The sequence below is a fragment of the Hippichthys cyanospilos genome, chromosome 6, assembly GCF_059441005.1.
Source record: "Hippichthys cyanospilos isolate Australia breed blue-spotted pipefish chromosome 6, RoL_Hcya_1.0, whole genome shotgun sequence".
Lineage (NCBI taxonomy): Eukaryota > Metazoa > Chordata > Actinopteri > Syngnathiformes > Syngnathidae > Hippichthys > Hippichthys cyanospilos.
In genome coordinates, this window is record NC_142374.1 from 21,792,312 (window position 1) to 21,936,490 (window position 144,179).

The following is a 144,179-nucleotide window of genomic DNA, read 5'->3' on the forward strand; positions in this document are numbered from 1 at the left end:
ACATAAAGGGATGGGCAAGAAATTACATTAATCTGATTGGTTTGCTAAAAAATGAAATTTACAATAAGAATGGAAAATGAAGCCTTGTGAAGCACTTTTGATTTTTTTTGTCCCTCTAGGTGGCAGTCTTGCTTTAAAAATGGAAATGTAGTCTTTAAAGCAAACGCGCCATCTAGAGGAGTAAGTAAGATATGACAAGTGCTTCGTGAGGCTTCATTTAGACTTCATGTCAAGTCCTAAATGTCCTAAACGATGTTGATTTCCCTCATCAAACTTGTCATTATTTTGCTAGGTTCTCTTCCCATTTTTTTAACACAAAAAATACATTCACATATTACGATATAGAATACCAGCTTTATTGATCTTATAGGTAAGGTTCAAGCTTAAAAAAAAAAAAAAGGGCAAATGAACCACAAATGAATTCAGCAATAGTTTATTGATATACTTCAGTTAGAGTTAAAACATACACATACAAAATCATAAATGGAAACACCCGCGGCTCAAAACACCTCATTGAAATAATCCGAAAGGCGATAAATTCAATTCAGCCTCACCCAAGAAACTCAAAATGTTGCACTCAACACATTCCGACAAATAAAAAAAACAAAGTACATTGCGCGGAAGGAAGTATTTCCTATGTTTTATGCAGAAAAATTGAAAACAGATTTGGGGTTTTGAGTGTATGCAAGCTTGCAAAAGCTGGAGAAACATTTTACTGAGACAACATGCAAGAAGCCATATTTGATTGCGACGGGGAGAAACGTGACGTGGCAAAGTTCACAGCTGCCAAGGTAACTTCACCCAGCCAAAAATAGCACTCAATAGCAACTGGTGGGTGGAAGAGGTGGGGCTTATCAATAACCTGAAGCTAGCGATGGCAAAACGAAGCCTCACGAACCACCTGCGATACTTCTCTAACGCCTCTAGATAGATCTCTTGTTTTAAAGAAATAAGGTTAATAAAATGGAAAGAGAAGATTTCAACACATGTTTAAAGTAGTTGCCATCTAGAGTAGCAAAAAAAAAAAAAAAATTAAAGGTGATTCGTGAGGCATCATTTCCCTATTACTACATTAGCAAACTTCAAATACTTCAAAATGGGACGCCGGAGGAACTGAGGAGCAATGTGTCATTTTCAAGAATATACCTGTAAACATTAGTATACATGTGCTGCGCCACCTTTAGTGTTTCAAAATCAATTCATTAAAGACCCTAACATCTCTTGTTAAGAAACTATTCAGCCCAATATTACACCAATATTAACCCTTTAGTACAAAGCTTGCAGAGTAAACAAAAGTTATGCAGACATTCTATGTAAACATGTAATTCAATTGTTTCATGATTTTTTTTGTTGTAAACGCAAACTAGAAGTGACAATAAATGACGGCTTGTATCTTGAAAACTTGTAAATCTGGTAACGCACATCTCAAAGCACCCGTGTGGCCGATGAGGCTTTCCCAAATTTTTGACATTTAGGCCCACTGTATTTTCTTGTATATAAATATCAAGAAAAATAACGAGGTAACCCTGCAATAGAAAAGCTTACGGTCGCAAATGAAAATCCGCGATAGTGAAGCCGCAGTAACCGAATCGCTTTGTAGAAAGGGAATAGTGTCGGATTCAGATTTTACAAAATGGGAAATTACGGAGAGTGAGCGTGCGGCACGACATGGATGAAAGGACACGAAGCAGGTCCGTGAAGGCAACAGATGTATTGTGGGATACCTTTGTGGGCAGCGGGAGCCACGTCACTCGTCTCCACATAGCAACAGCGCCGTTGACCTACATGCCTTCTGCCACGCTCCACGCGCTGTGGCGTGCTGCATAAATTACACACACGCCACTCGACATCCCCCACCCCCCCGACAACTTGTTTTTTTAACACGAGGCACCGCTTTGATATTCCTATAAAAGGCAAACGCGGAAGTAATCGTTTTTCCCACGGACAGTGAACTACTGTAATTTCATCAAACGCGATTTCACAATAAAACCCCAAAAAGTCATTCAAGATTTCGCTTCAATACTAACGCGGTACAAAGCTCACTTGGCGACCAAAAATATGTACATTAGTGATATGTATTTACCTTAAAATGGCGTCAGAAAGCGGGAGCGGAAAAAAAGAGGGCTTCTTTCCCGGCGGGCAGCACGAGGCTAGCACTAGCAAGGCAGTAGCTTGCGCAGTCATCTCCATAGCGGGCACAGTCACAACCCAAACAACAGCACAAACTACTACCTCAGCCAGTACCCGGCCAACAACGACAGCAAACAAGCGAGGGAGCTAAAAAAAAAAAAGGGAGAAAAAAAAAAGACAAAAGGAGCGAGGCAGGCTCCATTTCGGTCAGGCGTTCGTCCTTCCGCGGCGATGCGTAGTGCGCCTGTGGGGCTTTCGCGCTCGTGCGTGGACTTAAAATAAAAGAGCGAAGCCCCGCCCACGCAGAGCTGCTCAGCCCCGCCTCGCCTCGCCCCGCCCCGCCCCTCTCCATCCACCTCGTATGACCCACACCGAGGATGCGCGCGCAATGATGGAGGCGGCCAGACAAGTCGGACAGATGGACGAGTACACGGATGAAAAGATGGCTGAATAAATAGTTTGCTAGATGAACGGACGGCTGAACAGATGGATAAATAGACCGTGGATAGCTTGAAAGATAGATTGAGCTATTTGTGCGGAACAGAGGCGCAAATAAACAAAGGAAACGTTTACAATATAGATACCATCCTAACACTGTTATGCCAGTCAAAAAAAAAAAAGAAGTACATATTACTCATGCTGTAGATACTACAGATAACTACAAGGATGGAGAGATTTTTTTTTTTCCGATCACTGGGAACCTGTTGCCAGGCAGATTTCATCAGGCTCAGGTATAACTGGCAACTGGTCATCTAAAATTAGCAATGTGAAGAATTTAGGCAGATTGTGGGTCAAACTGACCCACTTGAAAGTTAAATGTAGCTTTTCCACTACAAGGCCCCTATTTATCTAATGTTTAATCAAAATCCACTAGAAAAGGCATTTGCGTGCATTTTTGTTACATTCTTGGAATTTTTAAAAATGTCGCAACATTTTTTGATAAGCAAAACCCAGGGCAAAATAACTCGAATATTATTGCGTTTCCAAAGGCGGAAAATGAATTACAAGATGTGTAGAATTGCACGTGAAAAGGGTTCTGAAGCTTTTGACGAATTACACATGACCCTGGGTCAAACTGACCCAGGATAGTGATACTATTCCAGAGAAACCAATGTTACACACGAGTAATAAGTGTTGCCTTTGTTACTTTATGAGCGGAGATACACGATCACACGCTTCCGGGTCATATTGACCCCGAGACGGCATTGCTTTTAATCACTTGTTAAAACAAAACTTTGGAATTGGAATTATACACATTTCGAACACGTTTGGGTGTCTTAATTCCACCCGGGTCAAAATGACCCAGGGATATTATTTCTGTCCCTTGCAAACTAACAGTAGGGTTAAAAATGAATTTACAGACATGGGAAGCTTTTCTATTCTGAAGGTATTTGTTTGTTTACTGAAGCGGCTTGGACTGGCTGCGTATCATTCTCACGGAAGTGTGAAGGAGATCATTTACCTTATCACCTTATCTTAAAGACATTTATGATAGCTTACAATTCTAATACCTTGTTTTTGTTGGCACTTTCTTCCTTATAGCATTTTGATAGAATTAAATTCTTTGAATTTTAGGGGTTATACTTTAAAGTCCTTCCCTAAAAACCGAAGGCAAAAAGAGAGTGAGAGAGCGAGGCGAAGTGTTTGTAGAACTGTCTCATTTATTTTCAGTACCTACATCCCTTCACAGATGGCTGGCTGAAGATGACATGGAATGTTGCAGCTCAGATTTGTTTCCTTGCATAAAATCGTCACTGTTAGAAAACAAAACGAAAAAAAAAAGTGTTCATTTTCAGACCAACAAGGCCTAATTTTCTCCCCGCGCTTCCTCAGCAATCTCACGCTGTACGTTAAGTATGGTCAGTCAGTTTATGAGAATGGGGGGTGGGTGGGGGGGGGGTCTGTGACAGCCAATGGTCTGCTTTGGCCTCTCAGGTCACTTAGGGTCGCCTCGCGTCACTGCGATGGTGACTTGAGTGAGTGGAGTTTATGTGAGTGTGTGTGCATTTTTAAAGCACCTGGATCGAGAAGACACATTCGAAATCTCTTCGTAGTCAAAAACAAACCAAAAACCAAAAAAAAAGTCAGGAGTCTCCATTGTGAACTCTGGAGATGGGGGGCTGCATGAAGTCCTTAAAGGGCCCCAGGGCCTCCTTGAGGGCCACGCTGACCTCGGAGGAGGAGCACGTGATGCATTCCACCAGAGTGGGGTACAAGGCGATCACCTGAGCCCACGTGTTGTCGTCCACTGTGGGGGGAGGGGAGGAGGGGGGGGGGGGGGGGGGCACACAGGTAAATTAATAATGAAGGAAAGCAATCTAGGAAATCTCGCCCACAGGCGACCAGAAATGAGCTGCGCTGAAAATGAGGGCCCATTAACATTTTTGAAAGGCACCTCAAGAACACAATTTTGAAAAGTGTTTCCAATTAATATGCTGGAGGGGTAAAAAAAAAAAAAAAGAATTTCCGGTTATTGACCTTGTTGGGAACAAACTAAACAGATTGGATCTGAAAGCCATTTGACAGATTGGTCCCAATTGCACTTTTTTTACGCAAGTCCAAAGAATCAAAAGAGGCTTTTCAATTTGCAAGCGCGATACGCACCGTTTTCAGGCTGCGTCTTCTTCAGCGAGTCCATTAAAGTACTGATGGCCTTCAAGACAAAGATAATCTCAGTCACTTGTTGCCTGAAAAGAAAAATATGAACAATATTATTATTAAAAAAGTCCAACGCACTTGAGGTTGCGCAAATGCAAAGTCTTTCAGTTTCGGGTCATCTATTTTGTATGAGAATGTTAGGAAGATAAATTCGATGTTCATTTAAATATGACTTTACATACTTGAACTTTAAGACTGTCTTTAAAGGGGAAGTATTTTTTTTTTTTTACAATAAACGTTTAAGTCTCAACGCAGCATTCTAATGAATATCGCGTATGTGGATTTTATGAATTGTGACTCTTGTCTGCTCCACGTGTCCATGTTTATAAAGTGGGTGGAGCTATGCCATTCCCGTGATTTTGAAAGTCTGAAGTGCTCGCTCTATGTCAGCGGTTCTCAAATGAGGGTACGGGCATCCCCGGGGGGTACAGGAAGTCACTTTAGGGGTACGAGATTTGAACAGGGTTTCCGCAGGTCTTAACAAATCCAATGCTCTTTACATGCCATGAGGAATTCGTTTTCTTTTCAAATTAAGAGCAAATTAATTGGCGCATGACGTAAAGTGACTCCTTTGCAAAACATTGTATGCCTTTTTTTTTTGTTAAGTTTTATATGGATGTGTATAGTCATTAGCGATGCCATTTTCTAACCAATGTCAATTCCAGCAAATCAAATGTCATGATTTAAACAAATGTCATGCTTTAAACTTTGTTACTACTGACATGTCTGGCAGACAAGCCGGACGTTTGCTCCGTAAACTCATTTGTTATTGTCGCAGGAGCTTGTCCGGATTGGCGCGCGCGTACCTGGGCAGGGGGCAACGTCCGCTCAAGCGCTCGTCCTCCACGTAGCGCTGCAGGACGTCCTGGGACCTTTTGAGGAGCACGGAGAGCGCCATGCGCGAGATGAAGCCCTCCTGCGGCGTGGACGCCTTGTTGCTGAAGGAGAACTGCAGCAGCGTCTCGAAGCACACCTTGGAAAACTCCTCCCTCATGCGCACGTCGATCTCGGCTTCTGTCCGAGCACACATACAGAAAAGCCATGCGTAAGGTCCGCGCGCAAATAAAGTATTATAGTGATTAACTCATTCAAACCCAAAGACATACAGTGGACCCCCCCCCCTCCCCCGAAATTAATCAATCAATTAATTAATCGATTAAGGCAAAATCGTCATATGGTGGACAATAGAAACCTACGCTAATTAGCTAATGCGTGCTAAACCCCAGGTAAAAACATCAAAATTCTAAATACATATTAAATATTGGTATCAAAATAGTATAGTGAGTGATGCATACAATTAAGATCATAAATGAAAAAAAAAATATAAAGGATTTGTTTACTTTTGAGTGACGTGACGAGCTAGCCTAGCCTTCTTCGTATTTCTTGATTATCTCCAGCTTGGATGAGTTGATTAGCTGAAGTCATCGAGGAGCTAATTCATTTAGGATCAGCCATTTTTCGTCCGTTCTTCAAAAATAAGTACAGTGGAACCTCTAGATACAAATTTAATCCATTCCAGTGAGCAGTTTGTATCTTGAATCATTCTTATAGTGAATCACATTTTACATGTAAATTGCCTCATTTGTTCCTAGCTCGAAATACAGTAAACACCATACGACATTTTACAATATTGTTGTGGTTTGGAAGAAAAAAAAATGGCTGCAAACAATCATTTTAACTTCACTTGAACTTTTTAAAGTTAATAAACCATAGAAACCTTGAAATAGAACACAAACATGAAGCACTATGGTGCGTTTCATGTGAGCGGGAATTTCAAGTTTCCTCTAGGAGCATGCAAGTTATCACTCGTATATTGATTTTTTTTCCTCATACCAAGAGGCAAAAATTTGGCTCTTTTGTGTACAGAAGCGTTTGTATCTAGGGGTTCCGCTGTATCTTGGATTGAACATCCGCACGCTTAAAAAAAACCCCATAAAAACACGCCTTTTGGGGTTGAACGAGTTAAGTTGAAAGCGTGCCCTCGCTGCGCACGGCTTGCCACTCGGGAACGCCGACTAAATAGCGCCAAGTGCGTGGACGTCATTTGAAAGACTTGTTTTCATCCGGCGGTTGGTAACACGAGTCCCATCTGACCTGTGAACGAAGGCGACTGTGAATGGATGGAGCCTCTGTTGAGCATAGCCATGATCTGACCCACAAAGTCTTTGGGGATGAAATTGGCAAAAGGTAAAATCTCCGTGCTGATCAGCTGGACCACCTGATCGAGGAAAAACAAAAGACGCGGTCGGAAACCAAGATGGCTCCCCGTACGCACGTTGTGCGCTTGTATTTCAATTTCCGGACTTACCTCCACATCAATGGCTTCATTCTTCTGAAACTCCTGAATGGACAAATTATCCGGAGGCGAGCTGTGAAGCATAACAAAAATGCGCTTCGTTAGGAGCTGGTCCGAAAACTCGGGAGGGATGAGTGCAGTCTTCAGAATCGCAGATTAGAATTTACAAATTAGAAAAATTGACATTTTCCAGGAATTAAATGAGATATTGAGGAAAATTCTACACTGGTTTACGCAGGCCTTTCCTCAAAATGGGGATTGGGAAATTTTGTGTATCAAAAGTACTACTGGTATCAGTGCTTGGTATCGGTACTTGGTATCAGTGACTGCTAAATATTTGAGTACTAATACTGGTATCTGTGTGGAAAAAAAAAGTGTTCTGAACATTCCTACTGGAAACATTAATATAGGGTTTCTGGAGGTAGCAACAAATCTATTTGAATAGCTTTTAGTTCACTTTAAAACAAATTCAATGCCCTATCACACATGCACACACTAATATATACATAACCTATGGGAGGTCAGTTGTATTTCTAACTGTTATTTTTGTCAAATGATTCCCAACGGCAAGTCATTCATCACAAAATAATTGCATATTTTTTATCGGTTGAAAATGCGTAATAAAACATGTATTTTTCAAATCTCTTTTGCTCGTGTGAAAGTGGATAGATGCTGCATGTTGATGACAGGGAAAGGCTTTTTTTCAAATTGAGAGCAAATTAATTGGAACATGCAGGAACTATTTCCATTCTTGTTAAGTACTTTAAAATATTCTTGTGGCATCTATTTGCAGTTTTAGATCTTTGGGGGGTGTAAAATGTAATCAATTTTTCATGGCAGTGCTAGGTTGAAACACAGCGATGCATAGTAAGGAAAAAAATACAAATTTGCGTTCAAATAAATAGCAGATGATTGCTGAATGATAGCGTAGCAGTTGATGGAAAGGTGCTTTCAAACCGCAGCGCAACCAAGCACTTTGTTACACTTGGCCCGGATATTTATTTAGTTTGGAGCCGCGGCTGCTTTTACGAGAGTCGCTTCATATTTCACCGTCGAGAGCAGCGCTGGAATAAAGCCTCTTGGAATACGGATGCGCTTTGCCGAGACCTTCTTCTTCTTCTTTTTTTTTTTGCAGACTTGAGGAGTTAAGAGTAAAGCAAGCCACAATGGCATTTAATGGGTTGATGGTTCATATATTGAAACTCAAAAATTATGAGTTGATTTCATGCTAAAGCTGAATATGTACACATTTTTATATACATAGGTTTTGGCTTGATACTGTAAATAATCAAATATGATTATGGTTTGAGGGTTTTAGCTTTTTTTTTAATTACTTTACAGCATAGCTTAGCACGCTACGCCACTTTCTAACAATTAGATGGACATACAAATTTTGTTAGAACTTCATTTGTTCACAAAAATATAATCAACCTTGTTCTAGATCTGTTAAGAAAAAATAACTTAAATATGGATTCATAAATATTTGTCCTAAAAAAAAACATTAAAAAAAAAAATCAACATAAAGCGTCAGACCTGTTCTCAAAAAGAAATAATTAAAATAAATATTTGCCCACAGAAAAATATTCAACTTTTGGGATGATAGCGGAGATGTGCTCACAAAAATAAATCATGAACTTGACAGGTGACGAGAGGTGGAACATGACAAATTGGGGGAGAATCTGGCTTTTTATATAATGAACTTGAATAACCAACTGAACATAAAATGTGTTTTGTAAACTAATATTTTCCTGAAACAATGAATTAATTCAATAATTAATTTTAAAGGATTTTTGCATGTTCGTTTGCTTGTTTTATTTACAATCTTCCTTCGACAGATGTCAAAGTCCAGTCCTGGAGCGCGGGTATCCTGCATGTTTTTGATGTTTCTCTCTCAAACACCGTTGATTCAAATGATTTTCAAGTTTCTGTTGAGCTTGCTGATGAGATGATCATTTGAATCGGGTGTGTTGGAGGAGAGAAACATCAAAAACATGTAAAGGTTCTGGAGGATTGGACTTTGACATCCATTGCACAGAGTCCAGTCCTGGAGGGCTGGCATCCTGCACATTTTCGATGCTTCCCTCCCGAACACACCCGCTTCAAATGATTGGCATCATTTTCACGCTCTTGCTGATGAGCTAATCATTTGAATCAAGGAGAGGAACATCGAAAACACGGAAGACTCCGTCCGGCCCTCCAGGACAGGAGCTTGACACGTGCTGTAGATAAATGACCAAAACGTCTTTGGATGAGAGAACGTGTTTTAACAAAACAAAAAAGTCATTTTTACCGTACCTTTTGGTAAAAAGAAAGTCTTCAAAGGCGTTGGCCAGCTCGGGCCACATGGTGTCAAACTTCCCAGAGGAGGAGTGCTGGCGGGCCACTGGAAGTCCGATGGACAGAACCTTGAGCAGGGACGAGACCGCAAGCTTCCAAGTGCTTTCCGACGGACACGCGTACTTCAAACCTAGAGGCATTCTCAGCGTCTGGAGGAGGCGGCGACAACAGGTTATAGATAAAGAAGGTATTAAAAAACATACCGCATTTTCCGCACTATAAGGCGCACCGGATTATAAGGCGCACCCTCAATTAATGACATATTTCAAAGCCTTTTCCATATATAAGGCGCACCGGATTATAAGGCGCACTCTCAATTAATGACATATTTTAAAACTTTTTCAATCACAATATAGTAATACTCAAAGTAATAACAATAACTCAAATAATAACCCAATAGCATAATAACTCAAGGTCAATATGAGCAATCTTGTTCAACTGTAAACACACAAAAGAAACAGGTCAAGCTTACTTTATCACTTCATACCCCGTCTACCAATCCCAATCTCGATATTGATCCATATATAAGGCGCACCATTAGCTTTTAAAAAAAATTAAGGCTTTTAGGTGAGCCTTATAGTGCGGAAAATACAGTAATAATTTTTTTTCCATGCATTTTGTCCAAACAAATGTAAGTTTTTGCATATGGAAGGATTCCGCCATTTTGGAAACAGGGAAATAAATCGTTTGAAAAATACTCAATGGGAAACATGTGCAGCGAGCGGATGATGTTTCATTCGTTACAAAAACAAAAAAAAAAAGGGTATGTCCTGGCAATTCTCTTTTCAGGGAACAGCTGGTCGTGTTGTTATGGAGATAACTAGGGGTGCTCTTGACATTTACGTCCATCTGCGGGGAACCTTTTTTTTTTTTTTCACAATTTCTTGGCAGATTATCTCTTTGGTTTGACGTTGCCTAGAAACAGCACTTAATATACGGAGCCTAAAGAAAAACGCAAAAAAAAAATAAATAAAATGCATGGAACAAGTTTGGAAGGTGTAAAGAAAAGATTTGCGGTTGAAAGTGGAAATTGTGATACATCTGCAGCTGAAATGACTATAATTTGTTTAAAACAGCTTTAGGCGTAAGGTGAGGCGGCGAGGCCCAAGTTGGCATTTCGCTGATGTCGGCAGATGGAAAACACCTGCTTTGACTTCACTAATGGAGCGTGTCGGCTAAACCCCATGTGAGGGTGCTCCCCAAATAGTTTCATACTCAGCGGGGTTCTGAGAAAAAAAAAAAAAAAAAAAAAACCTCCTGTTTAACGTGTACGATTTCTAGAAGTTATTTTATGTTTATTACCGTGTTTTTTGCACTAAAAGGCGCACCTAAAAAAAAACAAAAAAAAAAAACGTTATTAATGATTATTATTATTAGTCGTGAAGCTGTATTGGATTAATATGTTATTATCGGTCATGACAAGAATGGAAAACAATGGCGTAAAAGTGAAACTTACAAGAAATAAAAGTATTGAACCGTAAAAAAAAAGCCTAAATATGCAAATGATATACAGCACAGCCACAGTCTCTTACAAGACCGTTGTTCACTTTAGAGCATAGGTGTGGAACTCCAGTCCTCGAGGGCCGGCATCCTGCATGTTTTCCGGTTTTCTTTCCCCAACACACCTGATTCAAATGATTAGCTCATTAGCGAGCTCTGCAGGAGCTTCAAAATGATCCCAATCATTTGAATCAGGTGTTTTTGAGGGAAAAGGTTTGAAAACATGTAGGATATCGGCCCTCGAGGACTGGAGTTCCACACCTGTGCTTTAGAGCATCCGTCTCAAACTCCATTCCTCGAGGGCAGCAATCCCGCATGTTTTCGATTCAACACACCTGATTGTCAGCCAAATCTATAAAGAAGACAAGCCCAGACTAGACTACGAAATAGTAACCCAGAGCAGCCGAGATTGACTTTTCTTGCCAGCGAGGGACAACTGAGCTCCCACTCTCATGTTGCCAAATGATTGGGATCATTTTCAAGCTCCTACAGCGTTTGCTGATGAGCCAATCATTTCAATCTGGTGTGTTTATGACACAAGCATCAAAAACATGCAGGATGGCGGCCCTCGAGGACTGGAGTTTGAGATCGATGCTTTCGAGGCTGTGCGAAGCGAACAAGAAGTCGTGTTCGGTTTTGCCCCTCCCCCTTCGGTGCGTAACAGCCAATCAAACGGCCCACCTTAATGATGCTCTGCAGGACCTTCTCGTTGATGACTGCCTTGTGGCAAGCTGTTTTATGGTACAGCTCCACCAGCACTTCCAGGGAGCGCTCGGCGAAGGGCACGTAATTTAAGGCAACCCACTCCGCCTTCAAATACACACACACACAAAAAAAAGCAGCATTAGAAGCTCGAAATAATAACTACTATTATTATAACGTAAACCCGTCACAAAAAAGAAGAGAGTCGTTAAAACACATTATGTACGAGAAGACACGCTTTACACACTTTTGTGTGCTGGAAACGATTAGCACTTCACTCGTGTTCAATTAAATGTGACAAGGGATTATAGGGCTCAGCTTTGATTGACACTGCCGGCGAGATACCGGTTCAACACCGTTCATTCTTTGGGTGACTGTGGTCATATTGTGCAGCGCACAGACCCAGAAAATATGCATGCATAATGTTTTAATAGCTCAATGACACTGTCACTCAAAACAGAGCTGTGTATTTTAGTCTGTGCAGTTGGACTGGTGAGTTCACAGTGTGTGTGTGTATATTATATATATATATATATATATATATATATATATATATATATATATATATATATATATTATACAGATACCGCTCCCACAGAGAAAGCAAACAACAGCAAGAGATAGGTGACATAAATAAAACAAAAAAGAAAGAAAGGCTGTTTGAGAATTTATTATTTTAAAATATAGCATATTTTCAGCTATATAAGGATCACCTAAAAGCCTTTAATTTTCTCAAAATCTGACAGTGTGTTTTATAATCTAGTGCGCCTTATTCAGCGCATAAACCGCGAGTTTTCATTATTTAGGGATGTAAATTCGTCAATTTTCATCTCAGTTTTTCAGTTCTAAATAGATTTTTCACAATTAAAATAAATATAATAATATAATAATAATATATAATAAATATATATTTATTAAAATAAAAATAAAACAAAATAAAACACCCTGTTTGAAATTTTGATTCGCTATATATGCTCCGATTTTGAAGCAATTTAAAAGTGACGAGGTGCACAAGTTTTAGTAAAAACTGTTTTTAAATAAACAAAACAAAATATTGTAACATTTTTGGGTACATTTTGATTAAAAAAAAAAGTTTAATATTTAACTGAATCAGAATTATAATCTTTTAAACTCGAATCGTCTTGGCATTGATCTAAACGGTCTTTCCATGTAATCAAGGGGTATTTTTTCATTGTGTACTTTCCACAAATCATAATCATCTTATTTTTTAATTTGATTGTCTATTAATAAAGTTTGACTGACTTATCTGATTGTTTGGTTGACATTTCGTTTAGCGTAGCTATATCTAGCGGATGCATAACACAACCTCACCCACGACTGTAGCTTCTATTCTATGCGCCTTATAATGCGGAGTTCCCTATCTGAAAATGGTTTTCAAATATAACAATTTTGATCATTACAAATTTCATTACATAACGTTTACTTTTTTAAAGGGGAAGTCAACTTTTTGCCAATCTTTAGCAGTAAAAAATATTTTATTAATAATTAATTTGATAATTATTTCTCATGTTCAGTCAATACCTTGAAAAACACATTGTCCACTTGTAGACTGAAACTGACATTGTGTGTGCTGAAGGCTCAAGAAATTACCAATCATGGTTCACCTGTTGGTCATGTGATCTTCACAAGCTGAGCTGCGATTGGTTCTTATCTGAGCCTTGAGCAGATCATGTTATTTACGGTCAACGGCAAGTGAAAAATGCTTTTAAAAGTATTAACTGTTCATGAAATGAATTATAGACAAAATAACAAGAGGATTTATTTTTATTGATGCTATTTAATTATGAGGCGGGACAATTCTACATTTTTATATCTTTTCTTAACAATCAGAAATGTGCTAACCTATGTCTTTCACTGGTGTTTTTTTTTTCTTCTGTTTTTTTGCCCCACCTTGAAAAACTTTTTTTTTTTCACCTTTTTTTTTCTGCAAGTAAAAAAAAAAAACAAAAATCTTACAACGGATTGAAATGAGCTTAGGCTCGTTCAAGATACTGAGACGCCTTTAAGAATGACACAAACATCAACAAAAACACACACAGCGGGAAAAGATGACACTGCATAGGGAAAATTAGTGACAGGCAAAACGTGGAGCGAGCGAGAAGCTTTCATGCGGCGCCATCGCTCCTCCCGCCCACGCACGAGAAGCTGAAATACACGAGCGGTAGTAGTAAAGTGCGGCAGATTACAAATACAGGGAATGGATGATGGAACTCACCGGCGCAAAGAGCTGGATCTAAAACCGTTATCCAGTCAGTGAGTAGTCCCAAGAAACAGAATGAGAAGAGATTGGAATTAAAGTTTCAAAGTTCAATTTTGTTTGTCGTCTCAATGAGGTTAAGTTGACATCCAGGCGGGTTTATGGGGAAACGTCCGGTCAGACCGGCGGCCGGACAATGTCGGATGAGAGCGATAAAGACCAATCGCAACGTGGTTTTGGCCAGGGGGGGAATTTAGTTCGATCGTCTCACTTGAACAAAGTCGAAAGTAGGCGAGCTTGAGTGTTGAATTGGGGTTAGAAGTGGAGACGTTTATTTGTGTGATTATCTCAGCCGGCCGAGTGTTAAACGGTGAGGAAGCGCATGCGGGTTTTTCAGTGGAACTTCCAAAGTCCAGCACACAATGCTTAGATTATTTATTTCTTTTTAACCTTGAATGAAAATGAAAGGAATCCGTTCCATTCCTGAACTCGCTGTAAAAAAAAAAAAAACAACAAAAAAAAACCGGCATGACAATGTTCATTTTCACAAGGAATGGGCGAGTACTGATACTAAGTATCGATAACAAGTATCGGTGTTAGGCCGATACCTAGCCTTATTTCAAGGTAATGGCTGTCGCAATACTGGCATCGACTGCTCTCATGATGCATTTTAACGATCACAAACTAAAAATGACTTATCGGTAGAGAAAAATGACGTTAATTTCTTGAAAGGTATTTATTAATTAAAAAAAATATATGCTGAAAGGTCTTAACTTGATCAGTTATTGTGTACTTTTTTTTTTGAGGAGGTGTGTACCAAAAGTAGTACGACTGAAGTGTTGAGCACTCATACTGTTGGTGGTATAGAATATCTCGAACTTTCACTTTGAAGTGTACTCATTTGTTGCCAGCAGTTTCAGTTGAATTTCTTCATTATTATTACATGTTAAGATATAAAATATGTTCAAAAAATGTGAGCAGCATACTCAATTTTTGAGGAAGACTATAGATACAAACAATTGTTAAATTATTCGCTGCTCGCCCACTCAAATCGGATTTTGACGTCTATAGTCGTCGATGGCAGCGAATGAGTTAACGTGCCAGGATCTTTGACGTCTATAGCCGTCTTTGGCAGCGAACGAGTTCATGTACTCTACTTTTTCATAGATTTAGTAAACCAAGGAGGTTCCACTGTACAGACAAGCATGAGGCGGATCTGATTCAAAAGATGCTAGCTTTACGTCACCATGGATACCGTTACGACTTCGAATTGGGTTAGAACAATGAAGACGGAATTATGGTTCGGCTTTGCAAATGAAAGCTAGTTAAGATAATGACAGGTTATAATGATGAGGCCGGTGGTGGAAAAAAAAAAAAAATTGTTTACCTGGTTGTATTTGGCATTGGCCACGTGTTTGGTTTCCATCCTGCCGTATTGCGGAGGCTTGCAGGAGAACTCCACGAAGAGCAGCAGCTGTTCAAAGATGGCCGGGTACATGACCTGCAGGTTCTCCGGGCCCACACAGATGGCCTGCGGCGGGGAGGGAAAGGAGAAACAAACGCTGCTGACATTCACCGAGGAGACGATCTCATCATACATCATTTAGCGAGGCGCCATTTTGCGGACGTTTGTTTGGAAGCCACGGGTGTAAATTGGAACTTTGAAATCACAACATATTAATCGTTTGTGTTTATATTTCATGACTTATTTATTAAAGAATCTTTTAAGAACCATCTCCCAAAGACATCACCTTGGAAGAAGAATCAACATTACTTTTAAAACACTGTTTTATACTCCTTGCGATTGTAAAATAACTGAATAAATGTGTGAAATTTCGTGGCGGGTCTCAGCGTTTTGCGTTGAAGATATCGCTTATCTTTTCTAATACTAGACAGGAGAGTTTATTTCCTCAACTGCGGCGAGAAACTGGGCATCTATTTGGGGACACCTTGGACATCTTTATGTTCTTATCATCTTTATGGACACCACTTGGTTACGTTCGTTCCGCGTGAAATAAATTCACTCTATAAATTTTACCTCCCCACACAATTATGTTTTAAACTTCACCATGATGCTTTACTGATGAAACAATGTTAAGACGGTTGCAAATTTCCAGGACTTTTCAAAGTTGAAACTTTGGGAATGAATCGGTAGTTTAGTCGTTCAAAGGTTGCCTCGTAATGTGAAATTCAAACGGGCTAAAAAGTACAAAATACAAACTAAGACAACTCTTTAATGGGCGGAAAAGAGTCCTGTGACAACAATAAACAAAAGGGGCTGGAGTCCACAAGTTGCCTAATGTTCCAATTGATTTACCCTTAATTTGAAAAGAAAACAAGAACTGTGAGCATTAAATAGGTTTGAAATTGCATTAAACACGCATTTTGATGCGAAGATACCTGCAGAACTGCTGTTTCTATTTTTTTTTTTTTTTTTTGTCCATACGATGATGCATGACATATCCTCATTACTTATTTATTTTTTATGAATTTTACCTTTTGTAAAACATCCAGAGCAGTGAGCACAGCTTCCTGCAAACTGGTGAGCACTGCCTCAGTGTAGGAAGGCAGGATGAAGGGGGAGGCGTCGCTGCTGATTGGTACCGACACGGCGCCGTGGAGGATGACTCCCAGTTTTTTCAGGTCCTCCATGCTGAAGTTGGCCTTAATGTGCTGGTACAGCGCTGGGAAAATCTGGATGAGCGCCGTGAGGAAGGGCTGGCTGGGGATGAAGGAGAGCTTCTCTGTCTGGCCACTAGGGGCCCTGGTGCTATCCGTTCCCGTCCGGTACCACGTATTCCACGCCGACCACCACAACGATAAGTCCTCCAAGGCTGACTCCTCCCCCGGCGGAGGGATCTGCAGCTCGGCGCCGTTGTAGCACGTTAGCCGCTCCACCAGCGAATCCGAACGCACCAGCGGTCTGCCGGGACCGGACGCCGAGAGGGGATCGATGAGGACTGGCGGGACCCCTATAGCGGCGAAGGCGTCGCCCGCTTTGTCTGAGTCTTTCACAGGTGTAACGATCTGCAGGATCTCTTGAAAGCTCTTGAGCGCAGCCAGGGACACTTCGTTGTTCTTGCTCAGCGCCGCCGACTGGATGTGGGTCAGGAGAACCTCCCAGGCCTCAAAGAAGTCACCTGATGTGAGTAGAAAGCGAAGAAAACAGCTTTTCATTTCCAAACTGCTCCACGACTTTGCGGCGATTCTAGAGGGTTATCTTTTTGGGTGTCAGCATATCGTGCTTTACTCACCTAACTTTTGGAGGAGGTATCGCCTGGTGTTGAAGATGCGGGCGACCCCCGCCAAAGTCAGCACCCACGTTTCGGCCCACTGCTTCTCCGCTGTGTCACGCGAATGGTGGATGAGGATGTTCCCGCCTCCCGACTCGATCTTCTCCTTGTCGGCCGTCGTGGACGCCGTCCTGACGCAGTTCAGCAAGTGAAACAACACCTAGCGGCACAAAGTCGAGCAAAAACCGGAGCGCTTTTGGGACGTTGCAGCAACGATATTCTCAATTGAATAACATTAGGTGGAAAGTATGTTTCCTGCGTGTGATAAAATGCTACCTTCCAGACCACAATATGCCACGTTGGCTGATGCAGCAAGGTCCCATGCGCGGCGATAGTGGAAAACAAGGTCTGCCCGGCACTTTTACGCACAGCGGGCCTTGGATCCACGCACAATTCTCCTAACTTGGCATATAAGCACAGCCACAGGCAGTCAAAGGGTGGTGCGGGATGGAAGGGCCTGTTTAGAGTTTCTCCCTTTTCTCTGGCTTGCTTCTGCTGGGCCTCCTCTTCCCTCTCCAACTCCTTTGTGATTGTTTCGCTCCTTTGGAAGAAGTAATCTGAAATGTTCCACTGATGGGAGGGGGAAGTAGCAGTTAGGGGACTGGGGGCAATGTGTTGCAATACAAATATATACACAGTATAAAGCTATACATTCGATTTTCCCCATAGTGTGTTATATTTTTCAGACACACTCCTTGTCAGGCTAATGCACTGCAAAAAGTAATCACTGGATGAAGTTTGTCAAACACCCATATCTATATCTATAGCTACACATACATACTAGAGATAAACCAAATAGGGCAATAAATTGCTGTAAAAAAAACACAGTTTTTGAATGTTTTTTAAAAGGGAAGTGAATCCCATAATGTCTTTGAAAATTATGAGTTAAGCAGAAAAAAAAACACCCATTTTTATCCATCCCAGCAGGCAGCCATTCTGCCACTTGTTGTTGACTGAAAACAACATAATTACAACTAACTTGTTTTCTGAATCCGGTCATGTGACGTTGGCTAGCTGAGCCATGATTGCTAGTTAACTTTGGCCAGAGGGTTCCCAGGGTGTTATATGTTTACCTGGAACTTTTAATAAAGAGAACCCTGAGGTTACCAGTTGTAAAATCAAATCAAGTTGACCAATGGGTTTATCCCTAGTATATACACACATTTATACATCCGTATAACTGGTTTAAGTCACATTAACACACCTTTTGCTATTTACACACAAGAATATCGTATTTTTCGGAGTATAAGCTGCAATCTTTTTTCTGATGGCTTGAGCTCTGCGGCATATAACCCGGTGCGGCCTATCTGTTTTTTGTTTTTTTTATTATTTTGCTTGCCCTCAGCAGACCGTGGACCACTAAAGCAAATGTGTGTATTGTGTGTATCTGTTCAATGTGTCAATTTAATGTGAGATGAAACTAAAAAGATGCGACTCAATTGCTGTGCTGAAAAATTATTTAAAAAATATTAATAATAATAATATTACATATGAATTGAATAAGATCTTGTATAAAAGTTTGTGACGTTAAAATTTGATCCATACGATTGTGACAGAATTGTTTTGCCCAATTTTTGCTGCAGCGGCTTATACACTGCTGCAGCTGACGGTCCGAAAAAAATCGATAAACGTCAAGCAAAGCGAAGCCTCACCAGTAGGCCGATAGAGGTGAGACTGATGTTGAGCTCTTGGTTCTGCAGACCAAAACTACCGGCTACATCCACTACGATCTGGAGGCACGTGCAAGGCATGGTGGGGAGGAAGTCTGTCACCACCAACTGCAGGCACTGGAAGGCTGTTCGGATCAACGACTCCCTGAGGGCGCGCCAAACGTTCAAAGCGTAGCTCACATGAAAAAAATGACCTCTCGTGTGTGTTCTTACCCTTGATCGTTACGGATCGCTCCGATGACACCCAGAACGAGGGGCCAGCCGGGGCCCAGGCAGTCGCCTTGGCTTTGGAGGATTTGCAGGACACTTTCCAGCTGCTTCTGACGGATGTCCGCGTGTAGCACGTTGGACAACTCCTTCAAGGGGTTGAGCAGCAGGAGCTGCAGTCGCTTATAGAAAACGCGGTCATGAAATCGAAGATTAGTTTCGCTTTATCTGCATTTTTGTTATGGGGATTTTCGTGATCAGAAATCTCGACTGAATGGAGGGGCTTGTGTGTCATTTATATTCAAAATAACATCTGTGAAAAAAGATCATTCAAGCAACAAAGCTTGATGGCACATATCTAAAGAAAATGTTCTGACAGGTAAAACACTATAAAAAAAATGATTTGAACTTTCAGAAAGCAAAAATCCCAGAAGATAGCATTCTTCATAAATCTGTCTTTAAGCCAAATTGAATTGGGTTCTCTCTTTGATAAGGATTGCAGGAAAGCGGCAGTGAGGGGGCTGGGTCCAATTACTCGCTGCCATCACTCTGTGGGGGCCAACATAAAAAACAACCTTGACTTGAGTCGCGCAAGGATTTTGCTACCTGATTCTGGCTGAGCGGCGGCTCGTGCTTGTAATCCAGGCCGGCTTTGATGAGGGCCGTCAGAGCCTCGGCCCCCCACTCTCTCATCCGGGAGTTTGGGTGCTGGCAGACCTGTAGGACACATCACATATATGCACAAATGCAACAGCCGTAAAGTTGCTCGTGTGTTTGTTGACGCGTGGGTGGATTTGTGTGCGTTCTTCTTTGCTGCTGCATCAAATTTCATTGCAGGGGAGGTAAAAAAAAAAAAAAAAAAAGTTTCCCAGCAGATTTCGGCGTAGGCGTGTGCGATGTGTGTAAAGCAAACGGAAGATAATATCATAAAATGGAAAAGTTGGTAACATACAGGTATAATCAATCACATTTGTATAAACACATGAAAGATTCCGCCATGTCCTCACGTACATTCGTATGTATTTTAAGTATGTAAATAGAGGGTATTTACTATCCATTTTGTACTACATGGCACTATAAAAGGAAAAAGCTGCACTTTTGGGCATGTCCAATTTATGTCATTAAAGGCAAGCATTTCCTTTTGTTCCAGGCACTCTTTGTCACAGCGCCATCAGAAACATTGCTCGTGTCCATTGCATATGGATTTTTAAGACAGATGTGGGTGGAGAGCTGTAAAAATGTCTCTGTATGTGAGCACATTTCACATGTTTAGTCACAAGGAAAAAAAAACATGATAAAATGATAATACATGCTGATAGCATTAAGACAATCCACTCGCATAATGTTCAGATGAATATCATTAGTTTAAATAACAAAACTGCATAGCCATTTTAACGGTCACAATACCAATATAAAATGCAAATGTGCTTGATAAAATTTACGTGTATTTTTTTTTTTTAATAATACAGATCTTTGATATTGTTTTGTGTGTGTGTGCTTCAACGGCATTAAAAAAATGACTCGGCTAATCAGGCTATTATGTTAACACTATCTTTATCAGGTCTGTAAAGTTGGTAATTTAGATATTATCTTTTATTGAAATTCCTGTCTGGTTTTAAGTTTGAGTGTGACCAAGAAGCCCACACGTAAAAAAAACAAAACAAATAAACAGTGCCAGATACTTCTTTGGCAGAAAATCAAATAGCAAAATGAAGACTGTAAGCAAAACGGGCATGTTATGCTGCAGCATCTTATCTCCCAACATGTTGACATGAAGGAGATAAGGACTGGGGAAGAGAGCAACAAAACGGACAAAGAATGAAAAGGCCGGAGAAGTTCGGATGAGGGTATCGTTGCTTACCTTCTGCAAAACAGACAGGAATGCAGAAGACAGGGGGAGATAAGAAGGAAAATGTGAACAAAATGTTTTCAAAGACTTTTCGCCACAGGAGACTCTGCTCCCGAATATGATTGGTCAAAACGTCACTATTAATTCATTTGTACACTTCAACAAAAACCATCAATGTGGTCAAATAGTGCGTTTTACGTTACCTCCAGTAAGTGCCCGGTCAGAGGTCTCCACAGAATCTCGATGCGATACATGTTCACCAGACCTGTCTCCAGCAGCTTGGCCACGGCAAACAGAGACGGCTCCTGCGTGTCAGACATGACCGTAGCTTGAACTCTGACATTTTTTATTTCAACTAAGTCAAATGCGAAACACTCAATGAAGACAGCCCCTTAAATGGGAAGCCAACCCAAATATTTTCATTTTACAAAAATAAGGGGAGGATGAATGTTTGATGTAACAGCTTTAACCTAAACCAGTGCCCCTCCCCCAGAAAAGAGTAATATTTTCGCGCCCCCTTCCACTCGACGCGTAGACTATAAATAAGATTATTATCTATAACATTGAATAAGTATACCTAAATCTGTATCCTTTTTCACATTAACAAAAAAAACCCGCAAAAGAAATCAACTTTTAACAAAAGTTTATTATTTTTTACAGCGTTTATACGAGTTACAGCTTAGTCTAAAACTGAAAAAACACAAACACTGACCTAAACACATTGAGTCTGTGGAATATGAATTAATTAAACAAAATCCACCCAATTTATATCCTCTTTAGTAGTGCCTGTTTTACCACTTGCTGGCGACTGAAAACGACATCAGATTTGCACAGGTAATGACCAATCACATCTCAGCGAGTACACGTCACATGACTTCAACTCAAAAGTTAAATTTTCTGCTTAATTCATATTCCACAAATCCAACATAAATAAGAATACCATGTTAAGACTCTTGGAGGCATATAAAACATTACGGTAAAGTATATTTTTGGGTTGACCAACACACCGATACCTTGTTGGTTCCGTAGGCCATTTCCATGGCTTCCAGTGAAAGAGAACATAGAGCGTTGATCAAATGATGAAGGGAAACATCGTCTAGGTACCTGGATTACACAAAACAGACATAGATATTTGGGTTACTACCGGATTAGTCAAAAATAATCAGGAGAGGTTACTACTTATACATTGTGCATTACATTTGCATTTTAGGACCGTCTGGTAAATTAAAACAGAAATGCAAATCAGGGCAGCTTGCTAACTGATGCAATGCTAAACACAAGAAAGTGAAAAGGTTTTACATATCCTTACTGGGAGCTCTCAAAAAGCCTGGACAAAATGTTGGAGATGATGGGTAAGTCGGTCATCACAGCCGTGGTCAGCACCTAATGGAGACGAGGACAAATGTGGCGTCGTCGCACTTGAATGCGGCGCCATGCGGGCGAACGTACCGTGCTGGGTCCCTCCACGGCTCTGCCGGGTTTGAGGGCGCCACCCACGCTTGGCTTTAGTCCGAGGATCCACACTAAGTGCTGGGATCACAACAAAAACAAGAACGTTGAGTGTTCAATTAGCCAGAGTGCTTAGGAGTGCTTAACCCTGGTGGAGTATTTTGACCATTTTGGGGACATTTTGTTCCACGTTATTCATGCAGTATTTTAGTGGAGGGATGGCAAACTCCTCATAGCGATAAATAAGTAGTCCTGCCATGTTGAACTTTGATATATTGTCACCATATGGGTGAAATTTCAGCTCCCTAGTGTCTTCTTTCAATGCTCCGTTTGTTGTGCACTTTCAATGCTCCGTTTGTTGTGCAATACCTTTGACGGAGAGATCAAAGGATTTGACTAAATACTCCACAACGGTTAAATAAAAAATTAATCGCACAGCCTATCACTTTGTACTGTTTGTATTGTTGTGTTTGTGTATTGTTTTTTCAGAAATTTGGCATTTCAAGGGCCGTACAGAAACAAGGTAAAAAGTAGGTTCTTTAGTAGGTTCTCTACATTTCAGTCAGCACATGATTTAACAAGCCCCGGTTTCAATGGGCCTCAATTACAGAAGGATTTTGGCCCAATGCCAACACCCCCATGAATATCGCTCTTAATTCAGTATTGACATTATATTGAAGCAGGCATGACATAAAAAAAAAAAAACCCAAAACCAAAAAAAAATATAAGGGAACATTAAGTTAAGCTTGCTTTTACAAAAGGAGTATTTGTGTGCTCAAAATAGGCAAAGCTGTTTTTTGATGGTGGTGCAGAACCGGTGGGTACTTCTACCTGCAGTGTGGCCAAAACCAGCTGCCAGGAGGTGCCCAGCACGGCACCGTGGCAGTGGGCCAGGTTCAACAGGGTCCGCATGCACTGAATGTTCTTGGCCGTCAGCTTAACAGAGACACACAGTAAGAACTTAAGAGTAATGTAGTCCATTATGTGGGAACAAAGACCCAGTCAAGACCCAGGCAAGGCGGACTTTCAAATAAGAATGTGCCGATGCCCATTGTTCTAGACCGGTGTTTCTCAGACTTGATTTCATTTTAAATTTCAAACGCACTAAAACAATCAAGCGCAAGACTTATTGTTTCAAATATTTCATTCATTGAAAACTAATATTAAAGGATTATTAGATTTTTTTCAGATTAATTTTGCAAATGAGTCACCGTAATACAGTTTAACAATTACGTTGCTTCAAATTCCAATTAATTTGTCCTCAATTGGAAAGGAAAAATGGTTTCTTTTACAGCATCAAAAACCATTCAATTTGATGCCTCCAGAAACCTTTTTAAAATGTTACAAACCCCTATTTGAGGACCACATGTCTTTCCAGACATTTTAACAAGCATCTTTTCAAACAGTTTTGCAAAAAATACAAAATAAAATTAATGTAAATGTAGCCTACAACACAATGTCAGGCTGGTAAATTGGTAAAAGTGTCATGGCATCAGAGCATTTTTTTGAGCAGGAGTACAAACATCCCAATTATGAGCATCGGTGCATTCCTGATATCAATCATTTCTCCATATTTGGTTACATATGGCCACCAACAATCATCACCAACGGAAACTGTTTTTTCCTACCACCACAGTTCCTTGGGGCTGGGCGCTGAGCGGCTGCCCGACGGCCACCACCTGCTGATGAGACTCGCTCGAGGGGCTGATGATCTGAACATTCTGGCCCTGAATCGAGTAGGCTGTGGCGCGGAAAAAAACAAAAAACACAAAACACAAGTTGGGTTGTGTGTGAGTCCGCGATTCGCAACAAACACTCAAAGCCTGCAGGACAAGCTCTTTTAATCGACTCAACACGCACGGACCAATTAGCCTGCTTAATCTACACAAGCTAATATGCAAATGGTGAATGTCTAAAGGGGCCTTTTTGAGAGGGGCTACGTGCGCACGTTTTAACGCTCCCCAGCCACGCTCTTAATTAGAAGTCACAGCATAACGTTATGGATTACCGCAATAAGAGACGGGCGCTAGGGAGAGGCGAAATGCCAAGACTTTACACGATAAACTCGGCTGAACAGCGCACACTTCAAATCATGAGGATAAGAAAAACTCATTAATTTACCATCAATACAGAGGACTGCGGGCGCGAGAATGAAGCACATATTTAATCAAACAAGGTTACGAAGGAGTGGAAAATGTCCAGAGAATTTGGAAATAATGGCTCCGTGAGATGGGCTGCTGGGGCGTTTACCTTTGCTGGACAGGTTGGCGTTGGTGCTGAGAACGGTCAGGGCGTAGTGCGGCGGAAGAGAAGCCTTGCAGATGGCCGTGATGAAGGCGTCCCGCGGCGTCACCTGGCCCAAGCGGCCGCAAAGCGAGGCCATGGTCAGTTCGGCCTTCAGGATGTTCTCGGTGGCCGTCTCGTCGGTGCTGCAAACACGCGGGCGTGCTCAGTGCTGTTCAATGGGGCATTTGGGGTTAAATTTAATTGCTGGACGAGTGAAAGATTTAAATAATTACTAATATTTTTTTTTTTCCTATTTTTGGCGTGTCTGTCGGACTATTGCGTAAATATAACAAAATAAAGGTATATAATGTTTTGCCAAAGTGTCATAACGCAATTTAGTAAAAAGTTGTTTCATGTTACAAGTAATTTGCTCTAAATTAGAAAAGAAAACTGTACTGCTCCTGTCAAAGAATTAAAGTAAATTTGCAGATCTCACAAAACACTGTTAAGATTTTATAGACTTGGAAGTGCATTGACGCACCCCCATTTGAGATTCACTTATAAAACTAAATTGTGCTGATAAAAATAATACAAAGATTTTTTTTTGTTTTATTTTGATATACAGCCTCCAGGCGAGTTTTGACCTTCTTTAAGTAGCGTTATCAAGTTAAAGAGCATCTTGCAAAGCTCCTCAACCTTTGCAAGGTTCTACCGCGTCTCTCTGGTTTGCATTTGCTACTCCTGCATTAAAATAGTTCAACACGATTTAGGTATTTGGATGTTATTCAAGTGTAAAGATCATTGCTGAGATATAAAAAAAATAATAATCTTGGCAAAAAAACTCCCCTGCTCTGTCTGCAAAACAAATTCATCACAGACTCCAAAAATGTTCACAAGGGAGTTTGATGAAGGTATCTCCATGTTCGCCTGGACTAAATATGAGCACTTTAAAAGCTGATCTCAGCACAGCAGTGGTTTAGTATTGACAGTGGCATTTTGAAGCTGTTTTTTGTTGTTTTTTTTTTTAACAATTTGTGCTGTTTGAAAAAGGGAACATTGAGTGAAGACGTGGACCGTCACGTAGGCTTCTCCAACTAACTGTTTGCGTGTTAACTGCCAACTGGGAACAGAATCAAAAAAAAAAAAAAACCCTCAATATTTGATGTCTGTTGTAGTCAGAGTCGTTTTCTGTGATGTAAATGTAAAAATCGATCACTATTTCGTTCCAAACTCAAGATTTTAGCAGACATGATTTTTCCTTCATCTTGATTGTTTCCTCTTGATCAAAATGAACAGAAGAAACTTGAAGGCAGCACTCGTTTAATTTACCTGGCGTCCAGCAACAAGGACAAGGCGGCAAGCAGACCGCACCAGCAGGCGCTGACCATCTCCTCCCACACTAGATAGGCTTCAGAACCACACAAGGCTTTCATTAGAGAATACCATCATGAATATCCATCATCCTAAAACCCAGAACTTATCTGCCAAATCACGTTTTACCGGGTGGCGGCTGCCTGTCGTGGTCGGGCTGAGCCTCTTTGGACACGGCAGCCCCCTGCTCCTCTTCGCCGGCCATCTCCCGTTCAATCATTGCGGTGATGCCTCGGACCAGGTCCAGCAGGGCGCTGAAGGCTACGGACATGGCGTAACCCTCGGGGATGGACGGCGGCTCCACTTTGTCCAGCATTTCCAAGCTAGCAGAAATAGGGAAGAATGAATAAGTGTAGCAAATTCCAGATGGGCTCACAAAGAACAAAGTAGAAGCGGGGGCTTACTAGGTGGCCTTGGCGCTGCCCTGGGCACTGACAGTCATCAGGGGGATCCAGATGCCACGGTATTCAAATGCAGCCTGGGTAGTCAGGGCCCCGCTGGGGCCTCCTGGGCCTGGACCGCTCTGAGCTGTGCCCTGGGGTCCTGATCCCGAACCACCTAAACAAGTTTCGAATGTTTAGGTCATGGGAAATAAACAGCCTGCAACAAATTGATGGAGTGCTTGGCATTTAATCGATTGGACATTAGCCGTTGATACAATCAGAGTCTGGAATTTTTTGGTGAAAAATATTGCTCGAAGGTAACTTTATGTAGAGTAACTGCATATTTGGGCGAGAATCTGATGAGGGCAAAGCATCTGACATTTTCTGTAAATGGCGCGGTCCCAAAAGCACTCTAAATCATACCAGCTGGTGCGCCGACAGCTGATGCATTGCCCACATTAGGAACAATGAAGAGGGACTGGATAAAGGAGCCCAGGGCATTGACGATGTCTCGGAACACCCTGGTGGAGTGCTGCTTCATGTCATACGATACGCAGAATGAACTGCAATAAGTTGAAGAAGACAAAATAATTATAAATTGGCTTCTGAAAAGAAAGAACAAACTATAAATGCATCCTTCATTATGTGCTTTAAGTCAGCACTAAATGTTACGAGAGTTGAAGTGAAAATGTCAACATCACAGTCTCAAAGTCTCCATTACGAATAACAGTTGTTGTATTTAATAACAATTAGTGATGACAAGAAATTCATACCGTAACAAATGCGGCTGTACACACAGCCTGTGAACCGACTCCACAGCCACAGCTCGGAGCCACTGAGGCTTTTCCCCATCCAGAAACTTCACGAGCAGAGACAGGAAGATCTCACACTCTGTTACCTGGAGTTAAAAAAATAAAATAAATAATAAAATAAATAAAAATCATCAAAAAAAGGAAAAAAAAAACCAAATAAAATAAACCAAACTGCAATATTAGATTATCCGTCTCCAAATCCCCAGTGAGCACGAATCCAATACATATTTTCAGCATTTGCACTCAGAACATCAGCTTGGCTTTTGAGGAAAGCTCCGATCCAAAACGGCAGGCTCGTACCAGCAGGCTGTAGAAGTGCTTGATGAGCACCGACACCACGCGCAGCAGCCGCATGCAGATAGGGAAGTAGGGCTTCTCCACGGGGGCCGGCGAGGCGGCGCTACTGCTCCCCTGTCGGAACTTGATGTTGGGCGAGAAGAGCTTGATGACCAGCGGACACACTCGCTCCTTCAACAAGAAGCTGAACTCCTGGTGCTGTTTGGAAATAGAAGAAAGAGATAAATAAATAAATACAAATACTAGCTGGCAAATCAATGCCCCAAAAAAAAAACCCTCCTCTGTAAATTTATCGATTTTACGTTTTTACATTAAACGGTAAGAACAATGACGACTCCACATTTTCAAACCATCTATCTTAACACACCGAATGTGACCGTGAGATCCAAGTTCTATTCAGCTACACTTGAAATGCATGGGAGGCACCTGCAGAAACACGCCAGGGAAATCATTGAGGACAGACTCCAGCAGCTCCAGGCCAAACGTCCGAGTCATTTCCGTCATTCCCACCAACCAGTAGGGGGCATCTGCATTCACCAGCTGGCACAGGTCCTATAGGGCGCCACGGCGATAAGCAAATAATGAGTCGCGCCATGAGCCTAATCAGAGGTCCTGACAAATTATTTTAGGGGAGTGACTGCCTGGATGATAAACAAACTACAAAAGCAGAGAGCAACCAAGAGGGATGTCAATAGTGCATACAGCTGTGATGGACGCTGTCGCCCCCGTGTGGACATACCTGGAAAAGCATGTATGCGTCTTTTGCACTTGGCCTCAAGGTGGTGACAGATCGCCTATTGGTATTGCCCTGGACAGGAGGCTGCTGCTCTACAATACCTGACACATAAATGGAGTTAGTCGTGACAATCCCCTGCAGGTTAATGGGAGTGGGGGAAAAAAATAGTCACCTTTAAAACGCTCATCCTCAGCAACCATCCTCTCAAAGACCACGGTGACCACCTGCCGGACAGTGGCGGCCGCTGTGTTGTTGGTGATGTTGTCCTTAGTGAAGTGGAGGCGGAAACAAAGGACGATGGCCTGGACGAGCGCACGTGAAAAGCAAAATGCAAATATTGATTTGATGTGACGCTAGTGTAAAGAGGAACTGCGTCTCGTCCTCTTGAGTGCTTACACAGAGTAATCACAAAAGTCAACAGGCTCCATTTTGATGTACTGTAAGAGAGTACGTGAAGGCAATTCAGCGGGTGGAGTGTAAATTAGTTTTTTTTTCTCTCCTGAAAATTTAATTTTATGCTTTTTAATGCCGTTACAGCAACAATACATTTCTTTTCAAAATAAGAGCCAATTAAACAGAACATGAAGCAACTTATTACCAAACTGTGTTACAGTGAATCCTTTGGAATATGTATAACTGGATTTTGTCAAGTTTTATACGGATACGTGTTGTCATTCGAGAAACAGACAATTCAGAAATGAAACGGATGGCGTTACCCTTCACGTCTTTAGGATTTTCTGAACAAAATCCATCTGATAGCAATATAAATGTAATTCCAGAGTTTAATAAATTGGACACTGATGTTTCATTTCCATCCATTTTCTAGAGCCTCTTATCCTCACGCCGGTCACAGGCCTGCTGGTGCCTATCCCAGCCGATTATGGGCAGTAGGCGGGGGACAGCCTGAACTGGTTGCCAGCCAATCATGGGGCACAGAGGGACAAACAAGCATTCACGCATCCCCGCTGTGTCGGAACATGTTTTGCGTGACTGCGTGTTGAGTTTCTACCTTGGAAAGAACTTCATCGTGGACCACCGTGTTGGTGGTCAGCAGCACCAGCACGGTCTGTAGAAGCTTCAGCTCTTCTAAACCGTTCTCCATCAGCTGCCATAGCATGTTGATGATGTTGCCTGCCGCCGCCTGCAACAAAACACACCATCAAACGTCTGCTCCATTTTTCTTCGTAGATCAGAATACATCAAAAAGGAGGCGATATGCAACTTGCTTCAGGGTCAAAAAACGTCTATGGATTGACATCTCGATGGCAATTTAAGAGATGTTGACACTTATGACACGTTGTGCTTTCAAGGGTGTCACAGCTGTTTATGCAATCCCTCAAGTGGCCGCCAGCGTGATTTTTAACCTTGTAGTAAGTTCAATGATGATGGAACTGGTGACACAATCGTCAATGCCAAGAGGCTTTGCATTTACCACACTTAAGATTTTCGCATCATAAACACAACTGAATACAAACCAATTGAATATAAGATGCAGTTTCAAAAGGATGTTTTTCTCCAAGGTTTTCTGGCCCTATTTGCCAAAAAACATCTTGATGGGCTAACGGGACAAAAATGGAACTCCTTAGAAGGTTTGTGGCCAGTAACACGTCGTGTAAAATTAACACAGAATTTGATATAAAAACAAAGCCACGGTGATAGTAAAACAAAATGGCACAAACGAGATGGTTAGGGGATGCTTTCCTGCTGCATGACCTGGACCACTTGCTAATATTAACTAATTCAGTGTCCGCCCTGTTAAAATTGATGTATAGATATCCGTCAAAGGTGGTGAATGAGATAACAAAACAATGACGTCTGCTGTCGAAGAGAAAGTTGTGCAGGCGAACATCTGGCAGGAGCACTTCTGAAAACATCTCATCTAAATTAAGGTGTGGGTGTGGCCAAGACAAGAGTTAAATCCAAGTAAAAACCTTTAGTTTGAACAGTTGATGCTCAAAAGTCCTCCCTTATTGAGTTCAAACATTCTTGCAAGTGGGACAAAATTCTTTCAAATTAACACGCACATTTGCGTTTACAAATTATCGCCAAGGTTGAAGAATTATTTTGGCACACAGGGCCAGATCATTTGAAGATGTACACTCATTGGCCACACAATTCGGAACACCTGCACCAATCCAAGGACTGTTTGCTATGTGCGTGTCCTCGAATGAATCGGGATGACACAAATAAGTCACGACAGAATGTCCTCCGGTCTTTCCGGCCGTATGACCCTGAGCGTTTGCCTTGGTGTGCTGCATGCATTTGCATAAACACGGTCGCCTATACAGCCACGCCCCCCAACCCCCGTTCCACACCTCAGATACCACTTCGTGGGACATGAGTCTCTGGATGGCAGCCAGGCACAGCTGGGTGATTTTGGGTTCTTTAGTTCCGCAGCCCATCAAGAAAGGCTGCACAACCTCCGAGCTATTCTCCTTGAGAGCTGCAAAAGAAGAAACCGCGACATTAATATTGTTATGACCGAGAAGGAACCGCAAATTGTTGCCAGATTACAAGTTCTACTTTTTAAGGGAGACCGAAATTAGCGGTGATGTTTCAAGCACCTCAGATCTTCAGTCGGAGGGAGAGCCTTGCGCTTGAAATGTCACAACAAAGGAATATCCCTTTTACGTGTTCTGCTCTATTTGCTTCTACTTCTGCAAGATCCGCTTTGATCCGATCTTTGGGCCGAGCTGACAGCTAGCGAGCTCTAGGGGTGTCTTCCACGCTTATATTCTTCAACTGGAATCCAATTGTTTCACAAGGTGTGCAGGAGAGAGGGATTCACCCAGCTTATTTGTGAAGATCAGATTTGTAAAAACACAACCGTTTTGGAAGACAATTTGATCTCGTCTGTGTCTCATTTATTACATTTTGGAACGACATTTGTAGAGATATCACCCATTGCATTTTATTTAGGAACTCCAGAAGATAACGGCATTTGTGTCAATTTATGGCTGACCCGGGTTGCCAGCCAATTGCAAGGCACATAGAGAGGAACAACCATTAATGCGCCCAATCACACTTAAGGACCATTTAGAGTGTCCAAATCACTTGCCATGCATGTTTATGGATTGTAGGAAGACAGAGGGCCTGGAGAGAACCCACACAGGCAAGGGGAGAACATGCAAACCCCACACAGGAAGGCCGGAGAGCGAGGTGGATTTGAATTCCCTAAACTGTAAGGCGGACACGCTAACCACTATGCCACCGAGCTGCACAGATACACATAATATTATAAATATGGTTAAATATTGCTGTAAAACAATAATGTGGGTGGCTGTATCCCGCCTGCTTAAAACATGCTATTTGGGTTGGCTTGATGGATGGATTTTTCGTCTGTGTGGACGCGTCCGTGCATTTTGATTGCCTATAATTTGTGACCTCGCCATCGCAATATTTGCTTGGTCCTGAAGGATGAGGGGAAAATGCCCCCAACACGGCTGGCGATTATGAGCAATTCTGCTTTGAAAGCATGTCAGTGAATGTGTTTGAGATCACTTAAGATGTCGTAAATTGTTTTGCCCACCGCCTACCCTGCTTAAGGCTTAAAAAAGATCGGGAGGCCCCGCAAGCAAAAGTGAGCGGATTTGACCGTATTTCACTCACCGGCCAGTATATCGGTATTCCTTGCTGCAATTGTCTTAATCTTCACAATGCCAGATTCGGCAGCCTGAGGGAAAAGAGTAAAAAAGCAATTGGGTTAAAGTGCGGTAAAAAGACAAAGCAACATTTCTTAAAAGTAAAGACAGAGGATGTTATATAGTAAACCCTTATTGATATAATTTATAATGCATTTGAAATATGATAGTGTGGGTGAGCTTCTGGGGGGGAAAAAAACAACAACAACTCTGTAATATGTGTCAAATTTAATCGCACTTCAGTTCAGTCAATATCAAAACAATCATTACGTCTTTTTTTGTGCAATGACCACAAATCACATTTTATGAGGCAACAGCTATACTGTTGAGAGTTACTTCCTTATAGCACTTCCCTTTTCTGCAAATAGTACCGAGTGTTTCTTAAGAGATATCTAGATTTATTATTTATAGATGTACTGTTATTATGATTACCTGAGCAACTCTGTCACCTTGACAACAAGTGGCAAAATGGCCGCCCCTTAAGATGGGCAAAACTGACTATTTTGCAATGCTGCTTTTAGACTATTGGGGCCACATATAAAATATGGATATAAAGATTTTTTTTAACCTTGACTTTCCCCTTTAAGGGTGTTTTTAAGTGATTATCTTTTGTGTACTTTAACCCTTTCAACTCAATGCGTGCTGCAGCTTTTGAAAAAAAAAAAATTGCAGTGGATGGAGGAATCGTAGCAATAAAATGAAATAGCATCCCCGCGGTTCATTACACGCCTATCTACAGATTCTAGTGGCATTTAGCAATTTTTACATACACAACAAGTCAGTACTGGGCCGACTGTCAAAAAGGTACCTTGACTTGTACAATTAACGATCTAGTAATGCGGAAATATATTGATATGTGCAATATTATGTGTGTTACTATAGATTACACTGATTACTATGTATTGTGGGCGATTGGTGATAATGTTCACTACTCAAACATTTATATTATTATTATTATCAAATACCAATGGGACAAAAAAATCCCAGGGGCTGTAAGCTAATCTATGGAAGTGGGAATTAAAAAAAATAATTTTCCAAGTATCATTGACCTATAAGCAAGTAATATATGCCTTTTTTTTGCAGAAGTCTGGTGGAAATCTTTTGGATTCCAACACTCAGTGCTTTGTTAAAAAAAAAGTTCTGTTTTAAGCTTTCCTCTCCATGCCACAAAGCGACCATGTCCACAACCTTGGCAGCTGCTTTCAAACTTTTCATTGGCTGCTAACATCACATACGAACCTCTGTGTTGAGTCAAAACTATTCCATGGAAAAAGCTACAAAATGTTTTGAGTCTCCTGCTTATTCGTAACAAAACGAGTGCATTTGGGGAAGAATTCAAAAGCAGAAGTGATTCCCGTCTGCTCATCTATTTGACAAGTAACGCAGGCGAAGCTTACACGCAGACACTGACGCAACTGTAAATTCAGCAAATTCCTGGAACGATGACAAGCCTTGATATATTTACCCAGCGAAGCAGTGGCGTATACAGAAGGACATTGCTAATATTTTGATTCGGCTACAAGAGGGGCCAAATGCTAGCAACACATTGAGCAAGCATGATGTAATGCAGTTATACTTCATGTGACACTGCAAACATGACTGAAAATGTTTACATGCTATCAGCTGGGTGTGAAACGAGCTCAAGAAATTCAAGTACAGTGATCCTCCACCTACTTGGCTGTTAAAGGGGGGTGTCAACCCCCCGCGAAGTCTGAAACCAGCAAAATAGGGTATCAGTTCCTAGATTTCTATGTACGCCCCAATATAGCCGCAGTAACCATAAACAACCTTTTTTTGTGTGTATTTTTTGCGTATTTTATTTCCTTTCTCCGATTATTTAAAATTACATTATCCTTATTAACATTATTGTATATTCGTTAAATAACTAATATTACTTAGTTTGTTGAGAATTTGTTCTCAGGACTGGTTATCTGCACCAAGACTCCGGTGAAAGAGTACGCAAGTCATCACGTTGAACTTCACATTTATTTTGGCTCATGTATGGTGTATCGTGTAGTATCTGTTGAATAATAAATCAACAACAATCTTAAAGTCAGTCAACTCACATATAAACACTTAATCTATGAATTTACTGTATTTTTATCCGACATTAGCGGGTTAGCAACAACTAACGACAACTACTAACTATAAAGTGCAACCTATACCTAAACGAACACATAAACAGAATAAACACTTATCGCTTAGTAAACATAGGCAGTAGCGTGCGTTATCAACATAAATGATAATAAACTATAAATATGAGTTTACGTTGTCATTCACTACGTCACCGCAATGAGCCGAATTACGCACAGAGAACGTAAACAGGAAACGGAAATGCAACGCGACCCGACAAATTAAAAGCATGCATTTCAAAATAAGATAACAAACGTCACAAACGCTAACACTTGAAGAATTCTTAACATAGTTATTAACTAATATTACTTAGTTATTTGATGAATACAGTACTGTATAATGTACTTTTTTTCAAATTTCTTTTTCCATTTTTGCACATTTTTAAAATTATTTTTTATTTTGAAATATTTTCAATTTTTCCTGGAAAAACCCGTGAAGTACTGAGACCACGATATCTGAGACCGCGAAGTAGGAGGGATCACTGTATCTCGAGGCTTTTCTTCCGCCTCAGGTACCCGTTTACGTAGTGTCAGAAGGCAACCTAACTGTCACTTCTCTGAGGGCTTTTGTGAAGGCCACTCGGGTTCGATTTTAGGATAATTTGCTTCCTAATTTGCCCACTAGAATCTCTATGCGTTTTCACATTGTAAGAAAACGCGTTATAATATACTTTATGTTGTCGGTATGAAAAGGACTGGACTACGGCTGGGCGCAGACAAGCGGAGTAGAAATGAGTTTCCAAGAAGCGTCGCGATACAGCAGAGCAACAAATGATGAAGAGGATTTGTGTTCGCCGAGGGGCTTTGCAGTCATAAAAGCTGGTTTGTCTGCTGTGTGACTCACACAACAATAGCAGCAACAAAACCAAGCACGTAAGAGATGTGGAGGAATGGCACAATAAAACAGAAGCTGGAAAGGTTTACAAGTAAACAGAAAATGTTCTTGTGATAATTGCTGAAAAACTACTCGACACTTAGCGATAGTTTTTTTAAAACACAATCTTTTTTCTGGGAAACACTTCATTACGGTCACTAGTGAAGTTAAGCCTTCAAAAGTATTGACTTAACTGAATAATAGAACATACAGTGCAAGAATAAGATTTTAAATTAACAGTAGCAGTAATGGTGGGAATGTCATATCTAGGGAAACTGCATGTACCAAGAAATGTATTTTTATTGGGATACTGTATCGAGAATGGGCTGTGTTACTGCCACATTTGCAACATGCAGCTGTTGACCTTGGATGGGGTCATGGGCAGGGAATGTCAAAACAGAGTAAAACACAGGCTGGTATTACATAGCTGTGGTGTAAAACCATCAGTGGCATAAAACAAAACAAAACACAAAAAATCCTCTCTGATGTTGATCACAAGAAATCTAACGTTATTGATGTCACAATATGTAGTTGTTGAGTGCACTTAATAAACCCATTAAAAAAGCAAAAACAAAAAAAAAACGTACATTCATCCAAGCTAGTTAGACCGACTTTGGACCAAGCACACCATATACATATATATATATACATATATATATATATATATATATATATATATATATATATATATATATATATATATATATATATATATATATATATTACTTTAAATACACGCCTACATTCACAACAATGGGTAAACTTCATGTAAGCCAATATGTGAGTTGTAATAAAAACACTTTTGATTGTTTATGTTAAGTGTCCCGTGACCACTGCAAAACATTTGACTGGAAAAAAAATGCTCAAAGTTAAAGCCAACTTCAATGATGTGCTATAATGTGTTCCTGGTCTATACAAAACATTCAGATTCCACCCGTTTTTATCCATCTCAGAGTTCAACCTTTTTGCCACTTGCTGTCGACTGAAAATGACATCACTCAGGTTGTAACGACCAATCACAGCTCAGCTTGACAACGTCACGTGGACATACTCAGAAAAGTGTCATTCACTAATTTCGAAAAGATCCACATCTTATAATTTGATATAGAAAACTATTATAAGAATATTCCCGGGTATGACGAACAATAAATAAAACAGCAAAAACTTTGAGAAGCCCGCCCCTGAATTAATGTTCCTAATGTTTCGGCTTGTGACGTGGCATGGAGCCCACTTGAATGTCAACAAACAGCTCATTCATTATGAACTAGGGCCGAACTTTTTTTGACGAGGCCCGCCGGTGTTTGCGATTGGGTTACGCGTGTGAGAAAATATAAAATGACGCTATGCTAAGATAGCTGACTGACCTCCTTAACTGGTGGGAATTTCTTCTTGCACTCCATGGAGAGCGAGCGCAGGTCGGTCTGCATGTTCTCCAGCAGTTTCTTCACCGCCTCGGGACTACTGGTCGACATCTTTAAGCCCAAGGAGCGCGTTCGACGGACGGAAGAGAAAACAATAAATAGTCAGGCAGGGTGGACGTGGTCGTAGTCGAAGCCGCCACCCATCCACTCCTTCGCAGCTTGATAATCCGCCGCGACTTTTTTTTATTCGCCTCCCCTGGAAAAGAGCACGGAAACGCCGCGGTGCATCCGCACGGGAGCCCCCGTCTCGTTCGCTTGGAGCGCCGATGCGCAGGAGAGCAGCGACGACGCCGACATATGTCCGCTTTCGTCAAACGGCGCGGACATTAGACGTACGAAAATGACATGGCTCCTTTTTCGCTGTATCCTCATTCATCGACTGCTCTTGTCAAATAGCGTTGGAGTGCTACGTAAGTGGCATCGGCCGCCGTTAGCTTGGCTTCCTTACCCACAATGCATCGGTGTCCTGTGGGTGACACGTCACTCTTACTTCCGTAAACACTGAACGAGTCATCGTCGTTGCCACAGCGACCTCTGCCGAATAAAGCTTGTATGGACCTTTCAGCGACCCGTTTCGGGAATATTTAAATGATAAAATGTACAGTGATAACATAGTCAATTAGAACGTAAACAAACACCATCTGCACAGTGATGGTGTGTTTCACTGCTCATTGTCAATGTGCTGCTTTTTCGCGTGTGCATGTTTTGGCCACAGAGGGGCAGTGTAATACAGATATACCGTACATACATATAAACTACAGGTGATAGGCCAAAATTTGTACAAGGAGGGAAAGTAAATTTCAATAATTTGGTTTAAAAAGTTAAACTTATAATTGCCTATTTAGTAGTGTGTTTTAGGGGTTTCCAATACAAAATATGCATCTTAGCTCAATAAAGATTCAGCCATCAATTTTAAAGGACCACTAAACTGTAAACACAAAGTCAATAATATCACAAAATCTACATATTTTTACAGTTATAATTAGAGCGGCACAGTCTGTGTGCACGCAAATAAACATACATTTTCCTGCAATGTTAACTAAAGAACTCTGGTGCTTAAAAACATCTTGTGATGGGTTCACCTGCGATAAGATTCAATATTCTCCCGAGGCCCAGCCTATTTGTCCACCGTTGTGTCCAATATGTCTCAGCAAGATCGTAACGAAACTTCATTGGACATGCTAGATGTCCTCTACTGAGCACACCAAGACATGTTAGGGTAGCTTGAATGAATCAAAACAAATAGACCAAAGAACGATGAGATTTGAGAGCTATACCCAAAGATTTCAGCAATGCTTACATTAGATTGAGATTTTCCAGAGAAATATTTATTCATCTAATACATTGATGGCTTTATTTAGCTATCAAGGATGTATACTTATAATAATACTTAGTATTCATCATGAAACGGGTACTCCGGATGGTCACTCCACCTGTGTCGTGACATCAAAACACACACACACAAAAAAAAACATTTAAGTCCACACGATAATGTAGCAACAAAGTCAATCTTTCTTACATGCGTAGCTCCACAAAACGAATATTCTTGTTTAGACCTTCGATGGCTTTCATTTCTTCTTCGGTAAGTGAAAAATCAAATATCTGTGAAAACAGATGAAATCCATAGTCATAGAAAACCAGAATATAAGCAGTAGTACTTTATGTTTGGATCTCAAGCGCTGCTGTGACGTGCGCACAAACCTGAAAGTTGTGTTTTATCCGCTGCGGGTTGAAGCTTTTGGGGATGACCACCACTCCTCTTTGGACGTTAAAGCGCAGGGCCACCTGAGCGCTGCTCTTGTTGTACTTCTTCCCAATGGATACCAGGAGCTCATCCTCCAGCATGGGGGGACATTTGACATTGACCCTTATTTATAAGAACACAGTAGGAAGTGACCGATGAGAACAAGTTTCTTCTTCTGCTCGGCGTAGAAAATTGTTAGCATGGACAGATGATCGTTTGGAAGGAGTACACAACAATATGCGCGGAGATAAAAAAAAAAAAAAAAACAGCATCTCTAATGAGGTGTTGTTTGCATTGATTTGACTGCTTTGCCCCTTCATGGCCTGGACGGATAACTGTCATTTTTCTTTTTTTGATGATTTTTTTGATGATCCTTCTTGCGATAGCCAATCAAACATCCCCACACACCAGGAAGCATCTCTCGAGGAACCCAGCGGGCAGTATCCGACAATAACGATTCCGTTTTGACGGCAATACTCCAGAAGTTTGGGTTGCGTGAAGTAAGGATGACATTCCACCTGAACGAGACACAACAATATATTACAGAATGATCACAAAAATACTTTAAGAATACTAAAGGGGGGGGGGGGGAATATTTATCTGGAACCTGATTGGATACAGGCTTGTGTTTGAGGCCGGGTTTGTTGAGAATCAGTTCAAGTTGTCTGCGATTAAAGTTGGATACTCCCAGGGACTTGACAAGGCCAGCGTCTACACATGCCTCTAAAGCCTAAACAAGAAATTATTATTACTAACTACTACTACTTCTGCAGAAGTGGGAAGTACATGTTCTGTAAACATGAATAAAAACAAAGCGAGCCTATTGAAAATCATCAATACCTCCCATGTCGCAGAGAGGTCTGTGTAGTAGTAGATGTACTTCCCATTCTGGTCTTTCGGATAAAATTCATTCCCGGGCTGAAAAGCAAGCACAATTCGATTCGGTGAAAAATAAATCACAGAAAAATACATAACGCAAGCTTTATTTGATGCTAGACACCAAATAAAACCACAAAAACAAGAGGAAAAGTCCCATAGGTCAGTGGTTCTAAAATGGGGGTTTGTGAGATCTTTTAATATTTAAAGGTAGCATCAATGGAGAAATGTTTGAAAAAAAAAATCATTAAATTAGGTAAATATTTCAGGAAAATATAGTGTAAGTTCATAGACGGAATTTTGGATTCAGGCTATTCAAATTAAATATCTTAAAAATCCCCCCCCCCCCCCCAACAGAATGGTTTGAGCCAAACTTGTCATATGCAACAAGTACTTTTTATACAATACAATTTGTATTTAAAATTCAATTAATGATTTCATTTTGAGAAGAGACCTTAACTACGATCACAAATGTAGTCGTTTATGTGCATAATATCCTCAGCACAATCGATATTTCTAATTAAAGTTCATAATTGTTTTTTTACCTTTTTATTTCTAAATAGTTCAAGAGAAACCACTATACAAATTGATTTGCGTCACATTTTTTATGACTATGTTGCTGCTAAGCAGACAATCTATAAAAACGTTTTAAAAAATTAATAAAAAAACAAAACCCTTCTGTATACCATCTTTTTGCGTAAAAACCTGATATAATGACCTGCGCCTTATAGTCCGGTGCGGCTTATCCGTGACAATTTTTTTTTAAATTTTTTGCTCAATTTTTGCTGCTGCGGCTTATATACAGGTGCGGCTTATAGTCCGGGAAATACGATAATTGTGTTTGCGGAATATGAAGCAAGCAATAAAATGACCCATTTTTATCCCTGAGTGTATGTATTTAAGTGTACTTGGAACCTTAAAGGCCATTGGTAGTTCAATGATGTAGAGATCCACATAATCCAGTTTCAGTGCCTTCAGGGTCCTCTCCAAAGTCGGTCTCACCAGCTTTGGCGGATGGAAGGTATTCCACAGCTGGAGAATGACATCAAATAACTTTTGATAACTACCGCATCGATATTTATCAACGCAACGTGCTAAAATTACCTTCCCACAATAAAAGATGTCTTCTCTTCTCACAGTTCCATCAGCAATCTTTTCTCTGATGGCTTGACCCACCTCATGCTCATTGAAATACACCAAAGCTCCATCAAAGTGCCTGTAGCCCACATCGATGGCGTGCTTGACACATTCCAAAGCCGTGCCCTTTGGCGTCTGAGAAGGATAAAAAGCACACTTGAGTCCGGCTTCTTATCCAAATTCCAAACAACGCTTTGGTGGTCCTCCTCACCGTCCGAGGGTCTCCGTACGTGCCCAATCCCAGCGACGGGATTTGGTTCCCGTCGCTAAGAGGAATCCGATGGTTTTCCGCAGTCAGGTTCATTTGTATTGTAGCGGACACGTTAACATGTGAAGTGTTTTAGGTCCGATAGTTGATTGAGTGCAGGCGGGTGAACCTTGAACTTTACCTTGACCTCCCGTGTGTTTATTTGCACACTTGATAAGGCTGAACTTTAATGGCGCTCGGGCCGTAAAAACGCCGGTAGCGTTTTATAGCAGAAAGATCGGAAATTGTGCCCCCTAGTGACAGTGGGAGCAATCTGATTGAATGTCACGCTTTCATTTTTGGTGCAAAAAAAAAAAAAAAAAAGGAAAATAACTCTAAAATAGCAAGTGCAAAATTTATTGAGTTTAAGCCCTGAAAGATAGCGTAATTTTTTTTTGCGTCGCCACAGCAACAGTCTGCAAAAACTAAAAAGCTTTCAATACATTTAAATTTGACTGTAAAACATGTTTAGATGAAACAGCCAATGTTTGATAATGGCCATTTTCTAGGTAGTGGTGTGTTGAAATATGACCTCTGTGAAAGTATTTCACAATTTCTAAAGTATAAGACGCACCTGTGTATAAAACCCACCCTTAATTTGGGGATCAAATTTTGGTATTTTCTATGTTAGCGTAGAAAATAAAAACATAAACTACAGCAAAACAGAATAAATCTCATCTTTTGCAAACTCTTCATATTTTCTTGTGTTCATAAGTTATATATTTGTTATGGTTTAAATTGAGTGTATTTCAGATTTCCCACATTGTGAGCGGTCAGTGAACGCCTTGTCACTGTAAAGTTGAATGCGCTTGAAGCTGTTTTTCCTTTTCCTCGCGACACGGTCCAAGTTCTTTTTACTATAAATACCCGAAGTTGCGCAGCATCAGTGTTTCACTAAGTTTATGAATGTGTGTATATGCCAAAAGGCCGCAATTAATAAACGACTCAATTGAAATCCCTTTCCGTGTGCTCTAACCAGTGCACTCTTAATTGAATCATCTGGAGACGCCATAACTTTTTCGGTTCTGTTTTAGTAATATTCCCGCGTTCGAACAAGGACGGACTCGGACGTTGGTTCAGTCTGCTTTTTTTTTTTTTTTTTTTAATTTCAGGCACCGGATGCACTTGGTTATTTTTTTCTTCAGTTTCAGACTAACCTGTAAGCTGCATAAACACTGTAAAAATAGCATAATTTTTGCATCACCATGGCATGGCAAAAGTGGCACGAATTTTGCAAAATGTTTTTGTATTATTTATGTCTTTAAAAAGTACTGGCTCTATGCACTAGCGGAGACCTTAAAGTACAAGCATCACAGGCGCAGCTAAGACCCATTTGATGAGACCTCCCCATTCAAGTTGTTTAGTCTAGCTCAGCGTGTTTTTGTTCCGACTCAAAGGATAACATGACACGGATCCCAAAACATTGTTTGACACTATAAATAAAGATGGGAGCAAGCTGTTACAACTGTATGAAGCGACTTGCTAACATCGCCACGGTAACAATACGGCTGACGTTTCAGGCTCATTTTAGTCAGCTATATAAAATCCACTGATATGCACACAAAAAAAACATGTTGCTATCAATGTAAGATTATCCTTGATTGTTACCTTCAATGTACAAAAAAGTAGCATATTTTTCGGACTGTAAACTGCAACAACAAAAGTGCAACAGAAATTTTTTTTCATGTATAAGCCGCGCCCGACTATAAGCCACAGGTTGTAATACCAGTTACTCACACAGAAAGATGGTAAATAGTTTTTTTTTGTTTGTATTTAACCCTTGTGCCCAAACTTTGCAAACTATACACATTGTAATTTCTTCCTAATTTTGTAAATGCTTTTAAAGGCCTAGTAATGAAAGTTATTTATGAGTATTTTTTGTCCTTCAACCAATCAAATTGTTCCGTAGCATCAGTTTTATCCATATATATCTAGGTTACATTTATTAACACCCATAAAAAAATGAAAAATGGTATGGTCTGTCTTTGTAGCATATGAAATGACACTTTAAGACATAGCCATTAGCTGTTCTCTACCGCCACCTACTGTCTTGAGGTGAAACACAAGTCAACAAATAATTTTTTGTTTGCTGATGGCCACTCATTGAATGTGACAAAAATTGCGTGAAAATCAATGTAATAAATCCTATTAAAATGCATCTCAAAAATTGTAATGATAATGGTTTTATATGGTCCAAATTTTGGACAATGATTATTTTTGTACACAAAATCTTGCACGTCCAGCTGCGATCACATAGAAATGCCAGAATCGTTGCAATTTTAAATTTTTCAGAGATTAATCATGCCAAGTTTTTTCCTTGTTGATTCTTTTATGATTTCATTAAAAAAATAAACGAAAAATCACATACATGTCCATAATTTGTAACATAATGTCACAAGGGCTAAAAAAAAAAATAATCAAATTGCCTGGTTACCTGTCTGCACTTTTCAAAAACAGAGAAGCATCAACATATTTTCAACATAACACCTACACACTTGGATTAATAAAATACTGCACCAACACAACAGTAGCACGCCCGATTGTGTTTTACTATTGAAGCCTGTAAAATTACAGTTCAAACTCAAAATCAATACTTCAGATCAAAATCAATACTTCAGATAAACCACACTGGACTATAAGCCGCATGGTTCAAAACGTGAGAAAAAAGTTATACTTATAGTCTGAAACGTAGTATTACAGTACGTTTTGATACAAATATTGGATCTCATTAGTGCTAAGTTTCTAGCCCAATTTACTTAGCTGCTGTCTGCCACAATTTGCAGAAAAAAAAAAAATCTAAGCAGTACCATCTGCCTGTGAAGTTTCCTTTTTGTATTATCCCCCCGGTTCTAAATACCGGAGCTAAGTGACAATAAGACGCTGGTTTCTATAACAGGAACTAATCATCTTTTGGCAAAGAAAAACCGGCCTCCAAAGTACTCCGCACTTAAGACATCGGGGTCATATTTGGCACGCGTGCAGTACGATGACGTACTACTTTTAATTACTTGCGCAACAATAGTTCAAGCCTGACAAGCGCATACCAGTGGAACGAACGCCTGCATTTATAGTTTGTCTCAACATGTTATGCGTTTTACGTCGAGTATCCACTTTGCTAACTTTTGTTTGGTTATGGTTAGCGAAAGTATCTAAAGATGCTAATAGCGGCCAAAGAATTTGAATTGAGCGCAGTTACGCTTCAGAACAATAAAAGCAAGCTATCCAAACATCCTAAATCTAAGTCTGTTTCGCAAACAACATCTTAACGCCTTGTTCTCTTTCTAACAACTTCCTTCAAGTGTTTGCGCAACATGACCCGGGGGGGGGGGGGGGGGGGGGGGGGGGGGTGTCTTCGGCAGCCCGACACAGACGTGGTAAGAAAGCTATGCGGAGCTTCAAAGGAAAAGCGGCGCACCCCCACCCCACCCCACCGGCGAGATTGACGCTGTTTGAACTCTAATTACCTCTAGCCAGGAGCTCGGAGGTCAGGTGACCCCCGCGGAGATTGCCAGCAAACAGCTGACCAAGGAACCTGGCACTGGTCAACATCGCGGCGTTTGAGTGACTCCCTTAAGGAAAAGATAAGATTAGGCATGTTGAGATAAGACATTTATGAACCAATGTAAAGCATTTTTGAACGGAGAAATAGATCAAACTAAAAGCATAGAGTTTTTCTTCAGATTAGTCACTATATAAGTCAATTTAGTGGTCAATTGTTTACCGTTTCAATTAATTTGCCTTTTTTTTGAAAAGGAAAACAAAACAGCTGTGATACTTGTGATGCTAGCTGATTAGGCACCAGGATGGTCTTTGTTGTTGAGACACAAGGCTCATCACATCAAGTGGGAGTCAACTTACCAGTGTAAAGCATTATAAATTGGGGGGGGGGGGGGGGGGGGGGGCAAACAAAAACAAAGAATTATGGCATTTTTCTAAAACAATTTAGTAGTAAATTGCATTTTTGAACGGAGAAATAGATCAAACTAAAAGCATAGAGTTTTTCTTCAGATTAGTCACTATATAAGACAATTTAGTGATCAATTGTTTACTGTTTCAATTAATTTGCCTTTAATTTGAAAAGGAAAACGAAACAGCTGTCATACTTGTGATGCTAGCTGATTAGGCACCAGGATGGTCTTTGTTGTTGAGATACAAGGCTCATCACATCAAGTGGGAGTCAACTTACCTGTGTAAAGCATTATAAATTGGGGGGGGGGGGGGGGGGCAAACAAAAACAAAGGATTATGGCATTTTTCTACAACAATTTAGTCGTAAATTGCATTTTTGGATGGGGAAAAGACCAAAAAAATAATAAAGGCATACATTTTAACAAGTCACCATATAAGACATTTTAGTAATAAGTTGTTTCATGTTCCAATTAATTTGCTCCTAATTTGAAAAGAGGAAATAATGGTTTCTGTCAGCACAATAGAATACATGAAATTATATTTACTGATACTTGTTGATACTGCAGATTAGGCACCTGGTTGGTCTTTGTTGTTAAGATCACACGAGGTTAATCACATCCATCACAAGTGCTTGGCAATACCTTTTGTTTATTTTTTCACTACATTTACCCCCAAAGCGTCGTAAAACATTTTTGCATTGGGAAGACAAAAATAAAAGCATACAGCAATTCGCTAATGTATCACCATATAGGACAATTTAGGAATATGTTGTTTCAATTTTTCAATTAATGTGCTCTTAATTTGAAAATTAAAAAATAAACTGTTGCCCTAAGGGCATTAAGCACCTTTGTTTTTCTGAGAATTTTAACAAAAATTCTTCATGTCCCCCCCGATTGAAAACCACTATTTTAAACTCTTATGTATAGATTCAATTACTTACAGGATGCAAACTGTACATCAATAACTCTTTCAATTCAATCCCAAAGACGTGTTTTTACATATATATAGATTAAATCCCTGCTACTTATGTTTTTCCTTATTTTTTTCAAGCATTTTGACAATTGTAGTTTGGTAGGTATTCAATTTAGGTTTTTAAGTACTAAAATAAGGTACTAAAGTGCTGAAATAATCAATTACTTTAGCTCAAAACTATCAATTATCCAAGTAATTTTTAATTATTTACAAGTACCAGCCATTTTTGGACACTCCTTTAGCCAAACTTGGAACAAAAAGTTAAAAAGTAGCCAGAAGTCAGGTTTAAAAAAAAAAAAAAAGTAAAAATATATCTTTGGGATTAAATGAGTTATTAAAGACCAACACAAATCAAACATTTCCTATTCCATCACAGAGAGGATTTATGTTTTTTCTTCAACTTAAACGATAGATTGAGATTTAACCACGACTTGTCGCGATTTAAAAAGCGGACTGCCGTATACTTGCGGCCTCTCCTATGTGCTTTGCGGTGTCCCGATATCAAACCCCGAGTGAAATTCCGAGCGGCGGCAGAGACATGTGGCTCTGATTAGATGATGGCCCAACCACTCGCTGTCATAGTTCCCAGAGCCAGTAGAGCCGGCTGATTGAATTTGCAGAGGGCCCGTAGTTGGTACAAAATATTTCAAATGCGGCTTTGCAATGATTTTTCCACCGACTGCCAGATCCTTGTGTGCATGTGCGAGGGCATGTGCACATCAAGTCGCCATCTCTGGGCTTGACAGTGTGTTACGTCTATGCCAAATTTACTTTGGTCCAGCTGCAGATTTCAAATAAAGTTAAAAAAAATGAAATGCTTCACAACTACTTACTACAACTGCTCTTGTGCCACTCTTACTTTTCCAATAACGGACTGAGGGCAGCCCAGTTTTTAGCTAATATTAGCATGTACAGTATGCTTATCCCTGCTATTTCAAGTTTTATTCTTGCAAAGACAGGGGACAGCATAAAAATTCACTAGGGAAAATTTGCCATAGATATCAGAAAATGTCATTCAAGGCACAGTCAGGTTTTTCCCTTTCTTTTCGAACTAAGAGCAAATTAATTGGAACATGAAGTGTGTTATTTTTACTTTGTTGTGACTCCTTTCCAAAAAGTTGTATGCCTTTAATTTGTTGTTGTTGTTTGATTTTATTGATATTGTTGTTAAATATGTAGTTGCATCAGTTATGTGATTAATATTATATACAGAAGTACAGTGGGCCCCCGTGTTATGAGGTTAATCCGTTCCGCAGTTGGGCTCGTGGGACGAATTCACCGTATGGCGGGCTTTACCATTCCGCCATTTTGAAACGACTGAGGCCAACCAAAAGCAGACCAGCATCTCCATGAGGACACGCTGACCAATGGCAGACCAGCATTGTAGTGACGCGTTGCATAGAAGCAGTTTGACGGCAAAATTACATAAGGGTAATTACCTAAAAACGCCTGCAGATGGAGACAAAACATCACAAATACAGCCAAGGGTCATGACAGTTGTTTTCGTTGCAAAGTCGGAACAATACCGTTGAAATGGGACGAAAAAGTCAGTATTCCACGTCGCAACATGAAAAAAAAACGTAAGCCAGGGACGCTGTAACACAGGGGGTCCACTGTATATGTATCTCTAATTTGAACAACAGTATATATGACGGCAAAATGACATAAGTGCAAATACCTAAAACCGCCTGCAGATGGAGACAAAACATCACAAATACAGCCAACCTCCTAGGGTCATGACAGTTGTTTCTGTCGCAAAGCCAGAAAAATACCGTTAAAAGGGGATGAAAAAAGTCAGTATTCCACATCGCAACATGAAAAAAAACATAAGCCAGCGACACTGTAACACAGGGGGTCCACTATATATGTATCTCTAATTTGAACAACAGTATATATGACGGCAAAATGACATAAGTGCAAATACCTAAAAACGCCTGCAGATGGAGACAAAACATCACAAATAAAGCCAACCTCCTAGGGTCATGACAGTTGTTTTTGTCGCAAAGCCAGAAAAATACCGTTAAAAGGGGACGCCAGGGACGCTGTAACACAGGGGGTCCACTGTATATGTATCTCTAATTTGAACAACAGTATATAAGACTAGGGAGCTCTAGAGCGCTCTAGCACGGAAAAGTCTGTATATATATTTTAATGAACTGAAAATACTTCGAAGGAGTGTTTTTGTCGAAAAGATTTTCAAGACATGACGGCAAATTTCGCGGCGATGCAATGCTATTTGCACCTTTTAGGCTGGTGCGGCAGAAGCTGGGTTGAAACGGAGTGGCGAGGAGAGGCGAGGAGTGGCTGTTTGGGTCCAGCCCGCTTTGCGACGGCGCATGTAGTCATTGAGTAGACACACACTCACTCCTGCAGACAGTCACCGCTTTACTGCATCACTCCTCTGCCGTTTCCTCTCCCAGCAACTGGACATATTTCTTTTTTTTATTGAAAAGGAGCAGAGTCATTTTTCTCCCATTTAAAATTTGTAAAAACACTTGAATATATTTTGCGTGGATCTCTAATTCTCACCTCACGGGGATGTGGATTGCTGTGCTCATTTCATTGGTGGGAGTCCTCCTGGGTCAAGGTAGGTTTCTAAGTGAAGCAGAACTGAAGCTTCACTTTCACACCACTGTGTTAAAAAGTTTTACAATGCAATGACTATGGTGGCCCTGAAATGCAAAACAAATGAAAGAAGGAAGGAATTAACGCTTCACACAAGAAATGACCAAAAGATCAAACATGTTTTCATTTCAGAAAACAAATGATCAAAAGTCAGAACAAATGTAGATTTCAGGAAACACATTTACATGAGCAAGTTACAATTGAGACAAAGCTGAAGGGGTATGGACCATATTACTGATTGACAGGAAGGGGAAAATATTTTTGATGGCAGGGAACACCAATAACATCTCTGGGTCATTTTGACCCGGCGCGTATTTAGTCAAACAAAAACTTGTCAGAAATGAGTAAAATCCAAATCCAATATTTTATTTTAACAAGTGATTTTCTCAAGATCTGCAACAATGTCTCTGGGTCATTATGACCCAGGTTCATATGTGATATTGATCCAAAATAGTCAAAACCATATCATTAGTATTTTTTTAATAGTAACTCACAAAGTAACAAAAGCAATATGTCATTTATAACCATGTGTTTGGCGTTTCTTTGGAGTAGTAATAATATCCTTGGGTCATTTTGACCCGGGGTGGATTTAGTCAAACCCTTACTTGTTAAAAATGTGTACAATCAAAATTAATATTTTGTTTTGGCAAGTGATTCATGTTCATTTCCCAAGTATAACAGTAATGTCTCTGGGTCAATATGACCCAGGGTCATGTGTGATATTTATCCAAAATTGTCAAAACTTTTCTTTTTGTTTTCATAGTAACCCACTACACAAATGTGTAATAGATATCCATTGTTTGTTTCTTTGGAGTAGTAATACATTCCTGGGTCAATTTGACCCGAGGTGTATTTAGTCCTAAAAAAAAAAAAAAAACCCTTCAATATTTCCATTTTTTGTTTTAAAAAGTGATTTATGTTCATTTATAAAGAACAGCAATGATATCTCAGGGTCAATATGACCCAGACTCATGTGTGATAGTTATCTAAAATGGACAAAACCTCTTTTTTTTTTTAAAAATTGTAAACCATTCACAAAGTTACAAGGGCAATATGTAATTTACATATCAAATTTATATTTGATTCCCTAGAATAGTAATAACATCCTGGGTCAATTTGACCCGAGCTGATGTATAACTATCCAAAGGTTTCAGAAAAATTTTTCAAGTAATCCAGACAAATCTTGTGATTTCTCTTTTTCGTTTGAAAAAAAAACAGTTGCAAACAAAAAAATGAACATAAATCAAGTTTTAAATTGATGTTACAGTATATGTTTACTTCTGTACTCTGACTCCCAAATGGGTCAGTTTGACCCATAAGTTAAATTAGTCAGTTAAGCAAATTCCTGGCAATTAAGTCTTTCTGTTTATCTGCATGGGGCCCTCTAAAAAAACAAAAACAAAAACAAAAACGTTTGCATAGCCCTGGTCTAAATCTTTTGATTTATTGAAACTATGCCACTAATTCCTGAAGTGCTCAATAGAGGACATCTTGGCCTTTCCAAAGCTGATTTCATGTGTTTGGGAGGGAGGCAATTAACTTTGCTGTGTTGCTGAGACAAAATGGAAGCAACAGTGGACAAAAACGAACAGGATGTGTCTATAAAGTGATTATCACACAGTTGCTGCGTCGTGTCGGCAGTTCCTCGGCAATTTCAACCCCTAATCGATAGATTGATGTCTCCCAATGTCTCGTGTTGGATGTCGGTGCTCCAGCGGTCTCATTAGGTCTTGTTTACACGAGGCGTCTAGACAAAAGTTGCGTCCCGCCAAAAGAAAAGAGAACGGCCCCCACATCTCTCATCTGATCCAAGATGGAAATCAGCAGACAATACATCACAAAGCAGTTTGTCTGCTTCGCCTTGTTCTGCTAAAAAAAAAAAAGGAAAAAAAAAAAAAAAGAGGCGCTTCTGTTCTTTCAATTTTGGGTTTTAAGCGTCCGAGACAGCGGTGGTCTTGGAATGCCAACTATGACTATAATTTGGAAAACACTTACAGTGGCCCCTGGTGGGAAAGATAATTGGATTACTTCTTCTAGTCAGCATAATGTAGGCCCTTCCTCCTTGGATGTCAAATATGAATGGAAATCGGTTTAATTGCCCTTTGATAGTTTAGAATGACGCAAAACCAATAACTACCTTTTTGTTTTTGTGTGGTACATATTCTATCACCAATTTATCAGTGCTCATTTTCCCTCTGGAAACCGTTGGGTCTCTAAAACTCAAAATACTAAAAAGCTATGAGTCCCAACTGAAAAATTTGTAGCCCCAAATATTGCGCAAAAAGTAAAAGTAGAAAGTAAAAGTAAAAAGAAAAAGTAATTCTAAGATGAAAACTGCACTTACAAGATATGAGGAAAAACCAACAACAGATTTTAAGAAAGTCAAAATTATTAAAATAATAGATTATACTTAGTCCATTTTGGAAGAAAAGTCTGCTTTTTACTTTGAGTATTCATTCGTTTACCTTCAAAGTGTCCGATTTGTTCCTCTTCTCGATCTTCCGAAGCGTTTCGTTTTCGCTTTTTACTTCCTCTGTATTATTTGACTTGTCACTGACAATTAAAAAAAACGCACAGTTAATGTTTTGACCCCAAAGATACCACTTTTTCACTAACGAGATCCTGCAGACAAATTCTGACGACAATGAGATGTCGGGTAACAACGAGAGACAAACATGGCGGACGAAGTTGTCAAAAATGTTTGTAAGGGGTCAAGTTTGGTTGAAATAAATCAAAAATGGATGGTGAATATTATTTTGATGTCAAAAAAACACGTTGATTTGAAAGTATGCGTCCCTATCAAAATGTATGCGTCTAGGACGCAGGGACGCAGGCAAACAAGAGCATTGATATGTTTAATGGCACTGAAACTTGAGAGCTACTTTAGCAAGTATGCACTTTGAGGTTTTGGCAGCATATACGCCACAACAAATTGGGAAAGCAAGAGGAAAAAAATTAACTGTGGAATTGAAGCACTTTTATGGCGTTTACAGCTCATTGTTTAGCTAGCTAATGTAATGTTTTAGTTGACTTTTACTGCGCTGTGTGACATTTATAGCAACAGTAAAGTCATTGTTAGAGTAAAAGCCTCAGTTAAGCACTGAATGGCTTAAGTAAGAGGTCAAAGGGGCTGTCATTACAACAATCGGGTCAGAGGTGTCACTCGGGATTGACCCTACCACTGTTGTTGCGCACGGCGCCAGAAATATTTTCGGCAGTTGAACCGTTATCCAAGATAGCATTTAGCATGACCCGATGTAATAATCACCAGATTGGCTAGCAATTAAATTTGTCAGGCTAGCCGCTGTATGCTTATCATTTTTAAAGAAAACGTAGATTTGCTTCACTCTTTCAGTGCCACGGACGAGAACTCTCATCTTTGAAAATAGTAATAACGACAATAAATTGTAAAAATCTGGTCAAACGCGTTTTTTTATGGAGGGTAGCTAACACCCTTGACTAATGCTGACCTAATATAAGCCAAGTGAGCACTGTAGTGATAACCTTGACCATTAGATGGCAGTGTTTCCACACTTAAAACACAGCTATTCCCTACCTTAATTCTAACTGAAGAATGGAAGTCAATCTTTCATGATACAACCAATATTTACATAGACATGGAACACAATATTCTGTTGGCTTTGAAAGATGAGTAAAAACGCTAAATATAGTGGCCCTCTCGAGGTTTCCTTTTCCGATAACGCTTGCCACTGAAAGAGTTAATGATTGTTTGGAAACGTTTAGCGTTTGGACAAGTTCCTTTAATTGCACCAAACCAACTGGGATTACTTCTATATTTTTAGCAGGGAACTTACTTAACTATCTATTTATTACCATTGCACCATCTTTAACCCTTGTGTATTATTTTGGACATTTTTTGGTGATTTTCTGCCACATCATTCTTACGGTATTTTTAGCCAAGGGATGGCACGTTCCTGGTAGTGTGAGAACTAAGTAGTCGTGCCATGTCGAACTTTGACATGTTGTCACCATCTAGGTGAAATTTCAGCTCCTTGAAACACCTTTGATGCAAAAATCAATCATCTTAGAATCAATGTTTTTACCTGGCTGTCTCTGTCTCGGTACAAGTGGACTACGGATTTGAGTTCAAGACCGGTCTAGACCCTTACAAGATCAGTGAGAAAATGCATTATTTGTAAATGAGATAAAGCAATCAAATTACTTGGATTTAATATTTGTTTCAGAACATTTGTAACTGCCTCAGTGTGAGAATGACTTCAGGCATGTCTGACCACTGATAGAAGAATTTGAGGAGTAAAAACCTCACGGCGGGGGTTCAATACCATTGTCACGTTGAATTATGCTTATTGTAAATGTTGTTTGAGGACCGATCTACCTCAAGCACAGCAGGACAAAATTGTTAAGAGCTCTGAACTCATTTTGATGAATGCGCAAAAAAAAAAAACCCTCCAGCCCACCCCCTCCTCGAGACAAAGCTTTAACTCCAGGAAAACAAGAGTACCGCTGTTCCAGACATTTTATGTCCTCCCTACCTGACCTAAGTTATTATCTGCGAGCAGACATCGTAAAGCGCTCATCAAGGTCTCGAGCAGATGAACTCTTTCACAAGAACAATTTTTGGTATTTCAACACGTGCGTGTGTGACGCATTTTTCTGGCTCTCTTGGGGGGGGGTTGTTAAACAATTTGGTGCACTGGTCAGTGTTTAAAGCTGGGGTTTGTCTGCCAAAAGGTGCAATAGTTTTGGCAGAGCCGCTTGACACACTTGCGCAATTATGCAAACCACCGGCAAGAGAATGATCACAATGGATGATTGTTGACCCAACCGCAGGATGACCACAGTGGTGTCATTTTCCTCAAACTCTTATACTAATGCAGTTAAGTGCCAGCAATGATTTTTTTTTTTTTTTAGCCTAATACCCCATAAATTGCACAAGGCATTTTTGGATAAAAAAAACACACACACACAAGCAGTCTATTCGGCACATTTTATTGAGCACCCCCAGATGGTAGATCGTGTAACATTTATTTTTGTGTATTCTGCTGGAAAATTGTGTCACTAATGACAATGCACATCTGCATACCGCATAATAAAATAAAGGTATTTACCGCATTTTCCGCACTATAAGGCGCACCCTCAATTAATTACACATTTTAAAAAACATTTCCATATATAAGGCGCACCGGATTATAAGGCGCATTCTCAATTAATGACATTTTAAAACTTTTTCAATTGCAATATAGTAATACTCAAAGTAATAACAATTATAACTCAAATAATAACGTTAAACTCTCAATAGCATAATAACTCAGTCAATATGACCAACCTCGTTCAACTGTAAACAGGTAAAGCTTACTTTATCAGTTCATTCCCCATCTACGAATCCCAATCTCAATATTGATCCATATATAACGCGCACCTGATTATAAGGCGTGCCATCAGCTTTTTAAAAAAATTAAGGCTTTTAGGTGCGCCTTATAGTGCGGAAAATGCGGTAATGTTTTGCAAAGGAGTCATTATAACACAATTTACTATGAGTTCCTTCATGTTCCAATTAATTTATCCATATTTTGAGAAGAAATGTACAGCTCCTGGAAAACCACTGCTAAAATGTTACATACCCCCTCAAGAGCTTTCACGTACCCTTAGCGCTTCAAATGCCCAAATTTGTTGTACACCTGTACAACAATGAAGGCTTTCTATTCTATTCTATTCTATTCTATTCTATTCTATTCTATTCTATTCTATTCAAGAAACAGTGTCTTAAAGTATCCTCAACAAGGATAGCTGATTTATTGGCTTCTGTTTGTGCTAAAATGACTAAAAGAATTTGAGAAAACTTTACGGTGGCCCAAAAAGGACAAAAAGACATCAAGCTAAATTTCTTCTTTTTTATAACCACAAAACTAAGCTAGGTTCAAATCTACGTGACGACGCTTTAGATTCTGTGTTGGTATTTTTGCAAACCGTTCAAACGGGCTCAGTGTCGTGGATATAAAAAAAGGGAGTTCTGCGCCGTTGTGGGTGTGAACACAGATGAAAATTTTGTCGCCTATAAATCCTGTGCAAAAAAAAAAAAGTAAGCCCGTTGTTTTTAAGATATATAGCATGATTCTACCCGTCCAGAAGAATAGTTTCCTCTAAGTGGCCCCTAAGATATGGTGAGTTTGACACCCCTGATCCTGTCTGTTCTTGCGTGCAGAAGTGCAGCAGATCTCCATAGAAGACTGCTGCAAAGATGGCCAGAGCCGCGCCAGCGATAACCAAGCCTGTTCCACCCTCCCACTCATCTCAGAGTCCCTGACGTGCAGGTAAAACCCGATCTGTGCACCGCGGCGTCTTCTTTACCGTCAGGTTTCATCCTGGGAAACATGTCTGCAGGCCTTTCAAATAAAATGGCTTTGCCTCCCTCCCATAAATCTCCTTCCACATCGCTTCCTTCCTGCCGGCTAATAATGATGAGTTAATAACACGTTTGCCTGTAACCAGAGGAGGACGCGCCACCTTAAGTAAACTGGAAATTTGTCGAAATTATAGCAGGAGAGGAAAAGGGGCGCGGATTTGTGAGGGGGAGGATGGCGAGTGGGGTGATTGCAACCTCAGGAAATACCTTGGAGGTGAAAGCCAACGTGGATGGAGGATGGAGTAACAGGAACTCTGAGGTGAAAAAAGGGTGAGGACACGTTGTTGTGCCCTTAAAAGGATGTAGATGTGGAGGTGAATTTGTGTGGAAAGAATATGTTGAGGGAGGCCAGACGAGCGTGGGCGGTTAAGCTCCTTTTCTTGTAAAGGCCCTCAGAGATACGAAAGGACGATTCACCCATCACGTCGAGACGATCTAATAGTTTAATAGATTGACAATTCGGGTGTTTACCGATGTTGCCGTAGTTACCTTGAAAAAGGAACTTATTTCCTCTATTATTTACTTGACTTCATTATAATCATAATAATTTTTTTGCTGCGTTTGATAAATGCCGACAACAATATTTGAGAATTTCATTTTGGACTCACATTTAAGATGAACGTTTCTACTTCACTCATTCATTGCCAGACCAGTTAAAATAGATTTTTAACTTAGTTATGACCATGAAAGGTAATCTTAGTCATTACCAGCCTAGAAATGACTCTACCATCATCAACAGTTGTGAATGAGATAATCAAAGTATGTATTTTAACTTGAAAAATGATATTTTTTTAAAAACTGATGCTATAAACGATGGATGGATGGATATAACCCCTGTGCAGTATTTTGTCCAATCCTTTGTTCTTTACATTAAAGGCATTTCACATCCAAGCATTGAAATAGCGCAAGGGAGCTGAAATTTCACCCAGATAGTTACAACATGTCAACATTGAGTTAATGAACCACCAGGAGTGAGGCTAAAATACTCCCAAGTGTATATATATATATATATATATATATATATATATATATATATATATATATATATATATATATTACACACACATGTGTGTATTTTGATCATCTTGAGGTAATTTCTTCGGAAAAAAACTACCTCAAAATGATCAAAATACTGCACAAAGATTTTAATATCTGAATACCTATTTTTTTTTTTTTTAGAAGTCGTCTTTTTGAAGCTACATAACACAATGTAAAGTACAGAGTGTGCCACAGACTGAACTCTTTTCTTTAGCTGACAAAAAAGCGAGAGCCTGAAAATTCCAATCTCTCCTCCCTGCATTATTTTTCATGTGTTTGCAACATAACATGGCCGTAAGTTATGTCCCTCTCTTCATTAGGAATGATAATTTAAGTCCCAGAATGCAACATTTCAACAGTAATCACTGTAGTTCGGATTTCTTATGATTTCCATAAAGTACGGTTGTTTTTTTGTGCTTCTATTCACCTAGGAATGTTTTTATTCCTGTATTTTATTATTTGCTATTTATTTTATTTTGTTCCATGTACATATGTCCTCACATGTGGACTTAGTAGGGTAGCTTGAATGAATCAAAATATACAGAATAAAGATAAATGTAAACTAAAGTACATATAAATGAATAGGCTGGGTCTCAGGAGGATATTTCTGTTCATTTCCATGGAAAGATTCCCTTATCATGGTCCAACTTTCACAAGTGATGTAACTGACTGTAATCTTTGATGTGTTGGAAACAGTTAGTCACCCCATCCAATGACTTACAGGAAGAAACACTGTTTGTGCGGAAGCGGTTTGCTGTTATAATAAGATGGATGCTTAAAAACCACAATGAGTAAGGACAAAAAAAAAAGTGGCCTGGCAACTGCTTCATGGTGTCCCCCCCCCCCCCCCCCCCCCCACACACACACACACACACACATAGACACCTGGGGTAGGCACCAGCATGCCTGCTGATGAGGATAATCGGCGACAGAAAACGGATGGATAAAAAAGTGGATGCAGGAAAATATTTTGAAAAAAAAAAAGTATTTTGACGTTCATTTTGAACGGATACACTTTGACGTGACAGTGTCTCCATTCCGACAGGACCGTGCAAGAGCAGTGCTGCGTTGCAGTGCTTGAAGACAACATGTGCACAACCGGCATTAATGTGGCCAAAGACCAAGGCGCATGTGATTCTCTGTTCTCCAACACGTGTGAGACAAAGACCACTAAGGTTTGTGCAATTTTGGGTTTCAAAATAAGAACATTGACTAGAACAGTGGTTTTTAAACGGGGGAATGATTACCCCTGGAAAGGAAATTGGATTTGATGCTGCGGAAGGAAAATGACATTCCTCTTTTCAGATTAAGAGCAAATTAAATGGAACATGAAGTAAGTTATTGCTCAATTATCTTATAAAGACTCCTTTGCAAAACGGTATGTTCCTTTATTTTGCTAAGTTTAATACACATGTGCTTTGTCATTAGTAGCACAAAGCCAAATGATTTCACTCGATCTATTTGAGAGTTTCTGAATAAAAAAATACGCCCAGAGACACCACAGCAAATGTAGTTCCAACATGTATTAAATTAGACATGGATGACACAGCATTCGGTTTAATTTGACATTTTATGTATCCAAAAAAGCTTTGTGCTGGTTTTGGGGTGCAATCGAAAAATTGTCATGTGGCTACATCATTGAAAAATGGTTGAGAACCACTGAACTAGCTAACGAAATAAGGGAATGCCAGACCCGCTGTCATCAGTATATCGCGCAAAATATATTCAGAGAGCATAAAAAAAAAACCTCAACAGTCATTGTAATTTTTTTTTTTTTTACAATAATATAAACGCTACTGAAATTATGGGACAAAAATGACCAGACCGCTAATAACTCAACCATTAAGAATGATCTCAACTCATCTTGAATTAATAACAAGGACTTCCTGGCATTCAATTTGAGGTTCTTCTCAAAATGACATTCACCCTCTTGCATTCACAACATGCTAACTAAAAAGGTGACTAGATGTTCCGGTTCCGGTTTTGAGTTTCAACGGAAATGGAACGGAAATGTCAAAAACATGGACGGTAGCGGCCTTCAAGGACCGAGATTGAGCACCAAATCATAAACGTTCACAGCATATTGGAACTACAACTACTTCCTGCTTTCCTCTCTAAGATTCATGGGAAATGTCAACAGACATTTGCGATCTAAACGTTTTTGCACCCCCTCCCAAAAAACAACTTTGATTCAACAATCGTGGACATGCAAAAGTAAGCGCAGTACTCACAAATGAAGGTGTGTTCATGACCACTCACACCGTGGGACATCTCAAACATCTAGAGAAACTTCAATCCAATGCGCCGTACATCGTGAGCAGATTGCAGGGGGTACGCGGAATTTTTTTTTAGTTTACCCCTGAAACCAAAATCAGAACAGCCGCACGTCAACTCAAGTTGCAGTTGATACAAGTTTTACAAAATTAGCACAACAACAACAAAATTCAATAACGGTGAGCCTTGTTTAGCGCTGAAGTTAGCAATAGCTCTGGTATGAAAATAACCACTTGGAGTCATTTTATTCTGAAGATACACCTGTTGTGTTTTGCCAGATGTGCTGCGACTGTTGCCTCCTGGGAAAAACGGGCCAGGAGCAGGGCCTTCCATGCGACCACAGCCTGGCTTTAGGTTACCAGTGCGGCTTGGTGTATCGTGCCTGCTGCGTGGACGGAGTGCCCGATAATCAGACGGCGCCCACCATGCAGACAGAGCGTGAGTATGAGAAAATGTATGTCACGTGATTGTGGCAAGTAATGAATGGCCAAAAAAAAAAAAATCATTTTGACCAAACGTAAGCCTACAATGCCCTCTAGTGGATGTAATTATTCATTGCAGCGTGGTAAGACTACCTTGATGGTTGATAGGAGTAACCTCAGACCTAACAAATATTCTATGAAAAGAACATTTTCATTTGATTGGAAAATAATTTAACAATACTGTATTTCTCGCAGTGCCAAACAAAGACGGGACCACAGACAACTCCGTTTTAAGTGATCAATGCAATGGTGACGTATAATCTTTTAATTATTTTAAAGAGATAGTGTGTAAGATTTAGACCGTTCTTCATTCAGGACAGCAAGCGGTGCTGCATTTACCATTGTTCGTAGCTATAACAAACATGGCCGCCTCCGGAGAAGTGCCACCCCTCATGTAATATAAATTAACGATAACTAGACCTATGATTATATTTAAATCATACTTTTGGTCATTAAGAACTCATTAATTTGCAAGTTTTTGAAATTTACCAATGCGTAGCAATAACAAACATGGCGGCCTTCGGAGAAGTGCCACCCCCCCATGTAATATAATTTAATAACAAGACCTATGATTATAATCATTTAATTTATTCCTTTTTAATGAAAAACGATCCAAATCTTACACACTGTCCCTTTAAAATAACCGAATGGAGAGATGGAAGATCATAAACATGTTTGAAAATATTTTTTCAGGTAAATGTGCACATAATTGCGTGAGCAATGATACCTGCAGCTGCTTCAAAGGCTACAAATTGAAGCCAGACGGAAAGAACTGTGAAGGTAAGATTCTTTTTATTTTAAATATGTTACGCGTATATGTTTAAAGAACCAAAACAAACTTGTTGGGCATAAGTATTGGGTCACGCTTCCGAATCAATCAATCATTGGTCGGATGAGACTTGAGTTCAAATCTCAATCTGGACTTCCTGTTTGGAGTTTCATGCTCTCCATTTGCTATGCTTGTTTTTGTTTTTTTGTTTTTTTTTTTAACTTTTTCCATTTTCCCACTTCTTAATCCCCCCCGATCTAATCCGGCAGACATTAACGAGTGTTTGCTGGGCGCCAGCAACTGCCGAGCGGGCGAGCGCTGCATCAACACGGAAGGTTCTTTCCGCTGCCAGAGAGAGGTCAGCTGCGGAACCGGCTACGAACTGACGGACAACAACAACTGCAAAGGTCTTTCTCGCTCACGAGGCGGTTATTTTTCGTGAGCCGCCGTGCGTAATAAATATCGATCTGTTCAGATATCGACGAGTGCGAGACGGGCATCCATAATTGCGGCCCAGAGTTCGAATGCCAAAACACCCAGGGCTCGTTTCGTTGTCTCCCCAAAGTCAAATGCGGTGCTGGATTTATTCAGGATGCCCTGGGAAACTGCATCGGTGAGTGTTTTATATATTTCTTTTAATTATACAAATATTAATAAGACAGCAAAGCTTTTGCATTGGATCGCGCTACGATCAAAGTTAACTCAAACAGTACCAAAGACGTGTTTTCACGTTTTTTGCAGTCCATTATTATTAAAGTAATTGATTACTTTTTGTCTTTTAGTACTGAAGTAATTAATTAGGTACTAAAAATACTAATGTAATCACTTAGGTACTATACTACCTGAAGTAATCAATTACTCTAGTACTTATTTACCTACTACCTGGCCTAATCAATTATGTACTAAATGTACCAACATTATCATTTCGTTACCAGAGTACACGATGTAATCAATTACTTTAGTCCTAAATTAACGACTAAATGACCTAAAGTAATCATTTAGGTACTAAAAGTACTAACATAAGCACTCAGGTACTCTAGTACCTGAAGTAATCAATTTCTTTAGTACTTAAATACACACTAAATGACCTAAAGTAATCAATTAGGTACTAAAAGTACTAAAGTAATCATTCAGGTACTATAGCCCCTGAAGTAATCAATTTCTTTCGTACTTAAGTACACACTAAATGACCTAAAGTAATCAATTAGGTACTAAAAGTACTAACGTAAGCACTTAGGTACTCGAGTACCTGAGGTAATCCATTTCCGTAGTCCTTAAATACACACTAAATGACCTAAAGTAATCAATTAGGTACTAAAAGTACTAAAGTAATCATTCAGGTACTATAGCCTCTGACGTAATCAATTACTTTAGTCCTCCTTACCTACTAAATGACCTCAAGTACTTTTTGACTCAAGGGGCACAAAAGGTCAAAGGGGCCGGACCAGAAGCAAATGAATGGAATGTTTAGATAATTCATCTCATAAGAGAAGAAAATAAGGGATATCTAGAAAACACATGCTATAATTTCACTGGAAAATTAACAAAAGCATTATAACAGTCCCATGGACTTAACTATTGAAACGACTCTTCCAGTAATTGAAAATGAAATGTACTTAGTACAATTGAAAAAAATGACAAAGTTAATATTTTAGAGCACTTTTAGTTCTGCAATCCTTCAGGATATTAAAATTCTCACTCTCCTCCTGATTGATAATTTCTTCAAATTCGGCGGGCCGGATTATAAAGCTTCACGGGCCGCATATGGCCCCCGGGCCACAGTTTGCCCATCCCTGGTTTAGACACTTACACATAAAAAATAAAGTTACTGTGGAACATCTTAGCTTAGCTTTTGGGTATCTTTTCTTCCTGACAGCCCACAGGGATTTTGTTTACACGATATCGAATTTGAAGTGAGATTTCTAAGCGTCCCCATTGCAGATATCAATGAATGCGTCAGCCAGACGGGCCCGTGCCAAAGGGGGCAGCTGTGCATCAACACGGCGGGCTCGTACATCTGCCAGAGGAACTCAGTCAACTGCGGGAGGGGCTACCACCTCAATGACGACGGCACACGCTGCATAGGTAATTAAAAGGAGGAAATCTTATTTCGACCCTTGAGCAGTATTTGGACCATTTTGGGTCATTTTTTTTCCACATCATTCTTGCAGTATTTTACTCAAGGGAGTGTATCTTTTTCAGCGCTTTCTTTTTGATGTGAAATGTGTTTGATGTGAATGTCGTAAGTACAGTCGGCCCCCGGTTTACGAACACCCTGTTTTACGAACATTTCGACTTACGAGCGTGGACGACGGAGATTTTTGTCCCCCACTTACGAACAAACCTTTCGTCTTACGAACAATAACGTGAACGCAATTGCTCTTACGACGTCACAGTCACTGTCTCAGTCACGGTGTCAGTCACGGAGATGCCAATATGCTATTGGTCGATTAAGGTCACCTGGTCGGGATGGAAGGAAGGAGAGAAAATGAGTGAAAAACGGAAGGAAGGAATGTTGTGAAGACTTTGCAAACTTTGGAGAGGCTTCTTCTATTATGGATTAAAGAGAAGGAAATCGCCGGTGATATGTTTTAGCATCTCCGTGACTGACACCGTGACTGAAACAGTGACTGTGACATTGTAAGAGCAATAGCATATCAGCGTAACTGTGCGGGTTGGTCCCTGCTCCCCTCCACGGATTAAGTTCGTAACCCGGGGGCCCACTGTATTGGATAAAATACAGCGCAAGGGTTAAATAATATCCTGTAACTCAAGCCTACAATGCGACGATATGTTTGCTTTCTACGTTGAAGACATCGATGAATGCAAAGGCCCCGAAACGGTTTGCGCCGGTCACGGCTGCATCAACACAATGGGGTCCTACCATTGCGAGTGTGACAGCGGCTACAACTTCAACAGCATCACTCGCCTCTGTGAAGGTAAGCAGGAGGAAAGAAAAAAATAAAGCCAAGCCAAAAGCCTGCTAAACAAACACGCGTTATGATGCCCACAGATCTTAACGAATGCAGGCACTATCCTGGACGCCTATGTGCACACAAGTGTGAGAACACACCAGGGTCCTACAAGTGCACCTGCACAAGTGGATTCAAGCTGTCTCGGGATGGCAGGAACTGTGATGGTAATGGAAACTATTTATTTATGCTCAACTATCATGGTTGCAGATATTATTACCTGGTATTATTACCAGAATAAATTCAAGATGGCGTACCTTTGTACGGACACGTTTGGATGTATGCTAATGGGAAAAATGCTAAATGGACGTAAACTAGAAATAAACATTTTTCTTTTGTTTTTTCAGTGCCAATATGATTATTAGCAGTCAAAGAGAATATTAACCGATATTTGGCACCAATATTCCTTTTCGGTATTTGTTTAAAATTAATTTTGGATCAATTTTTGATGGAAAATTGTAACAACACATTTTGAGAGCTACCAGGGTCGTCGGCATGACTTTAAAGGGACAATGTATAAGATTTAGACCGTTTTTCATTCAAAAATAATATATTCAAAGATGATAAATTTCAAAAAGTTGCATATTAATGTGTTCTTAATGATCATCTGTATGTTTTAAAAATAATCATAGGTCTAGTTATCGTTAAATGGTATCACATGGGGGGTGGCACTCCTCCAGGGGCTGCCATGTTTGTTATAGCGACGGACAATGGTAAATGCAGCACCTCCATAATGAAAAACAATCTTACACAGTGTCCCTTTAAATGTAAACAAGTAAATCACTTCTTATAGATATCTACAATACTGTAAATTCATATTCGCAATTTCAAATGAACGGAAATGGAAAAATTTCACTCCATGAATAGTTCTTCGAAGATAGCATACCGGGAGCTTAACAATGATTTATTATCTGCAACCAACATTAAAAATAAATCAATAAATAAATGAATATGAATACTCACCAAAATGCCAAATATTACCCATAAAAATGATTAACACTTGAATAACCTTCGAACACACTGATATAATGTAGGCCAAACCCTACAAATTTCAATCATCATTTTAACTTGTGTAAGCTAAAACCCCGTTGCATCATGGGATTTTTTTTAATGTACATTTGAATGTATCTGAACACATTGTTTGACATTCCACTCCAATTTCCTCATCAATTTGTAAGTACTTTTAACTGTTGCACTACAGGCTGATAGGATCACCAACATCCTTTTTTTTTTTTCAGATTTAAACGAGTGTGAGAGTAACCCGTGCAGTCAAGAATGCGCCAACGTGTACGGCTCATACCAGTGTTACTGTCGCCGTGGTTTCCAGCTCAGCGACACCGACGGTGTGACGTGCGAAGGTAAAAATAGAAATGCGCAAGCGTAATCGGCAAAATCCAACCGATGCGAAGACTGTCTTTTTTTTTTTTCAATTCAATGTAGATATAGATGAATGTGCCCTGCCTACCGGGGGCCACATCTGCTCCTATCGCTGTCACAACACCCCAGGAAGCTTCTACTGTTCCTGCCCTGTTAGCGGCTACACCTTAGCCCCCAACAGACGCGGCTGCCAAGGTCATTCAAACAAACAGGCTGTAAAACCTCATTGATTTTGTTGGACCACGCCAATGAGTTTACGGGAAAATCCAACCAGGTTTAAATGTATTTAATTCATGTTTCCTCTAGATGTTGATGAATGTGTGGCAGGGACGCACACATGCGCGGAGAACCAGACTTGCTTCAACGTGCAGGGCGGATTCCGCTGCCTGTCTTTTGATTGTCCCAACAATTACCGCAAGGTCGGGGAAACGTAAGTGTACGATTTTGGAATTTCATTTTTTACAAAGAATTTTGTCGTTTTAAAGGTCAGGGAGCAGGAAGGATTTATTTACCTTTGAGCGGCGCTTGTTAAGCCCATATTCCCTCGTAAGAGTTATCTTCAGCATCGTTTCCATATATCACAGGTGTGGAACTCCAGTCCTCGAGGGCCGGTATCCTACATGTTTTCAAACCTTTTCCCTCAAAAACACCTGATTCAAATGATTGGGATCGTTTGGAAGCACCTGCAGAGCTTGCTAATGAGCTAATCATTTGAATCAGGTGTGTTGGGGAAAGAAAACCGGAAAACATGCAGGATGCCGGCCCTCGAGGACTGGAGTTCGACACCTATAAAATAAATCATCTTCTTAGTTCTCTCTTTAACATAACTAGGAATTTTGGGACCCATGGCTAACCCTTTCAACTTTGAATTAAGCAGTAAAATACACTATAAATACGCTTTTGTAACAACTCACAATTGAACAAAGCTTTACCGTTCCACCATTTTGAAACGAGTGAGGCCAACCAATAGCAGACCAGCATCTCCGCGAGGAGACGCCGACAAATAGCAGAATTGTAGTGACATTAGTCACTACATAAGTGTCATAAGCGACACAAGTGTCATTACCTAAAAACGCCTGCAGATGGAGACGAAACAACACAAATACAGCCAAGCCCCTAGGGTCATGACAGTTGTTTTTGTCGCAAAACCGGGAAAAAATCCTAAAGAGGGGATGAATAAACTCAGTATTCCTCGTCACAACATGATAATAACATAAGTCAAGGACGTTGTAAGACGGGGGTCCGCCGTACTCGAGTCACCTGAAGCGTTACTATCGATACTGGTTACACCATAGAGATACTGCACAATTTTTCATGAGCTCCACAGAATACTCAACGGTGAGCAACGTTTTTGAATAAGAGATTTATCAACACAAACCTTCCCTGCATGAGTCCCCCTCACAAGCGCTAGGCCGCCCCCCCCCCCCCAACTGCATGCCATGCACGGCACAATTAATTCACATGATTTCTCTCTCTCTTTCTCTCTCTGCTCGTTTTATTCATCACTCCCTGTGACCCCCCCCTACCAACCCCATCCCACCCGTTTCTCTTTTCGCAGTCGATGTGAACGCTTGCTTTGCAATGAGTCTGTCGAGTGCCCTGCCATGCCGCTGAGAATAACCTACTACCACCTCACCTTCCCCACCAACATCCCCGTCTTCACCAACATCTTCCGCATGGGCCCCTCCCACATCGTGCCGGGCGACGACATCCGCATCGCCATCGCCTCGGGCAACCAGGGAGGCTACTTCCGAGCGGAGCAGGTCGCCGGCGGCGGCGTCATGTCCGTAGCCAGGCTCTTTCAAGGCCCGGGAGACTTTGAGCTGGACGTGGAGCTGGGACTGAGACGCTACGGCACGCTCAGTACCTACTTGGCCAAAGTGTTGGTGTTCGTCACCGAGGACCAGCCCCGCCTTGTTTACAACCCGCAGCTCGAATGAGCGGCTCGACCCTCGCGGTTCAACTTGGCGCCGTCCTCGGATAATGAAGTCGTTTTCGAGAATATCAATTATTAGTCGGACTATAACTAGATTTAAGTCGGAATTTTGAGACTTGATTTGACGACGCTTGGATAACATTGATATTACATGAAAGAAGGACAATTAACAAATTCGTTTTGGTATTCGGTGAATTAAAAAATAGTCATTTTTACGTGTATAAATTTGGTTTAAAGATGCAGTGAATATTTAATGCATTTCCATTGCATTAGCCTTCATTATTATAACAATCGCAATGAGTGAAAAAAAAAAAAAAGTTCACGAGGCTTAATTTATCCAACATTACTAGTTCTAGCGCTAATAAATCGAAAGATAAAGACAAAATCAAAAGCTCCACAGCAGTGGACGCAAACGAATAGAGTCAATGTGAGAAATAGCTCACACTTTTTGTAAGTAAATTATTTTCCCAAAACAGAATAAATATAGCAATTATTTTTCGTTTTATCAGGATGTCCAAATATCCAAAATACATAGTTTTAATCATTTTCAGAGGAAAAAAAACACAACTTCAGATTGATTTTAAAATGAAAAAAAATGATTTTTTGCAGTTGACATACAATTATAAGCATAAATATACACAAATAGCCTACATTTGTATCTGTGAATAAGAAGCTCCCCTAACCTAAATAATACTTTCATAAGGTTACGACTTCTTTCCCTATAATTTTTCATTTTTTTATTTACAACTTAATTACCAAAGCATCAGTCAAAACAAACATCACTCTTCCTGCATTGCATCTCTTTGAATGTATCTAGTATGAGTATTTTACGGCAGAGTGTATCTTTTTTTTTTTTTTAATCTAGTTAAGATGAAACACCACAAACTGTAGTAGATAATCAGCACCTTGTTTATAACCCATCACTGCTGCCCAAACGTTTTAAACCAACTGTCCAATTGAATGTATGCATCTCGTAGAAAGCAGACCATCAGCCGCTAGGTGGCGCACTAGGTTAGGCTAAATTCTAAAGCTAGTCGCCCTTGTCTCTACACTACAACATGAAGTCCTTTGTTTCTTGGTTGCATGTTAAAAGTCTGATGATTTATAGTACCTCACGTTTATGTGTTGGCTGAGCAGTTTTGTAATAAAACAGAAATAAGGCAAGTCAAGCGCGCTCCTTTGTCATGACGTTGGATTAAATTAAACGCAGCAAAGTGGAGCGACGAGGCCAAATACAGATATCATTCATCATATATATATATATATATATATATATATATATATATATATATATATATATAGAGGTACATTTATTTTTTTTATCCTAAATTTAATGAACTGTCCTGGCAAAGTTTTAACATTCCTATCTGTCATGCATCAACATAAGCTAACTGCAATGAAAACAAAACACTCTTTAAAGTCTAATTACAACTGATGATGGGTCATAAAAATGACGCGTTTTTAAAAGTCACGCAACTTCAACAAGAAATCAGTTGCTAATGTAGACTAAAATCACACCACACGCGGGACATAAATCGACTTTGTGATCACCCCAAAAATTGGACACAAATGTCATGGGAAATTCAAATCAAAGGTCACAAAGACTAAACTATTTGTATTCTTATGGTTGTTGTGTAAAGGGTAATAAATACCAGAACGTTTATGATAGTTTTATTAATCTGCCTATAAGCATTCTATGTTGTCTAAGTGTTAAGCTAGTGCGCTATTGTTAAACAAAGCTGTGTTGTCCTATTGAATACACAATATGTAATAATTACGTTTACATTGAACTACACCGTCAAATTAAACCGGTAGTGGCTTTAAACAGCTTGAATTTTTTTCTGTGAGAAATTATTCAACTGCCACACAGGTAGTCGTGAAATCTGCTTCCACCATCTTGTGCTCGCAATTCAAGACAAAAAAAAAAAGGATATAAAACTTGCAAGTCAGGTTCCTCACAAGTTTGAGTATTTTGAGTATTTATTTATTTATTTATTTATATTTTGTATAAATATATAATGATAAATTATATATAAAAATTATATATATTATAATTATATTATATTACATATATAAATAATAAATTTATATATATATATATATATATATATATATATATATATATATATATATATATATAAATAAATATATAATAAATAATATAAATGTATATTTTATATTATTGTATTTATTTATTTATTATTTATTTTTGAGTATTTTGAGTTGTTTGAGTCTATGGAAATTGTCAACAATAATCCATTAACTGTGGCTGAAATAAGTTTATAGGGTTTTGCTTTAATTTTGCTTTAAAGGGTTCGATTAGCAAAGTATGTCTTCTTGAAGCTTATTTTTCTGATAAAAAAATAGTCACAGACTAAAATTTACAAGCTCTTAAGGCGCCGAGTACAACAAATGTCTTGTCGTATACGGTATAGTAAACGTGGTTTACAAAAAGTGTAAATTCAGACGCCGTCACGCATCATGTCCTTGTTTCCGAACAGGAGCGGGGGATATCCTTAAAATAAGAACCTAGCGGTGCACACGACATTTTTTTTTTTTTTTTTTTATGTCTTCCGCTTTTACTTTTGAGTTATAGGACTCTGGGATCCGGACAATTTGCGGTCCGGCAACATCGCCGCGCTCCAAATGAATGATGTCCTGCCCTGTTTGTGTTGGGACGTTATCAACTTACCAGCTATAAATAATATTTACCAAAAATAATAAAAAGGCCCGAGGCTTGACCAGAGGAGTTCCGTCCAAGAAAGTCTTGTTTTTCTTTCTGGTCTGCAAGTATCGGGGGGTTTTCCACGTAAGGATCGGGAACACGTAGACGGACTCATAAAAAAAGCTACGTTAGCATCCGCATGTGAACAAACAGACGTGAAGTCGTTAAAAAGACGCTGAAATTAGCCCGCTAGCCTGGCGTTGACCGTGCGTGCGTAAAAGGGCGGTTCATCCTCGGTCATTATCTTCTCATCAATTCATTTGGCTACCTCAAAAGAGCTTTCACGCGGTCCTCCAGAGGGACCCGCTCGGGTTTCCCTATAGCTCAGGCCGCGCTGGTGTAAAAAGCAGAACATTTTGTGGGTTTGGCCCAGGCTGAAGCGAAACCTGGAACCAGCTGCTAATTGCTAATTACAAGCCCCATACCCGCTAGTAGCTGGCCGTCTTGTCAGGGGACCTTTGCGTCAAGTTCTCCATGAAATAGCTGCCTGATCCGGTCAAGACCAACCTGGACTGGTCTTAAACCTACCGGCCATAGGTCCCAAAATGGAGATCCTAACCGGTTGTAGGGCTACGAATGCACCTAACATGGCATCTTGGTTATTTCTTTACTTTCTTCCTTAATTCCATCCACCGTGCAGTCTGATATGACAAGATGTTCCGAACAAAATAGTAAAACATACAAAACTACAGACACAGGTCCAATCAAGCGTACCGTATTTTTGCACTGGTTTATAAGGCACACTTTTAAGGAATGGCGTTTAAAACTGTTTTCATATACGTATAGGGCGCACTGCATTATAAGGTGCATAGAATAGAAGCTACAGTACTGGCTAGGGTGACGTTATGCATCCACTAGATGGAGCTGCGCTAAAGGGAAAGTCAACAAAACAATCAGATAATTCCGTCAAACTTTGATAAGAATAAAGATGATTTGTGGAAAGTACTATCCAAAAAAATTGGGAAAAATACCTCTTGATTATAATAAAAGACTGTTTAGATCAATGCCAAGACAAATATAGTTTAAAAGAACACTGTATTGTTATGATTCAATCAAATATTCAACTTTTTTTTATCAAATTGCAAACAAAAACATTAAAATCTGCAATTACAAAAACTCAGTTTTTGCGCATTGCACCCATATAAATTGCTTCAAATTTTGAGCATACATAGCACATCAACATTTCAAAGTGTTATAAAAATTTGAATCATAAAAGCTACATTTAAAACTGAAATGCAGAGGTAATCGGCGTTTATTTTTATTTTTTCACCCCCCCAAAAATGAAAACTCACTGTTTATATACTGTATAAGGCGCACCGGATTTTGCGCCTTATAGTGCGTAAAATACTGTATTTGAAACCTTACTTTTTGCCTTGCCTGTTAGCATTAAAGTCCATGTTAAAATTAGAGGTCTTTGAGTTTTTTAGCTTATCCAACAAACATAATATTTACAACTTAACAAAGATACTCATGTTCATGACATTTGGTGAGTGGAAATTGTGTATTTTGGCACAGGACTGTCATAAGTAAGTCAGTGGTTCTTACCTAGGGTTCGATCCAACGCTAAGGGGTCGGTGAGTCCGTCTCGGTGGTTCTGTGAAGCCTCCGCGTCAGGACACACCCGTCTCAATGGTGTCAAATTGTGATGGCTTTGCCGTCACTGTCTGCAGATTACATTGCTTGGCCAATCGGGAACAATTTCAACATGCGATGGCGTGCCTGTGTCTTAAATTTGAGGGGAAAAAAAAAAAATCCAAACTAAATGGTTCATTGTGCATGTAAAACTGCTGAGGTTAAATACCTCCAATAAGGTTAAAAACCAATGATCATCTGTGATGGAACACGTTGCCATACCGCCTTCTACTCCAGTACTACCGTAATGAACATAACACAGTAAATCACAGGTGTCGTACTCCGGTCCTCGAGGGCCGGTATTCTACATGTTTTCAAACCTTTTCCCTCAAAAACACCTGATACAAATGATTGGGATCATTTTGAAGCTCCAAAAGCTTGCTAATGAGCCCAATCATTTTAATCAGGTGTGTTGAGGAGAAAAAAAACCTGAAAACCTGCAGCATACCGGCCCTCGAGGACTGGAATTCGACACCTATGCAGTAAATAGTTTCTCAAAAAAAAGTACTCAATGTCAATAGTTTTTTTTTCCTACTAAGATATTTCTAGCACTACTTCAGGTGACATTAGCTTTGGGAGTCTCCATCCCAATCTGACCTGTCACTGATTAGGCTGTGGAATAAACAAACCTTTAAATAATAGGATGAGAGCCGCATTTGGAGAGAGGCCGGGGAGTTGTCTGTCACAATTTGGGAGGCTTTCGAAACACTCCCATGGCTCGTAAATTTCCCCGGGAGATTATAGGGATGTGAAGCCGGGGATGCCCCCAAGATTCCAAATGTTCATGTAGATCATTCTTGGTGAGCGTCATCATTCATCTCCCACTCGACTACGTCGACAGCGGCAGTCTCCGTGAGCCGAAGTTTCTACTTCCTGCGTGAGCTTTTTGTTATTTTCCTTCCTAATCAGCCAATTTTAAACATCTTTTTTTCTCTTTCATATTTGATGATGATTTGAAAGACGTCTGTATCATGGAATCTGCAATGAGACTTGTGGAATCGTTTGCATTTAAAATGTCATTTTTCCACAAATACAAATGGAAGTAACTTTAAAAACTAAGCTAAAATAAGTAAACCCGTATTAAAATGACACAAAAAAAAAAGGACCTGTGGGGGTTGAGATTGTCACCAGTGCTTTGGATGCTTACTGAACTGAGTTCTCAAGCGGTTTGGGCTTTCGAGAGATTTTAAGAGCCGAATTTTGGTCTAATTCCAAATTGTGTGCGTTTGTCCTCCAGATCATCGCGGATCGAACGCTCTGACCCAATACGATGCGTCAAGTCCTGCCAGCCCAACGACATCGCCTGCATCCTGGATGAGACGCACTCAGTGTCCCATACCTTCATCTCTCTGCCGACCTTCAGGGAGTTTACGAGGCCCGAAGGTGCGTATTGCGCCCAAATTTGTTCGAAAAAATGACACAAAATGAGGAAGGCAGCTGATATTGACTTAACTGCTGCACAGTATGCGGGGTTTATGCTAGTTCTCATGAGTACCTCGATCGGTGAAGGAAATAAAATAGTAAAGGAAAATGTGTAAACCTATGAAGCTCCTGGGGCAGGGGTGTCAAATTCATTTTAGCTCAGGGGTCACATGAAGAAAAATCTATTCGCAAGTGGGTCGGACTGGTAAAATCATGATATAAAACAAGTAGTGTAAATTATATCTAATGATTGTAAATTATATCAATTGTTGAAAATTTCATAAAAATAATAAAGATAAATAAACCCAAATAACTTGCCCCCCCTTATATTCCAATATAGAAATTTTTAAACTGCATGATGCAAATGGGAATTTTCTATCAGTTTTTCCATTTCCTCTTAAAATACATACTTTGTGTATATATCATTGCATGAAAAAAAAATTGATGAATTACAGTGGAAGGAAAATGCCCTATTCAAAATAAGAGGTTCTTCAACTTATTTTCAAGGAATGCAGTGAAGGGCAGAGAAAATTAAACAAAACACAATGCTGCTGTAGTGTCTCATTTTGGACACTGGAGGGCACCCAAGTAATTACAAACATGACAGAAGAAGTTGAAAACTCATTAAGAAATCACGGTCACATACAATACAAGCCTGATTGTTTATGATACATCTTGGACATTGACGAGAAGGTTTCTCATTCTAACGAGAAATTTTTCTGTAGAGCAAAATCGTTCTGATCCTACCAAGAATTATCGCTAGTTCATAAACAAGCTCTTAAAGTTCAATATATCAGCGCAGCATTCGTCCCGTCTGTGCGTCGGCACCCTTTTCCGATTTCATGACGCCGGGATGACCCGACGCTACCATTTGCGTTAAATTACCACTGAATCCTAAGCGAAAACAAATGACTCTCCCCGAATTTGCGCACGCCGTTTTTTTATAATCCCCAATAAGAAACAAAGAAAACATGTTTTCGTTAGCTTATTACACGGCGTACCCGCATAGCGACTTGAACGTTTTAAGCCAACTCAAAGCGTGTGTCACTGTTGTCATGACTAATATTATTTATTTGTTTCTTTTTCTCTCTCTGACCGCCAATCATTGAAGCACTTTTCTCCAAAGTGGCTTTTCCATAATGCTTAGGCATGGTTGTGTTACATGCCATCTTGGCTTGAAACGAGTAACCGGCGCAATCACTGGCATACCATGTGAGCCAGCAATTGGCCCGCATGTGGAGTCTGTTTACGAGTGTGTTAACATGAGAGGGAGACTTGTCATTGCTCATAAAATACAAGCGGGGATGTGCCGGAGGCCTTTCGAGCCTTCCTGTGACCTTTTGGTAATAGACCCGATTGCTGTTTTTTGTTTTTTTTTCCCCTTTTCTGGCCGCAGAGATCGTTTTCCTAAGAACCACCGTGCCGGCTTATGGTTCCTACCGCTTGGGAAGCTACGATGTCAAGTTCAACATCCTGGAGGGGAACGTGGACGAGGCCTTTGACATTATCAAGCGTGTGGAAAATGGACTTTATGTGGGTGAGTGGCGTTTTTGATGCGTTCGCGTCGGATCGTATGGTAGGATGCGTTCGCGGGAAGATCGCCAAAGCGAAACGCGAACGAGGTTTACTCGTCACCTATTTTCAGTTCTTGAGTGGAATCTATCCCAGGCAAACAAACTTCATCGTGTGAGTGAAACCAGATAAAACGCAACGAAAACGCCGGAGCATAATTAAATCTGTAACACCACATGGGTGACCAATGAACAAGGCTAATAAAAGAATGCTATTTTTTTTTAAAACAAAACTAAACGTGGTCACGTTACAATAGAGATGTAATAATGCAGGGGTGTACACAAAAAATAAAGATGAATAAAGTCAAATAATGGCCTTATTAGTGCCCTATCTATCCCAATACAAACACATTTTTTAAAATTGCATGACATGGATTTCTTTCTGAACTTTTTTCCATTTGTTTATAAAATACATTTTCTGTAAGGAACACAAGAGGATGAATAATAAATGAATAAATTTGGTAATAAATAAACACAATGAAAAAACTGTTCCAATCAAAATATGTGGCTGTACAACTTTGTTTCAAGGAGTACAATGAAGTGCAAAGAAAATTAAACAGTATAAAATGGTGCTGTAGTATCTCATTTTGGACACTGGGTGGCACCCACATAATAAAATACATGACAGATTTTTGCATGATATTTTGCACTATTATTAGCACCATTGTTTCTGTTTTTCTGTTTTATTGCAATTTATTGTTATTTTTATTGCTATTTGTTTATTTGCTCGATTATGGGATGTACTCAGCTGCTCGGGGATGTGAACAGAATAAGAATTCTATTGTGTGGTATAATAATACTATACAAATGACAATAAAACTCTTGAATCTTGAAATTGAAAACTCACCAAAAGTCACATCAAATACGGAAGCAATGTGTGCTAAGTGCTAAACTGTAAATAATCGAGGGCCGTACACCCCTGATGTTATGTCATATAGTTGATAAATGCATTCACGCACAAATGTGGGGAACAAAATACAAATCTACGTAAAAATGTTTCTTCATTTTTATAACAAGATGAAAATAGATGCCAATTTTGCTTCATATCGTTTAGCCAGTCATTGTTATCAAGGGAGCATGTTGAAGTGATATATCTCCACTGATAGACAAGCTTTGTATGTCATAGAGAAGCTAAGTTTAGCCTGGGTTGTCTTGGGCACATAGTCTTGATATTACATGAGCACAGTTATTTCATTTTCTGGACAAAAATCATCTTTTTTTTTTTTTAAAGGAAATTTAAGTTTGACGAAACGATTACCGTTCTTTCCGCACTATAAGGCGCACCGGATTATAAGACGCGCCGTCAGCCTTGGAGAAAATGTAAGGCTTTTGGGTGCGCCTTATAGTGCGGATCAAACAGCTTCTGAATCATAGCGTGTTGTACATCGCAGTTAAAACGACGATCCCACTTCAAGGATGCCGCGTTGGCGGAAACGCACTTCATTTCGCTATCTGTGGAAGCGAGGTGGGGCCTCTTAAGTACGAGGCTGCCGTGAGGCCAAGGATGACACATGGCCGGGCACATTGTTTGTTTTGCCTTGTGTGCTCAGTTGCGGGCCCCGGTTAATGGAAGGCCTTCCTTGCCTTGATGGATGGATGGAGGGATGGCCTGTCAGCGTACACATCTGTCTTGAGAGAATGTGACTGGTTCACGCTCTATTGTGGCTGCACACAACTATGTATGTGTCTTGTTCCCTTGTGAAGAAACAGATGTGAGCTAACTGGCTCAAGACAGAGCCCTGGATGAGCAGTGTCGGAATACGTTTTGTTCCGCGGCTCCCCCTACAGGCGGTCTTAAGAACAACATTAGTGAGCGTTTATGGCCCTTTGGGGTAAGGCTCATTGATATATGGTTTTGGGACTGGAAGCTCCATCTCAGACAATTTAATTTTGAGATGTCAAAGCTGCAGTGTTATTTAAAGCGCCCTTATTCCCCGAAGCTCGACAGTCTTTGGCATGCTACTGTGGACATGTCGCATTTTGGAAAGTGCACCAAGCTGTGGATGCTCTCCATCGTGGTGACAAATAAACTACCCTACTAACAAGCAATATAATTCGCCAAATATAGGGCGCAACTGTGTATAGGACACAACCTTCGTTTTAGGGTCTAATTCTGGTACAGTGGACCCCTGGGTTACGGCATCCCTACGAAGCTTTTTTTACGCTACGATGTGGAATACTGACTTTTTTTGTCCCCTCTTTATGGCATTTATCTCGCTTTACGGTTTTTTTATGACCTGTGGGGTTGGTTGTGTTTTGGCTCCCTCTTCAGGTGTTTTTAGGTAATTGCTTTTATTTTCTGTTGGTGTCAAACTGCCTCCGCTGGAACGCGTCACAACAATGCCGGTGTTTGTTATGACCTGTGGGGTTGGTTGTGTTTTGCCTCCCTCTTGAGGTGTTTTTAGGTAATTGCTTTTATTTTCTGTTGGCGTCAAACTGCCTCCGCTGGAACGCGTCACAACAATGCCGGTGTTTGTTATGACCTGTGGGGTTGGTTGTGTTTTGCCTCCCTCTTGAGGTGTTATTAGGTAATTGCTTTTATTATCTGTTGGCGTCAAACTGCCTCCGCTGGAACGCGTCACAACAATGCCGGTGTTTGTTATGACCTGTGGGGTTGGTTGTGTTTTGCCTCCCTCTTCAGGTGTTTTTAGGTAATTGCTTTTATTATCTGTTGGCGTCAAACTGCCTCCACTGGAACGCGTCACAACAATGCCGGTCTGCTATTGGCCGGCGTCTCGACTCCCTAAAGTACCGGTACAGGTCTACTACTGGTCAGCGTGAAGAGGTCACGGAGATGCTGGTCTGCTAAAATCATGCAGCCCTATTTGAGGGCAATGCTACACCCAAGAAGTATTTTTTTCCCCCCCAAATATTTAGATAACCTAAATTTCATCTTGTTTGTTTTTGCAAGACCTACTTTTATGGATATGATCATCCCTTTAGCATTTGTTACAACGTAAAAGATTTCTAGTCAGCGGACAAGAGAAAGCGTAGAAAAAAAAAACAGTGAAGTAATCCCGGGCACTTAGCTTCATGTGGTTGGATGTATTGTTCCGTTTCCCCTAGGCGAAGCCTCAGTGTCTCGCCGAACATTAGACTACTTCAAGTGACGACCACATGAAAGGCTTGTTTGTGCGGGGCCCCGGTCGGATGCTTATTGGATGCAGCTCTCGCATGTTGACACCAGTTGCCCATCACGAGAAATTGAATGGATGTTGCTTTGATTTCTCCGACGGTGCGGCTTACGTAAGCGCTGTATGAAACTCATGGACGTGTCGCTTAAGGAAGCTTAGTTTCCAGTATCTCCTGTGTCTCGCCGGGTTGTGGAGCGCTGCAGACATTGAGGCTCCACTAATGAACAAGTGCATGAAATCAAGCTCACTTTGTCCGTTATTTTTGGATCCGTCTTTGTTTCTAAAAGGGACAAAGGAGGCAATTAGGAATTCCCAGGATTCATTGCTAACATAAAACGGAGCTTCTCAAAGCCTTTTCTGTTCCGCTCACTTGCTTAAAACCAGTCAGCTGCACGCACGCGTCGGATATCAGCCCGGCAGCGGCGCTCGTTCCGAACTCGCCGTCATCCATTACTGGCTCTCGCGGCGCTGTCGCTTTGGGATGACGACCCTGACATCTGTATAAACATAAAAGGAACTTCAGCTTTGAGAAACACTTGCCAACACCCGTGACGACTGCAGTCTGGGAGTCGACCACACAAAAGGCACTCAGGTGAACGCAATGCTGATCCACCGCAAAGTGGATTTCCAAAGGGCAACTCGAGGTCTTTTTCTGCTCAATTTATTGAGTACCGTTTAGTAGTACAGCGACCTATCGCGCCTCAGTGCATCGATGATTTATTTTTATTTTTCAAAGGACCGTCACCTCACGGCAGCGCATAATGCACCGCAACACTCCCACGCTCAATCCGAGCGTGGAGTCTGAAGCAATCTATCAGCTAATGCACAATCTTGTTCAAATGAAGGCACTTTTGCTGAAATTAAAGCATTTTTTCTACATATGGCACTAAATAAGGGCGTTAGTCAAGAACCCGACTGAAGCATTATGTGCTTATGTCTGACAAGCATGCTGAACTTACCATACATATATGAGACACCACCCATCATTTTATTCGTTTACCTCATAATGTGATTGAGGCATTTTCCTTCCACTGGATAATTGTGTTTCATTGTAATTATTTCACCATTCATTCATTTTTGAATAAAATCATCTTTTTGTGAAGGAAAATGTAAGTTTTCCGCACTATAAGGCGCACCGGATTATAAGGCGCACTGTCAGCCTTTGAAATCGCCCTTAGGTGTGATTGGGTGAGTGAATGGTTGTTAGTTTCTGTGTACCCTGCAATGTCCCGCGCCTACAGCCCGAAGCCAGCTGGGATAGGCACCAGCAAGCCTGCGACCCTTGTGAGGATAACCGGCTCTAGAAAATGGATGGCTGGATGGACATATATGGAATATAAAGGCAACTATAAGAAAAACTTTTCATCCCTTTGTGTGGTGTGCTCTGTTCTTTATCATCACCACACACGTTATTTTCTCATCTAGTATGGGGTCTTGTAAAAGTGATTGTACCTTGCTTCATTCACGATGAATGGGCAAAAAAAAACAAAAAAAAAACACAACGGTATAACAAAAAAAGAAAAAAAGTATTTTCTTTTCACTTCTGATAACTGTTTGGCCTTGGCAGAGGTCTGACCTGTTAGCTTTCACTCTTAACTCTCCACCATTGCCTTGTTCCTCCGCTCGTCTATTCCGGTCCGTAAGATCATTCTCATCGCCAAGATCCCTCGCCTGTCATACTTGGAAAGACAAACAGTGGAGTGAGGCATTATTCATACTAACAGTGGATTAAGGAGCATGTTTGCACAGAGTTGATGATGGGATGATTGACAGTAAGTGGTTAGCCACCCTTGACCTCCCCGGGAGGCCCCTACAATAACTCTGCGAGGGGCCTTAGAAGCTCACAGAGAGGGCAGTAAACCACACAGACACACCTGAGCTCCCTCTAATCCTCCTCTCATTGGGACCGCTTGCTCCAAATTGCGGAGTAAAAATAAAAACCAAGGATCCCCCCTCAGAGCGGTATTTAGATATTCTGTATAAACACATACTTAGGCATCACTCGCATGCTACACATAATAAGCAGCATGTTGACGCTGAGAACTACAGTATTTAATACTTAACTGTGAAGATCTAAGATCTAGATTTGTTGATGCCGCAGTTGAACTCAAGTGTAAAAAGTGGCACGTCCTTATTTTCATGTCTGTATAAGCCTCATTTCGTCTGTTTAGGAATAGAGGAAGCTGCCATGGTGGGCTGTTCTGGTGTTTTGAGGGTGTTTCTTTTTGCATGCGCCTGACCTACCTGACAGTTTGCTGAACGAAACTTTGTGCATATAGTCCAAAATGTTTCGGTTTTTGTGTGGCGGATGTCATGGGCTGTTAGCTGGCTATAGCTAACAACATCCTGGTAAGAGGGATATTTGGCCGGCTAAGGTTGTGCGAGCAACAAACGAAAGGGAGTTTTCAAATGTGGATATTGAACTGGAGGGAAAAAATTAGCTTTGCGCTAGCTAAATGGAGGTCAGTTGTGATGTGAAAAGAATGAAAATGGGTCCAAAGAGGGCCAAAGAGGGGGGGGGGGGGGGGGGGGGGGGGGGGGGGAGTTCTGCCATTGGAGTTGGTAGAACGAAGAGTTGTGGAGGTTATAGTTATTTTGAACTAAAAAAGGTTTCTGTGTTTGAAAAAACAAACAAACATTTGTTTAGTTTTTCTTTTTCGGAATTAAGGCGGTCTGAGTGCACACAACTAACAAGTTAGAGAATTCTATTTTTGGATTTAGTAAACCAGGGGTGCCCAAACAATTGCCCGCGAACAATTTGCAGCCTTCCATCCATTTTTAAAGGGACAGTGTGTAAGATTCAGCCCGTTTTTTCATCAAAACAAATAAACTAGATGATTGTAAATTTCAAAAACTTGCAAATGAATGTGTTCTTAATGACCAACAGTATGATTTAAATATAATCATAGGTCTAGTTATCGTTAATTTATATTACATGAGGGGTGGCACTTCTCCGGAGGCGGCCATGTTTGTTATAACTACGGACAATGGTAAATGCAGCACCTGCAGCACCTCCTGCTGGCCGTAATGAAAAACGGTCTAAATTTTACACACTATCCCTTTATAAAATGTGCCACTAAGTTTGTTTTATACGCTGTAAAGATTTTCTAAACATACAAAGATGCAAAATAACTATTTACAACCAAACTAGTAACATTTCTCTTCGTAACACTGTATTGAAAGCTATTTCGGTAGCAGTCTAAAAAAATGACTGCGATATACAGTTTAAACAATATCCAAATGATGAATTGATTTTGATATCCTTGCTAAATTAAAAAAAAAAATAGTGGCCTATGCATCCTTAAATTTTCTGAAAAATTTTCATCGTAAATCACCCGCCCGCTCCCCAACAGCACGTGCAATTTGTTAGCGTGAACACGCAATTTAGTGCCCCCTATTTGAGAGCTTAGTAAATCAGGCGCTTGGTCTTTGCTCGTCATTTGGGGATCTGGTCACTGAGCCTCTTCCCCTCTGAGATTTGGCTCCTAAAGTGGAGTCCTGCAGAACCCAGCTGTCGTGTATGATGGTTTAGTGTCTTACAAAAAAAAATGTCTTACATACATTTTTGGGGATCAGCGTCCCTCTCAAGTTCTGGCCAAGTATTCTTTCAGCAAGATTTTATCCATCAATCAAAGTTGCGCGGAGGGTCATTTGCACGGGACAAGTCCATTTCCATGCTCTTCATCATGCGTGAACCAAAGCAAAGCCAAACATGGGGGGTTAGTCATCCCTGGAATGGCTCCTCTTCATGAGTAATTATTTGTAATGGAAGGGCTTGTATGTATCATTACTCAACTGCTGTCTTTTTTTTTTTAAATGCGGGACGTTTCAAGTCTTGGAAGACACAATGCAACGTTTGTCCTCCGAGGCAAAAACGGCACTGCAAACTTTATCGAGCCGCGGCAAAATTCCCGTCATTTTTGCGATGCGAGTGGGAACGTACAAGCGCGGTTTCGTAAGCTTCGCAGACGAAACCGAGTCGGCCGCGCGGCGGCGGCGCTGGCAGCCCGTGAAACGGGCAGCGATGTGAACGAAATGGGAAGTGGACAGATTGTCTCTGTGCAGGTAGTTGGCAGCATCCGGTGGAATGTGAGCCTCCTGTGCGAGACGTGACTAGTTGAGAGCGGCTGGAAATTGCGGCGCCGACTCGCGGTTGCTCTGATGAGGAGTCGAGGACAGCCGCGGAGATAAGGCGCGGTAACAGGGCCTCCGGTGGATGGCGTTTTGCCGTAAATCATGACAAGGAAGCGGCCGGCCCGCCAGAGAGCGCCAAGCTCTTAAGAAATAACCTGTCGGCCTAAATGGAGATTAGCACTGGGCCCTAGCCTCCTAACAAGACAAGGTCTCTCTTGGGTGGTCCCCGATTTCAGCGAATAGATGGAGTGATAACAAAGCAGATACTTGCAGTCGATGTTGCAAACGTAACGATTCACGGGACGTATCGCTCACGGTACGGGCGATTTATCAGAAAGGTTTTTCTTGTTGAATTTATATTATTTGTTAATGTATTCTTTGATTTTCAGTCATTCTATTCTAGTGATGTTGTGACGATATCAGAGGTATTATTATTATAACTGAAATTTCCAAAGGATGTTGAATGTCCATTCATCAATTTCATTTATTGGTAAGAAATAAATGGGTTGTATTCATGCCCACGATAGCAAAAAAAAAAAAAAAAAAACATTTTCTTAAAATCTGCGATTCATTTCTCACTTAAAAGGGTTTGTGAAATACCAAAACAAGGTCTACTCTGCCTCTGCGTAGATTTATGCGCCTAAGACAGCCCTAGGGCTTGGTCACTGAATATTTTGTCAGTTTAGTAAAATTATGACACTTGTAAAATGGCAATTCTTAAAGTAATGACGTCTTATACAATTATTTTTATTCTCACAAAATTGTGACTAATACTAGAACTGTCTCTGAAACTCTTCTTATCTGGATATGATTGTGTTAGAGATGGACTAATAGATTTTTTTTTTATAGAGAACATATCAGTAGATAATAGCAGTCAAGGAGGCTGATAATCATTTTCAGCAAATGGGAAAGCATTTTTTTTTTTAATTCTGATTTCAGCTCTTACATTTGCTGAATTCTTTTAGCACAAATGTTTTGAACAAAAAGCTTTGCATAACGTTTTTCAAAATGAAATTGAGAAAGTGTATTTTTTTAAAAAATTCTAACCCAAAGTTTTAGGGCTCTCTCTCAGTCAGCAGCATGTCATCAAAGTGAAATAAAACCAAAATCATTCTAGTTTTTGACAATACTGTAAATAATGCTCTCCAAATAAAATTAAAAAAAGCTTAAATTTCACCTACCTTTTTCTGTTTTCAAACAAAAAAATAAAAGCTAACAATAGTAAACATATTTCAGACTGCTGCTAATGTTAATCGAAATGCTGATAATTGGCCAATTCCTTGCATTAAATGTATTAATTTCCAAAAATGAGTTATCTAAGTAGTATAGGTGATGATGATATAAGGATTGAACCATGCTGTTAAGTCAAGTTTTCACCTCATCACCATTTCTATTTTTCGCTCTCCACTTGAGGGTCTTTGCTTTTCCAAAGGTCACTTGCAGTGGTACAAAAGTTGCGGTCAAACATAACGATGCGTGCTTTATCATCTCAGCTGCTGCGGCCCGCAGCCGCCAAGAAAAGAAGCGAGCGATTCCCCACTCCACTACGTTTGGGTGACGTCACTCCCTAGTGAGCAATGCTGTCCAAAAGTGACACACGGGCCATTTGAGAGATCTGTAACTCTGACTCACTTTCAATTGAGCTGAAAATATCGCACCAGTATACGCCAGTCTCCTCGCCCCCCCCAAAAAAAACTCCCGCCTCCCCTTTGGAGTGGTCATGTTTGGACAGCCTGACCTTCCAGTCTGTCCATGTTGTAGCGACTGCACTATTAACCCATCCCTAAGGACCTATTATGCTAGGCTTTACATCGCTTTGACATCTTGACTGCTGCACAGAAGTAGTACAAAAAATATCCCAGTTGTGGCTAAAGAACAGTCCAAAGGATGTTTTTTTTGTTGCTATATTTGCATTCCGGAAACTTGCATACTACTTGGATGCTCTCCGTTGGTTTCCGCGCGGTGAACAAACACTTGCGCCGTGACCAGAAGCCAAAGTGCAATTTTCATTTATTTTTGGTGATAAACACGTTTATGGGGAATTCCTTGAGCGACTGCATATTAGCCCTATTTTTCTGTCTATCAAAAATCACATCTTTACTGTTTGAAAGTAAACCTAAACCCTAACTCCAATCCTGACCTGAACATGAACCCTAATTCCCCAATTAGGGATATTCAATACCCCTTCTTTACAGAGCAATACTAGTGGAGGTATTCAACTCTGGAGTAGTCACAGATAGTGATACCAAGTACCAAGACCACTAAAAATTTTCAAAGTCAAGTTCCCCTCCAAGCATTGCCGGTCACCATACTGAATCAGTGAAGTTCCCTCGGGGTAGCGGCTGTCGCACGTCGACCAAACTAGGGCCTGTAATGCAAAAGGAAAAATAAAAAATAAAAAAGGACGACGCGGAGGCAAAGTTGACACTGCTAGCAAGACTCTGCTGTATTTTATTTTGCTATTTTGCTTCGAAATGCGCAACAATCTCGCCTATTTGTTCTTTTTCATAATTTACTTCTTACTTTCGTCAAGCGTGCACACCTCATGCATCCGCACTCCCTCTCCCCAATAAACGTCCACACGCAGTTCTTGCTTACATTTAGGTGCCAACCCACAATCTTACGACGTGATCCGCCACGTTTTTTCGTCCTCTCTTTATGGTATTTTACCTGCTTTACGACAAAAAACAACTGTCATGACCCTAGGTGTTGGCTGTATATACTTTTGAAAAATCTGTCATACAGTGAAAACGTGAAACTTTAACCAAGATATAGTAAGGAATCACTGTAACCTTCTTCTTTTTTTTGCGGGATTTCTGCTCCGACTCTTCCAGACCAGGAAATTTCATGCCTCGACCGGCTAATATGGTTGAGACTTTTCTGGATCAAAATTCGATATCTTATTCCATGTCTATGGGGGCTAATTCTCTCTCTCTCTTTTTTTTTTTAAATGAATGGTGCTGACACTTTGGAAACAACTAAATCTTAGTCCTGCTCTACTGTTACTGTGGCAACATCATCCCAAAACAGGAAAACACGAGGGCAACTCTGGTAGGAAATGGGCTCCATTCCGCACTCTTCACACCGCTTATCATGAAGATCTACGGCAATCTTTTTAGCACCCACGCAACTTCACCCCCCCCCCCCCCCAGTCCGACCCCACCCCGAAAGGACTCGTGAGCGAAACAAAAGTGACAGAGTGGTAGAGACAGCGGTTCCGCTAGCTTTGCTTCCAGTTAAAGATGGATCCCCGGAGGAATGCCTTTGCAGCTGTATCGCGTGACTGCGACCGCTCCCCTCCGTCACACACACATGGGACTCATTTACCCTGGTGGGCCATAGGGACGGTGCCCCATCAGGAAGTGGAGAGAAGGGAAGAGAAGACGCAGAAGAATTAGTATGATGGTTTCTCCTGTCATGTCGTGCCCCTCACATTTTATGATGTTCTACAGTTACAGTAACACATCCCGGCCAAATTGCTATTCAATTTTCTTCCCTGCCTCTCCTCGTCGACGGTACCACTTGCTCTTTTTGAGGACGCCACAAGATGGTGCCAAAGCCCCGTTTTATTCAGAAAGTAGTACAATAATCGATCCCAAAAAAGTCCCAACACCACCCAAGTTGCTTTTCATCCTCTTTTCCTCCTCGCCTGGAAGCTCCGTTTTCAGCGCGAATGGTCCAAACCACCTCAGTTTCGCCCATGCTTACTCACGCTCAAAACTCCTTTCCAGTGAATAATAAAATAAATCAAGATAGCTTCCACAGCTGACATTTGTCGTCGGCGCTCGAAACGCATGAACTGCGCATTACATCGTGATTATTTTGATGCTATGGTAACACTTCCTATCTGTGTTTTAGCTTTACGTTTGTTTTTGTGTGTTCTAGGTGTCGTCCGGCTGGTGAAGCCTCTGATCGGCCCCTTAACCACGATACTCAAACTGTCCATGCGAAACCTGACGGTCCAGGGTGACTCGGGTCAGAACATTATCAATGTTTACGTCTTCGTGTCAGAGTTCTGGTTCTGAGTGTTATCGTCCCACAGTTTTCTGTGAGCACTGAATACATTGCTAATGCTACACATAGCAACGCTAATGGCGGTTTTGGGGCAAAGCTTTTAGTTTCTTGGGACAGTTTCTGAGTTGAAACGCCGCCAGCTGCCACGCTTTGGTTTGTTGACAAGCTCAGCCCGAGTCGCACTTGTGTGTCGCATCGGGCAAAACTGAGCACCTGACATGAAATTTGACGTTATCAAAATCAAACGGGGGTCTTCGGGAGTGGACATCGAGAACTTGACTAAAAGAGAAAGTGCATGTCTTTGAAAGGTTGTTTATGTTACTTTATACACTTTGTTTTTCCAACATCCACTCTTGATGCATTTGTGTTTTGTATTTTTTCTATAGAATAAACACTATTTTACATACAATGTTACCTGTATTATTAATTAGTCATGTAATTTTCATAATGGGGAGGGCATATGGACCTCGGGAATAGTGTAATTGCAGTAACGCTCTTGTTATTACATTAAATTGAACTTTTTAAGTTGCTATTTTTTCCCCCCAAATCACAATAATGATTAATATGATAATTAAAAAAAATAAATAAATAAAATTCTGCTCAAATTTTTATACCTTTTCCTTCAGGTTAAAATGTTTACGAGATTAGTGCTCAAGTGTTAATGTTCCAGATCAATTTACATTTATTATTATTTATTGATTTGATATTATTTTCTGCATCAAAAAAGTTCAAAAAAATATTTCTGGTATTTCTAAGTAAGGAATGACATTTTTTTTTACGCATTGTTATTTTTTTCTGCTTCAGAATAACCTGTAACCAATATAAACCCTGTTAAAAGTAATGCTAACATTTGTTGAAAAAGTTGATTTATATTCCTTTTTTCAGTTGTTAATATTAAAAAGCATACAATTTCAGGTATACTTAGACACGTTTTACATTGAATGATCTTATTTATAGTCACCGCAGAGTGTGTGTGTGTGTGTTGGGGGGGCGAAATGTTTTCTTTGTTCTGGGGGGAATGAATATAACGTAACTAACCTATGACCTAAGATGGTTTATAAAACTATCTTAAAATAGATTAGCCACGTTCGTTGTCTTAGATCATAGGTGTCAAACTCCAGTCCTCGAGGGCCGGCATCCTGCATGTTTTCTGGTTTTCTCTCCCCAACACACCTGATTCAAACCAATAGCTTATTAGCAAGCTCTGCGGGAGCTTCAAAATGATCCCAATCATTTGAATCGTGTGTTTTTGAGGGAAAAGGTTTGAAAACATGTAGGATACCGGCCCTCGAGGACTGGAGTTTGACACCTGTGTCTTAGATGATTGCGTAATGACTGTTGGCAAAACGAACATATCACATCAGGCCCCAGCTCACCGCGAACCCTAACGAGGAAAAGTGGTAGAAAATTGATGGAGGGATGTACTGTAAAATCCTTCCACGAAACCACCACACTCTTGGCGATATTTTAAACACACTTGAAGGTCTCTGTTATTACTTCCATCCTTCTTGTTGTCTTCCACTTACCAATCCAGTTTGACACACATAAGCAATATGAACAAATCTGCGTGGCGCCTTGAGAACGGGTCAACGTTTGAGAACTTTTTGTGCAATGGTTGGAATTACGACAACAGGAAACTGGATTGCAATGGTTCAGACGTGTCAATATTAGCCAACAAACAGAAACATGCAAACAGTGCTATCTTGGGCCCGATGGACTTTTTATGCCCGGCGGTCTGTGGAACGCCAGTTTCCATGGTGACATTTGGAATATTCTATTTGTTTTGGCGCCAAATGATATCTGGCGAAGAGGTGGCTCAACACCTTGGCCTCCCAATGCCCTCGAGGTGGACGTAAGAAGCATCCGTCCCAGATAGTCCGTGCGTGCGTACGGACACGTTCGTGGCGAGATGGGCTTTCCGGGAAAGTTTTTCTTTGCGAGGGATGAGAAAAGAGGTGGCGGCGTGGTCAACCCGAGCAGGCCAGCGCATTTCTAATTACGTTGATCAGTGAAGTACAAGTCCTCTTCTTCCCGTCAAACATCAGAAGCAGCAGCGTAACAACAAGCCTGTAATCATTACTGCGGCCGAAGCCTGCCGACGCTTCAAAGACAATAGAGGGGAAGCTCCTACGCCCCGACCTGCGCAGCCTTCAGCTGTGATGGATTTTAGGATCCTTCTGAAGAGGATTAGCCTCCTTGCAGGAAATGGGGAGGGTGGCGGGTCAGCTCTGTGGTCTACATGAAAGAGGGTCTGAAAAGTAGCATCTTTTGATATGTTGCAATGATCCGACACTGAAACGAGGAAATTACATGAGGGCACTTGAGTTTAACTGCAAGTGTAAATCGAAAAAATAAACTTGCTTGTAAGAACTCCGATGAGGCTTAAAGGGGAATTCGAGTCAAAATTTATTTTTACAGAAATGTCATCTGCAACCCCATTAGGCTGGATGTGGCATTCAGATTACCGTATTTTCCGCACTATAAGGCGCACCTAAAAGCCTTAATTTTTTTAAAAAGCTGATAGTGCGCCTTATAATCAGGTGCGCCTTATATATGGATCGATATCGAGATTGGGATTCGGAGATGAGGAATAAACCGATAAAGTAAGATTGACCTGTTTCTTTTGTGTGTTTACAGTTGAACAAGGTTGCTCATATTGACATTGAGTTATGCTATTGAGAGTTATTATTTGAGTTAATATTGTTATTACTTTGAGTATTGCTATTATGTGATTGAAAAAGTTTGAAAATATGTCATTAATTGAGGGTGCGCCTTATAATCCGGTGCGCCTTATATATGGAAAAGGTTTTGAAATGTCATTAATTGCGGGTGCGCCTTATAATCCGGTGCGCCTTATAGTGCGGAAAATATGGTAATTTTTCATTTTTCATTTCCATTTCAGGGAGGGAACCAGTTCGCCACTTTCAGTCAACTGGCAATGACATCACAGTTGTTCAGAGCCAATCACAGCTCACTTCTTTTTTATGTTTGGTCATGTGATGTTGGCTGGGCTGTGATTGGCTGTTACCTGAGCTCTGAACAACTATGATGACATTGCCAGTTGACAGACTACTTGATTCAACTTCCATGGATGCACTATCAATCACAATATCAAGTTTAGATTATTAGGGTTGCATAAAATATCCAACCATAAAGAATTTGGGGTTTGATTTACCCTTTAATCGTCGTGCTATTCTTTTTGGTATTCAACAAACTACTAAATTTTATCACGGAAATAATCAGATATTGACAAGACATGTTAATTAAATTTGAAGAGATAAGGGATTTGCTGCCAGAACGCGATGAAACTTGGACATCTTAATCACCGTAAACATTGCGAATTTCGTCCAAAATTGATACAATTTGACAGTTTATTGTTTCATTTATAAACTATGGAGATTTGTATTTTGTTTTACTGCTTCAGTTAACTACCATCCCGTCTGCGTGGGGTAAAAAAAAGAGCGAGCTCAGATTCTGGACAGATTCGAGCCACTTCAATCCCGAGCGAGCAAACATCTTCAGTCAGATATTTCATCCTGAGCCAGGAGCGAGCAGCTCTGCTCTGACTCAACTCCAATTGGATCTGATGAGCCGCTTTACGGATGGAGGGATGGCCCTGGTTTGCGATGGTGGTGAGGCCTACTGGTTCTAAGGATCTGGGGCTGATGGTTGTCCTCCCCCAGCCAAGGCCCCAAGACTCAGTACCCTTCCTGACTTTTATTTCCTGGCGTCCTACTTCTTGTTTCACCACAACACATTACAAAAGACAAGGATCCTTTATAACGCGCTGAGTTTTTCAAAACGACTTTTGCTCCGTTCTGTTTACGCCGCATGATTGCAAATATTTGTTTTAGATTTTAAAGGATGTATCTCACAGAGGAATATCATTTTGTGACTTTTTATGAAGGTAGATATTGCGATGTCCTGATCTTGAGCAAGTGCTCAATCGATCGCATTATTATCAGATGATAGGGTAGGGAAAAAAAATGGTTTTAAGTTTTGAAGTGCTACAAAGAAACTAAATGACCCAGAGGTACACAGACATTGCCAAAAGAAAAAAAAATGTGTGTATTTTATTTGCGCAGCACTAAAACACAGCCAGAAAGCATCGGAGCCTCTCAGAGCTGAATTAAAAACAACTAATTTACATTAATAGCTGAAAATCTGATGTGACGTTAAAACCACTGCTCAACTAGCCAGAGAAAATTTCATGCATCCATTATGTTGACCAATCCTAGCGGGGGTGACGGGGCCACTGGAGCCTATCCCAGCAATCTTCAAATGTTTGCCAGATGTTCAGCAACAGTTTACCAGCTTTTCTTGGTAATTTTAACAAAGAAAATTAAATTTGAACAAGCGAGGTACAAATTAAGCTTTGTTTGTATACGAAGCACTATTGCAGAGAAAATCAGTTCTCCATGCATCTATCCAGAGGAGTTTATGAAGTGACATTTTGCTCAAGTCCAACAGATGGCAGACCTATACAACCCAATTCAGTAAAAGCCAGCACCTTAACAATGCCTTTTTTTCTGCACAGCTGCCTCCTGAATATTTCTGTTGCCAAAACATCTAAAAGAGAACAATTTCGTATTTTTGGGGCAAAAATTCACCTCCTAAATGTTGACATTCAGACAGTAGAACCTTAACTTATTAAGTCAGCATTCCAAAAATGCACTACATCTCATCTCAAGAATTTGCAAAAAACAAGTGTGACATAAAAGTTGCGGTAATTCAGGGGTTCTGTTCCTGGTGCAGAACCCTTGTTGAGGTTTAGGTTGACATACAGTCCGGAAGGAGGGAGGGGGGGGGGGGGGGAAGAAACACACACACAAAGCACACAAGTGTGTCCTCCCATAACTTATGCATTTGAAAAGTAACCATTTATAGTCATTACTGAGCTCAAGTGCTCGCCAGAGTACACAGAGAATCCGTCCCACTCGGTAATATAGAACTGAGGCGTACTCATGAAAATTCAGTGTGCAGCGGCTCAGTTAGGAATGCTCATGTGGATGCATACCACCGCAAAACACATCCAAGCACATGACAAATAACATGATGGACCCCTAAATCGCTCTATGACCGTTCACTTGTCACAATTGGGATCTTAATGTGGATGAAAAGCATATTGTTTATTCATGCGATGAGTCACAGTCATATTAAAATATGGCCGCATAAAACGTCAATAAAAAAAAAAAAAAAAGCAATGTTTGCTGGAAAAGAGAAGCTAGCCATTTTTGAATGTTTATCATGATTTTGTTTTGACTGGTTTTTATTGCCACATGTTCCCTATTTAATGTATTTCAAATGAATGGCATTAAAGCAAAAATGTGTGGGAATTTGACCTTAAAATAACAGCCTTGAAATGATATGACACTTCATTGGCTTTTAATAAGGAACATTCTACGTCACTGCTGTGGTGACCTCAGATCACCTTTTTTGCGGTACCGGCCAGGCGACCTCTGATGTTCGTATCTATTTTTTCATAGCGTTCCATTGAGTTTACTGCACTGCATTAACTTGATCGAGACATCTCAATGCGCAGCCTGTTAATGCGACGTTCATGGGGACCCCTGCTGTGTCTTACCAGCTTGTTGCGGTAAGGATCCAAGCAGATGCTTCCGATAAGACGGAGGAGGTTCTGGAAGCCATTGATCTTTGAGTTCCATATTGAAGCAGGGGATACGCTGTTTTCTCTTTACCCTCCTTCCTTGTTTTGCCTTTGTTGTGGTCAATGGGACAATCTGTTGCAGCCCTGTCCCTTTCTACAAAATACTATTAAAGGCAGGATCGGGTTACTGGAGAGAAAGGCATCTATAGGGGGATATGACTTCAGAAAATATTTTCGTACACATTGTCCCAATCACTAACAACATTGCAGAGACTATTAGAAAATTTGCTGTAAATTTATGTTTACACTTCAAAATCATTTCTAGGCCGTGTAAATTGGTAAGTGACTCTTCAGTAAAAAGCAATTTCTTAAAACCACCACCAAGAGATCACGGTTAGCGTTTAGTGATGTGTTTTGAGAAAATCAGGTGATTAGTTTGGAGTTATTGACAAATGTACGGATTTTCAAGGCAAATTTCCACTTTGGGATTTCTACAAAACCTTTTTAAGGTCTTGACTTTCATTTCCCAGCAGCCGAAAGGTTCCATTTGTAACCAAAGTGTGTGAAAATACGGGACTAATATATGATGTGTAGCATTCAAAGACCTCGGCGTAATGGGCGAAAACCCACACAAACACAGGGAGAACATGTGAACTCCACAGAGGAAATCCAGAGCAGATCTGAACCCGGAGCTTCAAACTTTTAAACCAGACGTGTCAACCGCTACACCATCATGCTGCTCCAGGTGGAAGCTATTTCCCCTTTCTCACACGACTCATTCTTGTGAACTGGTGTCATTCGCTCCCGATTAAAAAATACGCATCTCCCGCAATTGTTTGCCCTGTAATAAAACTAAGGCCTTTTGGTATTTCTTGGATTCCTGAGTGATGACGGCGCACTTTGCTTTTTAGAGCTTGCGGCTGTTCGCCGTGGAAAATGCAGCTCGCCGAAAAACTACCGTAGCTGTTTTCGTTGGGGTGTCTGCGGGATGAAACGAAGAATAATAGAAGGAGTCTCGCCGATGATGTTCGCCCTGCCGCAATTGGGAGCAGACCCACTGAGTGCTGGAGAAGGTGCGAGACTGAAAACCAGCAACTTCTTATAAATGAGCCACACTGGACTATGAGCCGCAGGATTCAAGATTCAAGTTTTATTGTCATATGTATAGTTTTAATCTACCGCACAGTAAAATTCTTATTCCGTTCACTTAACTCACTACATTCCACGTTTGAGCAATAAATAAATATCAGAAAGAATAGCAATAAATAACAATAAGTCATTTGTTGAGAATTCGGATGGCAGAAGAAGTCTCCTATAGCATCTATCTGATGGCAGCAGTTCAAACAGATCATTTTGTGGGTGTGTCTTGTCCTTGATGAGGACAAGACAATCACAAGAAAAAAAGTTAAAAAAAAATTGGTGCATATAGATGATGAGGGGAAATTGCTGTAGCTTTAGCCACAAAGTAGGGTTGCACAGTTAATCGAATTTTAATCGCAATGATGATATTGGCTGCTGCGATTAATTAAGCGAATCCTTGGCGATATTAACTTTTACAAAGCACTTTTTTTGGTATTACAAGTCAAAATCAAGCACTTTTTCATCCTACCACAAGGTGACACTGTTTCCCATGTCAATTGAGACCCATATTGATTGGCAAAAAATTTGAATAATTAGGTTTGAAATGACCGAAAATGACCTGTGTGCCAAGTTTTACCCATGCCTTTGACTAAATGTTTAAAATTATTATTTACTTCATTTATTTTAGTTCATTATTATTATTTGTAAGTATCAAGCCTTGAATCTTCATTTATACTGTGTACTTTTTGTTTAAAAAAACGGCAATAAATAGACTTGTTGATGAATAACATGATGAATAATCGCAATTAATCGTGATTTCAAAATTGACCAAAATAATCGTGATTATTATTTTAATAATCGTACCACAAAGAGAATAAATAAGAAGAAAAACAGGAAGTGTTTTGGAGAATGTACAGAGAATTCAACTTTTGCTTTACTTTGTAAAGAATGACCTTTAAATAAGCGATTCTATTTGTAGCTAAGGTTCACTTAGTTTAAGGTCACCAAGAATGCAAAAATTGTGACTTGAAACCAGGACTTTCAGAGTTCAAACGTGAACACATTTGATTAATCTACACAAATGGTTCCCCGCGCAAAAGATGACGACGTTGCCGTCATATTTATGCTAGCAGCTAGCAGCCATATTGTGATAGGAACGGTCATCCGTCATTTCAAGCTCGTGAAACCAATCAGACGTTGACATGCCTCGCTATGGATGGCTTCAATTGCGCAATGAGAGTCACATGTGGTCGTGATCTCATCCCGACGGATTGTAAAAGTTTTGTATTTAAGTATTTGTATTTTTGTATTTCATTGATCACCGGGCACAGGATGCAACAATGGCGATGAAGCTGAATGAAGTTTATATCATAGGGGCTTCCTCTAATGCTACTTGGGAAGCATCAGCACAAAAATTTCCACATTATGAACAATGGAGGAAGTATCCAAGAGCGAATATTTCTTGACTACTTTTTCACTTGAGTATTTTTCTTATATTTTACTTTTACTCTCTACGTTTGAAAATAGACCCGTACTTTCTACTGCTTCCTTCGTCAAAATAAGCTTGTTAATATTTTTCAAACATAAATCGAGAGAGGTAAAGTCAACCGCAGTCATCATCTTGATTGATTGAGGTCTTGGGGTTTTACAAGGCGAAAAAAAAAAAAAGAAAAAGCGGGCTGCAGCAACATGGTGGGACATGAACCAAGGAGCATTCATGACTGTGGCTGTGGAGCAACTAAATGAAGAGGCCAGACATCTTCAGACGGGCTCCATATTTACATGCAGGTATCAACTAGATGCAGTCATCTAACGCCATAAAATCGAAGCATAAAAGAACAAAATATCAGTTCCAAGATTGGAATGAAACACAGTGAAGCATTCAAGTGTACAAGCACAAAGAAAATGACCTTGTTCTCCTTGCCAAGGCAGCTAAGCTAACCTAAAATTCCACTTTAGTTATGTTTCTTCTTTATGTAGGAATGTCTTGTGATTAAGGTCTTGTTTTTTGTTTTTTTCTTTTGCTTCATGGCCAGAAGGTTTTTCTGCAGTTTTCGTCTGTCTGGGTTATTATGTGGAGATTCAGGACTTCTGTTTCTGGGCTTTCTGTCCTCAAGAGCTTTTTGGAGTGTTTGTCTGTTGGCCCGTTCAGGTCGTTGTTTTGCGTTTCAAAACTATATTATACAATTTTATCGCTAATTATGTAATTGATAGTCACCGCAAATGGGTGGAGGGATTTCTATTTTAACTAGAGAGGACTAGTTTCTCTCGAGGACCACAGAGCACAAATCTACAGGGGAAGTCAACCCTTTCCGATAATTATATTCCACTAGTCCCAACACGACATTCTGATTAATTCTGTGTTTTTGGATTTATGAATTAAGCAGCAAATTCCACAAGGGAGCTGCTATTTTGCCACTTAGTCTCAATTGAAATGACATCACAGCTGCTCAGGTAACAACCAATCATGGTTGAGCTTGTGAACGTTACATGACCAAACTTGAAAATAGGTCAGCCTTAATACATGAATGTTGAGCAACCACCATGTGGTTTTTAGGTGTCTGCAAGTGGCAAAATGGCCGACCCCTCAGACAGATTCAAAAAAGTGGCTTTTGCTGTTTATTTTATAACTCAACAAATACAATATTAGTCAGAATGATGAGTTATCATAGTAAAAAACATTTTGGTGTTTAACCACTTCAACCTTCTTACTCCTGAACCGTCATACTCCAATCCACAAGGGTCTGTGTCCTGCATGTTTTCCGGGTTTTTCTGCGCAACACTCCTGATTCAACTAATTAGCTCATCAGCGAGCTCTACAGGAACTTCATAATGATCTCACCACTTGGGGGGGGATAAAAAAAAAATAAAAATTAAAAAAAAAACATGCCGGGCACAAGCTATGGTGGACTGGAGTTAAAAACTGTAAAACAGAGAATAAGCCATATAAAATGACAACATATTATGAGAAGCAAGGTATTTCCCAGAAGTTTATGAATTCTTTGATGGGTTAGGTAAGAGTTCAAAGTTGATTTCTGCGCTAAAATTTTAAATTCTTCTGTCTAAAGAACACCCAACACATACAGGTAAATTGCATTTTTCTTGACACAACTTTCCCTTATGTTTATCCCGGGCCTTATTCGGCACAATGGTATTTTTACGACACTTCCACCATTGCAGATAAATGGCGTCATTTGGCCCCATGGAATAAAGCCATCATTTGATTTATCCCTATTGATGTACATTATTTGCAAAGTAATTTCCGCAGGCTTGAAAAACTCTCCTCACTGTCTTATTCAGGAAGTTAGGCCGCAATCAAAAGTTGCCGACTGACATCTGCAGCATAATCTTGCTGAATGCTTGGCGATTCACTCCTCTGTTGAGAAGAATCCATCAATTTAATGGTGCTGACACCTTCCACTCAAAATCTGAAGGCTGGCCCACTGAAACACTGCGCTGTCTTTTGGCAAGTCGCGGATGTGTAAAGTAAATTGGCGACTTTCCCCACACGGAGGCCCAAGATGTGTATTTACTTTATTGGGCATCAGTGGAAGGGCAGACATATTTATAAATCAAAAACGCATTTGGCTAATCATCCATCCATCCATCTTCGATAGTAGTGATATTAGGTGAGAGGCAGGGCTTACTCTGGACTGGTTGCCAGTCACTTACAAAGCACAAAAATTCTCTTATTTATTGATTTTTTTATCTAATGATTGGCTGCAAATGTCAGTGTTCATTTATGATAGCTTTCTGTTTAATTTTAAGGGTGACGGTGATAACATTCAAAGCTATTTTAAAAATACATCACAATTATTTTAGAGGATTTTTTTCAAATACTAGTGTGCCTCACAGTGGACATTCATGGAAGTGCAGCATAGTTCAGTAATACGGTATCACAAGTGCTTGCAGAGTTGACGCCCGAAAATAATTAAATAATTAGATGCATAACACGGAGGATAAAGGATAAATCAGAGGTCCTTGTCTTAACTGGCCCGCAGGCCTACCGCAACTTGCCCACAAATGTTTTTAACACTGATACTACATTCCCCACAATGCAACGGTAGTCATGAACTAGCATAACAGCAAAAGTCAACTTCCAGGAAACCGATCAAAAATGGCAACATCGAAGACGGGCACTAAAAACCGGGTGTTTCAAACAACGTGGGAGTCGGATTACATGTCCACAGAGGTTGCTGGAAAACGCGTGCCTCTTCCGTGTGGAGGAAGTGTGGCGCTAATGAAATTGTATAAACTGAGAAGACGGCATCATGAAACGAAACACGCAGACAAAAACAAGAATATGGAGAATTAATATCAAGAATTAAAACGAGGTCTTCTAAATTAGCATGATCTGTTCAGAAAAGTCAAATCACAAACATGGTACAAAGTTCTTGATGTAGCCACTATTCAGTATTTGGTTTAAAAATAAAAAAGAATTCAACTGATATTTCGCTCAAGGTTATCACACCGTTGGAATCTGATATCGGCCCACGTCTAGTAAAAAACACTCTGCACTAGGCATAAAGTAGACATAAATAGTTTTGCCCGTTGTGTCACATGACCATACAATCAAGGACTAGAAAGAGCACATACAGTAGCGGGTGATAAACAGAAGAAGACAATCCAGTCACAGGAATCCCACATTCTTTCTATTTTTTTTTTTTTTTCTGATGCTGCTGTAAAAGACAGCATAGCTAATTGTACAGTGGTCACCCAGCGAGTCTAAATAGGGTGCGAGACCACACAGTGCGACGCAGAGCAGACCCGTTGCAGGAAAAGGCAAATTGTGAGCTCTCTTAACTGATTGTTTTACTTTCGGGTGATCCATCTGCTTGGGGGTCTTAAAATACACCCGCTTCCATTTATTTTCATGTCTTTGCCGCGGCTGGGTTAATGAGAACTGACAGTAGAGTGCCAGGTTACAAAGGCGTCATCCCAAATACTGTACTAAATGACTGGTGTATGTACGCGCAATACATCTTTAAATTAACAAGCATGCCCGGCATCAAAGCGAGAGCCTTATTGATTTTGAATGACGCAAGACGAATTGAAGTCTTATTGTTGCGTACGTACTGATTGGGTCCGAATTCGGAACCTCAGAAAGCAAACGTGAGGCAGTACTAACGATGATTCCGTGATGATTCGTGCTGGATTTATTTATTTTTTGGTATGCTTAATGTAAATACTTCAGTTATGAAAATGATGTCTCCTATGTATTCTTTATTGACAAATTAATCCTCCTGTTACTTTGGAGACCCATTTTTGAAGAATTAAACGTCAACATTTAGTCTTGTAGTCTTTTTATTTGAAAATAAAGGACTTTGTATACTAAATACTGCGGTTCCAATCAGAACAATTTCCCTTCATTTAAACGAGGAAACATGAGCAATATTCAGTATTTTTTTTTTCAGAACAATACAGTTTTCCCCCGGTTTACGGGATTAATCCGTTCCGCGGTTGAGATCCTAACGTATGGCGGGCAATCCAAACCTATGTTCAATAGCTAATGCGTGAAAAACCCCAAGAAAAAAAAATGGTATCAACATAGTATAGTAAGTGCAACGTATATATAATGTATACAATTGAATAACATTATAAATAAAAAAATATAGAAAGGATTTATTTCCCTTTGGGTGAGTGACGAGTTCGTTATGGCCATATTCCCTAGGGTAGCCTAGCTTAAGCGAGGCTAGCTTAGCCTTCTTCGTATTTCTTGATTAACTCAGCTTTGTTTCCGTAAAAATCACCTTCTTATGTCTCTCTTTAACATCACTAGCAATCTAGAGCTTGCTGATGAGCTAATCATTTGAATCGAAAACAGGAAAGCGGCCCTCAAGGATCGGAGTTTGCGTCAAGTAGAGGACATCTTGGTCTCGCGACGATGTCCAAGTTACAAGCAACATGAAATATAGAGCGCTTGTCTTCCAATTCCATTTTATTTAAAAGCATTTTTATTTAAAACCATTGGGGAAAAACAAGTTATGTAAAACCGATTAATCTTCCAACATTCATAAATAACTGGTTTCATTTTTACTGTTATTTTTGTTTGTTTGTTTTTGTGGTTCAACAGGAAGCGGGTCACGGTGACCTCGCAATAAAACAAATATGCAACGATAATTGCCGTATTGGGATATTATCATTCAATACTGCACATTTATTTTTGAGATTTCCTCCGTACCGCTGGAATTCGGAGCAAGTGTCGAGCGTTAAAAAGACTTTGGGTAACGACGGTTCGTACAAGTGATGGGAGTTACTGATTAGTCATCGGTTTACCTTCTGATATGCAACGTCCCCCCCGCCCCCCAACCGTTTATCCCACTTTTAGATTAGCTGCGGTTAGTAAGGCTTCATGTCAAATACGCAAGTACATTCGCACAAATTCCTCTCCCCACCTCGCTTTCTCTCCGGTCTGGCCCAGGAAAACCGCATGCCGGGGTCACTGCGCTCTCCCCCTGCCAAACCAGAGCCATAATTTTGCTTTTGTTTCAGTTGTAAGCCTCAAAGCCTGAAATATAGAGACCCGGGCCGGGCTGGGAAATCAACTTGTTGAGGGGAAGGAGTGGACCATCCCATCGAACCTTTTGGTTCACGTTAGGCTGCTTCCATGAATGTTGACGCATGATTTGTTTATTAGGCAACGTCAAGGGAAACTGTACGTTCTGACACTGCGTTCCCGGTAAGGCTTCTGCTAATGTACACACAGCTGACATTTACAATACGTGGGTCTTGGCGAAACACACTTTCTGCCAATCACCACCTCGTGTTAAAAACAAGAGCACACACACACACACACTCACTAGATCCTTAAGGCTACTATTGTAACAAACAGAGAGGAGCGGAGGTGGCGTGGGAGTGTTGGACCGAAACCCCAAAACCTCAACCTCCTTTTAAGCCAAACAAAGGCGTTTTTATTTGAAAGCCCGCTAGTGCAATATTCTGCCTTGACCTCAGGAAGTTTTGACTTTGGCTCCACTTGCACACGCTGCTCTGCCATCAGGGGAATCATGACACATCGGATGGCCAAAATGCACTGCGGCCGCTGCTACTGACCACCTTGTTTCACAGGAGGACAGATGCTCAAACGGGAAAAATGATTTTGGGAGGTTCTACAGTGGTTGAATGATACATTCTGCGAGGGGAACAAAATGGCATTTACTAGGTATGACCGCAGGGGTGGGTGCCTTCACATACAAGTAATTCAACAGAACACTTTTTTTTTTGGTCTTGCAAGACTTAAAATACGAGCAATCTGGTGGCAGTAAACTCAACGCAACACAGTTTACAGTCAGATGTAGCAGCAAATCTTTAAAAAATAAAAGTAGCTTCAACCTGATTATTGTCATACTCACTTGAAGTTTACCATTAAAGTAAACACAAAACAATTGTGCAATTGTGCAAGCTCAATGCTAATTCTTATCTTCATTACCGTGCTTTAACTTTTCAAGCAATGCACTCAGGGCAAAAGGCAAATGGAGCCGCTAATCAATTTGTTTGCAAAGAGTTGGACAATGAGAATAAATCCATTTTGTTTCAGATATAAGAATGTAAACAGTAGTCGTTTAATCGTCCTTGAATCCGAGACAAGGCATTTTACTGACACTGACGTGAACTGGAGTGTCAACAAAGCAAAATATGTGTCAAGAGAGCACACAATTGGTCCCCTCGGGAAACAACTTCTCATAACAACAGTTCCGCTCACAGTTCAATTCACAAATTAGCAAGGAATTCTTAAACATGCATCAAAGAGGGAAAATACAAATTTGAGGGCATTATGGCCGATAAATGACCATTGTAACATGATTAAATGCTGCAAAAAGTTGAATTTCCATGATTCAAGGCCATTTATGGGGATGCCCCCTCCTAGTAAACAGATAATAGTGCTCAGTCATATTTTTAATTCAGCCACCAAACTGTCAGATGCCTTTTGGCACATGTCAAAGAACTTACCCTCCATATGCCTGAACACCCGGAATTTCACAGAGATATGAACCAAATTCCCAAATAGGAGCTACGACACCATACGCCAGTTTTTAAGCTCAAACACAGCTGCACCTTCTGCGCAATACGTCCAACATGACTTTAAATCCACCAATCAGAACTCAGTCAGCAAAGTCTCACAGGCTAAAATCACTTGTCCAGCCCATTTTTTTTGATGGATCGTGTTCCTCGAAGGATGACATGTGGAAGCCTTTATTTTCACTTGACTTTCATCTGACTATTTACTCTCAGTGACCACTGGCAAGTCTGATCTTGTCATTTTTGATTAACATCCGTCTCAGAGAGGAGTGCATACCATACGGTTTTGTAATCCAAACTGAATTGACAGTAAGCAATGCGTTCGCCGTCTCTTAACATTACGCATGAAAAACACACACGCCTGAGGTTTCATGCAAGGTCAATGATACAGATGTATTATGGTAACATAATGTGCCCTGATTTACTGCAATGTAACGTAAACACCGAGCGCAGTACGAATGATTTAACCTCGATGTAGGTTGCTACCTGTTTATTTCTGGGAGGAAACCGCACAAACGCATCACAACACGTTTTCTCCGCGTCGGGATTCCTCTTTCAAACCGTAAACACGGCGAAAAAGCTTTCATTTCACATTTCACACGACCCATTTGAAAGATTGTGTTATTACGCCAGCATAAATAGACCCAAGTGGGAGTTGAAGAATGTTGATGATGTGTAAGATGACACTAAGCTCAAATCTATGGAAGCCCGGAGGCCCCTGTGATCGATGGCGGGTATTTATGCAAGCCAATCATTACAAAATGCACAATCAAACCACATAAGTGTCAAAATGGATTGACTAAAAATGGACAGGATGGAAGTGGAAGTGGAAAGGCTTGCCAGAGGAGCAGTTTTGTCAGAAAGATTTTCTTTGTGAAAAACAGTGAATGGTAAAACGACATTTAAAGGTAAAAAAATAAAAAGATTAAATAAAAACACTTTTCAAAGCATATTATGTAGAGATGGACAATACTGCCAGTGAGCTATTACAGTTTTTATATTTAGTTTGTTTAAAAAATCATGAGAAGTGACAAAAGTATTAAGGCACACCCTAAAATTATTTTAGCCCCTGGAAGATTCAAGAACATTTTTTCCTTTTGATGTTAGCTCAAATAAGGTCCAAGGACACAATTCTTACAGGAGGTGAAGGTTTACATACTGTACATGTAGCGGGGGGTGTGCGGTATGTAAAATAAAATAAATTAAAATAAAACAACTGCTGCATTATGAATGACTCCCGTCGTCATGTTATTTTCAGCTATGAGATCCGGTTCAGTTGACTTGCGACGCTACCCCAAAGGCAACTTCAGCTCTGCAGAGAGGATCTCCCGTGTCTCCTCATTACTATCAGAGGACGGGAAAAGGAATGGCCAATGCAGGCCACGTTTGGTCCTTACAAAAACCTTCCATTGCGGGGAATGGAGATTGTGGTTCAGTTTGGGGGAGGGAAGGGTTAGCGGCTGGCGCACTGTATGTTGTGTGTTGTAAAAGAAAATTAAGTTTGTGCCCAAAAAGAGACACGTGTCTGTTGAGCCTCTGTGTGAGATTACTGGGGATGAGTAAAAAGGTAGGCAAGGTTTTGTCGCACAAACCACTATTCATAAATGGGACTGAGGTGGAGAGGGTGAAAGCGTTCAAATTTCTCGGCACCTACATCAGCGAAGATCTCACCTGGTCCCACAACACTTGACGGACCATCGAGAAGTCCGTGGAGCAGCCTTACCCTCACTGCAGGACATTTACCACACCAGGGTTCTGCGGAGAACACGCAACATCGTCAAGGACATGACACACCCACAAAACGACCTGTTTGAAATGCTGCCATCAGGCAGATGCTACAGGAGTCTGAGGGCCAGGACTGCCAGACTGGCAAACAACTTCTAGCCACAGGCCAACCGGATTTTTAACAAGTCCCTCACGAACTAATCCGCCTCCGACCGCATGCATAAACAATATTTTGCACTACATGATATTCTGCACTACATTATTAGCACCGTTGTCTCTGTTTGTTGTTTATTGCTATTTATTTATTGCTCGATTATGGAATGTAGTCTGCTGCTCGGGAAGTAAACAGAATAAGAATGTCATCGTGCGGTATAACCATACATACGACAAGAAATGTTTTGAATCTTGAATTTCATACACTTTATGTACGTACAATGTCTGTCAGGGGGCAAGTCCCTATTTTGCAGGATTCATTTATCGCAGGGGTTTTCCGTTCCCCATTAAGAGTGAAAAATGAGGAAACACTGTAGTTATAAACACAGCATGCACAAACACATTAACAGACTGGGCTCATTTTGGTGCTTTGACAAAGACCTTTTAGCACTGCAGTAGTGATGTGGCTAACAAATCACAGGCCGTCCTGAAACAACAGCAAGTGGGATTGCCTTGAGTTATAATCTGCGGCGCGCTCCAGTGCCACATTTACAATAACTTCAATCACCCACTCGCGAAACTCTCCAGAACATGATGAATTGTCGACATATTTCGATAATTGCTTCACAGAGGTTATATGGAGGGCTTAGATACTGTCACGTACAGAACGGGTACCGAGCAAAGCCGCAGATCATTTTTTATCAAATCAAAATAGCTGACTCGAGCTACATTTCTCTTCTTCCAGTTTTGCGGCCTTGTGGACGTAACACTAGCGAGGCATCAATGTGATGAACTCCAACTTGTCCCCGTGTCTTTCTTGTTTTATGCGCTTCGTCCCAGACAGAAATTAGTAACAGAAGCCACGACGAGTTCACAGCCGCGCATACTGAGGCATTTTTCCCACCAGTATTCCAGTCTATCCGTTTCAAACTAAACATTGTTGGGTTTTCAAGTGCAGTCAAGGTGTACCTGAAGGTCCACCGCAGCGTCAGGATGTCAGGATGAGGCTTGGAAAGGAAGCAGATCTGCTGTGTAGGTGTAAGCACTTAGCATGCATGCACGCTTGTGTTAGTGTCTGTGTGTAAATTATTGTGCGCGTGTGTAAGCGTTCAGGTGTGTGTGTGGGGTCCGGTTATTTTGGACTTCTACTAAAATATTGTCTTTTCCTTCCATTTGCCACTGAAACCTTTTAGAAGGCCAAGCTGAATTTTGCACTGATGTGACGCTCGCAGGCTGAGATTGTATAAGGGATGTTCACGCAAAAACCACATTTCAGCATTATCAAATTTCATCTCTCTATATATATATATATTACTACAAGGAGTTATATTTGCATGGAAATAAATGGGAATTGATCCATGTCAGCTCAAGTCATCTATGAGAAGTACTCGAAGGTTAATGGCAGCAAAGTAGGACTTAAATCAAATCAATAGGAATGATGTTCAAATGATGTGTTCAGGGGCATATGTGACACCACACAAGTTATGCAGAGAAATTTTCCATTGTGAATTGAGCTAAAACGGTTGAATCCTTCAAATATTGATCATGATATTTTGTCGCTCAAATGTTAGCTACGTGAGTCCTTGGTATTGCAATGTTCACACTTCCTCTGCTGTTTGTCCAACATCACTATGTATCTGGATATCCTACAGGATCTTAGCCCGTTCATTCTCCACCAGCTTCGGTGGTGTTTCCCACATTGATCTTGGGGTTTCCAGCACATACTCTGCACAGATGTTTCTGTACACTACTTGCCATTTGATTATGTTTCTCCATGTATGCTTTCCCTGATAGCATCTTGCACCCTGCAGTTATGTGCTGGACCGTCTCAGGAGCCTCTTTACACAGCCTACACCGTGGGTCTTGTCTGGTGTGGTAAATCTGGGCATCTTTTGCTCTGGTGCTCAGGGCCTGATCCTGGGCAGCCAGGACGAGTGCCTCTGTGCTGTCTTTCAGACCGGCTCTCGTCAACCATCCTCCCATGATGGTCCAGAACCTCTTCATCAGTGTTCCACAGTCTGAGACATTTGATAATGTCCTTGATCCTTGATGTACTTATGGATCTTGGATGTTTCATCCTGGACAGTGGCTCTCACGCTCACTACTCCATGGCCACCTTCTTTTCGCGTACAGTCTTACTGTGCTGGATTTAGGATGGAACCCTCCATGCAAGGTCAGGAGCTACGTCTGTAGTCTGTATCTCCACCTTATTATTTTTGCAGAGTATCTGATTCCTGACAGGGTGTGACTGTTCATTACCCATTTTTTTTTTTAACTTTTGATTTAGAAACTCTATGGTTGTATATATAATTACTGCCCTCGGAGGGGGAACATGACTATGTGGCAATGTTGCTTGGCAGCAAGATGCCAATGACCTATCTGATAGGAGAGTAAGACCACTTTTATATTAGATGTTGGGGCCACCATGTGGCATTTTAAGGCATTTCATAATTAGTCAAATATACAAGAGGAGGCCTTCCCCCAAAATAATACTGAGAGAATAGGTGATTTTGTGATATGTGAACTGTGAATAGGCAAGGGAACACTGTATTTCCCAACTGGCATCTAGTCCCCAACATCACTCGCATTTTTACAATACGAACAAGGATCCATTGACATTCTTCGTCCACATGTTTGTCGAGGCCCAAAGCAACATGGTTGTCGCCAGCAAGTAGATTTATAGCTACAATAGAACAATGAGTGCTGTGAAACAATCGGAACACATAATTTCTTCTGGATGTTGCACAGCTTCAAAGGACTCTAGGCTTTTATTCGCAGCCCCTCTCGATAGTTTGCAGATGCGACAGATGTCACCATGTCAGAGGATCACACAAACTGCTGTGTCATTCACTTTGTCCAACGTCCCCAGAGAATAATGGGAAAATCTGCCAGTCGTGGGCTGACACTTAATAGGTTGGCTGGGTAATTTTGCATTGACGCCAGTGACGATGTTTTAACAAGAGCAGATACGACAGCGTGGTCCAGTTTCTGCAAATGTTGTTTTGAGTCACTTTTGAAGCCACGTTGCTTTGTCAAGCGTTTAAACCTGACCACACCTTAACCGCTGTCCACAGGGACGGATAATCATCCACGCACCCAATCACATTTACGGACAATTTAGTATGTCCAATTCACCTGCCATGCATGTGAGCGTGGGAGAAAGCTGGAGTGTCCCGAGAGAACCCACGCGGGCATGGGAAGATCATGCAAACTCCAAACAGGAAGGCCAGAGTGAGCTGGAATTCAATTTGGGACTCTGAACTGCGAGGCGCACCTTCTAACCACTCTTTTACCATCATTCACCTGGATCGAATTGGTCATTTTTGAATAGTGCGTGTCATAAAAATGTTACTATTTTTGCATAAAGCTCTATAGAATACAAAACCAAATTATTAGTAGTAGTGGCACCAATTTTTTAACACCCTCCCTTTCTCTTATTTCCAGCCATGTCATATCTAATATACGTCAGGGGCCACGCAAAAGTGGATGACAGGCCGCAAATAGCTTTTGTGCCGTAGTTTGAACACTCCTGATAAATACCATGTGCAGATCAGTACAAACTTGTTTTGCTAGTCAACGTAGCTCCAGTAGTAGTTGTATTGTAAGAGCAATGGAAACTTTGCAAGCTGGCAACCAGTGCAAAAATCGAGAATATGAAGATGTTGTCGGTCTGGTGGGCCGCTTCCAATGAATTCTCAGACTCCTCCATTCCGGCTCGTCTCTCAGCACCCACACTTTTCCCAACGCACTCCACTCTAGCAGAAACACACCTGAGCGCCTTCCTTCCGTCCTCAGGTATTTCTCTTGAAAGCCATAATAAATCATTTGCCTTTTTGTGTCCGCACTCGTGTGTGTTCCAGCTCTCCGTGGTGTAAGGCCAAATAAGGTGCAGGTTTCACTTTTTGCACGTGATCTCTACTTGTCATCACTCCGATGCCCCATTTGCACAAGGTGAATGGTGCAGAAAGACAAAGAAAAGGCCTCGGACGGAATCGAGCGATGCAATAGTCGGTCGCTTCACATGTGTTCCTTATATCACATGTCAGTGATTTGGGTTGCGGTGAAGTGACACTGCGGGGAGGAAAAGCAAAGTGTTTATTCAAAAGGAAGAATGTGACATTTTGACCAAGATTCAGCAGCGCGGTGGGCCGTGCAAATATGAAAAGCATTCGGAGTGATAAGAGTTTCCAAAGAACATACGATCTGCGGGGAGATCACAGTCGGGGAGGGGAAGCGGTCCCGTCATCCGTCTGCAAAGTCAGGAACAATCGTTGGAATCTTCTGGTCAGAGCTTTTGTATGTTTGAGCCCAAGTCTTCCTGACAACCCCTTCCTCCCTGTGTCATCCCGCCGTCCAAGCTCAGTGGCTTGGAGCGCAGGCAAAAAGTTTCTAAATCCGTTGCCTTTCTGCATTCTGGGTCTGTGGGAGTGGACTTCCTGAAAACAATGGTGCGGACTAATCTGTGGGATTTGTCAGTGGATTTGATAAAGGCTCGTGTTCTTAGCCAAAGTTTCTCTGACCCCTTGTTCTAAACTTCTCATCTCGCCGTGGCCGACCCCCACCCTCGCCCCCGGGGATGAATGGAGCAGGAGTGGATTACCAGAGGTGCTGTATCTCTAATTAAACTCTACTCCCCCTTACATCCCTCCGTCTTCAATGGCCGCATTCTCCCTTTTATTTGGCGACGCGGCGCGGCCTTTAGTCGTAATGAAAGAGGCCACGCTGATGACTCCCCCGAGGAAAGTGCGGTGGTGTCAGGGTCACAAGTCAAAGGTCAATCCTTAGAGGTTAGGCGGAGGCTAATCAGGTGTTTTGTCACTTGAAGAAATGTCTAATCTTCCTGAGACTCAAAAGGACACATCCAACCCCCCCAACACACTTTCATTGTCCTCTTTCTAAACGCTTCCTCTTTGTGGCCCATCGATGAGCTGCTGTTTGACGACAATGAATTTACGACATATTGTGCGATTTAAGACCGATTCCGAGTTGGAGGATTGTATTTCTTCAATGATTTCAGAACAGGTTTAGAGACGCTCAGTAATGAAAAAGCATAAGGAGCCCTCCAGTGACTACACACTGTCAAAATTTGTGGTGTCAGTGATCTCAGGCAAGGACAATTTTTGCAATTTGACTATGCATTGAAACAACTTAAAAAGTACCGCTGTAGATATTAAAGCAACTGGACCTGCTTATTTTGTGTCATCAGCAGCTGAGGTTTTTGACTGTCCCTTTCTATAAATGACTGAAAATTAAGCACTCACAATAGCATCCTCTGAACAAAGCTTTCAGAAGGACAAGGAAAAACTCAAAACACCATTCGGGGAAAATAAGAAACCTTAAAAAGGGATGGCAGCTTGAAGACCCTCTTCCAGGCTCAACAGGTTGCAATAGATTCCAAGAGCTAAGAAAACACACTATGCCTCATTAAACAATAGGTGTCCATTTTGAAGATGACGACAACTTCAGTTAAGGTCCTCTTCGCAGTCAGGCCTAGTCACTCAATGTCTAAAGTAGAACCTCCGCGGAGGTGGTCCACCAGAACTTGCCGCATGGCAGTTTCACGTATAAGTCTTACAATACCATAGTTTCTTATTTTCTTTCAATGGTGGGCCATTGGTCAGAAAGTTACTCAAATGAAGGGTCAAATTCGAAGAAAAAACAAAAATCCCCAAATTGGGCCACTACGTCAAGGACCAATGTTCTGGCAAACTTGCGCAAATGACCACAAGGTTCTGCTAACATCTGTCTTTAAAAGCCAGCCAGCTTTAATAGATAGCTGGTCGATTTCCGTAGAACAATTAAAATTCCAGTCTTTGGCCGGCTGCGCTGCAACGGCTGGGACTCAGTCGGCCGCAAAGGCATCGCCGCTGACAGGAGCGCGCTTGATGAGGGTATTATTTTAATGGAAAAGAGATGGCTATTCATTACGTGCACGCGGCCGTCACGGAGACACAAAGTGCAGATAATGACAGGAAGCGAAGGGTGGCAGCGGGCCAGGTCTGCCAAGAACGTTGCCCGCTTCCCAGCTGTAGGCAATATTGCTGTCACTCACGTCTTATTTACATACATACACTGTCAAACGTTTGATTTGTTACATACTTGACTACATCATACAACACATATTCCATTTAGAAAGAGGCCGGATTTGTCTTTCAGCCGCTTGACAACTTTGACCAGGATTAGACGCTGGCGCACGGGCAGCTGCTAAAACTGCATTTAGCCTCGCGACGCCCATATTTCCTGTTTACCGTATAATTTTTTGCTTACTTCCTTATGTATCTTTAGATACATTTTTGCGTGCACGGTTGTTCCGGCATGCGCGCCCTCCCTGGAAATTGATCTCGACACCCACCGGGAGCCCCGCGGACTGTGACATTCGCACACATGCGAATACGCTCAGAGGGACTTGAACGCGTCAGAGGTTTATGTGAACGCCGGCGAATGTGTGTTTGTGAAATATGGTTGGCAACTCTTGAGGAAAGCCACAACACAAGTCAAGGCCATGTGGTGCGCCGTCCCTGTGACGGCGAGGAATGTGACATATTGAGGGCTAACAGGCTTTTCCACAAACAACAATATGGGGAAATCCCACATTCGTGTCCTTAACGTGTTTGTGAAGGAGTCACTCTGTTATTGTCTGCCGTCAAAGTGAATTACAGTCTTGCGCGAAGACGCCTTGGTCTTCCGTATGGCTCAATTGAATCCCCAGGCGCTGTTGGACTTCGCAAGGGTGATTGTTGTTTTGAGAAAGCGGAAATCTGTGACGAACAGTTTTACTTTTGAGCTCAGAAAATTCAATAATACCGTATCATTAAACGTGTTCTCGCATAAACAAAGTCCTTTGATTGAGAACTGAAGAGCATCCTTAAAGGGACAGCGCGTAAGATTTAGACGGCCTTTCATTCAAAAGGAATAAATGAAATCATTGTAAATTTCAAAAACTTGCAAATAAATGTGTTCTTAACGACCAACAGGATGTTTTAAATATAATCATTGGTGTAGTTATCATTAAATTATATTACATAGGGGGTGGCATTTCTCCGGAGGCGGCCATGTTTGTTATAGCTACGAACAATGCTAAAGCAGCACCTGCGGCACCTCCTGCTGTCCGTAATGAAAAACAGTCAAATTTTACACACTGTCCCTTTAAGAAAATGGGTTCCCAAACTTTTTTCGCATGAGATCTACCTTTCTAGCAGCCAAACTCCCACAATATGCTTGTGCATGTGTGTTTAGCTTGTGAAGTCAGAAGTGCAATCAAACACACAGGAGAATATGTTGCCTGTCAAACTACCGGCAAGTAAAACTGCATTAAAACTGCAAAACGTTCCAAAAAAGGTTATCAATTTTAATCATTTTAAAATCGTGCATAACAAAAAAGTCAACTTAATCCCTCACAAAAACAAGATCTCGCCCAGGCCTACTATACTATCAATGAGTAGCATTTTTTGAGAGCTTTGGAAAAGCCACCTGGTGTACTTCTCCCAAAAGTTGAATCCTTCCTTTCTAAACACAGTGACAATTTGGCAAAGCCACTTTTTACTACAAAACTACTACTTCAATATCATTCAGGAAACCACAAGTTGTAAAATTTTCCAACAATTGCAGCGAGTGAATCTTCTGTTGTGCCGTTATATTCACGAAGCAAAAAGAAGGTCGTGCGCCGCTGAAATTTTCAGCACGGTCCGTCATTTCAACGGCTCGGCCACAGCTGCGTTACTCTGGCGTGGGTGCCTCTTGCGCGTCCTGCGGTTTGGTATCACCCAAAGGTGTCTGATGCATTTGGCCGTCGTGCTCGGGTGGCCTTCCCTGCGGTCGCCCCGTGTTTGGATTTCTGCTTCACGCTCAGATTAGCGGCTATCTCCACCGAGCTCCGGCTTTTCCTGGAAGCAAGCTCGCGCGTCAAGTATTTGCTTATATTTCGGTGCGAACTGGCGCGCTCGCCCACGTTCCAGATAGCCTCTCCTCTGAGTGGATCCCCACCGTGCCAAGAGATCATTGCGGACCCCGCGGAATCATCTCTGATTGATTTACGGTTCTAGCCGCAGACAGTAGAACCATCTCAGCCTGCCTATCATATCTTTGGGCCAATTCACTTTCGCTGTTTTTACCATCAATGTACGTTTATGCAAGTACACCAACGATAATGAGGAACTCCGGGCTCCGAGCGTCGACCCAGATGAAATCACTGTGTTGCCCCTCATGGTAGTGACACCACCGCACAATTCAAATATGATGCCATCTTTCCTCATTATGTGTTCATCTATGAAGGACGTTGTGTTCTCGCCAAAATGTTCGCAAGGATGATTACAGTGCTTTTCGATATATATTTTTTTAACTCCAACTATATCCGCTAATGAGATTTCCCATTCACTCTGATTCATGTGTTCGCTATGTCTCTGCCGGGTGGGAACACATCATTGTCATTGCAACATAAATAAAGCCCTTGAGATATGCCAAGTGCTCGTTCCCAGAAGTGAGGCAAAAGGACGTCGCAGCATCTCTTGCCCACTTGTTGCTTTCTTTGCGCTTATTTGCATTCAGCAGCAGTTCCAGTCTACTTCAAGTACGGCCTCATCCCTGTGCAATGAGGCCAACGTCTTTGTTGCTTTTCTTACAATATCTTTGAGATCATTAGCAAGTCTCATAGCTGGGTTTGTATCCTGGTTTCAAGGGTTTTGAATGCTTATCTTTTATTTAAACAAAAACGGATTTAATGACATGTCACAGATTTTTTTTTCTAATGTTTGAGTATTCTTGTGTGAAACGGATTCAATTGACGAGCCTGACCTACTTCCATATGGTTAGCGATAGGCTGAGCTGCAATGTATTTGTATACAACATCAAGTATCCATTTGGCTAGAGTGTGAGGTAGTTACACTTTTCCTTTGCCAAATATGTTCTTTTTTTGTTTCATTTGATCGATTTGTTTGTATAAACTATTAAATTACTATTGATTATTCAGCAGAAAAAAATGTATTAATTCCGTAGTTCTTAAAGGGGGTCCACATGGCCTGATCGGTGAAATAAGTTGGGTGTTTTGGAAGTGATTTAGTTCATCTTTTAACAAAGATTTGTGCCTTGTTTGGCTTAGTCTTTGTTTTTTGGCGCCACCTCTGGCCACTGTTGATAGTGCGTTGATAGTACAATCGATACAAGCTATTGTAACATATCGGAAGGATAGAACCGAGGGTTACTAATAAAAAAATATATGTTGCAGCATTTTGCACAAATTTTGGACTTTTAAAAGAAAGAAACTCATATCGTATCAACATCAGCCCTGAAAAAACAGAATTGTTGATCTCTAAACAGTTGCAAGGCACTCGCAGAAAACTGTCAAATGCTAAAAATGAGAACACGAAGCCGCTGAAATATTACCTTGAAAGGATTGTGTGAGTTTGCGTTAAGATAAACGGTAATTGCAAATGTAAATTCGATTACTATTTATCCAGCACAGCCAAAATAAAGGACTGAGTGACACATAAATGCCTCTTAGATGTCTTAAGGGTTAAATATCTATTCTACAGCAGCCTATGCTTGTAATAATAAATTACTAAACTTCCCTCATTCATTACAGCTCCCACTTTGTGTAAATCTGCTCGATATTGGCAAAGACGTGTGTTTATTTAAGCAAGCCGTTGGCGAGCATTTTGTCAATCCTGTGCGTCAAAGTCGTCATTGAAAAGCGTAATAAACGTTTCTCAGCTTGTCCAAACAATCCTGCTTTCATTTATTGTCTCAGATGCCACAAATCAGCCACATCCATGGGCAAAAACAAATATTATATATTTTCAACATTGTTTGACCTAAGAGTCTGCTCCAGAGGAAGAGTGGCTAGAGCAGCAGGGCTATATTTACCGCACCGGTTCCAGCTGAGAGCGTTTTAGAAAGGAACCAGGTCCTACGCCACAGGAAAGGGGTCACGGTTTAGCAAGGTGTGGGCACAGCACATTCCTGGTATGGCGGGCTAAGCCGCGGATGGAAGCCACCCTGCTGCCGGCCCTCATGAATGGAGGTAAACAGAAAGTGTGACTCATGGCTCTTCCAGACGAATGCCACCCGAGTCCAGACAGATAAGTCTGCCACGCGAATCTTGTAAGACCGGAGATGGGCATTTTACATTTTTTTTCTCGATCCTTCGTTTGCGATCCGTCGGTCCCACGGACCCCCTTTGGTCGACATTGGTCTGTCTTTTTTGAAAAGTTTACCCAATAGCCGGTCCAAGCCAAATATTAAGCCCGCAAAAAAAATTGAAACTCCATCATCACTCCCGTCATCCTAGCATGCGGGCAACAAAATATATGCTGTAAATCGGTACAATGTGTATCCTTGGGCACCAGGCTGCTAAGAGCCAATCAGAGTGATGTGATTATTGGTTCACCTCTGGCACAGGAATTCAAGAAAGCTTTGCTCACCTACGTGCAAGACGTGTATTCATTCAAATCATATTTTAAAAGCAAATTAACAAAAAAAATCTCGTAATACTTCATTCTTATCATTGACCTGTACACTGAATGTGTTGAGCAAGATTGTGTACAGTACACATGTGCATTTCACTTCATGAAACAATTACATGATCTGCAATCTCAGTGGGGAGAAAGTAATTCCTGTGAGTGTTTATACTTTCATGTTCTCAAGTATATGGTGAACATTTCTCGGAAATTTTAATAACATAACCAGGTGACCATTTCAACGACAGATGAAAATGACTGTCAAATCTGTAATCTGCCTTTTTTTTTCCCCTGCTTGCATTCATATTCCCAAAATGGAGGGATGCATATATGCCAACAGTCCTGCTGGACCCTATGTCACACAAGTATTCAGTATAACATAGTCGGCATTCATCAGGTGACTCTCCAGGTACAAAAGGCGGCAAGATTCATGGAACTCCGAGCTCAGTTATGACAGTACCGCTATGTCCATCAGCGTAAACAGTGAAGAGCAAATAGGAGGGTGGCAGGGATTTAATTCCCGTGAGATAAAATCAAATGAGGGGGGAGTGAAACCCTAGAAGGATGTCCACTTACTTAATGGCGCCCTGTCATGACATCATTGCACTGTGCAACCAGACTGTGGTCATTTAATCAACATGTGTTTTTGAAATAACTGACCAAAAAATACTCCTTTTCTTGTACTTTTTCTCATGTCATGATTGTGTTTTAACTTGCTAGTGATAATCTTAATTGACTTACTATGACTGCAGAGTGATGCAGTGAGAATGCACCAAGCGGTGACAGCTGGTTTCTGTGTGGCCTTCCACGGAGGAGCTCTCAACACCAGAGCAGGATCCTGGAATTTACACGCATAATTATTATCACTATCTGCTCCACAGGCCACATTTGTGAACATGACAGAACATGTTGTGTGTGGCTTCAGGAACATGATTATGTTCAAACTGTATCCGCATCCCTTCACTGGTTGCTAATTCAGATTTCAGTTGTTTTAACAGGCGGACATGAGAAACATTCAGAGGGAGCCGCAGTGGCTACACTACATAGACGTTTCATTTATGAGTAGAACTGATTTTACGTTTTAAGTGCTGAGGCAGATCAATCAAGATTTTATGCCTAGAATAATCCTGCATTGAGTTTCTACTTGAACTGAAAAATAACTACAAACACAAAACTTGCTACATGCTAAATGTTGCAATGTGAATAGCAATATCGGAAAATAGTAGTGCTAAATGTGTGCTTTACATGCTGCCTGGTTCAAAAGGTCATCAAATACTAACATGCTATCATACGGTTGGCCTACATTCCATTCAACTTTTGTACTTATCACAAAAATAATAAAAATACACAAAGACTCATAATTCTGTCTATCCGGTGCATGGCTTTAAATCAATGAGGAAAAAAAGGAAGAAATGATAATGAAACACTCAATAAAAAGCCCCACATGTCAAAAGAATGCGGTCCCACAGTTGCAAGTCGCTTACAGTATGTGTTATTGTTGCATTTTTCGGCTCCTTAAAAGACAAGGTCCGCAAGACGGCGCATTTGGTAAGGCGCTGTTAAAAGTTAATCATTACATAATGAATGGATAAAGCTCTCATGTCGGGAAGTCTAATGACAGGCCTGTGTGTGATAAGGAGGTCCCGGGAGCACGCATAAGGAAGAAGACAGTTTATTTACACACCAGACCGACCTCATCAAAGCTAAATTGCCACTTGGTTTCATCCTTGACTGCGCCCACTATATCCTCAGCGACTCCAGCACGTCAGGAGTTTATCTTCTATTTTGCAGTTTCTTGAAATGAAATTGACCAGTTTGCTTCGGAGAACTATTATATGCTGTTAGATAATTAAAATAAACACGGTCAAAGTGACAAGATGTACCGAATCAAATGGACTCGTAATCACACGGAATTGAATCATTGGATTTGAGCATATACCTTCTTATACGTAAACCGATTCATAACCGATTCGAATTGTCTTTTACCGGTGAGAAGCACGTACAAAAACAGCCTTGGTGTTGCGTCTGCAAGGTCACGCAGGTCAACCACAAGTGGTATATCAAGAAGGGTAAGCGAGATGTGTCGTCGCATGGATACAAAGACCCGAACCCACATAAACACCTGCAGTAAATGTGGGGGTTGATGCCTTATCTGAAAAATCACAAATCCGCGCTCCGAGTCGTCACCATGCATCAACAGTATCTATCGAGAAACATTGTTTGGAAACCTCTTGGAGTAAATGGCAAGATTGTGCTTTAGGCCAAGACAGTACTCATTTAGGAGCAAGTGGCCTATAATCTGTGGTTGTGCAGGGATTACTGTGATTGTGTTAAGAAGCATAAAATGTCACTGTTATAAATCAGGTTCCAAGTATTCTTGGGTGGAAATAAGAAGTACACCAATCAATGAACGATTATTCTATGAATTGATTGCTTAGATATTGATGGTGTTTAGATAGCTTTAATTTATAAATCTATACATTTTCTCAGCCACTTATCCTCACGAGGTACAACCTGAAGTGGTTGCTAGCCAATTGCAGGACACAGAGACAAACAACCATTCACACTCACAAACACACCTAAGGGCAATTTAGAGTGTCCAACATAGTGGACTCCCCGTTTACGATGTCCCTGGCTTGCGTTTTTTTTCACGTAAACCGGGGGTCCACTGTATTTACTATGCATGTTTTGGGCAATGTAGGAAGAAAACCCAAGCAGGCAGGGGGGGAACATGCAAACTCACAACAACAAACACAAGACCCTATATGACAAAGAAGATACAGCAAATGACATAGCAACATCATAGCAACTGATACCACAACATGGGCAAAATCATGCTAAATGCTAATATAAGAGCTGCAGCTACCTAACTCGGTAAAATAACACTTGGCTGGTTTTCGCACACGTGCGTGCATGCATACCACTGATTCCACTGCATTTAGCCATGCTACCTATTGGCCGTTAACACACGAGCTAATTACCGCCTAATGACTTAATGTGAGTTGCGGTTTCCACTCAGCGGGAAACAACTGTTCTGTTTTGCATCCAGTAGCGTGCTCCCGCAGCATGACTCACCCCCCCCCCCCCCCCCCCCCCCCCCCCCCGTTTGGCCCCGTACTCCTTTGGCTTAGCGCACGCTGGGAGACGAGCGCTTAAGCCCCCGCAGCTTTTTCAATGTGGCCGAGATGAATAAAAGAGGCATGTTATTGAAGACTGAGATAAAGCACGGTCGTTTTTTGAACAGAAACATATGGTTTATGAAATGAGGCATGCAAATGTGTTTGATATCGGTTTAATAGTCTGTACTCTGTTTATGGTTCACTAACAATGCAAATTCCAACGTTTAATGGAGATTAACCATACAAGACGTTTTCTTCATCAGTGGGGAGTCTTGCACTGTTGTTGCAGCTTTACCTAAGTCGTATTTTTCACTACACATTTCAGCATTATTGTCTGAGAGATGACAAATGTACTTCAAATTTCAGATTTGGAAAACAGCAACCAGTCTATCTGACATCAAGTATGGGTTTCAATTACTGGCGTGAGAGCAAACATTTGTAAGAAGAAAAACTAACACAGATACCTGAAAAAAATATAACATCATACAGAAATAAAGTATCTCTCCACTGACAGAAAACACAAAGTTCTAGAACTTAAGTAAAACTAGTTCCGGGTACTAAAATTTATCTCTTTGATATGGCAGTATTTAGCCTCCAAGATTGTTTAATCCTTCTTAAATGTTGGCTCAACTAAATGTCCGCAGTTTAAGCCGACAAGATGGAGGCACTGACGAGAATCAGCCGCTAAAGGTTCAACTGTGTAGTTTCCTGCCAGGCCAGCTGGCTTCTACATATACTAGACCACCCGTACCTACTGGATTAGGTGGATTAGAGGACGGCACTGTAAAAAATTGTGGTCATTTTGAATAGCGTGATTGCTGGGCTGCAGTACACTTTACAAAAATATCTGTAAAAAGGTTCTATCAAAATACAGTAGCTGTCATTGATTGTAAACGTTGATAGTAATTCAGTGTTGTTTGCCTGCATCCCCGCATACTAGATATATAATTTTTGATAGGGATGCAACGTGCGTACATCAGTATTAATTGTCGTCCCTTGACTCTTTTATTCAGCAAAACTTGACCAGTTACGAACATTTTTGACAACGTCTGCCATGTTTGTTTTGATCTCGCAGGTGATGTTGTCTCGTTTTTACCCGAGATCTCGCGATTGTGAGATTTCATATTCAGGATCTTGTTAGTGAAAAATAAGTGTTATCTACAGACACAAATCGACGTCACCTCTGCAACTTTTTTTAGAATCAGTAATACGTCAAAAAATAAAAAATCAGGGAACAATGAGCCAGGACGTAAAAAGCAAAAACGAAACACTTTGGAAGATTGAGAAGAGGAACAAAACGTCTGTGTTGTTCCTCTTCTCAATCAAACAAAGTAAAAAGTGGACTTTTGTACCAAAATGGAATAAGTTATATCAGTGGTTACGATATTAAGATTACGACAGGTGTACCATGTAAGTTCATCCTTTTATTCTAACAATTTGAACTGTTATATCTGTTAGTATCTATTGTTGATTTTTGCGCACGTCTGAACCTAGTCTGAACCTAAGATTTTGTCCTTTTCATTGCGCAATTTTTGTGACTCCAGACATATCTGTTGGGACCCATAGCTTTTGAGAGTTACACGTTCTAAGGACCCGACAGTTTCCAGAGGTAAAATGAGCACCGGTACCGGAGGCATGAACTGGTTCTCAAGCACTCCACAGTTTGCCTAGTGTGAGTACGCCCTAAGACGCGTCTATCATCATCAGTGTGCATGTGTGTGTATATGTGTGCTGCTCTCAGTCAGTGAGAGTGTTTTTGGATGTGGGGGGGCCACTCAGGCGCATCTAGTGTGCTGGATGAGGAGGAGGCCCACCTCCAGTCTCGCCAGAGCCCTCACTCATCACTTGGATCAGGACAAACACTCTCTGCGCATGTCGCCACAGGTTTTGTTAAGGGGGGCTAGTTCCCTTTTGGAATTCTGCTACCCTGTCTTACTTGTGCATAAGATTCCATTCATTTTTGTCACCTTTATGAAAAAGAAATACCTGCACTAGGATTCCAATTAGAGTGTAAAATTTGGGGAGCTGGGAAACATTCCAAAAGTTGAAAATGTCCATTTTTGCTTGATTTCCCTACAAAATTTACTTAAAGCTGAAGTTTTTTTTTTTTTCCTGAAATGATCTCATTTTGGCTAACATGACAATAAATAAAAAGGATCATAATCTATAGAAAGTGTATACATATTTCTAAAATTACATCATTGTAATATGAACAAAAGAAAAAAGAAATAATCAACTTTCAACAAACGTTGCAGCCTTTTGCAGCTTTTCTGTGACGAATAAGGAATAAAACAAAAAGCAGACCCAAACAGATTGAACACAAAGTATCAAATCATAGCTAGTTTATGAACACATACCATGTGAGGACAAAAACATGGAAGGAAAGTAACTACGAAAGAACCAACCATGATAAATATGAGAAAACCAACACCAAACACCCGAATATTAACTATACTAATTTGAAAAACTGAAATCACAACGAGAGGCTATTCTCAAAAAAGGAATAAATAAAAATCAACATTGAACAAGCCAAAATGAACCACTGCTGTGGAATCAACACTCCTGGGGACGGAACCAACAGAGGGACGTTGCTGGAAGCATTAAAAGGAACGGCAAATGCGAGCTAGCGCTGCAGAAAATAATCATAAAACATAAAAAGTCATTAAATGACAGATTGTACTCAGGTATGCAGCTAGTGACAGTGCCTTATACAGGTTACACGTTAGCAAATACATAATAAGTAAATTAGTCTGATACAGAAAAAATAATAGCATCAAAGTGCCTAAAAAAAAAAATTTAAATCAATTTTTATCCGTAGATTAGAAACATTTTCCACAAACTAAACCGTTCGATGGTGAAAAAAACATGAAATCAATTAATAATAATAAGTGTAACACTGTAGCACCAATATTTTAAACATTTTAAACGGAAGGAAAAGGTATAAACACCACTCATTTTTTTCCCAATCAAACTATTAAGTTAAGCAATTTTAAAAGTTTATCTCCTGCAAAGGCTTTGACCATGAGAGCACAACTGCACCTCCTTGTGGTGTTCATGTGCACTCACGCTTCACACGGCAAAAGCAAAGGCTGTTCCCCGAGATCATACGCACCTAGGGGGGGCTCACCGCACTATTTGAAAGTGACTGCTTTAGCCATTGTTATGCTAGCAGTGATTTCTGCCCAGGTGGCCAAGGTGAGCACACGGGAATGAGCAGCACAATGCTCATTGAATTATCATCGCGCACTTTTCAATTCTTGACACGCTTTTGAATGAGTATTACTGCATGTTTTCACAAAAAGTACTGCAGAGTGCTATGTTTTCACGTTAAAAACAGCCATTTTTTGTCATTACTGCTCAGAGTTGGCTGTGTCACGATGTGAACGAGATCCACCTGACCTTGACGAATAGCGATGCACCAAGACAACAACGTCTCAACACTGTGACGAATAGGCACATCCAAAAGCTTTTAACCGCTTGAGTGTACACAAAATGTCTCACATGCCATTTTATTTATGACAGCCTTGGCTCCATGCGAAGCTTCTTTTATGGATTCATGTGCTCGTCATGCCTGTGGCCGTGCACTCTGCATGCACTCGTACTAGCTTTAGTGCGCTGTGAGCAACTGTTGCGCATTTGGCCGACAAAGCCGAGCGCTATTTTGTTTTCTGGGGACGCTCGCGAGCGAAAAGAGAGAGACAATCCAAGCACCTGCTCTTAATTTGGCTGGATTATGATCAAAACATGGTAGGCTAATCAGACACATATGTCAGTCTTAATGTGCAAGCTGGATCATGTTTTTTTTTTTTTTTTTTTAAAAAGATGCACTTCTTAAAAGCCTGGCAAAGCCTTTCAACTGGAACAAGCAAACGTGTTGTCAATTTGTGGTGAATGCCAACTTGAGCCACCTTTGACCCCGAGCGTGCCCATCCGCTTGATGATGGCGCTGCCTCTTCCTGCATCTGTCTGTGTTTGTGTGAGTGTACAAAGAAGCGGGAGCTCATTCATCTTCTTGTGGTCGCTCTGAGGATACTGGAAGCTGTCAAGTACACATACATGGGAACGGCCTCCGGGGGTCGTCCATGCTAGCACTTGCTTCATAATTATCCTTTTCAAAACACATTAATGGGATGAAAATGCAGTCATGCTTGCTTAGAAGCACAGACATCCGCCAAACTGAGAACTAAAGTAAACTAAAAGTAAGACGAGAGGGTTTGCGCATACGGAACAGTGGGCCCCGGGTTTACGAGATTAATCCGTTCCGCGGTTGGGAACGTAATGCGAATTCGCCGTATGGCGGGCAATCCAAACCGATATTAAACAGCTAATGTGAGACAAACATCAAAATTTAATATACATATTAAAAATTGGTATCAAAATAGTATAAATGTATACAATTGAATAATAACGTAAATAAAAAAAAATATAGAAATGATTTATTTACCTTTGAGGTTCGACGTTATGGCCATATTTATTAGTGTGGGTAGCCTAGGCTCGGCTAGCTTAGCCTTCTTCGTATTTCTTGATTATCTACAGCTTTGTTTCTGCAAAAATCGTCTTCTTATTTCCCTCTTTACCATCACTAGCAATCCAGGGAGCCATGGCTAACCCATTCAAGTTTGAATTAAACAGTAAAATGCACAATAAATCCGTTATTTTAAGCACTCAAGACGAGATCCAGTCTTTAGCCTGCGGCCATTTTCTCCGTGACGCCGACCAATAGCAGACCAGCATTGTAGTGATATAAGCGGTGATGGACGGACACATCCAATATGGCGGTCACGCACACACACTGCCCGCCATGTTGGATGTGTCGTAAGCCTAAAGAAATTGCGTAAAGAGTGGACAAAAAAAACGTCGCGGTCCACGTCGTAAGGTGAGAAAAAGGCAGGGACGTCGTGAACCGGGGGTCTTCTGTATTGAGTGTCCTAGTATTCAGATATCCTACTCATACAAGTCCACCCCTGACTTTAGTGGTCGGATGCTGTGCATCATGGCTGCCCAATTAAATCGCATGGTGTGCGTTATTAAAATGACGAGATTACGGTACTTTTAGAGGCATTTCTACATCATTTATATCAAGTAACATACTGCTGCGGTTATGAGGGGCAGGAGATGGGGTGGAAACGAGACAAGCCTGGGAGACAATGAATGCATAGATGCAAATGCTGAAACTAATGTTGCAACAATAAAATAATGAAGTAGTATACATATATACTGTACATTTAGTACATGCATGTATTTGCTGTAAACGCACATGCTCCAAAAAATTCAATTGTATGTTTAAAGTAAGAAATGTTCCAACGGTCACTACGCCGCGAACGTACTATGCCCTCAAAATATTCGGCTCCGTTACTTAAGCCTTTAATGAGCTTTTATTTACATTTGTGCGCTTTGCTTTGGAATTGCGTACACAAATGCTGTTTTGTTCCACTGCTTCACCTCGCTTGTAATGTTTAACTAGCCGTTGTGACCCGCTAACGTGGAAAGGTTGGATGCAAATACGCGCAGGCACACACACAGACACAAGCAAAATAAAGGCATTGAGCGATGAGCGAAGGGCTCTTGGCAAGCGGCCGGCTTTCTAGCACCACTTACGGACAGGCCGCCATATTGCAGGGATTTCTTGATTAATTCATATCTCCAAAGCGAACTCTCCTTTAGTTTCGCGACAAGCCGTGTTTTTTCAGCGGTCGCCATGGCAGCGCTGGAAGTGAAAAGAAGCGCACCCTTGGAGGACCGTATTGAGTGCGTGGATAGTCTGCGGGATTAGGACCACACGGTGATTTTTCATTTCACCTTCTGAACAAGAGCGTAATGTTGGAGCGACACTTCTCCCGCAGCAGCTAATCTCCCGTCGGTACTTGAGGCCAAGTAGCAGAGTGGGAGGAAAGTGTGTGTGTGTGAGAGATGACGACGCACGCTAACAAGGGGAATATTAATCACAGTCTCGGGAGTTACGGATTTTGGCTGGAGAGAGCATCGGCATTCATGGCACGGCTGCAAAAACTGTTTTTCTTACTCATCTCCTTACATTAGCGTCTCCTCAAATCTGAGGTTTTTAGGAAACTCTTTTAGCACTACTAGGGGAATCCTAGACCGGCTCTCCCCCACCAGATCCAGAGCTCTCTTTCCACCACGCAGTACGATTGACCTTTCCCAGAGCCGCGCACCCCAAAATGCAGACTGGCCAATCACAGCACCACGCAGAACAGAGGTCCGACACTTTCCTGGCGTTGCTCCGTTGAAACCAATGATACAAGTTTTGGATGTATTTTTGCTCGTTTTAGAGGTAATTATGGTTAAACGATGTGCTTGGGGCAAGTAAACGTTGGCTCCGGATAAAACTATGTGGCCGTCATTTTTGTAAAATGATCTGTAAAATAATGGCATGCTGTTGTTAGCTTGTTAACCGCAATGGTAACATTATGCTACACATATGAGGCCTAGGTGCAACCCGTATGTGGCTCTGGATAGAGTTACGCTGACATCCACAGTCATTTTTGAAAATCATCTGTAAAATAATGGCGTTGTTAGCTTTTTAGGCACAATGGTAATGATATGCTCCAATCCGCTGTGCTTTGATGCCAGATTTCACTGTTATGTTTCTGCGACGTAGCCGGGCGAAATCGATGCAAACCAAACTCAAATACACCGCTTGGAGAATCATATGAAAATCTTACATTTTGTATTACACATATGGGCAACAGAATGTGCACCCAAATTTGTGAAATTGTTTGCTGTGCCACTCTGCTATGATGTCACTAGATGGCGCTCAGTTAGCCAAGCTAAATCGAGTTTAGCTGTTCCAAAATGTAACATGGCAAACTAAACGGAAGAACGAGCAAATTATTTGACTAAAGTCTAATTACTCTCCAAGCATAGCTCGCATTATTTATCTGGAAGTTTCGAGCAACAACATTTATTAGATTGTGTTTTCCAAAACTGAGGAAGACGTGCGATAGCAATTTTCGGGGGGCTTATGACCTGTCAGAGGTCCAAGTGGAATGGAATATGTTGCGGAGGTGGAGTTATGAGTGGGATTTAAATCAGATCCTCTAGATTTGATGAGATCACAAAAAGTGGGCATGATTTAGCACGCAGACCGTCACATTGTAGGAAAATGGCAACACGTTTTTTCCGCGTTTCTCCAAAACATTTCAATGGCACAGAGGTTGCCATACAAGTGTGTTGTTCCGCTGAATCCAAAGTCCTGTTTGGTCATCTACAGGTATACCAATAGCTAATTAAAGACCCTCTTAATTCTATGTATGAACTAACTGGTACTACACTACATTTGTTGAGATAATTCGTGCGAAGCAGATGCTTTACTCTTTAATTCTAAGAGAAAGTGATGTATCTTAAATGCTAGCAAAGACAAAAGCAACACGTGAATTTTCTCCGTCATTTTTGCTTATTTTCTTAAAAAAAACAAATAGGTAATACAGGAATCGGAAAAAACGGAAATATTTTTTTGTGGGCTGGAAAAAAAAAAAAAGAAAAATCAAACATTCTATTTTTAGGCAATAACCAGCCCGAACTTACATGCAGTTTGGGCCAAATTAGATTGAAGATGTATTCCCTCATTTAATGTCTTTTTCGAAATTTCATATAGCGAAACAGACTCCCAAAAATTGAGGTTACATAAGAAAACTACAACAATATTTACTGTTGCATAAAGGCTAAGAAAAAGTCAATGGGAGAAATCAGTGTGATGTCATCAAGTCAAAAAGTGCACCCTGAGGTGAAGGTCTCTCGATACTAAGTGGCACTTTCTACCGTGCTGTACCTGCTGGCAGGAAGGTGGGCTGAGTGCTTACCTTACCTAACAGACATTTTGTTTCATAATAAAGAGGGAGAAACAGATCTAATGATAAATAAGGGCTAGTTAGAGGGGACTGAACAGGGACTGAAATGAATCATCATCAAGAATTTAGCGATAATGGTTAGGACACAAAACAGAGATGGGTCGTACATTGGTAAATGGACGGATGAATAAATGAAGAGCGTGCAGCTGCAAGGCAAGAAATCGAGAGGAAGATCTAACAGAAGGTTAATAGACGTAAGGATGATATGAGGAAAGTTGATGTTACAAAGGGTGATGCAAAAGACTGGATTTGACCAAGAATTTTCTATCTTTTTCCTCAGAGGGCCACTTACAGATAAATGGAAAGACGTAAGGACCCCATGATTTATGTTTAAATTAAAAATACTCAAGATACATTAAGAAAGCTATTCCAGCCAATTACAGGGCACACAGAGACAAAAAATAAATAAATAAATAAATAATTCACACTCAAATACCCACCAAAGGGCAATTTAGAGTATCATCTAAACCAGGGGTGTCAAACTCATTTTTATCGTGGGCCACATTGTAGTTATAGTTTCTGTCAGAGGGCCGGAATACATCTAAAAATAGTCTATAAAAGAATCCTTAACAGTCATTGCTTAAATTTTAACGTACCCTCGAATTTCTCTAAAATCCTGAAAATTTAGGACTTAAAAATAAAAAAAAGGGTCTAATAAACGACGTTTTGGCTTGTTTACATCCCTACCCAGTTTTGAAATCAGAGGCCGATAAAAACTGTTCAAAAGATTTGGAACAGAAAAGTTTTTCTTTTTTTTTTTTTTAAAGACAACCTGCAAGTTTAGCTAGAAACTTGAAATCAAATCAGCATTTGTCGGGCCACATAAAAAGATGTGGCGGGCCGGTTCTGGCCCCCGAGCCTTGAGTTTGACACCTGTGATCTAAGCCTATACCTAGCATGTTTCTGGGAATGTGGGAGGAAACTGGAATGCCTGGAGAAAATCCACGTGGGCACGGGAAAACATGCAAACTTCACACAGGAAGGCAAAGCCGAAATCAAACCCACAACTTCCGCCTTTTCAGTTTCAAGTTGATAAGACAAACCAGGATTTTTTTTTCCCACACTTCTAACGCTATCTACCATCAAACCTTTGTATTACTTTTTCGGCGGTCCACAGATGGCCCCCGGGCCAGAGATTGAACACCCCTGGTTTAGGCGTTAAGGATGGCCCCCTGTAGTAACTCTAACAAGACAAGCCGAAAGGAAAAGAAGTTGCATAATGTTGTAAAGTCCCCAAAAAATGATACGTTTTGATTGATCTGTGTTTGTTTTGGACGGCAAAACCAAACCAACAATCATCTATAGACAATGAAACACTTGACATTTGTATCCCATGTTCACAAGGGAGAGGAAGAAGTCCAGACTTATAAAACATTGCCTGCAGTGAATAACGATTTTACGAGTTTTATGAGGGTGACAGTTTGAATCAGAAATACAGTATGTGATTCATATGCCCATTTTTTCTTGCTAGACGTTACAAATATTACACTTGAAAATACATTGCATACAATGCTATTTGGCATTGTTTGGGAATCTATGGTCTCTTGAAAATGTTTTTTTCTTCGTATTTTTTTTTATAGCCTGATAACACGTTTATTTTAAAAAATCTGACACCTGACCGATAAAAATATTTTTTTGTCACTAAAAGTTCTTAATATTATGTAGGTGAGATTTTCTTAATAATGACATCTAACGATCAATCTCGCCAAAATCTGTGAAAAATTATGGAGTGTGGGGCAAAGGTGTCTGAAAAAAACAAAAACAAGAAGTAACAAAGTAAATGTGTGTTTCAGTAAAAGGAGTTAATTTATGGAATTATTAGAAAAGTGAAAAGGTGTAAATCCCTCGCATAAAAACTATAACGCTACCAAGATAAGGTAAACCCCAAAAAATTGCAGAAAATCATTTTCATATTTCGGCTATATACTACACGAATAATTCATATGTTCGTTTACTGAATGACACGATTTGTATGTGTTTTGTTTTATTTTATTTTATAGAAACAAGGGAGTAGGACTAAGGCATCTTGGAACTGACAATAAATTATATTTGAATTATTCGCAGATGTTTGGATAAGATGGTTTGCCTTCCATTGATGAGATGACGGACAGTATCATGGTGTTTTTTTACTTTTATTCGACTTTTATTTGAGATAAGGGACCCTGGGTCATTTGTTGGCAACTTGAAATTGACGCGCTGGCTAGCTTGTTGAATTTATTTGAAAAAATCATTAGCATTGCTGAGCGTAGCCGACTTATTTCATATTTTCATACTTTGAACGTTTTGGCTGCAGGGAAATGAAAGTCAAGTTTTTGTAAACATCTAAAAACGGACACAGCTGAGTAAAATTCATATTTTGTCAATAGCGCAAAACTAATATCCAAAAACAAAGGCCTGGTTTTGCCAAAAAAATGACATGTATGTGAAAATAAAAGAAGCTGGTCCTTATGTCTTTCATAATATCTGTACACAGTCTGTACCCTTATTTAAAACCTGTGTCTTTTAAAACGATGATGGGTTTTAATTGAACAACAAGATACCGCGCAGTTTCGGTTCGCTTTCAGTCCCACTGATGCACCTGTGTTACGGGACTAATCTATACGGTGGCGCAGGCGGTTGAATGGCTTTTTGTAGCAGTAATGGTGTGTGTTTTCCAAGTGGGGACACGGAGGGCTTTTCTGAGGGGCAAAACACGCTGATGACTGTATTGTGGCGCGCCTTTTGATTCCTCTCCAGCTGCTTTAATCCTGCCCGACACACAACAGTGTCTCCCCGTCTCCGTGCGTCGCCATTGAGCGTCCGAGGAGACTTGTATTACAAGTGAGTGAGTTTTAATTGTGAGCCCAATGGCTTATTAATGAGCCAGCTAAAACTGGAACCTGGCCTCCACCTTTCTTTCCCGCGCATGGTGCCACACAGTTTGTCAGGGATGAATGTGGCTCTGCCACTATAGAGCTCTTTCTTCTCCCTCCGTATTTCTCCTTTCTTTTTATCAAGTAGCTTTCAGGGAATGCAATTAAAAAGAGGGGGAATGTGACGGGAGGCCAGTGGGGCTATTATCCATCCCCACTAAATGAACGGAGCTCCTCCCACCTCTCCTGGAAAACATTTTTCTCTCATGGATCAACTTTTTAGGAATTTATTTACTTCCGAGGAGTCAGGTGTTTTACAGTGATGAATGAATTGGAACGTCACCTCTAATTTGGGGTATTTGATTCAATGGGCTCTATTTTCATCACAAGCACAAATCAAGCATGGCGGCGGCATAAAGCGAGGTGGGGTGTGGGAAGTTTTAAAGATGCAAGTCTGCGTATTTTATGACTGGCGGTTTGCGTCGTTGTGGGCGTGAACACAGCTGGCAGCCGCCAATCAAAGCAGTTCCTGGCATTATGATTGCCCTTGGGTGGCATGGCAAACAAAAATTAGTACCCTGATTAGATAAGCGCTTGATAATCGCTGGGGATTTTATGACCCAATTGATCTGGCCCCTCCCTTCATTGATCTTGAAAATATCTGGATATTTGAAATGCCACATATTTTTATTTACTATATTTTCCTTTTTCATATTTTTCACAAACACTCAAAATCATCTCGGTGAGTCAAAACAACAATAATCCACACAGGGTAAAAATGGACCAATTTAACTTTTTAGGCTATTAATTTCATTTAAAAAAAATAAGACGAGTCAAATGAACAAAGCGCGCACACATTTTAGTTGTGTATGTTTTGGGTTATTCTTGATACAAACGTATTTAGTGTAGGAACAGTCACATTAATGTATACATGCACAAGGTACTACACAGAAGATTTCTTTGGCCAGTATGAAACCAAAAATGTCTTATTTTCACCACAACAACTGCAATGTGAAAGCCTTTTTGAAAAGCTCACTATTGTTAAAAGTATGACTAAAACTAATCATATTAAGTGCAGCAAAGTGTATTGCAAAAAAGGAATCGATCGCATGTGGTGACACAAAGCATTTGTGCCCAGAACTCCCGTCCAGCACTTTATTTAAATTCCTCGCCATCCCGCCGCCATGTTGTCCATCAGAGGACAATGGTGGATAAGGACGTCCTGGGCAGAGTCAGTCATGAGCTGGGCGCCAGTGTTTTTTTTTTTTTTTAATTAAAGCGAGAGATACTTCTAGGGTGCTAATATGGAGGGCTACCATTTTGATACGTTTATGAAAATTCTCAAATGGCTTCAATTGCAAATTATTAGTAGTTAAGTGGTGTATATTCATCTATGTCAGTGTTTCTCAACTATATTTTGTCAGGTCCCCCCTAGAAAAGAGAAAACTTTTTGCCCCCCCGCAGTCGATGCTATAGACTATAAATATGATTATTATTGATGAAAATTGTTTAAGTATACCTAACAACACAAAAAATCAACTTTCAACAACCGTTAATTATTTTTATCACGTTTATACGAGTTACAGCTTAGTCTAAAACGGAAAAAAAGAAGCAAGTGCACCAAAGTGCCTGAAACTAAAAGAAAATGATGAAAATTATTACTTTATTACGATTAAATTCCACATGAAAAAAACAAAGCCTTTTTCTCGGGATCATCCGCGCCCCCCAGGCATCACCTCGCCCCCCTCCCACTATTTGAGAAGCACTGATCAATGTGAACACAATTCCCATTTTATTTTTTTCACGATTAAATCAACATTTATTTAACAATTATCTATATGCTCTATCTATATGCTATATTAGCAATTATTTAGTTGAGTACTTAAGTATTGTATATTAATCTATGTGAAGACAACTCCCATTTTATTTTTTTCACAATTAAATCAACATTTATTTAACAAGGTTTGAAACCAATGCAAGGCTTTTTAGATGAATTTCTTTACATGTTTAGAATGGACTCTTGGAAGAATATTTTCATTTGGGTGAAGATAGATGGGGATCCTAAAATTACTTGAAATATTTTCTAATGATCTTTTCAAAGACATTTGTAAGATAGGCTGCATTCTCACCCAAGAAGGCCATTGTCACCTTGTGCTGCAATATTTTCGCAAAACTATTTTGCAGGCGTGTTTGGTGGCTCATAGTTTCCTTCCCGTCACCCATGCCTGTGACACACGGAGGCCCCTTAAAAAAAAAACAACAAAAACAAAAAAAAACACACACACAAAGGTCGTGTCTTACGCATTCTCACCGCGCGCATATCAGGAAAAATCGTTACTCTGCGGCTGCGGAGGTTGAAAAACAGACTATATTGGGCTGCGTGCTGAGAGGCCGAGAAAAGGGAGAGGGAGCATTGTGCGAACGATAACCTTGCCACACTTTCTCCAGGGTTAAGACTTTCCAGCATGGGTGGGTGAAGAAAGAGAGGATGAGCGGCAGAGGGAGCGGTGGAAGGTGCTTCCTTCCTCGTGGGACGGGAGATGGTTTAGGAAGAAGTGATTAAGAAACGCCGCTCTATTGTCTTGATGATTTTTCTGGTTCGTTCGAACCAAAGCTGCTCCTATGTTTGTAGGGGAATGTATTTTTACTCTGCTGTGGAGAGGGGCGTGGGGATTTATGTGACGAAGCGATAGAGCCAAAGGAGAAGGTCAGGGTGGATGCGGCAGTGGAACATCGTCACCAAAAGACCACTGTTTGATTCCGCTTTCCCAGCACAGGGTAAAGATAGAGCTCGCTGTGTAAACACGTTGATACTTTCCAAGTGTGGAGGTGTATCTTCAAAACAGGATCAACCCTCAGCCTCACCCCAGTTATTATCACCGTTACCACGACAGCGTAACGCAGTCTTTCCAAACCCTAATTCGGGACGCGCATTATTTTGTCAAAAGAGATCATTGGCTTAAGTCTTTAAGCTGTCTCATTCTTGTTGAAAACGCTACGGTTTGAATGTTGATGAGAAGACAAGCTACGGTCACAATGTTGGGGGGTAGCAATGCAACTTTTTTCATGTTGAGGAGAGCGCATTTGTTAAGTTCACAAAATTCAAAATCAGGGGTGTCAAACGCAGTTTAGTTCGGGGCCAAACAGAGGAAAATCATTTCTCATGTGGGCCAGACTGGAAAAATCAAGACATACGACTTACAAATAAAACAAAAAAAAAGTGTCAAATAGATATAAATTTTGATGTGTGTGCCAGCCTTGTCTCAATTTCCACTAAATAGCATGAAGAACTGTAGATATTCTTGTAATAAAAAAAAAAAATACTTTTTTTTCCCCTCGCACTATAAGGCACACCGGATTATAAGGCGCACCCTCAATTAATGACATATTTTTTTTTAAATTTGCATATATAAGGCGCACCGGATTATGAGGCGCACCCTCAATTAATGACATGTTTTAAAACTTTTTCAATCACAATATAGTAATACTCAAAGTAATAACAATAATCACTCAAATAATAACTCTAAACTCTCGATACCATAATACCTCAATGTCAATATGACCAACTATAAACACACAAAAGAAAAAGATAACGCTTACTTTATCAGTTCATTCCCCATTATATATATATAATATATATATATATATATATATATATATATATATATATATAGCATATTTACTCTATCTTTGATGGACAGGCAGTCTTTTCAAGCAAGGCTCCACCCCTTTGAAGATATGCTTGGATGGTTGGTCTGGTGTTCTTTTGGGAAACTGGTTCTTGTTATACAAAGATGTAACATTTGCAAGAAAATGACTGAAACCACTTCAGTTAAACACTAGAATATTCATTTTCATAGGAAATGTTGACTTCCCTGTTATTTGGAAATAATTAGAATCAGTCCTGCTTCTGACACCATTTAAGTGATTCCCAGTGTGAGTGTGTCAGCATGAGCCAGCAGCCATCGTCTTGACTCCCCGACGGGTAAACACATGTCTAAATGCTGCGTTTAGGTGTCAAGAGATTGCATGCAGATGAATGTTAAGTTTGCTTTGACAATTTTGCTTCTTCTGGGATCAATATGTTCGTTTCTTTTGTTGTTGTTTGTTTTAAAACGACTGCTCTGCGGGATTCAGAAAAAAAAAGATCTTAAAATGCTGCCATGTTTGACTCTCTAATAAGCTCCTGTGCTGAGGTGGGGGGGGGGGGGGGGGATGCGATTTTGGCAGGTGTTTGAGAAACTCATAAAAAGATAGGTGTTAAAACTTGCCAAGTGGAATTGGATTAAGGAATTCACGTTTTGCTAACTGGCCGCCAAATGACGACAAAGCTTATCAAAACAGACACACTAAAAGTGATGGAAAGTGAATGGATGACGACTGACGGACCATTAAAAGAATGTAAAATGCCCAACTTAGAAACCAGAACCACTACACTCATCAATTATTATCTCTAGTTATATAATAAATGCTCGTCATTAACCCTAACCCTTGGCAAGTCATCTAGTTCAAGAGACAATCAATTTTAATCTTTATGAAGTCAGAAGTTCAGATACCCGAGCTCAAAACCACCTAGTTTCGGCCTTCCCGTGTGGAGTTTGCATGTTCTCCCCGAGCCTGCGTGGGTTCACTTCAGGCACTCTGGCTTCCTCCCACACTCCAAAACCATGCGAGGACATACTAAATTGTCCTTCGGTGTGATTGGGTGCGTGAATGGTTGTTTGTCTCTGTGTGCCCTGTGATTGGCTGGCAACCACTTCAGGGTGTGCCCCGCCCACTGCCCAATGTCAGCTGGAATAGGCACCAGCAAGCCTGCAACCCTTGCGAGGGTAAGCGGCTCTAGAAAATGGATGGATTTTAGTATACGATAAAACTTTAAATAGTAACCAAAAGGGACTAAAATCAGTTTTAGTCAAGTGGGTCAGTCCCATTGCTAAATTTGGTGACGAAAGTCTGACTCCAGTCAAGTCATCTGACTACAGTTTAACATCTCTGGATTTTGAAGACCGAAGGAAAATTGAGTTGAAGAAAGAGGGGCCGCGCATTACAGATTATATGTTGTCTTGTGCATGTCGGGACAGCACCGCTGATATGACAGCAACGTCTCCCTCTGGGAGGTCCTGACCTGAGGCTAGGCCTCTATAGGGGAAAGCGGCTGTGACATGTTCAGCGAAAATAGACAGGAATCTATTTAGGTTGCATCAAGCTCTTAACTGTTTTGGTTCATTTCGATAATACGGCAACTTCATTGGAAAATACTGTTCTTGCTGTGGTTAAGGGTGTGTATCTCTCCAGTATAAGATGATTCAATGCATAACTTGATACGCGGGATGTGATATGATTCATAGGAAGTTTCAGCTCTATTCAGTTCAGGTTTTTGGGGTTTGCACAGGTTTGAAGATTCTAAGATGTTGTGTTCATTGAAGACTCCAAATGTTGTTTCGGGTTATTAAAAACACATACTGTACAGTACTGGGCTCATTGATGATTTTAAACTGTGGTTTAAAAAATGCTGTACGATGCAAAAAGATCATTCAAACAAAATTTACAAAATATGAGCAACAAATTTGCTTCACCGGTGGGTTGGTTCTAGTCACTTGTTAAAAAAAAAAAAAAATTGCAGATAAACCACATTGGATTATGAATCGCAGGGCTCAAATCATGAGAAAAAAGTTGTGGCTTATAGTCTGAAATTTACGGTATGTATTTATTCAACTTACATGTAGATTTACTAAAGTGTGTTTAATAAAGTTGAGTCAAGGACTTTCAAAGTTGCCCTTGCTTCCTTCATTTTTTTTTTTTTTTTGCATATGGCCCTTAAATGAAAAACGTTGGACACTCATGCGCTAAACTCTCTTTTGATGTAGACCGATTATTAAAGACTCTGAACTTTCTTTGATTGTAAACAAAAACACATGCTTTGAAGGCTAAATAGTCCTTGTTTATAAAAACACGTAAGATAGGTTCATTCACGAGTTATTAAATCGACCTTTGATGTCGGCCAAGACACTTTTCGAACGTTCTTAAATTGCTCGTTGACGTGAATGACGAAGTGTTTAAAAGGCTGCTTGAGAGTGAGTCACTCTGAGTCAAGCGGACAACAAGGTCATCTTATTCAAAGTTAAACGCTTGGAAGGAAAAAAAAAAAACACACTTGTAAGTGAATACAAATTTGAATATTAATGTGATGAATTGCAACCAGAGCACATTAATCAACGCTGGTGTCAACTGGTCGAAACGGTCGGGTTCCCATCCTCTGGAAGGACACGTTGCATTATTTTCAAATCGGTCACACATCATTTGTCAGTGAGCGCATCATTTGCAAACAATAATCCAGTGACAGAGATGAGTTGGCCGGAGTAACCTACAGAGAGGCGGCGGGGGCTGGGGGAAGGGGTGTGGGAGGGGGGGGTCCTACCCTAACCCTGACCTCTTCTGCATGTGGATCCTCATCTGGGGCGAATGTGTGCATTGTAACCCTTCAGAAGACCCTTTCCAGATAGAACATTTGAGAAGCAAGATTGACAGCTTTTTGGTGCGCGTATGTTTTTCTTGCGCATCTGTTTTTCCCTCTCGCCGACCTCGAATGTGGCGAGGAAATGGCGGACGCATTGCGTGAGACCTCGTCATTCTCCGCTGTCTGTGACAGCGCTCATCAGCGCGCCATTAATTAGGGCCCAAATAACAAAGCACAAACAATAAACACTCGGCCGCGAAAGCCGCAGCCCCGCCGAAGCACTTGAGGAGCTCGCCAAAGAAAGTAAATAGAATAATCCTTTCAAGATTGAACAGGCCGAAGGAGGGAAATATAGTAGATAGCAGCGCGAGGATGTCATTCATTGGAGTGTCCAATGAGGTCGTATTTCACATGGCTGCACATGTGCGACTTGGCACGTTGTGTCATTCCTAAAATAACCTGTTTTGGAGAGCTGCTGCATGCTGGACTTTGCTCATTGGAATGGATCTCTACGTGTTTATGGAGAAGTGTGTTTTAACCGTCTTTCCTGCGAGTGTGTGTGTATGCGGTTGAATGGGGAGTAAGTGAGTGCGTGCAGCAGGGGGAGGGCTGAGGGGACAGCTGTAAGGCAATCACTTCATAAGTGAAATACCACTCCCTGTACAATAGCCAACCGCAAACCAGAGCAGTGGTGCAAATGTTTTTCCAACCTGGCACGGATCTATCCGTGAACACTGAGATTTATAGAGAAAAAAAAGAGTGCATATATACATATATGTGCATAAAAAATGCATTTTTCATTTCTTTCACAAACGGTTATGACAGGCACACTCCGCCATATTTCGTGCAAACTTATTTTTTGGATCGCTTTTTCAAACTGTCACTTCCTTTATGAGAGTGGGTTATGACCTTATGATCTCGTTTTACCAAAGTAAGTAATGGAGTGTTTGTGGAGCTTGGCACCGCCGAATCATAATCGAAAGTACAGTGATTATTAATAATAATGATCATCACATCATACGAGTTGGAATCGGAACCGCAAATTTTCAGAGAAAGATTTGCCTCAAGTCACTCAACGACCGCCACCGTGCATGACGAGATGTTAAAAACTAAAATGGTTGTCGGGGCTCACGCTAACATGGTCATTTGTGTTAAACACGACTTAAATGTCTTTTTTAGAAAACGGTATATTGTTTTATTTCGATAATCTGGTAATTGTGACGATTAGGAAATCAAAATAATAACTCTCTAATCTATCGTCTAATCAGTCACGATAAAATAACATGTCTACACGAATAAATATTACGGTAAATCCATATTAAGTCAAAATTCACAAAAAAACAGGTATTGTGTATTTTTTTTTAAACGTATACATTTTGAAACCGTGCTGAGCATGCTTATTATAGCATACTGAAATGGATATGGTGCCATAGTGATGATGAGCAATAGCAAGCTAGCTAGCTAGCTATATACATAAGCAAAAAAAAAAAAACTTTTTATACATACCTGTGAAAACTTGCTTTCCACAAACACATTGGAAGTTTGTTTTGCAATCTTCGCTGTAAACTATTAATGAAATCCGCTCGAAATATCCTCCACAAATTGAAAAATTTACCAAAACGTTTTGGGGTATACTTTGCTGGAACAATTTTGAACAAAATGACTGTTTGAAATCAGCGGTCACTCATTTTTCTGCAATGTGGAAACTATTGTTTACAAAAAATACAAAAAGATACAAAAAGATTGGCATGCAGATCAGGGTCTCCACAAAAAAAAAAGACTCATAGATACACGTATTTTCTTTCTTATGATATCTATTCACAAAGACTAATATGTTAAAGGAAATTTTATTACTTTAAGCTAATTTAAAGACTCAAAAAAACTTCTCCCTCCTCAGAAAACAGCTGTTTACATTCAAGCATTGTTTGACCTTATGTACAGCAATGTTAAAGTGGTGATTTTTTTTTTTGGATGAAGATGAGTAAATCTAGTCTTCTCAATTCTGTACATTTCGCTGTATTTTCTGACAATTATTCATCTCTTGTGCAGCAGGGGAATGTGTGCAGGCACAAGCTATGAGCACCTTTCATGAGCTAGAAAGCTATTTTAAAGCCAAGTTAACACTATGAGAACATAATCCCGCAAGGACGCTGTCAAGGCATGCCAAATCTTTTATTCGGTTGATTCTTTTAAGGATTTTCTTTTGTTTCATAATAATGCCGATGATGTCATAGCTTCCCTTTTTGTACACTAAGGTTTAGCAAATTCTGCTAAATGCATTCGTTCTGCATAGACTGATGCCCTCAAAGCTATTTTTCGCCTGCCTCAGGGGTAACATTTCAATGGCCTCGCCACTTGAATGTGTAAAACCAGGTTTTTAAGGAAGGCGAGGGATTGAAGTACATTCCAGAGGCCTGCTGGGACAAACCAAGATGGCCGTGCTTTGTTGGCGGTCAAAGTGACCATCCCGGGTGTCACCACAGGTTAACTCTAATCACGTCGGACGTTGTGGGACAATCTCCATTCGGAGGATGGGGATGGGACCTCGTGATGCAAATGCACCATGACCAGGCGCTGACAGATTAACATTCCGCATGTTTAAACCTTATGGATTGTTCAGGTCAAATTTGACTTGTTCTGACATTTGAAGCAAAAAATATCATTTTAACATCACCTATTTTCTTTTGGCTTTTTGGGGATTTTTGATGAAGTGACTGAATATACAATAAAACAATGAGAATATTATTTTGTTTTACGAATTAAGTGAGCCAATCAAAATGATGACCAGGCCAACTCAAATGAATTTTAGACTCTCTGGCACATGATAAATCATGGGAAATCGTGGTAATAGTGTAAATATTTAATTGGAAAGCTGTACATGGCATGAATCTATTATTCTACTTACCGTACATTTATATATCAAAAAAATATAAATTAAACAACAAGAACTAATTACAAGAACACTGCACACTACACTTAAAGACAGCATTTTTTATAGCACTTTTTGTTTTGCTTTGTTTCAGTACTGGTTAAATAGTTCGCCCTTTTAATCGAATTCACTCTTACCTTAAAATTGCTGTCATTCTCGTCAAAGGTCTCTACTTAAACATTTGCGTTTACCTAACGCCAACTCCTTCGTTTTACTTGTTGCTACCGTTGACTTTCCAAAGTGTCCGCATTCAATCTTCGCCGTTTATTAAACAGCACGACGAAATTCTTATACTGTACACATATTCGTTTTTTATTTTATTTATTTTATTTTTGTATTTAGAGTATTTCGGAGTCCCGCTGGCCAACTTCTTCTTCGTTGGTGTCTTCTGGTCATTTAACAAACGTACATACTTATAAGTGGTTTTCCTTTTTTGTTTGTTTTTTACATGGGTGCACCACATTGCCACGAGTGGCAAAATTATGAACTTCAGAAAGAGCACACAAAGTCAATAGGCGTTAATTCATTAATGCGCTATTTTCAATCAATTTTCTTAGTTGATTCCTTCGTATGTACTATATTCTCTACAGAATTTATTTATTTTTTGTGTTTGTGTCTGGAATTGGGTAAAAGAATATTATTTCCTATTGGAATGGAAAAAGTGCTTTGAATTTTGTGGAATGGCTTTCTGGAATGCCTTAGTTGTGAAAATTTTGGATATTTTTATCACATAAACAGTAGTTTAAAAACTATTTTTTTCCATGAAAATAATTAACAAATTGAATTTATCATCCACGGGCTCTGAACATGTTTTGAAGAGATCTGAAGCTCATCATGAATGAAACCATTATTATGAGGAAATTGACCTGCAGCTTACTACTTTTTCAGTGTTAACTCGTATCTCAGGAGGAACAAGCGTGTGGAAAACTGCCTCCACCATCACACCCCCTCAGCAATGTCAACCTGAGGGAACTGAGGCATCGGAATGTCCCGGTTGGAATTCCTTTGGGTGGCCATTTGACCCGACTGGTCGCTTAATGTCAGAACGGTCAGTGATGAACAAGTGGACCATAATCACGGCACACCGGTCATCTTACAGGTGCTGCACAAACCATTTTTTTCAACTTTCATATTACTATTTGTGATATTTGAGAGTAATGGCTCACACATCTGTCCTTATAGTTCTAAAAATGGGAGATTGAATCCACATACTGGCTAATGCAAGCTTGTAACCCGAATTTGAAACCCTACCCTTAGTTAGAAACTACTTCCAGGACAATAAACCTTAGAAATAACTGTGGTTTAGTTTTATTACTGTACAGTCAATTGACCTCATTCAAACTACACCAGAATGCAATGTGAACACACTCCAAATTCCAGTGTTCAATTTCCTAACATTTCCTTAGACAATGTAAGTGAACGAACGACTTTTCAAAGTGTTTCTCGCGCACGTTACAGCTCATTTGCGTCCGTGCAGAAACCCAATCAGAACATATTTGGAATTACTGGTCACGTTGGAGGGCCTGGCAGCGTTCATGCGCACCAGAACGCCAAAATTTGACACGGAGTCAGTGGCAAAAAAAGTCATGGAAATATGCAAAATTTGAGCAAAGCGAATTCTACACCACTTTGATGACTCAGATGCAAACGTAACAAACTCCATGTGTTGAAATACACAGCGACTATTAATATTGACCGCCATAAATCTTGAAGGTGGCACAAATGTAGTCTTCATGTCCCTGTGGGCTCATCTTTCAAAGTCAAAAGAGCCTCAAAAAGTGTCTTACACACACAAGTAGTTTTTTTCTCTAAAATGATCCAAATGGAATAAACTAATTAGTGGGTCAGATTAAAACAGTTGTTGTAATAATTTCAAAATAGATGCCATAGAGCACATGTTTATTTTGGGGCAAAACTTAGATTACGTTAGAAGCAAGAAGAATTGATGAAGACACTCACATTAGATACATGGGATTATTAGATATATGGGTAAGTGTACACACAGTGTCTGAAAAAGTCACTACCAATACCTATAATGGTGCTTGCTTGAAAGTCAGGTAAAAAAAAAAAAAAAAAACAGAAAATCCTTAATATATCCGATGCGCCTTGAACTAGTCTAAACATGGCATTGTGATTGATATTGAGTTTGTGGAATATAAAAGAAGTCGGCTTGTCAAACTCCAGTCCTCGAGGGCCGGTATCCTGCACGTTTTCCACTTTTCTCCCCCCAACACACCTGATTCAAATGATTAGATCATTTTCAAGCGCCTGCAGTGATTGCTAATAAGATAATCATTTGAATTAGCAGTGTTTGGAGGGGAGAAAAGTGGAAAACATGCAGGATACCGGCCCTCGAGGACTGGAGTTTGACTCTATGTTTGTTGTCTTAACTCAGTACTTAGGTATTTTTCGTGCTGACGGCACGGTTAGAATTTCATTGTATGGAGAAACTTGTTTGTACACTGTGCACACGACAATAAACAATTTAACTTGACTTGTATTAGTGTCATAGGTGTCAAACTCCAGTCCTCGAGGGCCGGTATCCTGCAGGTTTTTCGTTTTTCTCTCCTCAACACACCCGATTCAAATGATTAGCTCATTAAAAGCTCTGGGGAAGCTTGAAAATGATCCTAACCTGGTGTGTTTAGGAGAGAAAACCGGAAAACCTGCAGGATACCGGACCTCAAGGACTGGAGTTCGACATCTGTGGTGTAAATATTGTAATTTACTTGGCGCCCCTTTTAAAAACGAAATCTAATGAGGCTCATCCATTTCATGTAGAATAAGAGTTGTGTCAAAGAAAAAAGTTGAAACAGGCTCATGGGCCGGATTTTGGACTCTTCTGTCCCATATTGTACGAGCTTACTGTATCCATAATGCAAAAATGATTGATGAAATCATTCGCTGCCAATGACAGCAATGGATGTCGCGGATCCATTTTTACTTCACGGAAAAGAAGTCAAAAATCCATTTGAACTGGTTTGGTCGCGAATGAGTTAAGTTCCACTCTATTGTCCATTTGCCTGTCATTTTCCAGGCAGAATCCCTTAGCTCTCTTCCCTCACCAACCCTTTATTAGTGTGTCACATTAGAAAAGACGTCAAACTTCATTTGATATTCTATCAGTTGACGAAAACTGCGCACATCTGCACCGGTTTTAACCAAGGAAGCAGCTGGCCTAAGTTTTGTAAGGGACTTCACCGCAAGCACCACACGAGGTTCTCCTATAGCTCATCTGGCATCGGCCCTCACCAGCAGGTTTTGCAATCCAGCAAGGTCTTCATGTGGATTGGGAGCCACAGTGGATTAAAGCAGGACTTTTTCCAATGAAGGTGCACCTGTTTACTCCAGGAAATATCCAGGAATACAGTAAACTGCATCAGGGATTGTATGTTCCAGTCACACGTGAAAAGAACATATTAGGATGAATAGTAAATAATATTTTTACCCCTTCCTCTCACTTTTTATCCAAACACACTTCAGTTGAACTTTTTTTCAAAAACACACTTTTTTTATACACTTCAAAGCATCTATTGAGATACATGTGTGGTCGCATGATGAACTAAAACTGCATCCCAAAAGACCGCAAAAGACCGAACATAGTTTTTAGTTCAAGTAAAGCAAAACGTTACTGATGAGCTAATGAAATTGCTACTTAACACAACAGCAAAACATACAGACATTTCTAATTGACATTTACAGTAAAGCCTGGATAAACAAAAGAGAATTAAATATGATTATGGTGGAATTATATATATTGTATATACATATTTAAATAACACAGTTTTCAAACTAAATGTACAAACGCATCTGAAAAAATGTCTACTAGCTAAAAGCAAACATATTATGCAAATCACCATAAATGGGTGAATGGAAATTAGCATAGATGCTACAGTACATTTCACAGTACTTCTTGGAATCAACACACAATGTATAAACAAAATGTGTACAAATGTACATTTTTCAATCCCTGTCAGTTTCATATTTTGTGTCATCGCAGAGATATATTTATTAAATAGTGTCTATAAACATGACATATTGGTTTGCCACCTTCTCTTTGTCTTCTTCATGCTCTATGCAGCTTTTTTTTCACCTAGTAGAGTGCAGTGCTGCCAATATTATTGTGGTACAATGTGGTACTACACAATTAAAATTTGACATATATATATATATATATATATATATATATATATATATATATATATATATATATATATATATATATATATATATATATATATATATATATATATATATAATAAAACTGCGTATATGTTTGCTTAAAAATTGCTTTAAAAAAGTTGCAAAGCAATAGAAATACACGATAAAGCACTTTGCCTTTTCCAGAGACGTTGGAAATTGAGGCCGATTTTTCCCTCCGCCACGTTAGCGTTTGCTCGATATCGGATCACCGATTCCACGATAATTAGAAAATATCTCCTTTGGATCTTGCGCGCCGGAAAGTCACGTCAAAACAAAGAGCGCTAATAATTGTTTTAATAACACAGTCACTTTGAAAAAATGTACAAGCGATCGCTTTGGCTGCGTATTTTGTCTCCGAGCAGCTGCATTAGCAAAGCCAGGCCTTTCTAGGGCCAAACCATCACATAACTTACATCCAGCATGTGACCGAATGTTAGCCAGCTGCCACGGCAACCCCAAACAAAACCCACGTCCCCGTCGGCAGGGGGGCTGCAAATTAGGGCCGATAATACCTCACGCCACCCACAAACGGCTGCAGGGGGAGCGATGGGAAAAGGCGAGAGGAGCGGGACCGCCGATGCGGGGGTCCCTTTCCTTTCCAGGCCGGCCGGGTTGGAGAAACCCGTGAAAGGGAAGAAAGGAGGCTCTCATGGCCCATTGTGCATGAATGCGGCAACCTCCAGACCTGTCTCCCTCCTGACTCATTACCCAAGATGGCCAGCAGGAATGTGGCTGTTTGTTTGGGAGCCTCCGTCACCGTATTTCGCCCCCAAATTGACACTTCACACATGTCAAAAGTCCACTTGAAGATGAAACATGGCCTTGTGCTGGTTGGCGTGATAAGTGACATTGGGGATGAATTTAACGCTGATTTGAAATTACTTTTTGAAACCGGAAACCAATTGAAAACTAAAGTCTGAATTACACAAACTCAAAATCTAACATCGACTTGAAAGACTAGACCTAGCCTGAGTCCCAGTCTTAAACCTTGAAGGGCCCACGTCTTTTAGTTTCGTTTTGGTTCCGGAGCTGAGGAGGAGAGATTTTGCACCGAGTCGGCCGATCAATCAGCAACGTTTCGTTTATCGGCTACAATGTTTTACTGTGGCCAAAATGTTTGGAAGCACACAACAGGACTATTCACGTAAATAATTCACCCATGGGCGGAACTATTGTTATGAATACTTGGTTCCCACAGGGACTGATTTGATAGGAGGACCGCATGTTCATGAGAGCAGCGTATTGACGCCGTTTTGCATTTTAATATCAGTGAAATGTCTTTTTTTGGCGCTCTATTTACACCGTCTCCATCGGCCGCGATCCTGGTGAGAGCGCAAGACGATAAATGGACGCATATTTAGTGGCCTACTGCCATTGAGCTACGTCATAAAGGGGGCAAGGCAGCCACACGGTGAAAGGCGGGATCTCTTCAAAACTTGCCTTAAAACCAAATCCTGGTTTGGAAAACTAAACCTAAATTGAAACAGTCATTCCTTCCTTTAATTACCTCATTCATTAACATTCACAAACAAGTCAAGGATCGTTTTTTTTTTTTTTTTTAACCGAGCTAGTGGTGATTAATAGAAATAAATATAAACGAATAATAATAATATATGTTATGTCCAATTTTGAAATCATAATTTCAAACCCTAATTACAAACATGATCAGAGCTGTCAAAATGTTTCATGTGACCGACAACTGTTATTAACTTTTATTAGCAAGTATTTGTGTAAAGTTCATTTTAAAAGATTCAAATCCTGCAATTTTAGCATTTAATTCGCATCGTCACTTGTGTCTTTTTGTATTTAATCAAAATCGGACATTCCCAATCATTTTCACTAAAAGCAAATTAAATAACAGCAATTAGTAAACTCACAATACACTTTAATGCAAAATGAAATTGAATGTGATGATTTGATTGATCGATGAAATAATCAACATGATCGAGTCTAAAAATATAGTAACAGCACTAATCCCAATCCATTGGCTCTAAACTCTGAATTTGAAAGTCCATCGATACCTCAAAGCCATACCCTTAACTTGAAATCCGAACTCATTCACCGCCACTGACGACGAGAAACGTCAAAGATCCATTTTAAGCGTACCAAATGGTTCATTCAATCCTTGGCTTGGTTTGAAACCCCAACTTCTCCATCTTCCACTTGTCTTGGAACCTCCAGCTCGGCTTCAAGCCCTAGAACCAACCCCCAACTCGCATTTCCAAGCCTAACCTAGCGAAGCATCAACAAGTGATAAAACCGGCTCATATTTTGAAATAAAAATTCTTTGCCACGAGTTTGTTTGGCGGTTGTTTTCATTGGCACCGGCGCATCATATGAAAGTCATTGCGGTCAAAAAGAAAAGTTGAATAGTGCATTAATGTTAGGATCACCTTACCAGGCATGGGGATATGTTCTATCAATTAGTGGGCTTGGGCAGTAAGCACAGGAAAGATGAATATGTTGCTAAATCTGAAAATCATGGTTTCTACATATGGACCTCTATATCGTCCTTCCAAAGAAAACGTCTACCCTTACATTTTTTGGTGTTATTGAGCCCAATCGCAATAAAACGAAATCCACAAATACATACATGAAGGCATCAGAGCTGACTGCTAAACGCTATTAGGTCTGGCGGGTCCATTTTTAACTCGCTGACAGTTGGCTGGCCCCCAACCTGCACTTCCATCTCTCATCGCTCGGCCCCTTCGGACCTCCCGGTGTAAAACTGACGGGGCCACGCGCCGCTCGCGTCACGCCGCCCCCGACGCCCGCGGACTATTTCCGAGCGGCTGTCGGACGGCGGCGGGGGCGCGGTGGAGCGGAACGCTCCGTCGACCCCGAAGTCCCGCCGCCGGACGCATCCGCGGTCGTGGATGTCGTTCGGCTGGACTTCCTGGGTGTGCATCGGGAATCCGTCCCGTAGCCACCCCCCGAGACGACGTCTGGGATCGTTTCACATTCATCTTTCTGGGCTTTGGGCTTTGAAACTTTGACTAAGCGACTGCGCAGCTAAACAAACTGATTTATGACTCACACTAATTCCATTGTTGGGTCACATCCCTTCTTTCCGCCTTCCCGAAATATACTACTCCAAGATCCCAAAAAGATCTTTGGGTCTCCCTGAGGAATAAATAAGCAGCTGGAGGCAGGCTCGGGCTGATGGATGTCTATCGCCATGGCAACACTTCTCATGTCTCTCATCCCGAGTGCTCTTCTGCGGGGGTGTTGTAAATGTGTTGCTCATTACAAGGGCGTGGCTAAGGTATAAATCTCGCAAATTGTACGTGCTGAACGAGCCACGGGCTCAACTGTGATGCTTGAACTAAACTCATTGAGAAGACATTTATGTCTTTCTGCCAGGTTTTGTTCTACCATGTCGGCTTCTGCCAAATATATATATATATATATATATATATATATATATATATATATATATATATATATATATATATATATTTATGCAGGGCACACAAACCGGAGTACCCAAATAAAACCCACATAGGCATGGGGAGGACATGCAAACACTGTGAGGCAGACCTGTTAACCAGTCTTCTACAGAGCCGCCCCATCAGCTCAAGCCACTAAAAAACAAATCCATAACACGGTTCCCTTCGGAGTTATGTGTGTGGTGGGGGTTGGGGGGGCCTTCAGGCAACTAGCAAAGCCAGGAAGGAGAACCATGTTAGCCCTAAACAAAGACATGTGTTACTCAAGGGACATCATCCTGCCTGCTTCCTTACTCTGTGTAACTCAATCTCCCCACAAAGACGAGCGGGGCCGCGCCGTGGGGGGTCGGATCTTCGGAAGGAAGGGTTAAGTACGTTGATCAAAGGGACCTTGGAACTTCTTCGGCGCATCGGTGCGACCCTTCTGAATCCGACATCTTTCACCGGCGATTGGGTACTGGGCGAACGGTGACGACGCGAGCGTTTTTGGCCGTGTGGTCGATTGGGAGTAAGGCCCGCTGGATTAGAACACGGAGCGGCCTGTAACTAGTCCCAAACCGCATAGAGCTGCGAAGCACTGACAGAGACGTGGAGTGCTTAACACGCGCACGATCGTAGACAGAAACGAACAGGATGATTTCTCTTCACGCTGTCACAATTGACGTTAGAAAATGGGCCACAGGAGGTTTGGATTTCCAATGTGACGTCATCATAACAGACAAGACGAGGCGCCTCGCTATTAGGTTTTCAAGCCCGGGTTAGACTTGGAAATTCTGGTTTATAGTAGGATTTCAACTCGCCAATTAGGGTTTCAAAGCAGAATAGGGTTCAAGTTAGGGATTCAAATTTACACTCTAAAATTGTCAAAAATAACTCAAATTGTGTCAAAAAAGGGGCTGACCAATTTTGGGGGGGTCATAAATCTAATCATATTCAGCAAATGAAGAACCTGCGCTCAGAAAACAGTTGAATCATAAATAACAAAACGTTAGCCTAAAAGGGATAGGCCACTGTTTGGCTCAATCAGACCAAAAGACTCTAAAAACTGACGAATCCACAACATGCAAAATAACCCAATAGATTGGGTCAAAAACATCAAAGTTGTGAATTGCTCCATTTCTGTGCCAAATTGGGCTATTTTTTAACCAACAGTTATTATATTGTAGGCTTGTAATATAAACAATATGACAGCATTAGCGTTAGGTTTACAATCAATAGTTTGGACTTTCAAATTTGACATTGAAGAAAGACATTGCTTTCAATTTGACCAATTTATAATGTTTTCTTACCACAAAACAATCTATTTTTTTCCAAATCTTTTGCCATTGCAAAAGGCAACTTGTGGTAATCATCATTCAATCTAATCATGTTGAAGAATTGTCCGTGCGGTCGGTCGATAAAGATTTTACAGTGGGAGAAAATAATTCAAATCTAATTCTAACGAGACCCAAATTGGAGGTAAACCAATGGAATGTGTTCCACTTTGGAGGTAGCGCCAAATTTCAACTTGTTTGGCCTTGACAGTGGTCTGCTTTCCAACAACTGCGATTGAGGTTCTTCAGTGTTTGCCCTTAGGCTGGCCTCAAATATGAGGGTGAGGGGTAAAGTAGCAAGAAAAGGACTTTTTAGGGTCTTGTTGGTTTCCTCCTGGTGGAGTCTTGCTTTTCCAACATTTCTTGCTTCTTGCAAACAAAACACCGGGCGAAAAATAACCTCGAGGAGAAGCCCCATGAGCTCATGTGTGGGCTCCGCGCAACGACGAAAGCCCACTTCCTGTCTCTTACCTACACACACGCTCACACATTCGGGGAAACTTTAGGAGGAAATACATCAGCTCCTGGTGTCAGACCCGTCCCGGCGTCCTCAGACTGCTGATGTTGTCCTCGCTGGGGATTTGAGGCTTGAGGGCGTCTCCCGCGTAAAAATTAACCTCACTCATATTTTACAAGCGCCACTTAGTGGGCCAGGCCAACATAAACAGGTGTGCACGCCAACTTCCCCGGGCCATGTCTTGTCTGCTTTTACGCCAAATATAAATACTTACAGCGTCTGTAAAGAACGGATATATCGGAGAATGTAGGTTTGGCACAGAATTATGAATATGGATGGTTGGGTGGATTGATGGATGGATGGATAGCTAGCTAGCTAGCTAGATTGCTAGATAGCTAGCTAGCTAGATAGATAGATAGATAGATAGATAGATAGATAGATAGATAGATAGATAGATAGATAGATAGATAGATAGATAGATAGATAGATAGATAGATAGATAGATAGATAGATAGATAGATGTTTTAGCTAGCTCATTAGCTAACTAGATGTTCTCAATAGATAGATAGATGTTTTAGCTAGCTCATTAGCTAACTAGATGTTCTCAATACATAGATAGATAGATAGATAGATAGATAGATAGATAGATAGATAGATAGATAGATAGATAGATAGATAGATAGATAGATAGATAGATAGATAGATACGGTATCAATGGTGCTTGCAAAGTTGACTCAACAAGCTGCCTGATAGATAGATAGATAGATAGATAGATAGATAGATAGATAGATAGATAGATAGATAGATAGATAGATAGATAGATAGATAGATAAATGTTCCAGCTAGCGAGTTAGCTAACTAGATGTTTGAGCTAGCTAGCTAACTAAATGTTTGAGCGAGCTAGCTAGATGTTTTCGATA

The 144,179-nt window shown here is 40.6% G+C and overlaps 3 protein-coding genes and 2 long non-coding RNA genes across 8 annotated transcripts; 1 reads left to right on the forward strand and 4 right to left on the reverse strand.

Moving 5' to 3' along the window:
• Positions 1 to 417: 417 nt before the first annotated feature.
• LOC148422783 (uncharacterized) lies at positions 418 to 2,366 on the reverse strand. The gene is made up of 2 exons (XR_015865910.1): positions 2,245 to 2,366; positions 418 to 2,171 (listed from the first exon to the last, which is right to left on the reverse strand). It is a non-coding gene; the product is annotated as an uncharacterized LOC148422783 (long non-coding RNA).
• A 1,405-nt stretch (positions 2,367 to 3,771) lies between these two features.
• mon2 (MON2 homolog, regulator of endosome-to-Golgi trafficking) lies at positions 3,772 to 36,644 on the reverse strand. 2 transcript variants are annotated; one of them, XM_088417000.1, is made up of 35 exons: positions 36,146 to 36,644; positions 31,744 to 31,807; positions 30,450 to 30,577; positions 29,144 to 29,275; positions 28,307 to 28,436; positions 28,138 to 28,235; positions 27,825 to 27,950; positions 27,402 to 27,596; positions 27,063 to 27,187; positions 26,713 to 26,852; positions 26,311 to 26,464; positions 26,036 to 26,229; positions 25,865 to 25,943; positions 24,560 to 24,738; positions 23,938 to 24,050; positions 23,141 to 23,245; positions 22,310 to 22,390; positions 22,170 to 22,243; positions 21,874 to 21,964; positions 21,064 to 21,165; positions 19,618 to 19,728; positions 19,018 to 19,193; positions 18,787 to 18,949; positions 17,411 to 17,704; positions 17,096 to 17,294; positions 16,338 to 16,981; positions 15,229 to 15,372; positions 13,860 to 13,877; positions 11,603 to 11,731; positions 9,380 to 9,570; positions 7,097 to 7,157; positions 6,883 to 7,006; positions 5,595 to 5,802; positions 4,735 to 4,817; positions 3,772 to 4,378 (listed from the first exon to the last, which is right to left on the reverse strand). In XM_088417000.1, exons 1-35 carry the CDS (start codon positions 36,251 to 36,253, stop codon positions 4,215 to 4,217), a joined length of 5,127 nt encoding a protein of 1,708 aa, XP_088273126.1. In that variant the 5' UTR covers positions 36,254 to 36,644; the 3' UTR covers positions 3,772 to 4,214. The 2 variants fall into 2 exon arrangements, with proteins under 2 accessions (XP_088273126.1, XP_088273127.1); XM_088417001.1 differs by lacking the exon at positions 13,860 to 13,877.
• Positions 36,645 to 37,508: 864 nt separating this feature from the next.
• On the reverse strand, positions 37,509 to 40,499 carry LOC148422785 (aldo-keto reductase family 1 member D1-like). Its single transcript, XM_088416906.1, has 9 exons — positions 40,171 to 40,499; positions 39,927 to 40,094; positions 39,738 to 39,854; positions 38,787 to 38,864; positions 38,554 to 38,676; positions 38,355 to 38,464; positions 37,904 to 38,069; positions 37,722 to 37,804; positions 37,509 to 37,635 (listed from the first exon to the last, which is right to left on the reverse strand). The coding sequence occupies exons 1-9, from the start codon at positions 40,261 to 40,263 to the stop codon at positions 37,593 to 37,595; spliced, it is 981 nt and encodes a 326-aa protein (XP_088273032.1). The 5' UTR covers positions 40,264 to 40,499; the 3' UTR covers positions 37,509 to 37,592.
• Positions 40,500 to 43,745: 3,246 nt separating this feature from the next.
• Positions 43,746 to 69,544, reverse strand: LOC148422786 (uncharacterized). Of its 2 annotated transcripts, none has more exons than XR_015865952.1 (6): positions 69,215 to 69,544; positions 57,366 to 57,493; positions 50,177 to 50,264; positions 47,616 to 47,758; positions 47,329 to 47,521; positions 43,746 to 43,775 (listed from the first exon to the last, which is right to left on the reverse strand). It is a non-coding gene; the product is annotated as an uncharacterized LOC148422786 (long non-coding RNA). The 2 variants fall into 2 exon arrangements; XR_015865953.1 differs by lacking the exon at positions 69,215 to 69,544 and adding an exon at positions 57,670 to 57,813.
• Positions 47,428 to 83,985, forward strand: fbln1 (fibulin 1). 2 transcript variants are annotated; one of them, XM_088417809.1, is made up of 17 exons: positions 47,429 to 47,673; positions 53,896 to 54,004; positions 56,180 to 56,309; positions 57,687 to 57,846; positions 58,086 to 58,139; positions 58,584 to 58,670; positions 58,929 to 59,066; positions 59,135 to 59,272; positions 60,601 to 60,744; positions 61,473 to 61,598; positions 61,673 to 61,798; positions 62,870 to 62,989; positions 63,072 to 63,203; positions 63,315 to 63,438; positions 70,539 to 70,684; positions 72,120 to 72,260; positions 83,448 to 83,985. In XM_088417809.1, the coding sequence occupies exons 1-17, from the start codon at positions 47,625 to 47,627 to the stop codon at positions 83,585 to 83,587; spliced, it is 2,064 nt and encodes a 687-aa protein (XP_088273935.1). In that variant the 5' UTR covers positions 47,429 to 47,624; the 3' UTR covers positions 83,588 to 83,985. The 2 variants fall into 2 exon arrangements, with proteins under 2 accessions (XP_088273936.1, XP_088273935.1); XM_088417810.1 differs by lacking the exons at positions 70,539 to 70,684; positions 72,120 to 72,260; positions 83,448 to 83,985 and adding an exon at positions 64,567 to 66,108 and having other exon boundaries at positions 47,428 to 47,673.
• Positions 83,986 to 144,179: the final 60,194 nt, after the last annotated feature.

Excerpts from the sequence above, each read along its gene's own strand:
- mon2 (XM_088417000.1), bottom strand. The coding sequence starts at position 36,253 with ATGTCGACCAGTAGTCCCGAGGCGGTGAAGAAACTGCTGGAGAACATG. Across the intron at positions 15,373-16,337 it reads CTCTGGATGTTTTACAAAAG|GCCATCTGTGTGGGCCCGGA; the intron begins GTAAAATTCATA and ends TCCCCGCCGCAG. Across the intron at positions 5,803-6,882 it reads ACAGTCGCCTTCGTTCACAG|AAGCCGAGATCGACGTGCGC; the intron begins GTCAGATGGGAC and ends GTGCTCGGACAG.
- LOC148422785 (XM_088416906.1), bottom strand. The coding sequence starts at position 40,263 with ATGAACCTGACTGCGGAAAACCATCGGATTCCTCTTAGCGACGGGAAC. Across the intron at positions 39,855-39,926 it reads ACATCTTTTATTGTGGGAAG|CTGTGGAATACCTTCCATCC; the intron begins GTAATTTTAGCA and ends GTCATTCTCCAG. Across the intron at positions 37,636-37,721 it reads CGTTTTGTGGAGCTACGCAT|GTGGAGTGACCATCCGGAGT; the intron begins GTAAGAAAGATT and ends GTCACGACACAG.
- fbln1 (XM_088417809.1), top strand. The coding sequence starts at position 47,625 with ATGTGGATTGCTGTGCTCATTTCATTGGTGGGAGTCCTCCTGGGTCAA. Across the intron at positions 56,310-57,686 it reads GTGAGACAAAGACCACTAAG|ATGTGCTGCGACTGTTGCCT; the intron begins GTTTGTGCAATT and ends GTGTTTTGCCAG. Across the intron at positions 61,799-62,869 it reads GGATGGCAGGAACTGTGATG|ATTTAAACGAGTGTGAGAGT; the intron begins GTAATGGAAACT and ends TTTTTTTTTCAG.